This window comes from Symphalangus syndactylus, chromosome 23 (assembly GCF_028878055.3).
Source record: "Symphalangus syndactylus isolate Jambi chromosome 23, NHGRI_mSymSyn1-v2.1_pri, whole genome shotgun sequence".
NCBI lineage: Eukaryota > Metazoa > Chordata > Mammalia > Primates > Hylobatidae > Symphalangus > Symphalangus syndactylus.
In genome coordinates this window covers 2,506,334-2,650,512 of record NC_072445.2, presented here as the reverse complement: position 1 = coordinate 2,650,512, position 144,179 = coordinate 2,506,334, and positions in this window count along the sequence as shown.

The following is a 144,179-nucleotide window of genomic DNA, read 5'->3' as shown; positions in this document are numbered from 1 at the left end:
TTGTGTGAAACTTATTTCTGATATGTTCATTAAGCTAACAGAGTTAAACCATACTTTTGATTGCGCAGTTCTGAACACTCTTTCTGTAGAAAATAAAGTGGACATTCGGAGCGCTAAGAGGGTAATAGTGGAAAAAGGAATATATTCAAATATAAACTACACAGTAGCATTCTGTGAAAATTCTTTCTGTTCTGTGCATTCAACTAACAGAGTTGAACCTTACTTTTGATTGAGCCATTCTGAAACACTCTTTCTGTAGAAACTGCAATTGGACATGCTAAGCGCTAAGAGGCCTACATTGGGAAAAAGAATATCTTCAAATAAAAACTACACAGATGCATTCGGTGAAACTTATTTCTGATCTGTAAATTCAGTTAACAGAGATAAAACATATTTTTGATTGAGCAGTTATGAAACACTCTTTTTGTAGAAAATGCAAGTGGAGATTCGGAGCGCTAAGAGGGTAATAGTGGAAAAAGGAATGTCTTCAAATATAAACTACACAGAATCATTCGGTGAAACTTCTTTCAGATCTGTGCATTCAGCTAACAGAGTTAAACCATACTTTTGATTGAGCAGATCTGAACACTCTTTCTGTAGAAAATGCAACTGGACATTTGGAGCGCTAAGAGCGTAGTAGTGGAAAAAGTAATATATTCAAATAAAAACTACACAGAAGCATTCTGTGAAACTTCTTTCTGATCTGAGCATTCAGCTAACAGAGTTAAACCATACTTTTGATTGAGCAGTTTTGAAACACTCTGTCTGTAGAAAATGCAACTGGACATTCGTAGCGCTAAGTGGGTAATAGTGGAAAAAAGAATATGTTCAAATAGAAACTACACAGAAGAATTGTGTGAAACTTCTTTCTGTTCTATTTGTTCAACTAAAAGAGTTGAACCTTAGTTTTGATTGAGCCGTTCTGAAACACTCTTTCTGTAGAAAATGCAAGTGGAGATTCGGAGCGCTAAGAGGGTAATAGTGGAAAAAGGAATGTCTCCAAATATAAACTACACAGAATCATTCTGTGAAACTTCTTTCTGATCTGAGCATTCAGATAACACAGTTAAACCATACTTTTGATTGAGCAGTTTTGAAACACTCTCTCTGTAGAAAATGCAACTGGACATTCGTAGCGCTAAGTGGGTAATAGTGGAAAAAAGAATATGTTCAAATATAAACTACACAGAAGCATTGTATGAAACTTCTTTCTGTTCTGTGCAATCAACTAACAGAGTTGAACCTTACTTTTGATTGAGCCGTTCTGAAACACTCTTTCTGTAGAAACTGCAATTGGACATTCTGAGCGCTAAGAGGCCTATATTGGGAAAAAGAATGTCTACAATAAAAACTACACAGAAGAATTGTGTGAAACTTCTTTCTGTTCCCTTTGTTCAACTAAAAGAGTTCAACCTTAGTTTTGATTGAGCCGTTCTGAAACACTCTTTCTGTAGAAAATGCAAGTGGAGATTCGGAGCGCTAAGAGGGTAATAGTGGAAAAAGGAATGTCTCCAAATATAAACTACACAGAATCATTCTGTGAAACTTCTTTCTGATCTGTGCATTCAGCTAACAGAGTTAAACCATACTTTTGATTGAGCAGATCTGAACACACTTTCTGTAGAAAATGCAACTGGACATCTGGAGCGCTAAGAGAGTAGTAGTGGAAAAAGGAATATATTCAAATATAAACTACACAGAAGCATTCTGTGAAACTTCTTTCTGATCTGAGCATTCAGCTAACAGAGTTAAACCATACTTTTGATTGAGCAGTTTTGAAACACTCTGTCTGTAGAAAATGCAACTGGACATTCGTAGCGCTAAGTGGGTAATAATGGAAAAAAAATATGTTCAAATATAAACTACACAGAAGCATTGTATGAAACTTCTTTCTGTTCTGTGCATTCAACTAACAGAGTTGAACCTTACTTTTGATTGAGCCTTTCTGAAACACTCTTTCTGTAGAAACTGCAATTGGACATTCTGAGCGCTAAGATGCCTATATTGGGAAAAATAATACCTTCAAATAAAAATTACACAGCAGCATTGTGTGAAACTTATTTCCGATATGTTCATTAAGCTAACAGAGTTAAACCATACTTTTGATTGCGCAGTTCTGAACACTCTTTCTGTAGAAAATGCAAGTGGACATTCGGAGCGCTAAGAGGGTAATAGTGGAAAAAGGAATATATACAAATATAAACTACACAGTACCATTCTGTGAAAATTCTTTCTGTTCTGTGCATTCAACTAACAGAGTTGAACCTTACTTTTGATTGAGCCGTTCTGAAACACTCTTTCTGTAGAAACTGCAATTGGACATGCTAAGCGCTAAGAGGCCTACATTGGGAAAAAGAATATCTTCAAATAAAAACTACACAGATGCATTCTGTGAAACTTATTTCTGATCTGTAAATTCAGTTAACAGAGATAAAACATATTTTTGATTGAGCAGCTATGAAACACTCTTTTTGTAGAAAATGCAAGTGGAGATTTGGAGCACTAAGTGGGTAATAGTGGAAAAAGGAATGTCTTCAAATATAAACTACACAGAATCATTCGGTGAAACTTCTTTCTGATCTGTGCATTCAGCTAACAGAGTTAAACCATACTTTTGATTGAGCAGATCTGAACACTCTTTCTGTAGAAAATGCAACTGGACATTTGGAGCGCTAAGAGCGTAGTAGTGGAAAAAGGAATATATTCAAATATAAACTACACAGAAGCATTCTGTGAAACTTCTTTCTGATCTGAGCATTCAGCTAACACAGTTAAACCATACTTTTGATTGAGCAGTTTTGAAACACTCTGTCTGTAGAAAATGCAACTGGACATTCGTAGCGCTAAGTGGGTAATAGTGGAAAAAAGAATATGTTCAAATATAAACTACACAGAAGCATTGTATGAAACTTCTTTCTGTTCTGTGCATTCAACTAACAGAGTTGAACCTTACTTTTGATTGAGCCGTTCTGAAACACTCTTTCTGTAGAAACTGCAATTGGACATGCTAAGCGCTAAGAGGCCTACATTGGGAAAAAGAATATCTTCAAATAAAAACTACACAGATGCATTCGGTGAAACTTATTTCTGATCTGTAAATTCAGTTAACAGAGATAAAACATATTTTTGATTGAGCAGTTATGAAACACTCTTTTTGTAGAAAATGCAAGTGGAGATTCGGAGCGCTAAGAGGGTAATAGTGGAAAAAGGAATGTCTTCAAATATAAACTACACAGAATCATTCGGTGAAACTTCTTTCAGATCTGTGCATTCAGCTAACAGAGTTAAACCATACTTTTGATTGAGCAGATCTGAACACTCTTTCTGTAGAAAATGCAACTGGACATTTGGAGCGCTAAGAGCGTAGTAGTGGAAAAAGGAATATATTCAATTATAAACTACACAGAAGCATTCTGTGAAACTTCTTTCTGATCTGAGCATTCAGCTAACAGAGTTAAACCATACTTTTGATTGAGCAGTTTTGAAACACTCTGTAGAAAATGCAACTGGACATTCGTAGCGCTAAGTGGGTAATAGTGGAAAAAAGAATATGTTCAAATAGAAACTACACAGAAGAATTGTGTGAAACTTCTTTCTGTTCTGTTTGTTCAACTAAAAGAGTTGAACCTTAGTTTTGATTGAGCCGTTCTGAAACACTCTTTCTGTAGAAAATGCAAGTGGAGATTCGTTGCGCTAAGAGGGTAATAGTGGAAAAAGGAATGTCTCCAAATATAAACTACACAGAATCATTCTGTGAAACTTCTTTCTGATCTGAGCATTCAGATAACACAGTTAAACCATACTTTTGATTGAGCAGTTTTGAAACACTCTCTCTGTAGAAAATGCAACTGGACATTCGTAGCGCTAAGTGGGTAATAGTGGAAAAAAGAATATGTTCAAATATAAACTACACAGAAGCATTGTATGAAACTTCTTTCTGTTCTGTGCATTCAACTAACAGAGTTGAACCTTACTTTTGATTGAGCCGTTCTGAAACACTCTTTCTGTAGAAACTGCAATTGGACATGCTAAGCGCTAAGAGGCCTACATTGGGAAAAAGAATATCTTCAAATAAAAACTACACAGATGCATTCGGTGAAACTTATTTCTGATCTGTAAATTCAGTTAACAGAGATAAAACATATTTTTGATTGAGCAGTTATGAAACACTCTTTTTGTAGAAAATGCAAGTGGAGATTCGGAGCGCTAAGAGGGTAATAGTGGAAAAAGGAATGTCTTCAAATATAAACTACACAGAATCATTCGGTGAAACTTCTTTCAGATCTGTGCATTCAGCTAACAGAGTTAAACCATACTTTTGATTGAGCAGATCTGAACACTCTTTCTGTAGAAAATGCAACTGGACATTTGGAGCGCTAAGAGCGTAGTAGTGGAAAAAGGAATATATTCAATTATAAACTACACAGAAGCATTCTGTGAAACTTCTTTCTGATCTGAGCATTCAGCTAACAGAGTTAAACCATACTTTTGATTGAGCAGTTTTGAAACACTCTGTAGAAAATGCAACTGGACATTCGTAGCGCTAAGTGGGTAATAGTGGAAAAAAGAATATGTTCAAATAGAAACTACACAGAAGAATTGTGTGAAACTTCTTTCTGTTCTGTTTGTTCAACTAAAAGAGTTGAACCTTAGTTTTGATTGAGCCGTTCTGAAACACTCTTTCTGTAGAAAATGCAAGTGGAGATTCGGAGCGCTAAGAGGGTAATAGTGGAAAAAGGAATGTCTCCAAATATAAACTACACAGAATCATTCTGTGAAACTTCTTTCTGATCTGAGCATTCAGATAACACAGTTAAACCATACTTTTGATTGAGCAGTTTTGAAACACTCTCTCTGTAGAAAATGCAACTGGACATTCGTAGCGCTAAGTGGGTAATAGTGGAAAAAAGAATATGTTCAAATATAAACTACACAGAAGCATTGTATGAAACTTCTTTCTGTTCTGTGCAATCAACTAACAGAGTTGAACCTTACTTTTGATTGAGCCGTTCTGAAACACTCTTTCTGTAGAAACTGCAATTGGACATTCTGAGCGCTAAGAGGCCTATATTGGGAAAAAGAATGTCTACAATAAAAACTACACAGAAGAATTGTGTGAAACTTCTTTCTGTTCCCTTTGTTCAACTAAAAGAGTTCAACCTTAGTTTTGATTGAGCCGTTCTGAAACACTCTTTCTGTAGAAAATGCAAGTGGAGATTCGGAGCGCTAAGAGGGTAATAGTGGAAAAAGGAATGTCTCCAAATATAAACTACACAGAATCATTCTGTGAAACTTCTTTCTGATCTGTGCATTCAGCTAACAGAGTTAAACGATACTTTTGATTGAGCAGATCTGAACACTCTTTCTGTAGAAAATGCAACTGGACATCTGGAGCGCTAAGAGATTAGTAGTGGAAAAAGGAATATATTCAAATATAAACTACACAGAAGCATTCTGTGAAACTTCTTTCTGATCTGAGCATTCAGCTAACAGAGTTAAACCATACTTTTGATTGAGCAGTTTTGAAACACTCTGTCTGTAGAAAATGCAACTGGACATTCGTAGCGCTAAGTGGGTAATATTGGAAAAAAAATATGTTCAAATATAAACTACACAGAAGCATTGTATGAAACTTCTTTCTGTTCTGTGCATTCAACTAACAGAGTTGAACCTTACTTTTGATTGAGCCTTTCTGAAACACTCTTTCTGTAGAAACTGCAATTGGACATTCTGAGCGCTAAGATGCCTATATTGGGAAAAATAATATCTTCAAATAAAAACTACACAGCAGCATTGTGTGAAACTTATTTCCGATATGTTCATTAAGCTAACAGAGTTAAACCATACTTTTGATTGCGCAGTTCTGAACACTCTTTCTGTAGAAAATGCAAGTGGACATTCGGAGCGCTAAGAGGGTAATAGTGGAAAAAGGAATATATTCAAATATAAACTACACAGTAGCATTCTGTGAAAATTCTTTCTGTTCTGTGCATTCAACTAACAGAGTTGAACCTTACTTTTGATTGAGCCGTTCTGAAACACTCTTTCTGTAGAAACTGCAATTGGACATGCTAAGCGCTAAGAGGCCTACATTGGGAAAAAGAATATCTTCAAATAAAAACTACACAGATGCATTCTGTGAAACTTATTTCTGATCTGTAAATTCAGTTAACAGAGATAAAACATATTTTTGATTGAGCAGTTATGAAACACTCTTTTTGTAGAAAATGCAAGTGGAGATTTGGAGCGCTAAGTGGGTAATAGTGGAAAAAGGAATGTCTTCAAATATAAACTACACAGAATCATTCGGTGAAACTTCTTTCTGATCTGTGCATTCAGCTAACAGAGTTAAACCATACTTTTGATTGAGCAGATCTGAACACTCTTTCTGTAGAAAATGCAACTGGACATTTGGAGCGCTAAGAGCGTAGTAGTGGAAAAAGGAATATATTCAAATATAAACTACACAGAAGCATTCTGTGAAACTTCTTTCTGATCTGAGCATTCAGCTAACACAGTTAAACCATACTTTTGATTGAGCAGTTTTGAAACACTCTGTCTGTAGAAAATGCAACTGGACATTCGTAGCGCTAAGTGGGTAATAGTGGAAAAAAGAATATGTTCAAATATAAACTACACAGAAGCATTGTATGAAACTCCTTTCTGTTCTGTGCATTCAACTAACAGAGTTGAACCTTACTTTTGATTGAGCCGTTCTGAAACACTCTTTCTGTAGAAAGTGCAATTGGACATTCTGAGCGCTAAGAGGTCTATATTGGGAAAAATTATATCTTCAAATAAAAACTACACAGAATCATTGTGTGAAACTTATTTCTGATATGTTCATTAAGCTAACAGAGTTAAACCATACTTTTGATTGCGCAGTTCTGAACACTCTTTCTGTAGAAAATTCAAGTGGACATTCGGAGCGCTAAGAGGGTAATAGTGGAAAAAGGAATATATTCAAATATAAACTACAGAGTAGCATTCTGTGAAAATTCTTTCTGTTGTGTGCATTCAACTAACAGAATTGAACCTTACTTTTGATTGAGCCGTTCTGAAACACTCTTTCTGTAGAAACTGCAATTGGACATGCTAAGCGCTAAGAGGCCTACATTGGGAAAAAGAATATCTTCAAATAAAAACTACACAGATGCATTCTGTGAAACTTATTTCTGATCTGTAAATTCAGTTAACAGAGATAAAACATATTTTTGATTGAGCAGTTATGAAACACTCTTTTTGTAGAAAATGCAAGTGGAGATTCGGAGCGCTAAGAGGGTAATAGTGGAAAAAGGAATGTCTTCAAATATAAACTACACAGAAGCATTGTATGCAACTTCTTTCTGTTCTGTGCATTCAACTAACAGAGTTGAACTTTACTTTTGATTGAGCCGTTCTGAAACACTCTTTCTGTAGAAACTGCAATTGGACATTCTGAGCGCTAAGAGGCCTATATTGGGAAAAAGAATGTCTACAAATAAAAACTACACAGAAGAATTGTGTGAAACTTCTTTCTGTTCTGTTTGTTCAACTAAAAGAGTTGAACCTTAGTTTTGATTGAGCCGTTCTGAAACACTCTTTCTGTAGAAAATGCAAGTGGAGATTCGGAGCGCTAAGAGGGTAATAGTGGAAAAAGGAATGTCTCCAAATATAAACTACACAGAATCATTCTGTGAAACTTCTTTCTGATCTGTGCATTCAGCTAACAGAGTTAAACCATACTTTTGATTGAGCAGATCTGAACACTCTTTCTGTAGAAAATGCAACTGGACATTTGGAGCGCTAAGAGAGTAGTAGTGGAAAAAGGAATATATTCAAATATAAACTACACAGAAGCATTCTGTGAAACTTCTTTCTGATCTGAGCATTCAGCTAACAGAGTTAAACCATACTTTTGATTGAGCAGTTTTGAAACACTCTGTCTGTAGAAAATGCAACTGGACATTCGTAGCGCTAAGTGGGTAATAGTGGAAAAAAGAATATGTTCAAATATAAACTACACAGAAGCATTGTATGAAACTTCTTTCTGTTCTGTGCATTCAACTTACAGAGTTGAACCTTACTTTTGATTGAGCCTTTCTGAAACACTCTTTCTGTAGAAACTGCAATTGGACATTCTGAGCGCTAAGAGGCCTATATTGGGAAAAATAATATCTTCAAATAAAAACTACACAGAAGCATTGTGTGAAACTTATTTCTGATATGTTCATTAAGCTAACAGAGTTAAACCATACTTTTGATTGCGCAGTTCTGAACACTCTTTCTGTAGAAAATGCAAGTGGACATTCGGAGCGCTAAGAGGGTAATAGTGGAAAAAGGAATATATTCAAATATAAACTACACAGTAGCATTCTGTGAAAATTCTTTCTGTTCTGTGCATTCAACTAACAGAATTGAACCTTACTTTTGATTGAGCCGTTCTGAAACACTCTTTCTGTAGAAACTGCAATTGGACATGCTAAGCGCTAAGAGGCCTACATTGGGAAAAAGAATATCTTCAAATAAAAACTACACAGATTCATTCTGTGAAACTTATTTTTGATCTGTAAATTCAGTTAACGGAGATAAAACATATTTTTGATTGAGCAGTTATGAAACTCTCTTTTTGTAGAAAATGCAAGTGGAGATTCAGAGCGCTAAGAGGGTAATAGTGGAAAAAGGAATGTCTTCAAATATAAACTACACAGAATCATTTGGTGAAACTTCTTTCTGATCTGTGCATTCAGCTAACAGAGTTAAACCATACTTTTGATTGAGCAGATCTGAACACTCTTTCTGTAGAAAATGCAACTGGACATTTGGAGCGCTAATAGCGTAGTAGTGGAAAAAGGAATATATTCAGATATAAACTACTCAGAAGCATTCTGTGAAACGTCTTTCTGATCTGAGCATTCAGCTAACAGAGTTAAACCATACTTTTGATTGAGCAGTTTTGAAACACTCTGTCTGTAGAAAATGCAACTGGACATTCGTAGCGCTAAGTGGGTAATAGTGGAAAAAAGAATATGTTCAAATATAAACTACACAGAAGCATTGTATGAAACTTCTTTCTGTTCTTTGCATTCAACTAACAGAGTTGAACCTTACTTTTGATTGAGCCTTTCTGAAACACTCTTTCTGTAGAAACTGCAATTGGACATTCTGAGCGCTAAGAGGCCTATATTGGGAAAAATAATATCTTCAAATAAAAACTACACAGAAGCATTGTGTGAAACTTATTTCTGATATGTTCATTAAGCTAACAGAGTTAAACCATACTTTTGATTGCGCAGTTCTGAACACTCTTTCTGTAGAAAATGCAAGTGAACATTCGGAGCGCTAAGAGGGTAATAGTGGAAAAAGGAATATATTCAAATATAAACTACACAGTAGCATTCTGTGAAAATTCTTTCTGTTCTGTGCATTCAACTAACAGAGTTGAACCTTACTTTTGATTGAGCCGTTCTGAAACACTCTTTCTGTAGAAACTGCAATTGGACATGCTAAGCGCTAAGAGGCCTACATTGGGAAAAAGAATATCTTCAAATAAAAACTACACAGATGCATTCTGTGAAACTTATTTCTGATCTGTAAATTCAGTTAACAGAGATAAAACATATTTTTGATTGAGCAGTTATGAAACACTCTTTTTATAGAAAATGCAAGTGGAGATTCGGAGCGCTAAGAGGGTAATAGTGGAAAAAGGAATGTCTTCAAATATAAACTACACAGAATCATTCGGTGAAACTTCTTTCTGATCTGTGCATTCAGCTAACAGAGTTAAACCATACTTTTGATTGAGCAGATCTGAACACTCTTTCTGTAGAAAATGCAACTGGACATTTGGAGCGCTAAGAGCGTAGTAGTGGAAAAAGGAATATATTCAGATATAAACTACACAGAAGCATTCTGTGAAACTTCTTTCTGATCTGAGCATTCAGCTAACAGAGTTAAACCATACTTTTGATTGAGCAGTTTTGAAACACTCTGTCTGTAGAAAATGCAACTGGACATTCGTAGCGCTAAGTGGGTAATAGTGGAAAAAAGAATATGTTCAAATATAAACTACACAGAAGCATTGTATGAAACTTCTTTCTGTTCTGTGCATTCAACTAACAGAGTTGAACCTTACTTTTGATTGAGCCGTTCTGAAACACTCTTTCTGTAGAAACTGCAATTGGACATTCTGAGCGCTAAGAGGCCTATATTGGGAAAAAGAATATCTACAAATAAAAACTACACAGAAGAATTGTGTGAAACTTCTTTCTGTTCTGTTTGTTCAACTAAAAGAGTTGAACCTTAGTTTTGATTGAGCCGTTCTGAAACACTCTTTCTGCAGGAAATGCAAGTGGAGATTCGGAGCGCTAAGAGGGTAATAGTGGAAAAAGGAATGTCTCCAAATATAAACTACACAGAATCATTCTGTGAAACTTCTTTCTGATCTGTGCCTTCAGCTAACAGAGTTAAACCATACTTTTGATTGAGCAGATCTGAACACTCTTTCTGTAGAAAATGCAACTGGACATTTGGAGCGCTAAGAGAGTAGTAGTGGAAAAAGGAATATATTCAAATATAAACTACACAGAAGCATTCTGTGAAACTTCTTTCTGATCTGAGAATTCAGCTAACAGAGTTAAACCATACTTTTGATTGAGCAGTTTTGAAACACTCTGTCTGTAGAAAATGCAACTGGACATTCGTAGCGCTAAGTGGGTAATAATGGAAAAAAGAATATGTTCAAATATAAACTACACAGAAGCATTGTATGAAACTACTTTCTGTTCTGTGCATTCAACTAACAGAGTTGAACCTTACTTTTGATTGAGCCTTTCTGAAACACTCTTTCTGTAGAAACTGCAATTGGACATTCTGAGCGCTAAGAGGCCTATATTGGGAGAAATAATAACTTCAAATAAAAACTACACAGAAGCATTGTGTGAAACTTATTTCTGATATGTTCATTAAGCTAACAGAGTTAAACCATACTTTTGATTGCGAAGTTCTGAACACTCTTTCTGTAGAAAATGCAAGTGGACATTCGGAGCGCTAAGAGGGTAATAGTGGAAAAAGGAATATATTCAAATATAAACTACAGAGTAGCATTCTGTGAAAATTCTTTCTGTTCTGTGCATTCAACTAACAGAGTTGAACCTTACGTTTGATTGAGCCGTTCTGAAACACTCTTTCTGTAGAAACTGCAATTGGACATGCTAAGCGCTAAGAGGCCTACATTGGGAAAAAGAATATCTTCAAATAAAAACTACACAGATGCATTCTGTGAAACTTAGTTCTGATCTGTAAATTCAGTTAACAGAGATAAAACATATTTTTGATTGAGCAGTTATGAAACACTCTTTTTGTAGAAAATGCAAGTGGAGATTCGGAGCGCTAAGAGGGTAATAGTGGAAAAAGGAATGTCTTCAAATATAAACTACACGGAATCATTCGGTGAAACTTCTTTCTGATCTGTGCATTCAGCTAACAGAGTTAAACCATACTTTTGATTGAGCAGATCTGAACACTCTTTCAGTAGAAAATGCAACTGGACATTTGGAGCGCTAAGAGCGTAGTAGTGGAAAAAGGAATATATTCAAATATAACCTACACAGAAGCATTCTGTGAAACTTCTTTCTGATCTGAGCATTCAGCTAACAGAGTTAAACCATACTTTTGATTGAGCAGTTTTGAAACACTCTGTCTGTAGAAAATGCAACTGGACATTCGTAGCGCTAAGTGGGTAATAGTGGAAAAAAGAATATGTTCAAATATAAACTACACAGAAGCATTGTATGAAACTTCTTTCTGTTCTGTGCATTCAACTAACAGAGTTGAACCTTACTTTTTATTGAGCCGTTCTGAAACACTCTTTCTGTAGAAACTGCAATTGGACATGCTAAACGCTAAGAGGCCTACATTGGGAAAAAGAATATCTTCAAATAAAAACTACACAGATGCATTCTGTGAAACTTATTTCTGATCTGTAAATTCAGTTAACAGAGATAAAACATATTTTTGATTGAGCAGTTATGAAACACTCTTTTTGTAGAAAATGCAAGTGGAGATTCGGAGCGCTAAGAGGGTAATAGTGGAAAAAGGAATGTCTTCAAATATAAACTACACAGAATCATTCGGTGAAACTTCTTTCTGATCTGTGCATTCAGCTAACAGAGTTAAACCATACTTTTGATTGAGCAGATCTGAACACTCTTTCTGTAGAAAATGCAACTGGACATTTGGAGCGCTAAGAGCGTAGTAGTGGAAAAAGGAATATATTCAAATATAACCTACACAGAAGCATTCTGTGAAACTTCTTTCTGATCTGAGCATTCAGCTAACAGAGTTAAACCATACTTTTGATTGAGCAGTTTTGAAACACTCTGTCTGTAGAAAATGCAACTGGACATTCGTAGCGCTAAGTGGGTAATAGTGGAAAAAAGAATATGTTCAAATATAAACTACAGAGAAGCATTGTATGAAACTTCTTTCTGTTCTGTGCATTCAACTAACAGAGTTGAACCTTACTTTTGATTGAGCCGTTCTGAAACACTCTTTCTGTAGAAACTGCAATTGGACATTCTGAGCGCTAAGAGGCCTATATTGGGAAAAAGAATGTCTACAAATTAAAACTACACAGAAGAATTGTGTGAAACTTCTTTCTGTTCTCTTTGTTCAACTAAAAGAGTTGAACCTTAGTTTTGATTGAGCCGTTCTGAAACACTCTTTCTGTAGAAAATGCAAGTGGAGATTCGGAGCGCTAAGAGGGTAATAGTGGAAAAAGGAATGTCTCCAAATAAAAACTACACAGAATCATTCTGTGAAACTTCTTTCTGATCTGTGCATTCAGCTAACAGAGTTAAACCATACTTTTGATTGAGCAGATCTGAACACACTTTCTGTAGAAAATGCAACTGGACATTTGGAGCGCTAAGAGAGTAGTAGTGGAAAAAGGAATATATTCAAATATAAACTACACAGAAGCATTCTGTGAAACTTCTTTCTGATCTGAGCATTCAGCTAACAGAGTTAAAACATACTTTTGATTGAGCAGTTTTGAAACACTCTGTCTGTAGAAAATGCAACTGGACATTCGTAGCCCTAAGTGGGTAATAGTGGAAAAAAGAATATATTCAAACATAAACTACACAGAAGCATTGTATGAAACTTCTTTCTGTTCTGTGCATTCAACTAACAGAGTTGAACCTTACTTTTGATTGAGCCTTTCTGAAACACTCTTTCTGTAGAAACTGCAATTGGACATTCTGAGCGCTAAGAGGCCTATATTGGGAAAAATAATATCTTCAAATAAAAACTACACAGAAGCATTGTGTGAAACTTATTTCTGATATGTTCATTAAGCTAACAGAGTTAAACCATACTTTTGATTGCTCAGTTCTGAACACTCTTTCTGTAGAAAATGCAAGTGGACATTCGGAGCGCTAAGAGGGTAATAGTGGTAAAAGCACTATATTCAAATATAAACTACACAGAAGCATTCTGTGAAACTTCTTTCTGATCTCTGCATTCAACTAACTGAGTTAAACCTTGCTTTTGATTGAGCCGTTCTGAAACACTCTTTCTGTAGAAAATGCAATTGGACATTCTTATCGCTAAGAGGCCTATATTGGGAAAAATAATATCTACACATAAAAACTACACAGAAGCACTCTGTGAAACTTCTTTCTGTTCTGTGCATTCAACTAAAAGAGTTGAACATTAGTTTTGATTGAGCCGTTCTGAAACACTCTTTCTGTAGAAAATGAAAGTGGAGATTCGGAGCGCTAAGAGGGTAATAGTGGAAAAAGGAATATCTTCAAATATAAACTACACAGAATCATTCTGTGAAACTTCTTTCTGATCTGAGCATTCAGCTAACAGAGCTAAACCATACTTTTGATTGAGCAGTTTTGAAACACTCTGTCTGTAGAAAATGCAACTGGACATTCGGAGCGCTAAGTGGGTAATAATGGAAAAAGGAATATGTTCAAATATTAACTACACAGAAGCATTGTATGAAACTCCTTTCTGTTCTGTGCATTCAACTAACAGAGTTGAAACTTACTTTTGATTGAGCCGTTCTGAAACACTCTTTCTGTAGTAACTGCAATTGGACATTCTGAGAGCTAAGAGGCCTACATTGGGATAAAGAATATCTTCAAATAAAAACTACACAGAAGCATTCTGTGAAACATATTTCTGATCTGTGCATTCAGTTAACAGAGCTAAACCATACTTTTGATTGAGCAGTTATGAAAGACTCTTTGTGTAGAAAGTGCAAGTGGACCTTCGGATCGCTAAGATTGTAATAGAGGAAAAAGGAATATCTCCAAATAAAAACTACACAGAAGCATTCTCTGAAACCCCTTTTTGTTCTCTGCATTCAACTAACAGAGTTCAGCCTTACTTTTGAAGGAGCAGTTCTGAAACACTCTTTGTGTAGAAACTGGAAGTGGATATTCGGAGTGCTAAGTGGGTAATAGTCAAAAAAGGAATATCTTCAACTAAATTCTACACAGAAGCATTCTGTGAAACTTCTTTCTGTTCTGTGCATTCAACTAAAAGAGGTGAACCTTACTTTTCATTGAGCCATTCTGAAACACTCTTTCTATAGAAACTGCAATTGGACATTCTGAGCGCTAAGAGGCCTATATTGGTTAAAAGAATATCTTCATATAAACACTATACAGAAGCATTCTGTGAAACTTCTTTCTGATCTGTGCATTCAGCTAAGAGAGTTAAACCATACTTTTGATTGGGCAGTTCTGAAACACTCTTTCTGTAGAAAATGCAACTGGACATTTGGAGCGCTAAGTGGGTAATAGTGGAAAAAGGAATATCTTCAAATATAAACTACACAGAATCATTCTGTGAAACTTATTTCTGATCTGTGCATTCAGCTAACAGAATTAAACCATACTTTTGATTGAGCCGTTCTGAAACACTCTTTCTGTAGAAACTGCAATTGGACATGCTAAACGCTAAGAGGCCTACATTGGGAAAAAGAATATCTTCAAATAAAAACTACACAGATGCATTCTGTGAAACTTATTTCTGATCTGTAAATTCAGTTAACAGAGATAAAACATATTTTTGATTGAGCAGTTATGAAACACTCTTTTTGTAGAAAATGCAAGTGGAGATTCGGAGCGCTAGGAGGGTAATAGTGGAAAAAGGAATGTCTTCAAATATAAACTACACAGAATCATTCGGTGAAACTTCTTTCTGATCTGTGCATTCAGCTAACAGAGTTAAACCATACTTTTGATTGAGCAGATCTGAACACTCTTTCTGTAGAAAATGCAACTGGACATTTGGAGCGCTAATAGCGTACTAGTGGAAAAAGGAATATATTCAGATATAAACTCCACAGAAGCATTCTGTGAAACTTCTTTCTGATCTGAGCATTCAGCTAACAGAGTTAAACCATACTTTTGATTGAGCAGTTTTGAAACACTCTGTCTGTAGAAAATGCAACTGGACATTCGTAGCGCTAAGTGGGTAATAGTGGAAAAAAGAATATGTTCAAATATAAACTACACAGAAGCATTTTATGAAACTACTTTCTGTTCTGTTTGTTCAACTAAAAGAGTTGAACCTTAGTTTTGATTGAGCCGTTCTGAAACACACTTTCTGTAGAAAATGCAAGTGGAGATTCGGAGCGCTAAGAGGGTAATAGTGGAAAAAGGAATGTCTCCAAATATAAACTACACAGAATCATTCTGTGAAACTTATTTCTGATCTGTGCATTCAGCTAACAGAGTTAAACCATACTTTTGATTGAGCAGATCTGAACACTCTTTCTGTAGAAAATGCAACTGGACATTTGGAGCGCTAAGAGAGTAGTAGTGGAAAAAGGAATATATTCAAATATAAACTACACAGAAGCATTCTGTGAAACTTCTTTCTGATCTGAGCATTCAGGTAACAGAGTTAAACCATACTTTTGACTGAGCAGTTTTGAAACACTCTGTCTGTAGAAAATGCAACTGGACATTCGTAGCGCTAAGTGGGTAATAGTGGAAAAAAGAATATGTTCAAATATAAACTACACAGAAGCATTGTATGAAACTCCTTTCTGTTCTGTGCATTCAACTAACAGAGTTGAACCTTACTTTTGATTGAGCCGTTCTGAAACACTCTTTCTGTAGAAACTGCAATTGGACATTCTGAGCGCTAAGAGGCCTATATTGGGAAAAAGAATATCTACAACTAAAAACTACACAGAAGCATTCTGTGAAACTTATTTCTGTTCTGTGCATTCAACTAACTGAGTTGAACCTTACTTTTGATGGAGCCGTTGTGAAACACTCTTTCTGTAGAAACTGCTATTGGACATTCTGACTGCTAAAAGGCCTATATTGGGAAAAAGAATATCTACAAATAAAAACTACACAGAAGCATTCTGTGAAACTTCTTTCGGATCTGTGCATTCAACTAACAGAGTAAAACCATACTTTTGATTGAGCCGTTCTGAACACTCTTTCTGTAGAAAATGCAAGTGGACATTCGGAGCGCTAACAGGGTAATAGTTGAAAAAGGAATATATTCAAATATAAACTACACAGAAGCATTCTGTGAAACTTCTTTCTGTTCTGTGCATTCAACTAACAGAGTTGAACCTTACTTTTGATTGAGACGTTCTGAAACACTCTTTCTGTAGAAACTGCAATTGGACTTTCTAAGCGCTAAGAGGCCTACATTGTTAAAAAGAATAACTTCAAATAAAAACTACACAGAAGCATTCTGTGAAACATATTTCTGATATGTGCATTCAGTTAACAGAGCTAAACCATACTTTTGATTGAGCAGTTATGAAACACTCTTTGTGTAGAAAATATAAGTGGACCTGGGGAGCGCTAAGATTGTAATAGAGGAAAAAGGATTATCTCCAAATAAAAACCACACAGAAGCATTCTCTGAAACTCCTTTCTGTTCTCTGAATTCAACTAACAGAGTTGAGCCTTACTTTTGAAGGAACAGTTCTGAAACACTCTTTGTGTAGAAACTGCCAGTGGACGATCGGAGCGCTAAGTGGGTAATAGTCAATAAAGGAATATCTTCAACTAAATACTACACAGAAGCATTCTGTGAAACTCCTTTCTGTTCTGTGCATTCAACTAACTGAGTTGAACCTTACTTTTGATGGAACCGTTGTGAAACACTCTTTCTGTAGAAACTGCAATTGGACATTCTGAGCGCTAAGAGGCCTATATTGGTAAAAAGAATATTTTCATATAAACACTACACAGAAGCATTCTGTGAAACTTCTTTCTGATCTGTGCATTCAGCTAACAGAGTTAAACCATACTTTGGATTGAGCAGTTCTGAAACACTCTTTCTGTAGAAAATGCTACTGGACATTTGGAGCGCTAAGTGGGTAATAGTGGAAAAAGGAATATCTTCAAATATAAACCACACAGAATCATTCTGTGAAACTTCTTTTTGATCTGTGCATTCAGCTAACAGAGTTAAAGCATACTTTTGATTGAGCAGTTCTGAACACTCTTTCTGTAGAAAATGGAACTGGACATTTGGAGCGCTAAGAGGGTAGCAGTGGAAAAAGTAATATATTCAAATATAAACTACACAAAAGCATTGTATGAAACTCCTTTCTCTTCTGTGCATTTAACTAACAGAGTTGAACCTTATTTTTGATTGAGCCGTTCTGAAACACTCTTTCTTTAGAAAATGCAAGTGGATATTCGCAGCGCTAAGACGGTAATACTGGAAAGGGAATATATTCAAATATAAACTACACAGAAGCATTCTGTGAAACTTCTTTCTGTTCTGTGCATTCAACTAACTGAGTTGAACCTTACTTTTGATGGAGCCGTTCTGAAAACCTCTTTCTGTAGAAACTGCAATTGGACATTCTGAGCGCTAAGAGGCCTATATTTTGAAAAAGAATGTCTTCAAATAAAAACTACACAGAAGCATTCTGTGAAACTTATTTCTGATATAGGCATTCAACTAATAGAGTAAAACCTTACTTTTGATTGAGCCGTTCTGAACACTTTCTGTAGAAAATGCAAGTGGACATTCTGACCGCTAAGAGGGTAATACTAGAAAAAGTAATATCTTCAAATATAAACTACACAGAATCATTCTGTGAAACTTCTTTCTGATCTGTGCATTCAGCTAACAGAATTAAACCATACTTTTCATTGAGCAGTTCTGAACACTCTTTCTGTAGAAAATGCAACTGGACAATTGGAGCGCTAAGAGGGTAGTAGTGGAAAAAGGAATATATTCAAATATAAACTACACAGAAGCATTCTGTGAAACTTCTTTCTGATCTGAGCATTCAGCTAACAGAGTTAAACCATAGTTTTGACTGAGCAGTTTTGAAACACTCTGTCTGTAGAAAATGCAACTGGACATTCGGAGCGCTAAGTGGCTAATAGTGGAAAAAGTAATATGTTCAAATATAAACTACACAGAAGCATTGTATGAAACAGCTTTCTGTTCTGTACATTCAAATCACAGGGTTGAACCTTACATTTGATTTAGCCGTTCTGAAACACTCTTTCTGTAGAAACTGCAATTGGACATTCTGAGCGCTAAGAGGCCTATATTGGGAAAAATAATATATTCAAATAAAAACTACACAGAAGCATTGTGTGAAACTTATTTCTGATATGTGCGTTCAGCTAACAGAGATAAACCATACTTTTTATTGCGCAGTTCTGAACACTCTTTCTGTAGAAAATGCAAGTGGACATTCGGAGCGCTAAGAGGGTAATATTGGAAAAAGCAATATATTCAAATATAAACTACACAGAAGCATTCTGTGAAACTTCTTTCTGTTCTCTGCATTCAACTAACAGAGTTGAACCTTACTTTTGATTGAGCCGTTCTGAAACACTCTTTCTGTAGAAACTGCAATTGGACTTTCAAAGCGCTAAGAGGCATACATTGTTAAAAAGAATATCTTCAAATAAAAACAACACAGAAGCATTCTGTGAAACATATTTCTGATATGTGCATTCAGTTAACAGTGCTAAACCATACTTTTGATTGAGCAGTTATGAAACACTCTTTGTGTAGAAAATATAAGTGGACCTTCGGAGCGCTAAGATTGTAATAGAGGAAAAAGGATTATCTCCAAATAAAAACCACACAGAAGCATTCTCTGAAACTCCTTTCTGTTCTCTGAATTCAACTAACAGAGTTGAGCCTTACTTTTGAAGGAACAGTTCTGAAACACTCTTTGTGTAGAAACTGCCAGTGGACATTCGGAGCGCTATGAGGGTAATAGTCAATAAAGGAATATCTTCAACTAAATACTACACAGAAGCATTCTGTGAAACTCCTTTCTGTTCTGTGCATTCAACTAAAAGAGGTGAACCTTAGTTTTCATTGAGCCGTTCTGAAACACTCTTTCTATAGAAACTGCAATTGGACATTCTGAGCGCTAAGAGGCCTATACTGGTAAAAAGAATATTTTCATATAAACACTACACAGAAGCATTCTGTGAAACTTCTTTCTGATCTGTGCATTCAGCTAACAGAGTTAAACCATACTTTGGATTGAGCAGTTCTGAAACACTCTTTCTGTAGAAAATGCTACTGGACATTTGGAGCGCAAAGTGGGTAATAGTGGAAAAAGTAATATCTTCAAATATAAACTACACAGAATCATTCTGTGAAACTTCTTTCTGATCTGTGCATTCAGCTAACAGAGTTAAAGCATACTTTTGATTGAGCTGTTCTGAACACTCTTTCTGTAGAAAATGCAACTGGACATTTGGAGCGCTAAGAGGGTAGTAGTGGAAAAAGTAATATATTCAAATATAAACTACACAGAAGCATTGTATGAAACTCCTTTCTCTTCTGTGCATTTAACTAACAGAGTTGAACCTTATTTTTGATTGAGCCGTTCTGAAACACTCTTTCTTTAGAAAATGCAAGTGGATATTCGCAGCGCTAAGACGGTAATACTGGAAAAGGAATATATTCAAATATAAACTACACAGAAGCATTCTGTGAAACTTATTTCTGTTCTGTGCATTCAACTAACTGAGTTGAACCTTACTTTTGATGGAGCCATTCTGAAAAGCTCTTTCTGTAGAAAGTGCAATTGGACATTCTGAGCGCTAAGAGGCCTATATTTTGAAAAAGAATATCTTCAAATAAAAACTACACAGAAGCATTCTGTGAAACTTATTTCGGATATGGGCATTCAACTAATAGAGTAAAACCATACTTTTGATTGAGCCGTTCTGAACACTCTTTCTGTAGAAAATGCAAGTGGACATTCTGAGCGCTAAGAGGGTAATACTAGAAAAAGTAATATCTTCAAATATAAACTACACAGAATCATTCTGTGAAACTTCTTTCTGATCTGTGCATTCAGCTAACAGAATTAAACCATACTTTTCATTGAGCAGTTCTGAACACTCTTTCTGTAGAAAATGCAACTAGACTTTTGGAGCGATAAGAGGGTAGTAGTGGAAAAAGGAATATATTCAAATATAAACTACACGGAAGCATTCTGTGAAACTACTTTCTGATCTGAGCATTCAGCTAACAGAGTTAAACCATACTTTTGACTGAGCAGTTTTGAAACACTCTGTCTGTAGAAAATGCAACTGGACATTCGGAGCGCTAAGTGGGTAATAGTTGAAAAAGGAATATGTTCAAATATAAACTACACAGAAGCATTGTATGAAACAACTTTCTGTTCTGTACATTCAACTAACAGAGTTGAAACTTACTTTTGATTGAGCCGTTCTGAAACACTCCTTCTGTAGAAACTGCAATTGGACATTCGGAGCCCTAAGAGGCCTATATTGGGAAAAATAATATATTCAAATAAAAACTACACAGAGGTATTGTGTGAAACTTATTTCTGATATGTACATTCAGCTAACAGAGTTAAACCATACTTTTGATTGCGCAGTTCTGAACACTCTTTCTGTAGAAAATTCAAGTTGACATTCGGAGCGCTAAGAGGGTAATAGTGGAAAAAGCAATAGACTCAAATATAAACTACACAGAAGCATTCTGTGAAACTTCTTTCTGTTCTCTGCATTCAACTAACTGAGTTGAACCTTGCTTTTGATTGAGCCGTTCTGGAACACTCTTTCTGTAGAAAATGCAATTGGACATTCTGAGCGCTAAGAGGCCTATATTGGGAAAAAGAATATCTACAACTAAAAACTACACAGAAGCATTCTGTGAAACTTATTTCTGTTCTGTGCATTCAACTAAAAGTGTTGAACCTTAGTTTTGATTGAGCCGTTCTGAAACACTCTTTCTGTAGAAAATGCAAGTGGACATTCGGAGCGCTAAGTTAGTAATAGTGGAAAAAGGAATATCTCCAAATAAAAACTACACAGAAGCATTCTCTGAAACTCCTTTCTGTTCTCTGCATTCAAATAACAGAGCTGAGCCTTACTTTTGAAGGAGCAGTTCTGAAACACTCTTTGTGTAGAAACTGCCAGTGGAAATTCAGAGCGCTAAGAGGGTAATAGTCGAAAAAGGAATATCTTCAACTAAATACTACACAGAAGCATTCTGTGAAACTACTTTCTGTTCTGTGCATTCAACTAAAAGAGTTGAACCTTAGTTTTGATTGAGCCGTTCTGAAACACTCTTTCTGTAGAAAATGAAAGTGGAGATTCGGAGCGCTAAGAGGGTAATAGTGGAAAAAGGATTATCTTCAAATATAAACTATACAGAATCATTCTGTGAAACTTCTTTCTGATATGTGCATTCAGCTAACAGAGTTAAACCATAGTTTTGATAGTGCAGTTCTGAACACTCTTTCTGTTGAAAATGCAACTGGACATTTGGAGCGCTAAGAGGGTAGTAGTGGAAAAAGGAATATATTCAAATATAAGCTACACAGAAGCATTCTGTGAAAATTCTTTCTGATCTGAGCATTCCGCTAACAGAGTTAAGCCATACTTTTGATTGAGGAGATTTGAAACACTCTGACTGTAGAAAATGCAACTGGACATTCGGAGCGCTAAGTGGGTAATAATGGAAAAAGGAATATGTTCAAATATAAACAACACAGAAGCATTGTATGAAACTTCTTTCTGTTCTGTGCATTCAACTAACAGAGTTGAACCTTACTTTTGATTGAGCCGTTCTGAAACACTCTTTCTGTAGAAACTGCAATTAGACATTCTCAGCTCTAAGAGGCCTATATTGGGAATAATAATATCTTCAAATAAAATGTACACAGCAGCATTGTGTGAAACTTATTTCTGATATGTGCATTCAGCTAACAGAGTTAAACCATACTTTTGATTGCGCAGTTCTGAACACTCTTTCTGTAGAAAATGCAAGTGGGCATTCGGAGCGCTAATACGGTAATAGTGGAAAAAGGAATATATTCAATTATAAACTACACAGAAGCATTCTGTGAAACTTCTTTCTGTTCTGTGCATTCAACTAACTGAGTTGAACCTTACTTTTGATGGAGCCGTTGTGAAACACTCTTTCTGTAGAAACTGCTATTGGACATTCTGACTGCTAAAAGGCCTATATTGGGAAAAAGAATATCTACAAATAAAAACTACACGGAAGCATTCTGTGAAACTTCTTTCAGATCTGTGCATTCAACTAACAGAGTAAAACCATACTTTTGATTGAGCCGTTCTGAACACTCTTTCTGTAGAAAATGCAAGTGGACATTCGGAGCGCTAACAGGGTAATAGTTGAAAAAGGAATATATTCAAATATAAACTACACAGAAGCATTCTGTGAAACTTCTTTCTGTTCTGTGCATTCAACTAACAGAGTTGAACCTTACTTTTGATTGAGACGTTCTGAAACACTCTTTCTGTAGAAACTGCAATTGGACTTTCTAAGCGCTAAGAGGCCTACATTGTTAAAAAGAATAACTTCAAATAAAAACTACACAGAAGCATTCTGTGAAACATATTTCTGATATGTGCATTCAGTTAACAGAGCTAAACCATACTTTTGATTGAGCAGTTATGAAACACTCTTTGTGTAGAAAATATAAGTGGACCTGGGGAGCGCTAAGATTGTAATAGAGGAAAAAGGATTATCTCCAAATAAAAACCACACAGAAGCATTCTCTGAAACTCCTTTCTGTTCTCTGAATTCAACTAACAGAGTTGAGCCTTACTTTTGAAGGAACAGTTCTGAAACACTCTTTGTGTAGAAACTGCCAGTGGACATTCGGAGCGCTAAGTGGGTAATAGTCAATAAAGGAATATCTTCAACTAAATACTACACAGAAGCATTCTGTGAAACTCCTTTCTGTTCTGTGCATTCAACTAACTGAGTTGAAACTTACTTTTGATGGAACCGTTGTGAAAAACTCTTTCTGTAGAAACTGCAATTGGACATTCTGAGCGCTAAGAGGCCTATATTGGTAAAAAGAATATTTTCATATAAACACTACACAGAAGCATTCTGTGAAACTTCTTTCTGATCTGTGCATTCAGCTAACAGAGTTAAACCATACTTTGGATTGAGCAGTTCTGAAACACTCTTTCTGTAGAAAATGCTACTGGACATTTGGAGCGCTAAGTGGGTAATAGTGGAAAAAGGAATATCTTCAAATATAAACCACACAGAATCATTCTGTGAAACTTCTTTTTGATCTGTGCATTCAGCTAACAGAATTAAGCCATACTTTTCATTGAGCAGTTCTGAACACTCTTTCTGTAGAAAATGCAACTGGACAATTGGAGCTCTAAGAGGGTAGTAGTGGAAAAAGGAATATATTCAAATATAAACTACACAGAAGCATTCTGTGAAACTTCTTTCTGATCTGAGCATTCAGCTAACAGAGTTAAACCATAGTTTTGACTGAGCAGTTTTGAAACACTCTGTCTGTAGAAAATGCAACTGGACATTCGGAGCGCTAAGTGGCTAATAGTGGAAAAAGTAATATGTTCAAATATAAACTACACAGAAGCATTGTATGAAACAGCTTTCTGTTCTGTACATTCAACTCACAGGGTTGAACCTTACTTTTGATTTAGCCGTTCTGAAACACTCTTTCTGTAGAAACTGCAATTGGACATTCTGAGCCCTAAGAGGCCTATATTGGGAAAAATAATATATTCAAATAAAAACTACGCAGAAGCATTGTGTGAAACTTATTTCTGATATGTGCGTTAAGCTAACAGAGATAAACCACACTTTTTATTGCGCAGTTCTGAACACTCTTTCTGTAGAAAATGCAAGCGGACATTCGGAGCGCTAAGAGGGTAATATTGGAAAAAGCAATATATTCAAATATAAACTACACAGAAGCATTCTGTGAAACTTCTTTCTGTTCTCTGCATTCAACTAACTGAGTTGAACCTTGCTTTTGATTGAGCCGTTCTGGATCACTCTTTCTGTAGAAAATGCAATTGGACATTCTGAGCGCTAAGAGGCCTATATTGGGAAAAACAATATCTACAAATAAAAACTACACAGAAGCATTCTGTGAAACTCCTTTCTCTTCTGTGCATTCAACTAAAAGTGTTGAACCTTAGTTTTGATTGAGCCGTTCTGAAACACTCTTTCTGTCGAAAATGCAAGTGGACTTTCGGAGCGCTAAGATATTAATAGTGGAAAAAGGAATATCTCCAAATAAAAACTACACAGAAGCATTCGCTGAAACTCCTTTCTGTTCTCTGCATTCAATTAACAGAGCTGAGCCTTACTTTTGAAGGAGCAGTTCTGAAACACTCTTTGTGTAGAAACTGCCAGTGGAAATTCAGAGCGCTAAGAGGGTAATATTCGAAAAAGGAATATCTTCAACTAAATACTACACAGAAGCATTCTGTGAAACTTCTTTCTGTTCTGTGCATTCAACTAAAAGAGTTGAACCTTAGTTTTGATTGAGCCGTTCTTAAACACTCTTTCTGTAGAAAATGAAAGTGGAGATTCGGAGCGCTAAGAGGGTAATAGTGGAAAAAATATTATCTTCAAATATAATCTACACAGAATCATTCTGTGAAAATTCTTTCTGATATATGCATTCAGCTAACAGAGTTAAACCATAGTTTTGATAGAGCAGTTCTGAACACACTTTCTGTAGATAATGCAACTGGACGTTTGGAGCGCTAAGAGGGTAGTAGTGGAAAAAGGAATATATTCAAATGTAAGCTACACAGAAGCATTCTGTGAAACTTCTTTCTCATCTGAGCATTCAGCTAACAGAGTTAAACCATACTTTTGATTGAGGAGATTTGAAACACTCTGTCTGTACAAAATGCAACTGCATATTCGGAGCGCTAAGTGGGTAATAATGGAAAAAGTAATATGTTCAAATATAAACTTCACAAAAGCATTGTATGAAACTTCTTTCTGTTCTGTGCATTCAACTAACAGAGTTGAACCTTACTTTTGATTGAGCCGTTCTGAAACACTCTTTCTGTAGAAACTGCAATTGGACATTCTGAGCGATAAGAGGCCTATATTGGGAAAAATAATATCTTCAAATAAAAACTTCACAGCAGCATTTTGTGAAAGTTTTTTCTGATATGTGCATTCAGCTAACAGAACTAAACCATACTTTTGATTGCGCAGTTCTGAACACTCTTTCTGTAGAAAATGCAAGTGGACATTCGGAGCGCTAATAGGGTAATAGTGGAAAAAGTAATATATTCAATTATAAACTACACAGAAACATTCTGTGAAACTTCTTTCAGTTCTGTGCATTCAGCTAACTGAGTTGAACCTTACTTTTGATGGAGCCGTTGTGAAACACTCTTTCTGTAGAAACTGCAATTGGACATTCTGACCGCTAAAAGGCCTATATTGGGAAAAAGAATATCTACAAATAAAAACTACACAGAAGCATTCTGTGAAACTTCTTTCGGATCTGTGCGTTGAACTAACAGAGTAATACCATACTTTTGATTGAGCCGTTCTGAACACTCTTTCTGTAGAAAATGTAAGTGGACATTAAGAGCGCTAAGAGGGTAATAGTTGAAAAAGGAATATATTCAAATATAAACTACACAGAAGCATTGTGTGAAACTTCTTTCTGTTCTGTGCATTCAACTAACAGAGTTGAAACTTACTTTTTATTGAGCCGTTCTGAAACACTCTTTCTGTAGAAACTGCAATTGGACTTTCTAAGCGCTAAGAGGCCTACATTGTTAAAAAGAATATCTTCAAATAAAAACTACACAGAAGCATTCTGTGAAACTTATTTCTGATCAGTGCATTCAGTTAACAGAGCTAAAACATACTTTTGATTGGGCAGTTATGAAACACTCGTTCTGTAGAAAATGCAAGTGCACATTCTGAGCGCTAAGATTGTAATAGAGGAAAAAGTAATATCTCCAAATAAAAACTACACAGAAGCATTCTCTGAAACTCCTTTCTGTTCTCTGCATTCAACTAACAGAGTTTAGCCTTACTTTTGAAGCAGCAGTTCTGAAACACTCTTTGTGTACAAACTGCCAGTGGACATTCGGAGCGCTAAGTGGGTAATAGTCAAAAAAGGAATATCTTCAACTAAATACTACACAGAAGCATTCTGTGAAACTTCTTTCTGTTGTGTGCATTCAACTAAAAGAGGTGAACCTTATTTTGATTGAGCCGTTCTGAAACACTCTTTCTATAGAAACTGCAATTGGACATTCTGAGCGCTAAGAGGCCTATATTGGTAAAAAGAATATCTTCATATAAACACTACACAGAAGCATTCTGTGAAACTTCTTTCTGATCTGTGCATTCAGCTAACAGAGTTAAACCATACTTTTGATTGAGCAGTTCTGAAACACTCTTTCTGTAGAAAATGCAACTGGACATTTGGAGCGGTAAGTGGGTAATAGTGGAAAAAGTAATATCTTCAAATATCAACTACACAGAATCATTCTGTGAAACTTCTTTCTGATCTGTGAATTCAGCTAACAGAATTAAACCATACTTTTGATTGAGCAGTTCTGAACACTCTTTCTGTAGAAAATGCAACTGGACATTTGGAGCGCTAAGAGTGTAGTAGTGGAAAAAGGGATATATTCAAATATAAACTACACAGAAGCATTCTGTGAAACTTCTTTCTGTTCTTTGCATTCAACTAACTGAGTTGAACCTTACTTTTGATGCAGCCGTTCTGAAACACTCTTTCTGTAGAAACTGCAATTGGACATTCTGAGCGCTAAGAGGCCTATATTGGGAAAAAGAATATCTTCAAATAAAAACTACACAGAAGCATTCTGTGAAACTTATTTCTGATATGGGCATTCAACTAATAGAGTAAAACCATACTTTTGATTGAGCCGTTCTGAACACTCTTTCTGTAGAAAATGCAAGTGGACATTCGGAGCGCTAAGAGGGTAATACTAGAAAAAGTAATATCTTCAAATATAAACTACACAGAATCATTCTGTGAAACTTCTTTCTGATCTGTGCATTCAGCTAACAGAATTAAACCATACTTTTCATTGAGCAGTTCTGAACACTCTTTCTGTAGAAAATGCAACTGGACATTTGGAGCGCTAAGAGGGTAGTAGTGGAAAAAGGATTATATTCAAAAATAAACTACACAGAAGCATTCTGTGAAACTTCTTTCTGATCTGAGCATTCAGCTAACAGAGTTAAACCATACTTTTGACTGAGCAGTTTTGAAACACTCTGTCTGTAGAAAATCCAACTGGACATTCGGAGCGCTAAGTGGGTAATAGTGGAAAAAGGAATATGTTCAAATATAAACTACACAGAATCATTGTATGAAACACCTTTCTGTTCTGTACATTCAACTAACAGAGTTGAAACTTACTTTTGATTTAGCCGTTCTGAAACACTCTTTCTGTAGAAACTGCAATTGGACATTCTGAGCCCTAAGAGGCCTATATTGGGAAAAATAATATATTCAAATAAAAACTACACAGAAGCATTGTGTGAAACTTATTTCTCATATGTGCGTTCAGGTAACAGAGTTAAACCATACTTTTGATTGCGCAGTTCTGAACCCTCTTTCTGTAGAAAATGCAATGTACATTCGGAGCGCTAAGAGGGTAATAGTGGAAAAAGCAATATATTCAAATATAAACTACACAGAAGCATTCTGTGAAACTTCTTTCTGTTCTTTGCATTCAACTAACTGATTTGAACCTTGCTTTTGATTGAGCCGTTCTGGAACACTCTTTCTGTAGAAAATGCAATTGGACATTCTGAGCGCTAAGAGGCCTATATTGGGAAAAAGAATATCTACAAATAAAAACTACAGAGAAGCATTCTGTGAAACTTGTTTCTGTTCTGTGCATTCAACTAAAAGTGTTGAACCTTAGTTTTGATTGAGCCGTTCTGAAACACTCTTTCTGTAGAAAATGCAAGTGGACATTTGGAGCGCTAAGATAGTAATAGTGGAAAAAAGAGTATCTCCAAATAAAAACTACACAGAAGCATTCTCTGAAACTCCTTTCTGTTCTCTGCATTCAACTAACAGAGCTGAGCCTTACTTTTGAAGGAGCAGTTCTGAAACACTCTTTGTGTAGAAACTGCCAGTGGAAATTCAGAGCGCTAAGAGGGTAATAGTCGAAAAAGGAATATCTTCAACTAAATACTACACAGAAGCATTCTGTGAAACTTCTTCCTGTTCTGTGCATTCAACTAAAAGAGTTGAACCTTAGTTTTGATTGAGCCGTTCTGAAACACTCTTTCTGTAGAAAATGAAAGTGGAGGTTCGGAGCGCTAAGAGGGTAATAGTGGAAAAAGGAATATCTTAAAATATAAACTACACAGAATCATTCTGTGAAACTTCTTTCTGATATGTGCATTCAGCTAACAGAGTTAAACCATAGTTTTGATAGAGCAGTTCTGAACACTCTTTCTGTAGAAAATGCAACTGGACATTTGGAGCGCTAAGAGTTTAGTAGTGGAAAAAGGAATATATTCAAATATAAGCTACACAGAAGCATTCTGTGAAACTTCATTCTGATCTGAGCATTCAGCTAACAGTGTTAAACCATACTTTGATTGAGGAGATTTGAAACACTCTTTGTGTAGAGAATGCAACTGGACATTCGGAGCGCTAAGTGGGTAATAATGGAAAAAGGAATATGTTCAAATATAAACTACACAGAAACATTGTATGAAACTTCTTTCTGTTCTGTGCATTCAGGTAACAGAGTTGAGCCTTACTTTTGATTGAGCCGTTCTAAAACACTCTTTCTGTAGAAACTGCAATTGGACATTCAGAGCGCTAAGAGGCCTATATTGGGAAAAATAATATCTTCAAATAAAAACTACACAGCAGCATTGTGTGAAACTTATTTCTGATATGTGCATTCAGCTAACACAGCTAAAGCATACTTTTGATTGCGCAGTTCTGAACACTCTTTCTGTAGAAAATGTAAGTGGACATTCGGAGCGCTAATACGGTAATAGTGGGAAAAGGAATATATGAAATTATAAACTACACAGAAGCATTCTGTGAAACTTCTCTCAGTTCTGTGCATTCAACTAACTGATTTGAACCTTGCTTTTGATGGAGCCGTTCTGAAACACTCTTTCTGTAGAAACTGCAATCGGACATTCTGACCGCTAAAAGGCCTATATTGGGAAAAAGAATATCTACAAATAAAAACTACACAGAAGCATTCTGTGAAACTTCTTTCGGATCTGTGCATTGAACTAACAGAATAAAACCATACTTTTGATTGAGCCGTTCTGAACACTCTTTCTGTAGAAAATGTAAGTGGACATTAAGAGCGCTAAGAGGGTAATAGTTGAAAAAGGAATATATTCAAATAAAAAGTACACAGAAGCATTCTTTGAAACTTCTTTCTGTTCTGTGCATTCTACTAACAGAGTTGAACCTTACTTTTGATTGAGCCGTTCTGAAACACTCTTTCTGTAGAAACTGCAATTGAACTTTCTAAGCGCTAAGAGGCCAACATTGTTAAAAAGCATATCTTCAAATAAAAACTACACAGAAGCATTCTGTGAAACTTATTTCTGATCAGTGCATTCAGTTAACAGAGCTAAACCATACTTTTGATTGAGCAGTTATGAAACACTCGTTCTGTAGAAAATGCAAGTGGACATTCGGAGCGCTAAGATTGTAATAGAGGAAAAGGGAATATCTCCAAATAAAAACTACACAGAAGCATTCTCTGAGACTCCTTTCTGTTCTCTGCATTCAACGAACAGAGTTTAGCCTTACTTTTGAAGGAGCAGTTCTGAAACCCTCTTTGTGTAGAAACTGCCAGTGGATATTCGGAGCGCTAAGTGGGTAATAGTAAAAAAGGAATATCTTCAACTAAATACTACAGAGAATCATTCTGTGAAACTTCTTTCTGATATGTGCATTCAGCTAACAGAATTAAACCATAGTTTTGATAGAGCAGTTCTGAACACTCTTTCTGTAGAAAATGCAACTGGACATTTTGAGCGCTAAGAGTTTAGTAGTGGAAAAAGGAATATATTCAAATATAAGCTACACAGAAGCATTCTGTGAAACTTCATTCTGATCTGAGCATTCAGCTAACAGAGTTAAAGCATACTTTTGATTGTGGAGATTTGATACACTCTGTCTGTAGAAAATGCAACTGGACATTCGGAGCGCTAAGTGGGTAATAATGGAAAAAGGAATATGTTCAAATATAAACTACACAGAAGCATTGTATGAAACTTCCTTCTGTTCTGTGCATTCAAGTAACAGAGTTGAGCCTTACTTTTGATTGAGCCGTTCTGAAACACTCTTTCTGTAGAAACTGCAATTGGACATTCTGAGCGCTAAGAGGCCTATATTGGGAAAAATAATATCTTCAAATAAAAACTACACAGCAGCATTGTGTGAAACTTATTTCTGATATGTGCATTCAGCTAACAGAGCTAAACCATACTTTTGATTGCGCAGTTCTGAACACTCTTTCTGTAGAAAATGCAAGTGGACATTCGGAGCGCTAAGAGGGTAATAGTGAAAAAGGAATATATTCAAATCTAAACTACACAGAAGCATTCTGTGAAACTTCGTTCTGTTCTTTGCATTCAACTAAAAGAGTTGAACTATATTTTTGATTGAGCCTTTCTGAAACACTCTTCCTGTAGAAACATTCAGGCTGTAGATATCACCAGTGTACCTTGCCTTCCTGGTAATAATGACATAATCTTTCTTCCTCCCCTGGCCACTCTCAGCCTTGGAAGTTACTGGCTAGTGGATAGTAGATACTGGATGAGCCATCACACGGTGGCCCTGGCACAGAAAGCCTGGGTGACACGGCTCCACACAGCATAATTCAGACGGGCTGTGGAAATATCATGTGGGGAAGCAATGTCGTTTCAACAAAGAACTCAGCAGGATAAATACGACCAATCTCATGTCTCACAAATGATCACTTTTGTCTGAATGTCTTCCATTTCTGTTCGTATTCATGCCTTATGGGTTAAGTCTCATCCCCAAGTATGTTTCTAGTGAATATGAAAGACCCTATTGTCACATATTTCTTTCTTTATATGCAACTACCACCATTTCATTAACTTTTGCTTAAAGGAACAATTTTTAAAAGTAATCTGACATGTTACTTTACCATTTTTTGATCAATTTATTTTGTGTCTTCTTTACATATATTTTGAAGGGCCATATCTGAAACAGAACTTTCCTTTTTCATTAAAAAACTAGCATATGTGGGCTATGTGCCTTTATATTCATTTTATTGACTATTTTACAATGAACAGTCTTATATTTTACTTTATACTAATTCCTCCAGATTAATGACAAGTATTTAACCTAACATGTTGATCCATCTCACTTAATATTAGTTTAACTTCAATTAATTCCTTCCTTTTTACTCATAATCAACATTTTTCCTGATGAGAAATTAAGAAAGAAGATATGTTTGGCACCTCTGTCCATATCTTTGCCCATTTCTTACTCCTCTAAGAAGGCAAGAGATTCTAATCTGATTACACATTACCAATTAATTGGGCCACATTTACTTGTGGGCCATCTGGCTGAATATTTTTTAATCATGAGCAAACCATGGTGCTCTTCTTCTCTCTTGCCCCTGCCTTAACGCAGTAAGGCATTTTCCTTGGCTTATTTCCTTCTCATTGCAGCAGAGTTGAAATGTGAGACGGGGTGTAGCTACTCCTAACCCCTGGCACATCATCTGATGGAACTGAAGAGTGAGAAATGACCTCCACGGACCTGGAGCCTCAGCTTCAGGTCTCCACCGAGATGCCACATTGGAGGCAAGCTCAACGCAATGCCTTTATTAGAAACGTTTTTAAAAGGGAACCCGTATTCACGTTTGTCAGGACACTGCTCATCTCTCTAGTTGAACCCGTATAACTTACTTTATAAGATGGTAAGATACAAAGACTCTTAATCTTCCATCTACCAGGACTCTTGACATAAATTGAAAGCTCACTTATAACAGCTCTAGCATCCCAAGTGCCTTTGACTACACTCCAATTTAACTTATTGTTCAGTTTTTATATAAATGTCTTCCTTATATTGTGCTTAATTTTCTTATTAATTTAACATTTTCAGAAGAATACTCATTCTGAGAAGTTCACAAATCAGTTAGGCTTAAGTTTTTAAATAAATGTTTTAAAAATATTAAAGGCACACGTATGAAACAATGATACTAGACTTAATTATGGAGAGCAGCCTCCCCTACAAATTTCAGCCACAACACAAGAGCAGTAAGCAGATCAGTCCCCTCACCTTCATTCCAACATTTCAAGTGACTGGGGAAAGAATAGGGACAAAATAAAATAAATCAAAATAAAGGTTTCTTGTGGAACACTGAAAAATTATTATGTGCTAAAGTGTAAGAATGCTTTATATCCATCCCATCGTTTGTCCTGGGAGGTACTTTCTATTATTGATTTCATTTGACAAATGAGGAAACAGAGGTCTGAATAGGTAGAGAAACAATTGTCAACTTTCTACTTCTTAGTATAACTTTACTACCTCTGAGGCCTGCCTGCATTCCTGCACTGGGGTTTCATGGACATTGCTCGAGACCACTGGCCCTATGTCTGTCATCTTTTATGTTTCATTTATAAACACCCTCAGCTCTTGATCTGTGAGGGTCTTAATAAATAGAGCTGTATTAAATTTTTGCGCTTTAAAAATAATATATGATATTAAGAAATAGTATTTCTGATAACAGCTTAAGCCATAATATGAAGTGTGCTGATACAAGAGGAGTTTGTAGGTCTTAAAAAAAAAAACAAAAAAAAAACTAAGCTTTAATTTAGTACAAGTTTCTGACTTTCCTGCTAAAATTTATCTAGGAGTATATATAAAGAAAAGGCCTTATTGAATAAACTGGTAAATGCATCTCTCAAGTTTTATTTTATATTCAACATAATATGAAGTAAAAATAAAAATAAAATACAACTAAGAAATATAGCATTGGCTACTTTTCGAAACATTTCTCCACAAAATAGGGGGTAAAATATGAAAAAGTTTTGACACAATGTTTTGAGTCTCTATTTATTTATAACCTAAAGGAAATAAGAATTTGATATGCCTCAAGGAAAAAAAATCCAACGAAGAGTTTTTTTGTGGGGGAAAGAAAGCCTACTATCCAGCCTCAGAGATTAGATTTAAAAGCCAAAGAAAACTTTGTTAGATTATAGTGTGACAGAGCAAACCAATCTTTAAATCTACCAAAACACTTCTAGAATGCTAGAACACAGTATGTGTGAGAAAATAACAAGTGTTTTGAGAAACATCATTTTTTAATGTCCTAAACCACTGACTTACAACATATGAAAAGATGTGGCATGACACGAATTTGAGAATATATACTGTAGAACAGCTATTAACAAGCTTTTCTTGGTACTGAAGTGTGTTCCACAAAACAGTTTTTACTCTTACATGAAGAAGACAGTGAACCAAAGTAAATTAAACTACCAGAAACAGGTGTTAGCTTGACATTAAGAACCCACAAATCTACATTTGTTTCCATTCCTAAAAATCAGCTTTCAATTAATAATAATATAATCATTAAAAAATATATATTTTTAAAGCGTCTGTTTACTTTCCTTAACTTGTAAATCACTACTGGTGTTTCCAACTCTCTTAGTGAATTTAAATGACAATATCATTCCTTAATTTTTCTATGACCTGAAAACGTCCGATTAGAAAATGAGCAAATTGCTCACAATGCTGATAAAAATCAAAGTAAAAGCTTGTATTTAAGAACATCAGTCTCTACTAAAACGAGAAATACCTAAAAATACGAATATATCCGAAATGTCGCAAAGCACATAAACCAGGTTGAAATAAAAATTTGAATGGGCAATTATGTAACATAAAGCCAGATAACCCAACCAGTTCATACATTTTATACTCAATATAGGATATTATAAATTAGATAGTTACTGATGAGATAATAGCTTTTATAGTTAACTCTGTAGTAATTAAGCAGGATGGCAAGGCAGCAAAGAGGTCAAATTAATTTCTGAGTTCTTCCATTTATCTTTAGAAATGATAGGGAAAATTCTAACTCCAAAAGTGTTTTGTGGGAATCTAAAGAACAGTTTTGACAAAGAGGGGGTCTCAAGAAAGCATTTATGATTAAGCAACCTGACATAAACAGTAACTGCAAATTATTAGAACCAGTTGATGTTTATCTAAATGGATAAATCATTCATCTGAATAATTATCAACCCAGACAAACTATAGGCCCTGAAATTGCAATTATGAAAGAGAACCAATCAAATGTTAAGACCAAATTTAAAATTTTAGCAATGGTAGAAACTATGAATCATAAAATGCTACCTTTGACTCAAGAAATGCAACCCTTGGTTAGACAGCATATTAAAAACTAGATGGCTAATGAGGTATTTGTATGGTTTCTTTTTATACTTGTTTTTGTGACATTAAGAATCTCAAAGAATCACAAATTCAAATAAAGCAATAGGCCTCTTCTCTGAGTTTAGCTTAGACCTTCCCTTACCTAACACGTCTGAACGTGTTCTTTGTTCTTGAACAAGATTTCGCCATTAAAACTCACACAGAAAGAACTTGTCAAGACTTTACTAAACAAAGTTTAGGATGTTTCTAATTTTCATTAAAAAATAGTGTAGGAATTTTAATGAGATTACATAATTTCTAAGTCAGTTATTTAAGACCCACCAAATTACAATAATTTATTTCTTTCAGGAAAAAAAAAAAAACTAGCCATCAGCCTGCTGTCCGGCTTCATCAGCTCTAGACGCAAACAGGAAACTATGGCAATATTCCATTGAGAGCTGATGGTGGTTTATACCAAGTAGTGTCAGTGCAAATTACCTCAACAGGCATTCAGTTTAAAAGTAGACTTGCAGGATTTCCTGATGGATTGAATCTGGGAAAACTAGAAATAGCAGGTAAGGATAACTTCATAGAGTTTAGTTTAAATTATCGAAGAATAAAACTGTCATTTATTGAGCTGGCCAAGTTGCGGCAGAACCAGGTTTAGGGAGAAAATCAGAGGGTCAATTTTGCAAATAATAACCTTGAGTTACTTATTAGATTTCAAGAAGTGATATCAACTAGGTGGCTCAATGTACAATTCTAGAGTTCTACAGCACAATGAAGGCTGGGGATTAAACACTTGAAAATCGGCAGTATACGCATAGGAGTTAAAGCATGACACCATCTGAGATAAAAAAGAAAATGCATTTAAATAAAGTAAATAAATGCCAGAATCATCCCTTCTGTGCTGTAACTGAGAAATCAGGAAGATGGTGGTGAACGAAGGAACGCAGGAAGCAGCAGCTGTAACAAGGTGAATGGAACTGACAATACTGTGACCTGGAACCCAGGTGACAAACATGTTTCAAGGAGAAGTCAGTGATTACCTGTGTCAAATTCTGTGAAAAGGACTAAAAGTTGAAGAATATGGAGATCAATGTTGTCCTTGGCAACAACAAATTTTGGACAGTAGAAAAGGAGAAGGCAGATTGGGGTGGAATCTTTAAAAACCAAGATGAAAGGATTTGGGTATAATGGGTGCATGGAGTTTTGCTCTGAGGATCAGAGAACGGAGGCAGTATCTTGAGAGATTTGTAGAATGTGGAAAGGTATTTTAAAATAAGAATAATTGTAGCATGTTTGCATATGAAGAATATTATTAATTAGCAAGAGGAGAATTGATGATGCAGAAGAAAGGGAAAAGTTGGGGGAATGATGTTCCTGCATTAGGTGAGAGGTGACAGTGTCTGGCACACAGGTAGAAGGCTTAGCATTTCCTATGAACACACTGTGGCCTCTTAGGGCACCTTCTCCATGGCACCCACAGTGACAGTTTCTCGTATTAAACCAGACCATAAGGTATGGCTGGTTACAAACTCCTCAGTGGCTTTCCATCTCATTCAAAGTAAAAGCCTGAGGTGTTACGGAGGCCTACAAGGAACTATGTAATTTGGCTCCATTACCCCGCTGTCCCCTTCTGCTCTCACTGTCCTTTTGCTGACTACAGCCCAGTCAGACAGAACTCCTTACCCTCCCTCAAACACACCAGACACCTGCACGCCTCTGTACCTGCAAAGTCTGTGCTCTTAACAACTAGGCTATTCTGCAGGGCTTGCCTTCTCTTTTCATTTGTGCCTTTGCTCACATTTCACCTGCTTAATGAAGTCTTTCCTGACCTTGTAACCCTCCACCCTCCACGTGTACTTCTTCTCCTTAGCACTCACCAATACACGACATATTAAGAGTTTTAAATATTTTCTTTGATAATTGTCTTACCCCTTTAGATTTTAAGAGAACACAAATTTTTACCCGTCGTTCACTGCTATATATCCAGCAGCTAAATTACTATCCATCACATATTACATGTTCAGTAAGTTTGCCAGATAAATGAATAAAATGATATTTTAGGGCTTAACCTCAAATTTTTACTACTTTGCATAAAAATCCTAAAACAACAATGTTTAAACTATATGCAATCATGTACACTAGAGGGTATTGTAGTTTTCAGTGAGATTTCTCGTAAGACTAGAAGGCAAAAATAAATACTGGTAACTAGAGCACTGGTGAAAGTTTACAAAATAAATACATTTCCTACTTTGTAATTGGAAGAAACCAGGCCCTCTCGCAAAGGTTTTTGATATGACACCAAGTACAGATAAATGCTACAGGATAATAATAATATAAAAAAGATTCTTTTTCTACTTAATTGTGCGGAGCCTGATATATTTATGGATCTTTAGGTAAACAATAGTTTTTTTAAAAAAAAACATTTCCAAGGCTCTGGTATCTATTGTAAAGAAAAGCAGTGAATCGCAGGAATTCTGTAAACTATTTGACTAAATTTGGCTGCCAATCTCTACCATGTTTTCCAAACATTTGTTCAGAAAGATTCCTCTTAGTCCCTGTTACTAGTATACACAATAGCTGTTATTTGCTGATTATTATGCAGATATTGTCCTCCTTTGATCTTGATATACAATAATTAATCATACAACAGATGTGAGCTGTGTTGTATTCTTTATTATCCCCATTTTTAACAGAAGGGAACTGGGGCTTAGAAAAATCAGATAACTGGCCTGTGATCACATTTCTGATTTGTGTCTAATCTGGGATTCAAACCAAAAAAGCCAACTCCAGAATTCACAACCTGAACCACTTTGCTCAGCTATTGCCTCGGGCTTCCTGTGTCAGCCACACAACCTCAGGAACCCTACAGTCATCGAGCTGGAGACTCGTATTTGTCCATGGAAAGTGTCTTTGTTTCGAAAGAGCTAATAAAGAATTCACATTAAGGCAAAAGACAATTGAAAAGAAATTGCTGGCTTCAAACACGCAGCCAAGAAGATAACACCCGGATTCCAAAAGATTCTGATGCAATCTAAGCTAACTTGATTGATTATATCTATCAGCTTAATTATCTTTTAATATTTATATATTATTTCTTAAATTCTTAAAACTCAACATGAAATTTTAAAGAGAACAGAAAAGAACTTATTATAAAGTACCACTAAGATAAATGTCTGAAAACCTAATTTCTAATTTCATTTCTTTGTCAGTCTAACTGATTGCATTCCTTAACATAGGTGAGCCTATGTTTTTTCACATATAAAATTGGCAGACTAAATCATATTTCTCTATTCCTTTCTTCTCTGTGGATTCTAATATCCTTAAAATAAAGTTTTCTCTTAAATTTATTCTTGCTAATTTGAAAAATGTTCAACAAACATCTCAATTTTTGCAAAGTCTTATTAGACTTATGTCTATTGTATTATTCTTAAGAAAATGGTTCATTATAAAAAATATTTGGTTCCGTAATTTAGTATTTTGTACAACTAAAGAAGTTAACTTATATAAAATATTAGCAAATAATTAAATAATTTTGAGTATTCATTTGCATTATCCATTCTAAGTTATAAATTGGTGTAAGACTACAGATTTAATGCAGAGACTGGATGCTGACTAATCATTTTGATGTAAGCTTACAAAGAATAATTTCAACACTCTCCAAACTGGAATGATTTATTAGCATGTCATGCTATTTATTGTGTGATATGATAAATATAATATGATTCATCATGACATTCTATAAATATTGCAAAGGATTATTAAAGCGATAAAATCCATTGGCAGAAATATAATGAGACCATGTCACATTTGTACGAAAGCTACATGATAAGAGGCTGTTGTAACCTTAGACGGATTTAAAGTGAGAATTCTTAGAACAACAAAGCAAAAGAAAACAATCCTAAATCGTACCTAGGGTTCAATTAAGAGCAGCTGTTGAGAGCAGGGAATAATACGGAAGTACAGAAAGCTTATCATCTGCACTGCCATGGGATGGACAATTTTTCAATACAGGGACTATTCTTTAAATAGTTAATCTAAAATATTTCAGACAAAATTTGGAATAACCACTGCACTGAATCAACATGTCTAAGTAAAACTACAAATGGCAGCATATATGTGAGTGTATATATATATACACATGCTTATATTTAGTTTAAAAATTGGTATGAATGTGAAAACTCATATCAGGCTGTATTTTTAGGCATTTAAAATTTTACTTTGTCAAATAATTTTTATTTCTTCCATAACATTACAAAAATATAACCCTTTGGAGGAAAGGTTATTATAAGGGAAATTTCATTTTCTAAGTAGAGGCTTTTTAGGTTTCTGATGCTTTTACAGACAGAATTTGCCAAAGATTTTGTTTCTTATAGTTCAAAATATGGTTAACTAGTGGCCAACAATCTTTGGCATCGATTTGGAAGTAAGTATTCAACACAACACGATTGTTATGTCTTTACCAATGATTTTTGAATCATATACACAGTATTTTAAAAGCCGCTTTGCAGTCATCTTCCTTGAGATTGTAAATTGTTCTCGCACATTATTTAAAATATCCTGAGAATAAGCACTAATTACTACTTTACAATTGAGCAAAGAAAAACATATTCTATAATTCTAGGATAAGCAACCACAATGATTGTTGAAAGCACTTTTTTGTGAGGAAATCAAGTTAACTCTGACAACAGAGAGATACGGAGCCTGTGTCTCTCACCACATTAATGAAATCTTTACGGGCTACAAATCTTTCGGTTTCTAACAATAATTTTTATGCTATTATATTTATTAACCACTTTTGCTTCATTTCTTTCTGAAAGTTGTTTCAACTTATCTATTTCCCTATATATGGACAATCTGGAATGCAAATATATATATAATAACAATCTGGAATGCAAATTGATTAATGACTATACATATAATCTTTGTTATACTCCTGTGATAAAGATATACAAGTCAAACACAAACAAACAAAGAAAAAAAACTTACCTTTATTTTATGGCAGCATGGCACATTTGAAATAAAATTGGAAAAGATAGGTATTATTAGGTACATACACCCTTTAAAATATTTAGATCTTTCTCTTTTTTATTTTTAAAATGTTATTTCCAGGAGCATAGATTCAAGCTGCCCTGAATAGACACTTCCTCAAATATCTTAGCTCTATTGTGCTTTTACATTGTATGTATTCTTTCAGGCCCCCAACTTTTATTTTCATTAAAAGAAAATCAGTTTAAAAGACCTGATTCAGATGTACTTATATTTGCTAAAGGAATAAAAGTAATTATTAGAAAATCTTTCTTTCTTTTTAAGGATTGTTAGAGCTAATCATATATTAGCATTCAGATAAATTTCAAATCACCAATAATTTGTCTTTAAATTTGGTCATCAGAGGACCAAACCGTAATTCTCTAATGAGAGTGGAACTACCTAGGAGCTTGGCCCAGAGGACAAGGGTTGTGCTAGTTCCCTGGACTGGTTCACGGCTGAGTCCTCGAATTTGAAGGCAACCATCTATAATGGGAGAGGCCAGAGGATTTGCAGCTGAGCTTCCTCAGCAAAATACTTAACTCCTCATCAGCTGTGTAACCTTCATAATATGTCAGTTTCCTCTTGCTGCATAACAGATTACAACAAAATTAGAAGTGTAACACAACACAAGTGTATTATTTCACATTTTCCATGGGTCAGGAATCTGAGTGTGTGACTCAACTGCATCCTCTGCTCTGGGTCTCACAAGTCTGAAATCAAGGTGTCAACCGGTCTGCAATTCTCACATGAAACTCGGAGGTCTTTTTCCAGTCTCATTCTGATTGATGGCAGAACTCAGCTTCTTGCAGTTAGAGGACTGACGTCCCTGTTTCTCTGCTGGTTGTCAACGAGAGTTGCTTTCAGCTCTTGGAGGCCACCTTCAGATCCAAGCCATATGGCCCTCTCAACACATAGCAGCTTACTTCTCTAAAGCTAGAGGAAACTCTCCAGCCTGCTATAAGGGAGGCTTATGTAACAAGAAATAATCCCAAGAGGATCACTCTTGTGGTATAATTTGCTTAGTTATATTCACACACACCAATTCCACTTAAAGGTAGGGTATTAAACAAAGCACATGTACACAGGAGACAAAACAGATGTACAGAGATTTTACTCTGCCATAAGTCTGCTGAGTGACCTTTGTCAAGTTACATCTCAGTATATGAATAAGCTTAGCACCTATCTCAAAAGTTTGGTAGAAAGAAAAGTTAACACAGGCTGGGTACAGTGGCTTATGCCTGTATTGCCAGCACTTTGGGAGGTCGAAATGGGAGGATAGCTTGAGGCCAGGAGTTCAAGACAAGCCTGGATCGCAGAGTGAGGTCTCATCTCTACAAAAAAAATAATAAAATTGGTCATGTGTGGTGGCAACACCTGCAGTCTCAGCTACCTGGGGGTCTGAGGTGGGAGGATTGCTTGAGCCCAAAGGGAGTCAAGACTGCAGTCAGCCACCGTTGCACCACTGCACTCCAGCCTGGGCAGCAAAGTGAGACTCTGTCACAAAAAAAAAAAAAAAAGGCCGGGCCCGGTGGCTCACGCTTGTAATCCCAGCACTTTGGGAGGCTGAGGCGAGCGGATCACGAGGTCAGGAGATCGAGACCACGGTGAAACCCCGTCTCTACTAAAAATACAAAAAAATTAGCCGGGCGTGGTGGTGGCGCCTGTAGTCCCAGCTACTTGGAGGCTGAGGCAGGAGAATGGCGTGAACCCGGGAGGTGGAGTTTGCAGTGAGCCAAGATTGTGCCACTGCACTCCAACCTGGGTGACAGAGTGAGACTCCGCCTCAAAAAAAAAAAAGGGGGGGAGGAGGGCAGCATAAAAAAATTCTCAGAGCAACGTCTATGGTCTGGACTCAGTGAATGGCAGCTATTTTTAGACTTCGCCCAGTAACTCAAAAGGCCCCATGCCCTCTGCCACATTACATTACGCTCATGATTAACAATGCAAAACTTTTGCATAGCTGCCAAGTATGGTGACTCATTCCCTCTTTAAAGACTATAGTTAGTGTTACCTTGCATAAACATAGGTTAAGTATTTGAGTATCAGTTGTTTAAATGAGCTGATATGTGACAAAATGTAACCAGGCTTTTAGAATGAATGAATCTAATAAGCTTAATCAAGAACTTACAGTAATAGATTTCTTACTTATGAATAGAAAATCACTTAAATGAACTCTGATTGTTAAAAATGACATAGACAAATATTAGTATCAGTAGGCATAATTTTCTCCTATATTAACTCCAACATATATGATTTTAACAATTTTGAAATCTCCCCAAATGTTTTCTGTGATTTCTCACCATTATCTGGGGGAAAACAGAACAAAGCTATGATTTGCTACGGTCAAGCAACGATTCCGTTCTGACAGCCCTATAGCTAACACTGTTCATGCTTTTTGATCTGCATTTCTTTGAATACTGTGCCTGTGTCTGGGAAAATTTCACCTTATAAATTCTTCTCTAAGATGAAAGCAAAAACCCAATTTCCTTTGCATCTAGAACACAGGCCTATAACCCAAGTAAGAAGAAGAATGCCAGGTAAGACTGAGTATTGACTTCACTTTTTATCAATGAAGGAGGGAGAAACTTGGATTTGAAATTTCGCGTTTTGTGACTGACAAAACCTGGTACAAAGTTTTGCTAATGTCGTAAAACTACAGTGACTCGTACACCTGTAATTGTTTGGGGATCACATTAGTGAAGTAGTCGGACAGCATATAACTCTGCTAGGATTTCTGATAAAAAAAAATATGTTTCAATTGAAATTTGTAAGTTAACTTTTAAAACAAATTATTTTAGACGTGCTGTTTTGATTATCTTATTAATATTTAAATTTTACTGTTGCACCCAAAAATCAGTTATGCCTTTCAAAGATTGTTTTAAGAGTTGGCTCCATCTTTGTGGTGGGCAGAACTAGGCCATATCCCCCAAGAATGTCCGCATTCTAATCTCTGTACACCTGTGAATATGTTAGGTTACATGGCACAGGGAAAGTTAAGATTGCTAGCCAATTGGCCTCAAAATAGGTAGATTATTTAGAGTCATCCCAGCAAGCCCAGTGACATCAGAATGGTCTTTAAAATGGGAAAGAGAAGCTGAAGAGCGAGAGTCAGAGGGAGATGTGACTATGGAAGAAAGAAACAGAGAGAGCAGTGTTGCTGGCTTTGAGGATGCTGTGGGACCACAGGAATGCGGGTGGCCCCTGCCGGATAGAAAAAGAAAGGAAATGGACCCTGTAGAACCTCCAGAAAGGAATTCAGTCCTGCTGATACCTCGATTTCAGCCCACTGAGACCCTTGTTGAATTTCTAAGATACATAATTTAAGATAATGGATTTCTGGGGTTTTAGCCACCAAGCCATTAGAGGTAATTTGTTACAGCAGCTGCATAGAACTAACACAATTAAAAAGTGTGACTACTTTCTCCAGGAGGGAAATTTCTGGTGCTTCCAGCTGTATATCCAAAAAGTATTTGGTAAACAGGTTCATCTAGATAAAATATGTTTTTTTCACAAATTTCAACAGAACATGTCTCTACTATCAAACAACTCTGTTAATAACTCCTGGTCAAATATAGAAAATACAGGCAAGCAATATTTTATATCTGTGTCCACCTTTAGTTACAGAGTAAACAATGACTACAGGTTCCTTTAAAAGTAAAAAATACATCTTACCAAAAAAAGAAAAAAACAATCTGAATAATGAGACTATACTTAAACACAGAGAGCTCAAACAACTCAGCTGAAATGCGATGTGTTTCCTAATTATTAACTTGGTTGCTGACCATGAGATGCAGGATGCAGGTGTTCAAAGGAAGCATGCACTTTACCTGAATTTATTCAGTAAAACAATTCCAGCTTCTAAAATTGGTTTTAGGAATGATAACGACATTTTTTTTAAACTTTGACATTAAATTAACTTGTTGCTGAGAATTTGCACATGTGAATTCACCTTGACATTGATTTTTCGCAATCTTTATAAAGAAGAATAACATAAATAAACATGGCATTTTCCAGGTGGCTGCAAATCATACCAGGGAAAATAAAATCCTCAAATCGAGTGGAGTTTTGCAATAATCTTGTCCTTGGGGTGAAACTATAGCAAGAACATGCTTCTAGGATTTCTAATGTTGAAACACTGACCGCTGTCCAAGGTGGAAGAACATTAAATCAAATTCCAAGGTGGGAACAGGGATGATCATGAGATGGCGAAGTTTGAGATTTCTTATTCTCTGTTATTTCTCTGCCCATAACAAATCATTTTTCCAAGTTAAGAGTCACAGACAAGATCTATTAATTATCTTTCACACAGCAGTAAGAAGGAGATGTCTATTCCTGACTTGAAAAAATTCAAAAGAGTTGTAACATTGGTGTGACACCTTAAGCAAAAACCTTGGACTAGTTATTTACAGTTGTAAAGGGACCCAAATTAGCCACAGCAGTCAGATTATATTTACACTTCCCATTGTTAGGGATGAAAATCCTCGGTGACAGTCACCAGCAGAAATCGCTGCCAGCCTTCGAAACGACCACCTTCTGTGGAAGCCAATGTTTTCCCAGAAGACAACAGATCCGGGGCCAAAATGTCCTGTGCTGATTAAAATAACTAACCCTAGCATAATTTTATAAACCTCAGAGAGATGCAACAGCAGATGGGTTTTATTATTTACTAAAAGGTAAGATATTTCTCAAGATTATGGTTACAGATATAGTTAATCGTTCCTTCACCACATGGGATTATTAATACAATACCCATATTAGGTTTTATTCTATTTCTGATGTACACAAAAATCAGGTCTCTGTGTGAAAATGCTTTTTAATTTATGTATGAATGAACATTCAGCATAGATGTGATTGCTAATAATTTTCCCACAGGTAGTTTTTGGATTATAAGAGCATGGAAATGATTTATAGTTATAGTCAGTGATGATAATCAAATACTCAAATCACATTTTCTTTTTTTAAAAAAAAACATTTTCTAGCCGATTCTGCTGGAAATCACACCAAAATACCTTGATGTGATAATGTCTTAAAAATATATAAAAGAATTTCTCTGGTACCAAAACAGAGATATAGACCAATGGAACAGAACAGAGCCCTCAGAAATAACACCACACATCTACAACCATCTGATCTTTGACAAACCTGACAAAAACAAGAAATGGGGAAAGGATTCCCTATTTAATAAATGGTGCTGGGAAAACTGGCTAGCCATATGGAGAAAGCTGAAACTGGATCCCTTCCTTACACCTTATACAAAAACTAATTCAAGATGGATTAAAGACTTACATGTTAGACCTAAAACCATACAAACCCTAGAAGAAAACCTAGGTAATACCATTCAGGACATAGGCATGGGCAAGGATTTCATGTCTAAAACACCAAAAGCAATGGCAACAAAAGCCAAAATTGACAAATGGGATCTAATTAAACTCAAGAGCTTCTGCACAGCAAAAGAAACCACCATCAGAGTGAACAGGCAACCTACAGAAAGGGAGAAAATTTTCACAACCTACTCATCTGACAAAGGGCTAATATCCAGAATCTAAAATGAACTCAAACAAATTTACAAGAAAAAAACAAACAACCCCATCAGAAAGTGGGTGAAGGACATGAAAAGACACTTCTCAAAAGAAGACATTTATGCAGCCAAAAAACACATGAAAAAATGCTCATCATCACTGGCCATCAGAGAAATGCAAATCAAAACCACAGTGAGATACCATCTCACACCAGTTAGAATGGCCATCATTAAAAAGTCAGGAAACAACAGGTGCTGGAGAGGATGTGGATAAATGGATAAATAGGAACACTTTTACACTGTTGGTGGGACTGTAAACTAGTTCAACCATTGTGGAAGTCAGTGTGGCGATTTCTCAGGGATCTAGAACTAGAAATACCATTTGACCCAGCCATCCCATTACTGGGCATATACCCAAAGGATTATAAATCGTTGCTACTATAAAGACACATGCACACATATGTTTACTGAGGCACTATTCACAATAGCAAAGACTTGGAACCAACCCAAATGTCCATCAGTGATAGACTGGATTAAGAAAATGTGGCACATATACACCATGGAATACTATGCAGCCATAAAAAAGGATGAGTTCATGTCCTTTGTAGGGACATGGATGAAGCTGGAAACCATCATTCTCAGTAAACTGTCACAAGGACAAAAACCAAACACCACATGTTCTCACTCATAGGTGGGAATTGAACAATGAGAACACATGGACACAGGAAGGGGAACATCACACTCCGGGGACTGTTGTGGGGTGGGGAGAGGGACAGCATTAGGAGATATACCTAATGTTAAATGACGAGTTAATGGGTGCAGCAAACCAACACGGCACATGGATACATATGTAACAAACCTGCACGTTGTGCACATGGACCCTAAAACCTAAAGTATAATAATAATTAAAAGAAAAAGGCAAAGAAACCATCTTGCAACCAAATAGCAAAAAAAAAAAAAAAGAGTTTCTGCTGTTTCGACATGTGATAGTTCATGTGTAACGTTCATCAACAAGTGGAAATTGTCACTCTACCTATTTAATCAATTAGGTCGCAATGAGTTTTATAATTACCCACTAGGTGCTTCAGGCAAAAGGCAGTATTACATTCATAATATGAACTTATTAGAACTTCTAAATACATTCAGTAGTAATAACTATAGTATCTGTTTTCCTTTTAAAAATATTCTCTACAGAAAACCAAACACCGCGTGTTCTCACTCCTAAGTGGGAGTTGAACAATTAGAACACGTGGACACAGGGAGGGGACATCACACACTGGGGCCTGTCAGGGGTGGGAGTTATGGGAGGGAGAGCATTAGGAGAAATGCCTAATGGAGGTGATGGGTTGATGGGTGCAGCTATCCACCATGGCACGTGTAGACCTACGTAACAAACCTTCACATTCTGCACATGTGTCCCAGAAGTGAATGTATAGTTTAAAAAAGGGGAAAAAAAAAGCTCTTTATAATGATTACAATTCTGAAAGTTACAACACTATCCTCCTAAAATAACATTATTGGATTTCTTTTATCTACCTCACTCAGGTTCCATTTTTAATCATAACCCTTCACAAACACATGGTAAAAGCAGTGATTTACTGTACTGGATTTTTAACTACCTATCTACATTTATGCTTTGCTGTTAAATCTGTCATTCCTGACAAACACAGCTAAACAAAAACATTTGTTTATGGTATGAGATTAGGAACAAAAATCAAGAAAAATGATTTAGAACAGGGAATGATCTTATTTTTCAGACCAAAAAACTAATTGAATTGTTACTTCAACAAGGAAAGATAAAACAAAGGACATTTGGTGAATATTTGCAAAAAGGGAAAAAAAAGCTGGTCTCATTGGTCAGCAGCAGTGATCTACAGCTCTGTATAATACGGTTCCAGCTCTATAAATCTGTTCTACTCCACAATACTTTCCCGAGAAAGTGATATATCTCTAAAAAAGTTCCATCTACGTGTCACCCTGAAAGCTTACTATGCTGAGGATAATTCCAAATGCAGAAGTGTGCAGCACAACCCCTTTTTGTGACCCAAAACTGACTTATTTATCAACCATGAACATGTTTATAAAGGAAATATGGAAATATTCTAGCTTTTTAAGAGAATGCTTGTCTCCTTTAAAGTATTTCGAACCTTCCAAAGCTTCTAAATATTAACATCTCTAAGCATAAGAGCTTTGTTCCTCCTGAGGTACTGAGGATCATTCATACTGAATTACTGAAGTAACAAATGTGTCGTATAAACCCAAGGATGGAGAGTCTAAATGACTTTAAGAAACTCCTTCAATGTCATAGGCACTGCAGGCTGTGAGTGGCACACATTTGAATAAGCCTGCATACGCCTAGTATCAGATTGAAGCACGTATAAATAAAAGGCCCTAGAAGGTGAGAGATGATGGTAACTTAAAATATTACACACAAAGGAACGGAATCCAGATGCTCATGATAAAATATTTTAAGATCTCATTTTGTTTCTAACTGGTCTTTAGAAAATTTGGGGAACTCCAAAATTAAGTAGACAGAATATTTAGGTAAATAACATATTTTAAATACATACACATGCATACACAACATAATTTTTTTTTTTTAAAAAAGACCATAATTTTTAGCTGTTTTGTTTTGTTTTAATGAAGGATTGAAACTGCATACTATTAACATATGCCCCAAAATTGCAATTTGCTACATCTGACATTACACTTTCCTCTATTATAGGGTAGACTTTAGCAAATCAATTTGCAGATTATAAAGTGCTACCAATCACCACTTCTGAATTCATAATCTACTGATGTATGTTTAAGATGTGTACCTCCTTAAATTGCCATAAACATCTGCAACCCTCCCATCATAAATGTTCCTCAGAATGTTACAAGACTCAAATTTAAGTCTATGCTAAGTATTCTGAAGGCAATTGCTTCAGTGTAGTGATACATGTAAGATCCTTTTTCTTTTCTTTTTTTTTGGTAACCTCCTCTATAAACAGGCAACAAAACCTCAGTATTTTAAAAGTGAATGGGTTATTTTTTTTCGATTTTATTTTGGAGACCCTTTTAGAACATGTAGTTAAAATTAAATACAACCAACATGATCGTGCCTTTTAAAAAGTCACCATTTTTTAAAGAAAATATCATGTAATTTAAAGGTTTTAAAAGCAGGGTTAGTATTAGAACTATATTATATGGGCCAATGGCTTCTGTTTAAGAATATTTTGTTTCAGTCTGAATACAGTCATCCCTTGGTACCTGTGGGGCGCTTGTTCCAGAACGGACCCTCCTCAGAATCTGCAGATACTCAAGTCCTTTACATAAAATGGTGTAATATGTGTATATAATCTATGCACATCCTCCCGTATACTTTAAATTATCTACAGAGTTGTTATAATACTTAATACAATATGAATGCTATGTAGTTGTTATACTGTATTGTTTTTAATTTGTGTTATTTGTATCTTTTTTTGTTTTTCATTTTTTCAAATATTTTCAATTAGCACTTGGTTGAATCCATGGATGCAAAACCAGAGGATGTATTTTTAATCTCCAAAGTGTTGAATGAGTCGTGAGTCACAAAAACTAGTAAAATTAGTCAATCAAGTTTGTTTTTAAAAGCTGGTGGTCCAGCCGGGTGTGGTGGTGGTGCCTGTAGTCCCAGCTACTTGGGAGGCTGAAGCAGGAAAATCGCTTGAACCCAGGAGGTGGAGGTTGCAGCTAGCCAAGATGGCACCACTGCACTCCAGCCTGGCAACAGAGTGAGACTCCATCTCAAAAAATGAAATTAAAAAAATAAATAAATAAAATAAAAGCTGGTAGTCAACAGTTGATTAGATTTAAAAAATGTATATATACACCATGGAATACCATACAGTCATAAAAATAATAAAATCATGCCCTTTGCAGCAATGTGGATGGAGCTAGAGGCTATTATTCTAAGTGAACAAACCCAGAAGCAGGAAATCAAATCATTTCATATTGTCACAAGTAGGAGCTAAATAATGGGGACACATGGACATAAAGATGGAGATAACAGACACTGAAAACTCCAAAAGCGGGGAGGGCGATGGGAATGAGGGTTCATAAACTGCCTATTGTGTATAATGTTCACCATTTGGGTGACAGGTATACTAGAAGCACATTCCCTACCATCACGCATGGAATAGCCATGTAACAAATAATCTATGTATCTAAAATTAGACATAAGATAAATACAATAAAAAGATGGTGGTGACAATTAGTAAGGTCTGCCTGATATGGTTTGGCTTTGTGTCCCCACCCAAATCTCATCTTGAATTGTAGCTCCCAGAATCCCCACAGGTTGTGGGAGGGACCCCGTGCGAGATACTGAATCATGGAGGTGGTTATTTTCCATGCTGTTCTCGTGATGTTGAATAAGTCTCATGAGAGCTGATGGTTTTATAAAGCACATGCCCTCTTCCCTGCTGCCATGTAAGATGTGACTTTGCTCCTCATTCACCTTCAGCCATGATTGTGAGGCCTCTCCAGCAATGTAGAACTGTGAGTCCATTAAACCTCTTTCCTTCATAAATGACCCAGTCTCGGGTGTGTCTTTATTAGCAGCATGAGAACAGACTAGTACACTGCACTTTCAAACTGATAATCAATCAACTCAAGGATATGTCCAGAGATTCCTCACCTCCCCAAACTCCAGCTTAAGGGTTTCAGGGCTGACACGGGATGTGTCAGTTTATGCAAGCTAATGCATAAGCAAGCATACCAAGAGGACAGCTAGAAAATCTCTGCTCTTCTCTCCAACTTTCCCTGATAAACTATGCCAAAAATGCGTTTCAAACTTCCATGTTTAAAATAATTTTTGAAATAATTATTATGCACCTCCACTGATAGGCTCATAGGACTTAATGTGAATAATATAATACATAATCCAAATCCTGTTGGAATTCCCAGTGTCTGTTATCTCTGTTTATGTCCATGTGTCCTTACTCTTCAGCTCCTACTTATAAGTGACAACATGCAATAGGCATGTAAACAAGAAGGCATTAAACTTGGAGGGAATAAAACTAGAAGTATTTTTGGCCGGATAGAAAAATGAAAGTCATGATAACAGTGAACAACAGGGGTATAGTTAACTTTAGTTGACGTTTCTGAATTTCTGTCTAAACTCACTCTATGACTACTACTTTTAGAAGTTTATTCCTCAAGAGAAGTGACTTGACATGTCAGTAAGTAGATTTTCCAATTATTGGAGGTAGGGCTAGGCAGGAGAGGTTTTTCAATCTGAACTAAAGAACTAAATTCAGATAAAATATTTTATACAAATTACACAATACTGTATACAATTTATACAAACATAAACTAAGACATTTCACCTCACCAAATCAGGATTCATTCATGATAGGGGTTGCCTTATGATTGTAATTACTTATAACATTTAAATATTCGAGTAAAAATATAACTCTCAATTACAAAAAGGCAGGACTTAAAACATATTTCCATAAAGACATAAAACTTAAATTTCCCTATATGTTTGTTAATGTCTTTGGTCAATTTAGTTTCAAATAGATAAATTACATTGTTAGACAATGGTAATAGATATATAAAGTACGGATTATTGACTTAAATTTAGTATGTTTGCACGATATTTTTGGGAAATAGGCAAATGTTTATTAAACTATAAAAAGCTCTGAAAAACTATTTTATGAGTACTACTGTATCTGCTAGCCCACTTAATCTACATCAACAAGAGTTCATACAAGAAGATATATCATCAGGAAGCCAGGATTTCAATTTGCCTCTTATCACAGTAATATGAAGTCAATCTCCAAAATAAAAAAGGTGGGTGGAAGAAGTTAATGAACGCATTTATCTTAATGTATGGAAAATCTAATGCCAAAACAGCACATGATATTGTATTCACTATTTTCCTAGTGCATCCTACATTATGGAAGAGTTATTTTATAGCATCTGATAACATTTCTTTTGACTTCTATTTGTATGAAATAATAGTTTAAATATAAAGAAATGTTTTCATGTAGAATGTATTCAAATGCTAAAATATACATACATGTTATTCTCATCACAGTTGTAACAAATCTTTGCTTATTAATGAACTACCTTTAAATAATAGAACATTGTTTAGGTTTTGAAATGAAAGGAAAAGAACATCTACAATGCAGTTTTAACCTTTTTACAACTAGAAAATAGTCTCAGACTTTAAGTGTTTTATTTAAATTTAACTCTAGAAATAACAGTGCACTTCTCAAAGCTCTGTAAGTCTCAGTAACTTTGTATTAGTTGTAAAATTTAAAGAACTAAGTCAGCAGACTTGGCCCTCAGATATTTTATTTTAAAAACAAAAACTAAATGAATCATGTACTTTAACGTAAAAAGTAAAACTGACCCTGAATAAGTTCAGTGGATTATATCAATGTCAGCATCTTTGTTACGATACTGTCCTATAGTTTGGCCTACATGACCACTGCGGGAAGCTAGGCAAGTGGCAATAAAATATCTCTGTATTATTTCTTATAACTGCCTATGAACATATAATTATCTCAGAATTAAAGCTTAATTCATAAAACTAGCTTCTTTCAAATATAAATAACCAAAGGTTATATTTCCTGAGGAAAAATCCAGACTTGAACACTTTCAATGTTTAGAATTTCCCCAGTCAATTTAACATGTGATATGACCATTAGCTATTTTGAAGGTGACAACTTTGTGTTCCCTTGTCCGAAACACAGAATGAGTTTTACAAAATATCACTTACAAAGAGATTGGTCAGTTTATCACATCAGATCTGAAGATATGAATGTTAGATTATGCAGGGAAAATTTCAATTTGGAACCACAAACAATAATTCCTGAGAAATCTGCTGTAAAAAGACATCAACATAGTGAAGGATTACAAAGATTTCTGGTTCTTATATTTTGCTTTATAAAGCAGAAAGAGTATTTGCCAAAGTCCTTACAGAAACACTGAGAAATTTTACTTTAATCAGAAAATAAGAAGATACCCTAAGTTTTAAAAATACTTCACGCAAAATGTGTATCATGCAGTTTAACAAAAAGAATCTCAAGGACAGCATCTGAAATAATTGGGGTAGGAAATTCCATAAGCAAACATTACTAATTTAGATTAACCAAGCATTTCTTTGCTAGAAATTAAACCCATTATTTTATTTCACCAATTAACTTTATTATGGAACACAAACCATCTATGCGTGCATGTGTCAGTCCCAGCATACACATTTGATGCTAGATGATAAATGTTGCAATTTGCAGGGTAAAGTTAGTATTTGCATTACTCCGTTGTCTCTTAATTTTAAACAGAATTGGCACCTCTTCCTGGAAGACATCCTGTCCTTTCCTGTGCCATTTCAAGGGTTGTTAACTTTTTCTGACTGCTGTAGTTCTTAACACATCCTATGACACTGTTGTTTACATATGGGTTTTTAAAATAGATTGAGAACTTTTTAATTTATGAAGTGTGTGTAAAAGAATGTATGATCATTCATATTCCCATTTCATGAAAAAATAAATCATATTTTGGACGTAAAAATTGTTAAAGGAAAGCTTTTCTATAAATATTTTCTTTTAATAGTACTTTTAATCATTGAAATTTAGATCATTCAATTATGGAGATTTCTTCATTGAAGAGAAAATATCTCTTCAAAACTCTAAATAAGCTGAGCTTTATCAACTAAATTTATAGGAATACAGGCTTCAGAGGCATTAATTTATCTTACAATATTTTCCCTTCTAAAATTTGTCATGTTTTGTCACAGGTTTAAAGTGCAAGGCAACTATTGACATGAAAGATAATGTGGTATATGTAGTATAAGTGAACCTGATCTTTTCTCAAATATTTATTATTTTTATTTTCTTTGCTGTCAAGAAGAGTGGTAACAAATACGTATTATTTGTAAAGCCCCACAAAATTTGCATGAAAATAATTGTTGCATGAACTAGACATGCTTTCTGTGATATTAATCTGCAATATTCTGCAAGCCCCCAAAAAAATTCACATTCATTACAAGAAGCTTATTTCAGCATTTTACCTGTCAGAAACAGTGATTAATGTAGTTCAAATTATTTCATCAGCTAAATTCCCTTGAGATGTGTAAGATAAGGTGGTTCTTCAGAGGAACTTTGGACGGGAACTTATGACTGTAGTGACATGAATACATATGAAAGTACTTCATTTTTAAAATATAGAAAACAGACATGAAGAAAATGTACTTGAGAGTTTCATATCACTGAAATCATTTTTTTCAAATGAGGCACTAAGTAAGTGCATACGTCAATTTTTTTCCCAGCCTAGGCAATATGGCAATATATATAAGAACAAGTAAATATAACAAACAGTACAAGATTCATCTGGAGAAAAATAATTATACACGTGATAAAATACGAAAGAACAGAAGAAAACTCAATTGTTGATGTGGGATAAACTCATCACAGGATATCAATATATCACCAAGGTTTGCACATTTAAAACATGGGCAGGCCACAAGGAGGAGCTCTTGTGCAGGGATAGTGGCCTTTAATCTTCTATCTTCACTGTTTAATGAAAACGATAGGAATGTTAGTAATTTCAAAAAGCATCACAGCAGTATTCATTAGAGAAGAATTGTGTGAACTGCCTTTCACCTGCTGAGCCCTGTTGGAAGGAATCAGCTGTAGGAGGGAAGAAGGCATTTATAAAGGCAAAAGATCTGGAAACAGCTCTGGCCATCAGGTACTGAGAGAGAAGAGGGAGAGCACAGCAAGCACACAGCCGTTGCGAACTCGATGGAGAAATAAACACTGTAAGAGGCAGTGGCCACAAGAACCAGCCTGTGGGTGGTATTTACAACTTAACTGTACCTCCTAGCTGGGTGTATTAGTCAGGGTTCTCTAGGGCGACAGGACTAATAGGATAGATGTATGCATGAAAGGGAGTTTATTAGGAGAATTGACTCACATGATCTTAAGGTGAAGCCCCCAATACGCCATCTGCAAGCTGAGGACCCAGGAAGCCAGTCTGAGTCCCAAACTGCAAAAGCAGGGAAGCCAGCAGTGTCCCCTTCAGTGTGTGGCCGAAGACGCGAGAGCCCCTGGCAAATCACTGGTGTAATCCAAGAGTCTGAAAGCTGAAGAACTCAGAGTCCGATGTTCGAGGGCAGAAAGCACCCAGCACGGGAGAAAGATGGAGACCTGAGGACTTAGCCAGTCTGCTCCTTCTGCGTTCTCCTGCCTGCTTTTATCTTAGCCACAATGGCAGCTGCTTAGACAGCGCCCACTCAGATTGACGGTGGGTCTGTGTCTCTTAGTCCACTGACTCAAATGCTAATGTCCTTTGGCAATACCCTCAAAGACACACCCAGGAACAGTTATTTGCATCTTTCAACCCAATCAAGTTGACACACTCGTTATTAACCATCACACTGGGGAATAGCAAGCATCAGCTACCAACTATTCTGTACTCATTTAATCAAAGCTTTGCTATGCTTGGGTTGTATTACAACACGAAGAAGAAGAGGCCTATCTTTTTATCATTTTTAATACACTGGGGCAGGAGGCAGAAATACAGAGGACTCTACCAATTGACCTGATTTCCAGAGAGGGACTATGCACTACCAGGAGTGAAAAATTTGCAACATGCCACCCAGGGTACGAGGACACACACATATCTTCCTCGTTTGATGAAAAAGTGGCACAAATTAGAGGACACTGGACAATAACTTTTATGAATTAAATTCAGAGAAGAATATGTGTAAATAATAAAGTAAGAGGAGGTGCTTCTCTAAAGAGCGTGATATAAATAACTTTACTTAGAAAATATTTAAGGTCTAAATATTTTCTCATTGTTTGTCCTTGTTGGAATATTGAATACATAGACACTAAAGGAACGCTTGTGGCCAGGCTCTGTGGCTCTCGCCTGTAATCCCAGCACTTTGGGAGACTGAGGGAGATGGATCACTTGAGTCCAGGAGTTTGAGATCAGCCTGGGCAATATGGAAAACTCTGTCTCTACACACACAAAATATATATATATACATGTAAATTAGCCAGGGGTGGTGGCATGCGCCTGTGGTCTCAGCTACTCCAGAGGCTGAGGTGACAGGACTGCTTGAGCCCAAGAGGTCGTGGCTGAAGCAGTGAGCTGTGGTCACATCATTGCACTCCAGCCTGGGCAGCACAGCAAAACCCTGTCTCAAAAAAACAAAAGCAAAAACAAAAAATGCTTGTGATAAACGTGAGACACTGAGATTAAATGTAAAAGGGTGTTCCTTACACCCACCGCCTAGCTACCCAGCTCAAAATAAGAAGTTGCTGAGGCTGGGCACGGTGGCTCACGCTTGTAATCCCAGCACTTTGGGAGGCCGAGGCGGGCGGATCACGAGGTCAGGAGATCGAGACCACGGTGAAACCCCGTCTCTACTAAAAATACAAAAAATTAGCCGGGCGTGGTGGCGGCGCCTGTAGTCCCAGCTACTCGGAGAGGCTGAGGCAGGAGAATGGCGGGAACCCGGGAGGCGGAGCTTGAAGTGAGCCGAGATCGCGCCACTACACTCCAGCCTGGGTGACAGAGCGGGACTCCGTCTCAAAAAAAAATAAAAAAAAAAGAAGTTGCCGAAACCCTTAGGGTCCCTGAGGGTCCCTCAACCTGACAACTCTCTCCCCAAAAGAGATTACCATTATCCTGTATCTTGTGTGGTTTTTAATTCCTCTTTATTTTTATTAATAGTTGTACCATCATATGTGCCTCTAATATGTTGTTTAGTGTTGCATGCTTTGAACTTTATTCAGGTATACTCAAGAAGTATGTATCTTTCTGTGGTGTGCTATTTTCATTCAACATTGTGTTCCTGAGATTAATCTTGTTAACATTTACAGTTCCGGTCCCTCATTCACACTGCTGTGTAGTATTCCATTTGTAAACATGCTATGATTTGTTAACTTGCTCTCCTGCTAATCTTCAGTGCCCCGTTACCGTAGACAGAGCTGCCATGGATGCTCTTGTGTGTCCTTATGCACATGTGTCTGAGCTTCCTTGCTAGCTTTTTAGGGGTTGTGAGCATCTTAAAACATATTGTATAATTTCATATTGTTTTTTCAACCAGTGTGACAATCCATAATCTCATCTGCAGTGCATAAGGGCTGCAATATTCCCATGTTCAAATTGTCATTCATATGATCAAAAACATTGACTAATTATTTACTGCTTACTATATTAAGTAAAAATATTTGCAGTTTACGTACAAACTCATTTTTCTGGCTTATCACTGTCTGTTTGCTACTCTAAAACATAAACCTGAGTGCCAATCATGATGTGTGCCTCCCTGTCATTGCAGGAAAAATTCACAATTTTCAAGTTATACAAATACAAGTTTAATTTTTAATTTTATCTAAAATGGTATGATGTCAATCAGAATTGCCCTATCACTAGCAGAAGATAGAGCTTTGCCAAACCCCACCGTGCAAAGGAAGTGTGCATATAGGTTAAGAGATGTGAATGCAACTATTTTCTTTTTTTTTTAGCATAAAATACCTGCCCACCTAAGGGAATGCAAACAATTTACTCCACTTATCATTCTCAAAATGTTGACAATGCATTCCATAAAATGTTTTACGATGACTAAATGAGATAATATATGAAAAGCCGCTAATACAACGCTCAGTATCAAGCAGACATTCAACAAAGCTATTGTTATTCAGCAACAACGCATTGATAAATCACCAACTTTGAGGGCTACTCTAATAACGAACAGGTATAATATAACCATATTCATTAAAAATATAATTTCTCCAAAGTTGTAACTTCAATAATATTTAATATTCCAGGTAAGATAACCTTACTATATTTTAAAAGCCCAGGTGTTCTTTATCGTAATAAAAATGTAGTAATCTGCAGATGAGATTATTAGATCAGAGACTAACACACTTCTTCGTAGAAATTAACTGGGGTCAAAGAATGTACATGCTTTCCAGACATACACCATGCACACAGGCATATTGTCTCTGGTCTCAAGACTGAATTCAAGGCTAGCCTTTTGAACATCTACATCTTATTAAATTATGTTTACACTAAGTTAAAAGCATTTTAATATAATTATCGCTGAGGCTTGTCGTCACTTACAAATCCCAGAAGGATTGTGTTGCATGACAAAGCAGACCAGAGATCCAGATCCTAAGTGGTAAACAAGACTCCTTCTCACCTCCACACAGTGCTGTCAATCTGCACTGAGGGCAATCTCTGTATCACTAACATCTATTAATGTCACACACATGTTGAGGGCAGGCTAGGTCTTTTCATAGAACCAGACGGACAGAGAGAAATGGAGAATGAATATTAGCTTTAATGAATGGATGCAGAGGATCAAATATTATCCTTAAAAGAATATTTTTGGTTCTTTTCATCTCTTTCTCCCTATTTAGCTATATTTTTCATGAGGAATATTAATGCATTATTAGTCCACAAGTTCAACCTCTGTGCACTGAGAAATAGGATTAGCATGGCTTATAAAATTTATCTGGGGGGAGGTTTCAGCTATCGAGGAATTATAGGGTGTATTAATTCTTACTTATTTAGGTTACAGACGGTTAAGCCAGGAATTATGTACTTATAATTAGGTACAGAATCGATAGCGATCCCATGGTTGCTACTTATCTATCACTTCTGTTCCCAATGCATTTAAGTTGCTTGCAAATGCATACAATATAGCAATATAAAATACTTAAACTCTTTAGAAAGAACCTTTAGAAAATACAAAAAATAGGGAAGCAAGATGGTGTCAGAAACGTGGTCAGTGAACAAATGGACACTTTGACGAATCATGCACTGAGTCAGGGCAGAGCACAAATTTGACTTTGAGTTTTCTAATTAACATGCAGAAAGGAGAAAATATAACCAGTAACAAGACCGTGCATGATATATTCTAGTTATTTGGGAGAACACCAATATGAAATAAGAGAAAATATTTCCTACGGCCCCTCAAGAAGAGAAGGTTTTATGATGGCTAAAGCAGTTCAGTAAGAAGCGACTGTGTTGGGCCCAGTATGATGTGGTCCAGTTAGGCTTCTTTTTCTTTTTTCTTTTTTTTTTTTTTGAGACAGAGTCTCACTCTGTCGCCCAGGCTGGAGTGCAGTGGTGCAATCTCGGCTCACTGCAAGCTCCGCCTCCCGGGTTCACACCATTCTCCCACCTCAGCCTCCCAAGTAGCTGGGACTACAGGCGCCGCCACCACGCCTGGCTAATTTTTTGTGTTTTTAGTAGAGACGGGGTTTCACCGTGTTAGCCAGGATGGTCTCAATCTCCTCATCTCATGATCCGCCCGCCTCAGCCTCCCAAAGTGCTGGGATTACAGGGGTGAGCCACCGCACCCGGCCAGTTAGGCATTTTTGATGGTCTCACTTCATCTTGAAACAGATTTTAGATAACAATGCAGAATAGATGGCTTCGTTTCCTCCAGGCCATCTTTCATAAATATTATTTATCTTATCCACGTGTCTGAAAAGTATCCAGCTGCAGTGAATTCGTGATTATAGTCCCTGACAAGTACCGGGAAAGCTGTAATTCTATGTTTTCATTTGCAAACAAAGCATTACACTCCAAAAGTCAACAAAATTGCATGTAGCACAAACATCCTCATGTGAAAAGCAGGAGCTGGATAAAGATGGGCCTGAACAGACCGCTCAATTTCTGACTTGAAAGGTACACAAGCAGCGCTGGCAGTCAAAGTGAAGAGTTCCTCAGAAAACAATTTTGGGACTACTTTAATGCAAAGAAAAGCAGGAAATAAAGTTCAACAGCTGCATTCCATAAAGCATACTGGCAGTCATTTGTCAAAAAAAATAAATAAAAATAAAATTAAAAATAAAACTCTTCTAGTGAAAAATGGCTCAAGCCTTAGGAAGGAAGAAGGAAGAGAGAGGAAGGGAGAGGAGGAAAGAAACCAGCTCCAGCTACAGTGCTTGGTTTTGAGCAACAAAGATTCCTGAAATACTTTCCAAAATAAACCTGTGGCAAAATGCTGAACTTGGAAACAGAAATAGACAACTTGATGCACAAAATAATCAGTTCTAAAATAGTCAAAATGTACAAAAGGATACAAAGCATTTGTGGTGTTGACTGAGAAATTAACCATGTACATTTGCTAAACGTAGAAATCTGGGGACAGAGACTGAAAAATACAATGATCCCCAAGGCTATTTATTTTGGCATTACTTATTTATAAAGTAAATACATAAAATTGAAAGTCTTTCCTATAACCTGCTTCTCCAAATCTCTCGGAGTCTTTGTTTCAGGTCTAGTCTGGCCTCCCTCATTTTTGTTCTCAGTCTGCCTGGATCCTGAGGTCACTGGATTCTGTGCTCCCAGCGCGTGTCCATTCCACAGTGGAATGTGAGAAAGTAGTAAAACACAAAAATACAAATAAATAAGATTCTATGTTTGAGTCTGAGTGAGAGCAGCTAGAGGTGACTTAGATTAACTGAAAAAGGTGTAAAAGAATTTTGCTAAAATCATGCCTCAAAGAGTCTACAGTATTAATCGTGTAATACAGCACTACGCCACACGAGGGCACTATATGGTCAGCTTACTCAGATGAAAGCAAAATGTAAACGGAGTTTATAAGAACAAGATTTGATGAAAATAAAATTACATTCTCTCCCAGGTAATAAAAAAAATCAAAATTCTGGAACATTTAAAGACCCTATGTGTGGTTTGTAATAAAATGGTAATAGCTTGACTTGCTCTCATCCATTTCACCTGCAACTTGGCCGCTATCAGTTTTTCAAACAGCTTAGGAATTTTTCAACGTAAAGTCATTTACACATTCTATTTATCTCTGCCTAGGACACTCTCCGACCTCATTGTAATCTTTTAGGTCTCAGCTGAAATGCAATTTCCTCAGAGACAGCTAACCTGGACACCTTACCTAACGCAAGTCTCTCTTACGCAACATGCAACTGTATGTCAGCCCTCGGTGTATTTTAGTCATGGCACTTACCGAAAGTATTTTATTTATGCACATCGCACATTCCTATGTGAGTTTTGTCTGTTCCCTTCAATATGCTTTAAGCTCCATGAGGCTAAATACCTGTCAGTTTTGGTCACTGTCTAATCCCCAGAGCCTAGGACACTGGGGCATAATAGAAACAAAGCTATGTGTTGAATGAATGAATGAATCTCTGTGACTGTGGCTTATTTCTCCCTACAAAGTTTGACTGAGCCCCACACTCTCACAGAAATCTTTAAAATAATAACAAAAAAGTAGTGAATGTCACCATGTGTTTTCTGACCAATAAACCTGAGAGCTTGTCTGGAGGTTATATGAATTATGGAGCGTCATGATATACTCTTTATTCAACATTGCTTCTCTTCTATTTAAAAACCTGCCCTTCTTTGGAAAGGGTGAAGTGGGACAGGCTGAAGAACACAGATGTTTGAGGGAAGAATGCTTACATTCACCTACTTTGTGATAACTTTACCCTTGTTAAAACGGAAATACAGAAAAGAGGTTACGGAGGAGTTTAATGCTGCCCTTTCTTAGAACGAGAACAACACAATTCTCTTTTCTTTGTCTCCAACTTTACAGGTACTTACTGTGGCGTATAAAATGGTCACTTACAAATTAGACCAACAAAAGGGTATTAAAAGTATTTGTTTATGGGACATCGGGGTGTAAAACACACCACTCAACATCGTGATGTAACTTTACACGACAATAGGGAAGGAGATAGAAAAGACAAAATGCACGGGGTGGGGGGACAACAGCAGGGCAAAGTGATCCGAAGACAATCTCCACAGAGTTCCAAGATCATGTGGATTCCAAAAGGCCAGAGGCCATTTGCTCCTTGATATTAACTCCAGGCTTAGCGTGATACTACAATGTAATTGTGGATGAAGTAGATAAGTGCGTCTTGAAGGCTTAAACCAAAACTATGGTTGGTCATAAAGAGGTGGCCGTGTTTTTTTGTTTTGTTTTGTTTGGTTTTTGGTTGTTTTTTTTTTTGGCCGAGGAAGAATTGGTTAGGGTATAAGGTCTGCATTTCAGGCTTCCATCATCAAAGACTGACAAATTCAGGCGAGCTGGAGTGAAGGTTAGGTCTTCCCCAGCCGTGGTCTTCACAGAGTGGGGGATCAGACCAGCAGGATTAAGGGGAATTCGGTGACCTTGTTACTCATAGGTCAGTAGCTTGGGGTTGCGCTTTCTCCTTTTTTCAACCTGTAGTTGACACAGCAAAAAGGCCCAGAACTGGCGAAGGAACAAAGCAGCAAAATGTGAGGCCCAATAAAAGCTTCAGGCTCAAGAAGACCCCTGAGAAACGAAAGGGAGAGACTATTCCAGGGGACAGTAGGTGAAAAGGGGATAACTAAAAGCGCAGTGGCAAAATGTTCTTACACGTAAGGGATGTTCGTTAATGGACAAATATTCATGGCACTATGATCTGTTAGGACAAATGTAGAATCATCTGTATGCTTTAAATACCGTGTGTGTAAGATTTTAACTGTTTATTAGAAGTCCGAGAACCCCGTTTAAGGTATCTGGATATTCCCTCCCCTTCCTTTCCAAGATTCAGACACTACTAAGTGTGTAGCAGGATGAGCCACAGACAAAACCCCTCAGACGCCGAGTTGTAGAAGGAAGGGCTTTATTCAGTTGGGAGCATCAGCAAGCTACTGCCTCAAAACCCGAGCTCCCCAAGTGCACAATTTCTGTCCCTTTTAAGGGCTCACAACACTAAGGATTTCACAAGAAAGGGTCGTGATTGATTTGAGCAAGCAAGGGGTACGTGGCAGGGGCTGCATGCACCGGTGGTCAGAGTGAAACGGAACAGGGCAGGGAGTTTCACAATGTTCTTCCATACAATGCCTGAAATCTATGGGTAACATCGGGTTCTAAGTCATGAGTTGATTTTTAGCTACTAGGTTTAGGCCAGGCAGGCCCAGGCCTGGTTTTGGGTCTGGCGCTGGGCTGCCTGTCTTTGATTTCACTTCCTTGTTTTTTTCTTAAAACAGGTACTGAGTGTAAAACAGTATAAAACAATATGAGAGGGTCTCTCTCTTCCCTCAAGGGTAAAAATAAGATTGCGACAAATCTAAACTTTATGGAAGTCAAATAAAAAACACTTAAACATATGTAAATAATTGCATACATAAAATATTGCATTAAAATGCCTCCTAAGTGTCACGTAGTCTTTAAACAAATACATTTTCAATGATGGCACAGCTTTTTGGTTCCATTTCTATTTTAATCTCTGATATTCGCACATACCTGTGCACACGTGGAAACATCTATTACTGTTTCAAAAAGACAACTATTAGCAAAGTTCTTACATACACCTGCATATCATGCATTAGAATCAAGTACTTTATTCATTTCATGTCTTCAAAATTACGTTAATGTACTAATCAGGTATTCCATCCTTTCTACAGTATGGTCTTCCTAGAATAAGCTACCCAACTTTCTCAAAGGTGCAAAATGACCATATTTAAAGTTTGGATGAAATTTAATTCATCTTTAATTTGTTTCTGTCACTTTACTATGTTCTGGGGTGTTTTTTAATCTCTCTCTCTCTCGCTCTCTCTCTCCCTCTCTCACTGTCACACACACACAAACACACATGCCTGGTGCTGTCAGCTCTGAGATTTCTGATGATCAAGAGAAACAGGACATCTTTTAAACTTGAAGTACATTCATATGTCAATGAATGACAATGTGTTTGCACCATTACAGACAAAATCACAGCAGTCTTTATTTCCAAAAGCCAAAAATGTAGGGCTCAATCAACATAAAATGTCATAAGCAATAATTAAATAAATGCCAATAGAATGACCTTATAATTTTCAAACCCATGTCAGATAAAGCTATAAGAGATATCCAAATGCCAATACATATGATATTAATACCTGTGTTTTGTGGTATTAAGAACACGAAAAAATAGAAAATTCTATGAAGTTCAAAGTTCTTTAAAGTTAGATGGAAAAGGCATTCATTGGTATTCCCACGAAGTTTTACGGTTTAGTTGGAAAATACACATATGTTTCTTAAGAGCTAAAATAATGCATTCGACATACAGACAAATGACCAATGTAGGTGAGAGGGCAGAGTTCTGTGATTAGACAGGAGAATTAGAAAATCTGTTCCAAGTAACTCCAGGGAATGGGTGGTATAACTTCCTCCTTGAGGTCCGAGGGTCACCAACATAAAAGCTCTACATAAGTTTTTATTAGTAGCTCAGAAAAAAAAATAGAATCTAAAAAGATCAAAATCCTGGCAAAGGTTTCCGGTCATAATAAATCATAGTCGCGCAGGATGACATGATCTCCCACAGCATAAGATTTAGAATTAAGTGTTTGGTACTGTGAGTATCTTCAGTTACCAGATAGTCGTTGCTTTCATGATGTGTACACGTCTCCTTAGCCTCGGCAGGGTTTCCAATTAAGCATAGAAATACTTTAAAAATTTGAAATCCTAGTAAAGATAGTTTGGCATTGGAAAGGATCCAATCTGTGTTGGAAATCTACATACGTGTAATGTTTAAGAGAACTTCGCTTATGAGAGAAAGCTTCGTTTTGTTTTTTGAGAGAGAGTCTCACTCTGTCGCCCAGGCTGGAGGGCAGTGGTGGGATCTCAGCTCACTGCAACCTCCCCTCCCAGTTCAAGCAATTCTCCTGCCTCAGCCTCCTGAGTAACTGGCACTACAGATGCACCCCACCACGCCCGGCTAATTTTTGTATTTTTAGTAGAGACAAGGTTTCTCCAGGTTGGCCAGGCTGGTCTTGAACTCCTGACCTCAGGTGATCTGCCCTCCTTTGCCTTCCAAAGTGCTGGGATTACAGGCATGAGCCCCCATGCCCAGCAGAGAGTGAGTTTTAAAGGTACAATATCTAATATGCAGTTGAGTACTTGAAACAGATATTTGATTTTAAATTTCTTACTAATATAAACAATATTGGAACATTTGGCAAAGCGTTTGGATTCACCATATTGATTGTTCTTACAAAAATAAAATTATCGGGGAAATTTTGTTTGTAGATGCAGACACTAAAGAACTTAAGTGAAATAAAATATATTACATTTGGAATTCCTAGTGAATTGGAATGATGGTTTCATAATTTCAAACTTAAAATATGTAATTATTTGCTTGATTTTGACATTGTATTTTAAATTGATATTTTAGTATTTATATATTATTTTGGAACAACTAGATGCATTTTAGGGTCACTATTTTTATTAATTAGATTTATAAAAGTTATTTAGATATGCAGAAAAAATTTACTGTCCTAAATTTGAAGCACTCAAAAAATAAGTTATAAAGGTTTATAAATAAATTTAAAAATATTTGAAAATGTCTTACATTTGTAAACAAGATTAAAAAAATTCATAAGCCCTTAAAATAATTGCTGCAATTTCCCATTTTAAAAATAAAATAATCTCAGTAATGAAAGAGACCTAGAGAAGAACTAGGCTTATAAATCTATAAATTGAATAGCAAATGTTAAAAATGAGCTTTAGAAGTTTTCTCTGCACAAAAAAGAAGACAAAAGAAGTCATTAAACCCTACATTCATTTTTAATTACAAGTCGGATATTATTTAAGAGAGCAATAATATGTCCCCTTTCATGTAATGTCCAGAATTCAAAGGAACCACAGGATGTCATGTCGTTTATTCTCCGAAGTGGAATGCCATCACTTCCGCAGATAATACTGATTAATTTGAGCCAGCCTTCCACCTACATCCCCTATGCAAATAAACTTTACAAAGCCTTTCATTACATTATATACAAATATTTCTTCTCTTCATCAGTCATATTCTAATTATAGAGGCTCAACCAGGTAAGTTTAGCCTGACAAATATCTATGCTTAATATTATAGATTCACAAAGAGCTCCTTCTTCCTTATTAGTCAGATAATGTTCTTTCCTTTTACCCTATAGACAAAGGATGCGATTCATTAGGAAGTATTCCCCAACAGAGAAAATGTTTATATAAGCTTATTGATGTGTTCTTTTCAAATGCAAGGTAATTTAAATTTTCTTTAAATGGTATTTTTCTTAAGAGAGTAAAAAAAAAGGGAAACAGATGTTTTCATCACAAACACCATTTACCAACCAACCCAAAATGCATGGCCATTTATATTAAACAAGAAAACAAGTAGAACATGTGATTGCCTACATTTGTGCCGTATAAATTCATTGTCATTACTCTCAACTGAACTCCTGATGCTGCCTAAAAAAAAAGAGACCACGTTTATTTTCTCAATTCAACCCATCACCCTTCAGAATGACTATTTTAATCTTTCACCACAAACACAACCTGTATTTCCCTCTGCTGTCCTTAATCTTTGTCTCTTTCTTCCCTGAAACAAACAAAAGCCAAGACAGGAAACTGTGCTGCATCCTCCTCTAGTCAACCTAACGCCAGTCTTTCCTATGGCCGCTCCCCCACCTGTGGAGGAACATTCCAAAGTCAATGTCATTTCTTCCACCTGAAACAAATTTTACATGTGTTACCACTGTCCTGATTTTGTGTTTCCTCCTAAGCTCTTCAGGAAGATTGTCAACATTACCCATCCTAAGTCTCCCTCTCTTATTCCTCTACACGGTCCAATTCCATTGCTGCTGGCATGACTTGACCAATTTAGCTGCATTCACTACTGAAACAAAAGGGCGAATCACTACTTTGTTCCTATTGCAGACATTATTTATTGACTGTGCAAGATTACTAGACACAATCTAGCACACTCTTTTAACACACACATACACACACACATAAACACACATACACACACATACACACACACATACATACACACACATACACACACATACACACACACACACACACACATACACACACATACATAAACACACATACACACACATACATACACATACACACACACATACATACACACACATACACACACAGATACACACACACACACACATACACACACACACACATGCAGTTTTCCATGTGCTACCAGTTGTGTTCCCAGGGAAGGAGAATGTCAGATGGATACTAACAAGAAGGATGTCTTTTATGGAATTCTCTTGGGATCAATACCTAGGAAAGTAGAGAGAAGCATGGTAGGACAAGGAGAGAAAGTGGGCTGGACGCAGCTTCAGCCTATGGGGACACTGGTAAAATAACACTTCAGAGTTGTATAAAGGCCAAGTTCTAGTTGGAACGGGTAGACTGTGCCTTCATATCCGTCTATTGATCAGTCATTGGTTGCAGGCAGTTGAGACCACCCTTAAAGAGGGCTGTGATCACAGCACCCATCATACAATGTAACCTCATTCTGAGGATGTTCCTCACACCTCTATCATTCTTGCATCTTGATTGTTCCTTACCAGGTCCTACTTTTCTACTTAATTTTAAAGTGTTGAAGTTTCTCATAATTTCTTTTCCCCACTCTTCATGCAATATACACTCAATGCAATCTCACCTACTCCCATTCTTTCCTTTAATAATGATAGACTGAAGGGACCCAAATTTATATCTGTACCAGATATTTCTTCTAGCTCTACACATATATTTGCAAAACCTACTTGTAGAATTCTACTCACCATCTTCCCCCACTTCCTGTTCTTTCCCAAACAATCTTTCTTTTTTCTTGCTCCACAAACAGAAACTAGAATGATTTCTTTAAAAATACAAATGAGGTCAAGTTACCCTTCTGCTGAAACTTTTCGGTATCTTCCCAGTACCCTTCAGAAAAGGTAAGAACATTCTTAAAATGACTCTTTCAAAGCTCTGCACATTCTGATCTACGTTTCTTCCTTAAGTTCCTCTCTAGGTTAATTTTACTTATTCATACGTCCTCCTTGATCCCTGTCATTCGGTGAATCTTTCTTTATTTTTAAAGTATCTGTTTAAATGGCATTTCTTTAAAAACTCTTACTCATTGTCCAAAAGTAGTTAAGGATTTTGTTCTATAATATCACTCTATCTTTGTGTTTATTCAAATGACAAAATTATTTACTTTATTCTTTTGTTTCATATATTTTTCTTCTGTTTGACCGTGACTTTCAAGGGGGCAGGGGAACAGATTATCCTATTTTGTTTGTTTTTAGTCTATCCCCAGTGCCTAGAATAAGGCTTGATGCACAGAAAACATTTTATGTATGTATACGCTGAGAAAAGCAGTATGATTGAAGAATGCGTAAATAGTGACTGGAAAATGAACATGTGAATCCCAGCACTTTGGGAGTCCGAGGAGGGCAGATCACGAGGTCAGGAGTTTGAGACCAGCCCAGCCCACAGGTGAAACCCCGTCTCTAGTAAAAATACAAAAATTAGCCAGGCATGGTGCTGGACACCTGTAATCCCAGCTACTTGGGAGGCTGAGGCAGCAGAATCGCTTGAAGCCAGGAGGCAGAGGTTGCAGTGAGCCAAGATCGTGCCAGTGCACTCCAGCCTGGGCAACAGAGTGATACTCTGTCTAAAAAAAAAAGAAAAAAGAAAATGTACATGCATAATTTAGCATGTGTTTCTACCACTGAACACAGTGTGGGAAACATAGGAATATAAATCAGGATGATGCAGATGAGTAAATAATTCTGAATTATTTAATAGTCAGGATTTATAGCTAGGATTATTTTCAAAGGCCTATTGATATGCAATGGAGATGGATGAGCATGTACTACTTGAGGGCAGAAGAAAATCTCAATGAAAAATAGGGAGTAGAAATCTGAAGACAACAAAGAGGATGGCAAGATAATTGCTTTTCCAAAGTAATACAAATGAACACACTTAAAAACAGGCATGGGTAAGTTCACTATGGCAAAATGTCCAAATATATACTGGGAAGCAAATGGAAAGTTTTATCTTGACTTTCGAGGTGAACAGAGATCTACAGGGATAAATATTTTATAGCTGAGAAAACATGTGAAAAAGGGGAGAAATGGCTGGGCACGGTGGCTCATGCCTGTAATCCCAGCACTTTGGGAGGCCGAGGCTGGCGGATCACCTGAGGGCGGGAGTCTGAGACCAGCCTCACCAACATGGAGAAACCCCGTCTCTACTAAAAACATGAAATTAGCTGGGCATGGTGGCGCATGCCTGTAATCCCAGCTACTAGGGAAGCTGAGGCAGGAGAGTCGCTTGACCCTGGGAGGCAGAGGTTGTGGTGAGCTGAGATTGCGCCATTGAACTCCAGCCTGGGCAACAAGAATGAAACTCTATTTCAAAAAAAAAAAAAAGAAAAACAGGAGAAACTTGCCCCAAATCATTTGGTTAAAAAGTTGCATATTTAAAATGTGAACCAGCCAGGCGCGTTGGCTCACACCTGTAATACCAGCACTTTGGGAGGCCGAGGCAGGCAGATCACCTGAGGTCAGGAGTTTGAGACCAGCCTGGCCAACATGGTGAAACCCCATTTCTACTAAAAATACAAAAATTAACTGGGCGTGGTGGCGGGTGCCTGTAATCCCAGCTACTTGGGAGCCTGAGGCAGGAGAATCACTTGAACCCGGGAGGCGGTGGTTGCAGTGAGCCGGGATCGCACCACTGCACTCCACCCTGGGCAAGAGTGAGATCCTGCCTCAAAAAAAAAAGAAGTGAAACAGTTTCTTTCTAACCTCCAAATGCACAATATTCCACGACACCAACCCTACACCAAAGAAATGTGTAGAAGTTTATAAAAATGCTTATTAACTGATTTTTTTCAGCACCAGAATCAACTATCCTGACTCTAGCTTTAGAAACGTAAGTTAAAAAAAGAGGAAAATAACTTCGAAGGAAGTAATTCTTTGAAAGCCGTTAGGACAACACAATGATTTGAGGGTCTTGTGCTTTTCCATGAAAAGGTGGGGCTAAGTCTGTTGTAGAGGGTGAAGGAGACACAGGAGTTAAAAATGTGCCAACACCGTGGCCCTTGGAAATAACTTGTAAGATCAAATGAAAATCGCAATCGAGACTGTCACTTTTCGATCAGATTGTTTTCAATCGATAATGAGTGCAGGCCCGCAAATGTGTATGGGTGTTATGTGGCATATCAAGGTACATTTCTGCAGAACATACTCAGTGCAATATGGCTTGTGGGTACAACATTCCTTTATATAATTGCACTCAACTAATGTATGCCTTGGAAAGCAAGCACATCAAACATTATGTCTTAACAGACTTCTGAAAGAAAAACTGGAGTTCCTGGTGGCTCTTAAACAGTCTGCTGGTTATTTTATGGCATAGAGGAGAAAATTTACCCTGCAGAAATCTAGCCGAGCACATCCTCAGACTGATCACATTCACCTTCTCATCATGGTTCCAGTCTCAATTAAAAAAAAAAAAAACAACAAAGAATCATATTTGAGTAATCTGTTCTGAATCATACAGGGAAAGTCCATGCTGAGATAATACTTATGCATCTGTCTTAGAACATGTCTAGAATATTTACTAGGAAGACTCACTATCAAAAGGGATTTTGGCATATGTGCATTAATTCAGCAAGCCTCATTTCTTCAATACCAAACATGCGCCAGACATTGTCCTAGGAAGAGAGGATTTAGAAAAAAAAAAAATAAAGATATATTTACCGCAGTCCAGCCATAGAAAAAGATAAGTAAGTAATTAAATGCAGGAGTATACTATAGCTTCAAAGATAAAACTTATGAAGGTCTGGAAATTAGCACACATGGGATAAAACAGTCACTTCTACATAAGAGGAGGCGATTATAAAGAAGATTCACTTAAGATTCAGTATTGAGCTAAGGTTAAAGAGAGAAGTATTGTTCTTGGACCAAGTTTTCTGGGAGGTGGGAGAGTAAAAGAAGTCCGGGACCAAAGGAAGCTACAACAGAGAGCACTGAACGAGCAGCCTTGCAGGTCTGACCCAGACTGCCATCTGAGAAAATTACAGGCAGTTTGATTGGCTGGGGCACAGGCCGTGAGGTGGGGCATGATGAGTGACAGCTGGAACCAGGCAAGGCTCATAAATGTCACACTAAGGAATTTTCACTGTTTTCTACCAGCCACTGGAAGAAACTGAAGAGCTTAAAGCAAGATAATGGCACATCACAAAACACATGGATTCGAGGTGGTAAGACAAAAAGAAGTTACTGTAGCAGAAGCATCAGGAAGTAGACTTGTATTAATTTAACTGCAAAATAATTACTTCTCCTACCCCCACAACAACATTCCAACACACAGAACTAATGTGGGTTATTAATTATTTCCCACTGTTCCCTACTGAAACAACATACTTTCAACTTTATTCTTTCAGTTCTGAGCGTGCTTATCTGCAAAGATATATAACCTAGTCTCCACGTCTTATCATAGAAAATTAGTACAGGTGACTTGTCTATTTTCAAACAGGGAGAAAAATAGAAATAGATGCATTTAGTCCTTCTGAATTAACCAGCTAAGCTACTTGAGGAGGAAGAGATTATATCAAAATTGTAAACTTTTAAAACTAATTTAACATTATAACCACAAATGGATATATAAATTTTTTTCCTTCAGGGAATACTTGGGAGAAAAATTAGAATCCATGCTCCTGCCTTATTCAAAGCAAAATGATATTGGGTACAGCTGTTCATTTCAAAGGCCACTGCACATCTCCCATAAAAGCAGTGTGCTACAGTGATAAAAACTGCCCACCAATGGTCATGCCTATGCGCGTTTTCTAAGGTGTTTGCCACCCTCCTGTCAAGAGGTGAAGTCTGTTTCTTTAACTCCTGAATCTGGGTTGCCCACGTGGCTTGCTTTGATCAATGAAATGTCACAGAAGTTATGTTCTAGGACTTTTGAGCTCAGGTCTTCAGTTTCTACTTTCCCTTTCGGAACTCAGCTCCGAATAAAGAATTCCAGAATCTCCTATTAAGGAGGGTAACCACACAGAGAGACGGGAGAGTGACAGGCCACAGGCAGAAACACAATCTACATGGAAGAGACCCATGGCATTCCAGCCAACAGCAAGTACCAGGCCCCACGTGCAAATGAGGCCAATGGGTTCCACTATGTCCAGCTGAGCTGTCCCAGCCAAAACCATGTCAATCATGGACGAGTTCTCTCTTCTTCATCCTGCCCATATTGCTGTCTCATGACATCATACCCAATAAAATGGCTGTGATTTGAAGTCATTAAGCTTTGCGGTGCTTTATTACATAGCAACATATAAATAATAATGAGTAGTGAAATGCTTATTGCTAACTTTTCAGTGTAAAATTCCAGTGGCAGACCATGATGCCATGTAGAAAATATCTGGCTCAATTCGTACAAAAATGGCACAGCGTGTGGGACTCAGAGGAAACACCACGGTAGCAGGCCCTATATGCACAGCAGGACACACAGGAAGCCAGTGTCCAAGGAGCTGAAGGTGACCCTGTGGCCTTTCAATATTCACACGAAGAAGCAAAAGCAATAGCACAGCATATCCTGGTCGGTGATGTGTGTGTATGTGTATGTGTCACAGCTGCATTAGACCAGACCACGTGGTAATATTGTCTAAAGAAAGAAATAGAAAATACATAGAAAGCTCTAAACTTGTTTTTCTTTAGAAGTTATGTCCCAACCATGATAAAAGTGTTATTTTTCCTCCTTGAGGAAACAAAGAAAAATCAACGATAACATTTCTACCCATTTTTTTTTTTTTTTTTGCTGTTATATCCATTTTATGATGCTTTGCAAGTACTATTTATTCTTACTTTTACAGCCAGTCAGAATGTGTTTGGGTTTCTCTTATTTCTGTCTTTTTAAAGCTTCAACATTAAAGTTCTTTAGTACATCACACATTGCAATATTAAAAGAAAACACTATCTTGCCTAAATAAGCAGTATCGTATAATATCCAGTCGAAACTAACTTCAATGTACGTGATATGAATATTGCTTTCTGAAAACTTTACGGTCTGTTTGGACCACTCAATATGTAATTTTTAAACTAGGATGCCATAGTGTTTAAACAGTTTTCACATCAGAAATGTAAGAAGTGCTTCTCCTCAGCAAATGTAAAAGAACACACATCACAACAAACTATCTCTCAGACCACAGTGCAATCAAATTAGAACTCAGGATTAAGAAACTCACTCAAAACTGCACAACTACATGGAAACTGAACAACCTGCTCCTGAATGACTACTGGGTACATAACAAAATGAAGGCAGAAATAAAGATGTTCTTTGAAACCAATGAGAAAAAAGACACAACATACCAGAATCTCTGGGACACATTCAAAGCAGTATGTAGAGGGAAATTTATAGCACTAAATGCCCACAAGAGAAAGCAGGAAAGATCTAAAATCAACACCCTAACATGACTATTAAAAGAACAAGAGAAGCAAGAGCAAACACATCCCAAAGCTAGCAGAAGTCAGGAAATAACTAAGATCAGAGCAGAACTGAAGGAAATAGAGACACAAAACACCCTTCAAAAAAACCAATGAATCCAGGAGCTGGTTTTTTTTAAAAGATCAACAAAATTGATAGACCGCTAGCAAGACAAATAAAGAAGAAAAGAGAGAAGAATCAAATAGACGCAATAAAAAATGATAAAGGGGATATCACCACCGATCCCACAGAAATACAAACTACCATCAGAGAATACTATAAATGCCTCTATGCAAATAAATTAGAAAATCTAGAAGAAATGGATAGCTTCCTGGACACATACATCCTCCCAAGACTAAACCAGAAAGATGCTGAATCCCTGAATAGACCAACAACAGACTCTGAAATTGAGGCAATAATTAATAGCCTACCAACCAAAAAAAGGCCAGGATTCACAACTGAATTCTACTAGAGGTAAAAAGAGGAACTGGTACCATGCCTTCTGAAACTATTCCAAACAATAGTAAAACAGGGAATCCTCCCTAACTCATTTTATGAGGCCAGCTTCATCCTGATACCAAAGCCTGTCAGAGACACAACAAAAAAAGAGAATTTTAGACCAATATCCCTGATGAACATCGATGCGAAAATCCTCAATAAAATACTGGCAAACCGAATCCAGCAGCACATCAAAAAGCTTATCCACCAAGATCAAGTTGGCTTCATCCCTGGAATGCAATGCTGGTTTAACATACGCAAATCAATAAATATAATCCATCACATAAACAGAACCAAAGACAAAAACCACATGATTATCTCAATAGATTTAGAAAAGGCCCTTGACAAAATTCAACAGCGCTTCGTGCTAAAAACTCTCAATAAATTTGGTATTGATGGGACGTATCTCAAAATAATAAGAGCTATTTATGACAAACGCACAGCCAATATCTTACTGAATGTGCAAAAACTGGAAGCATTCCCTTTGAAAACTGGCACAAGACAGGGATGCCCTCTCTCACCACTCCTATTCAACATAGTGCTGGAAGTTCTGGCCAGGGCAATCAGGCAAGAGAAAGAAATAAAGAAATAAAGAGAAATAAATATTCAATTAGGAAAAGAGAAAGTCAAATTGTCCCTGTTTGCAGACGACATGATTTATATTTAGAAAACCCCATCATCTCAGCCCAAAATCTCCTTAAGCTGATAAGTAACTTCAGCAAAGTCTCAGGATACAAAATCAATGTGCAAAAATCACAAGCATTCCTATACACCAGTAACAGAGAGCTAAATCATGAGTGAACTCCCATTCACAATTGCCACAAAGAGAATAAAATACCTAAGAATCCAATTCACAAGGGATGTGAAGGACCTCTTTAAGAAGAACTACAAACCACTGCTCAATGAAATAAAAGAGGATACAAACAAATGGAAGAACATTCCATGCTCATGGATAGGAAGAATCACTATTGTGAAAATGGCCATACTCCCCAAGGTAATTTATAGATTCAATGCCATCCCCATCAAACTACCAATGACTTTCTTCACAGAATTGGAAAAAAACTACTTTAAAACTCATATGGAACCAAAAAAGAGCCTGTATTGCCAAGCCAATCCTAAGCAAAAACAACAAAGCTGGAGGAATCATGTTACCTGACTTCCAACTATACTACAAGGCTACAGTAACCAAAACAGCATGGTACTGGTACCAAAACAGATACATACACAAATGGAACAGAACAGAGGCCTCAGAAATACCACCACACATCTAAAACCATCTGATCTTTGACAAACCTGACTAAAACAAGAAATGGGGAAATGATTTCCTATTTAATAAATGGTGCTGGGAAAACTGGCTAGCCATAGGTAGAAAGCTGAAACTGGATCCCTTCCTTACACCTTATACAAAAATTAATTCAAGATGGATTAAAGACTTAAATGTTATATGTAAAACCATGACAACCCAGAAGAAAACCTATGCAAAGCCATTCAGATCATAGGCATGGGCAAGGACTTCATGACTAAAACACCAAAAGCAGTGGCAACAAAAGCCAAGATAGACAAATGGGATCTAATTAAACTAAAGAGCTTCTGCACAGCAAAAGAAACTACCATCGGAGTGAACAGGCAACCTACAGAATGGGAGGAAATTTTTGCAATCTACCCATCTGACAAAGGGCTAATATCCAGAATCAACGAAGACTTTAACAAATTTACAAGAAAAAATCGAACAGCCCCATCAAAACGTGGGCAAAGGATATGAACAGACACTTTTCAAAAGAAGACCTTTATTCAGCCAACACACACATGAAAAAAGGCTCATCATCACTGGTCATCAGAGAAATGCAAATCAAAACCACAATGAGATACCATCTCACATCAGTTAGAATGGCCATCATTAAAAAGTCAGGAAACAACAGGTGCTGGAGAGGATGTGGAGAAATAGGAAGGATTTACACTGTTGGTGGGACTGTAAAGTAGTTCAACCATTGTGGAAGACAGTGTGGTGATTCCTCAAGGATCTCGAACTAGAAATACCATTTGACCCAGCAATTCCATTACTGGGTATATACCCAAAGGATTATAAATCATGGTACTATAAAGACATGCACACATATGTTTATTGTGGCACTATTCACAATAGCAAAGACTTGCAACCAACCCAAGTGTCCATCAATGATAGATTAGATTAAGAAAATGTGGCACATATACACCATGGAATACTATGCAGCTGTAAAAAAGGATGAGTTCATGTCCTTTGTAGGGACATGGATGAAGTTGGAAACCATCATTCTGAGCAAACTATCGCAAGGACAGAAAACCAAACACTGCATGTTCTCACTCACAGGTGGGAATTGAACAATGAGAACATTTGAACACTGGGTTGGGAAAATCACACACCAGAGCCTGTCATGGGGCGGTGGGTTGGGGGAGGGATAGCATTAGGAGAAATACCTAATGTAAATGAGGAGTTAACGGGTACAGCACACCAACATGGCACATGTATACAAACCTGCACATTGTGCACATGTACCCTAGAACTTAAAGTATAATAATAATAATAAAGAAATGTAAGAAGTGCTAAATTATACATTTTCAAATATTTACGAGACATTAATATAATACCATGCTTTTTCTGAACACTTATTAAGCACAGTTAACAAAAACAAATAGAAATGATTAAGTTTTGTTAATTTTTCATGTTAACTTCCATTTTTATTTTAATTCATTTCTGGCTTGGTACCATTGGAAATTTGTTTTTAACAAACAAAACTGAATATATTAGGTCCTTGATAGAATTCTTTTCCTCCAAAGTATATCCCCATCCCCCACTTTTAGCTAAGTGTCATAATATGTTCTTTTTTTTTCAGATGCTTCTTGTTCCAGAACTGTATACACAAGTTGGATGACTAAACTGATATTTGCATAACAAGAAAAGTGGTCTTTAGACAATTTGGCAAATATGCTCATAGCATCATTGCCAGGAACTAGCCCCCAAAATAGGATCACAGCAGAGTTGGAACGCCAGTGATAGGGCTTTAATTCCAAGCACACAACCAGAGTTAGAGAACACATTCAAATAACCCAGGCCTTTTTTTATGTAGAAATTTTTAATAATCATGGCATTTTCAATGCAAATTTAAAATCTAGTCAGTAGCTTATTTTATTAAGAGACTTCATGGTTTTGACAGGTAATGATCTTTGCTAGAAAGGTCCCCCTCCTCCTCCTCCTCCTCTTCCTTCTCAGGTCTATTCTTGATTCTGAAATTCACACCACTGGAATTTTATACCACACCACAGTTAAACATTTTTTTCTGAATTTTACTATATTGCATTTTCCTGAAGATTTCTTTAATGCATGCCTTAGTTCTTTGGAGATTTTCAATGCCTGTTTAACAGCTTTCCTTATTCATTAGCAACTTCCTTTAGAATCTAACAAGTCTCTTATGATCCTGGAGTTCTGTCAATTGTAGTAATTTTTTAATGTTTTTATCACACGGTTGGGAATATTTCTGTTACTTTTTAACCTCACTTAGAAGCTTAGTATAACTACTAAAAATGTTATATAACTCTTATTAGTGTCTTCATCTTTTGTCATTATGAGTGGCCTAGCCCCTCCATAGACAATTTGAGCCTATGATTTTTCATGGAAGAGGGCCTAGTGTAGCTTCATGTCTTATTATCCTCTCTCATATTTGCTCTATCAGTATATATTTGAATATGGTTGAATTCTATAGCATGTATTTTATTGCTTTCACACGTTTTATTGTGCTTATGTTTGGATTTCTTCTCATCTGAGAAAGGATTGATTTTCTCATCTCAGTATATTTTAAATAAAATCATAGCTAAGAAAGAACATTTCATCCATCTCAAAGCTAACGTCCTTTCTTTTGTCTTGAAAAATACTACACCCACACTTTTTGCCAATAGACTAAGGCATTTAGCTGTACTAATCTATCTTATTGGCTCCTTGGCTTTGATTGATGGACTAACAAAAATAGGTTGCTTGATGTTTCCAGAAAAAGTATCTTACCCTCATCTGTCTAAAGTATTCCTAACATAGGATTGTCAGATTTAGCAAATAAAAATAGAGGATTTCTACTTATATTTCAATTTCATGTAAAAAACAAATCACTTTTTAGTATAAGAACATCTTAAATACTTACAAGCTTATCTGAAGTTCACATTTAAATGGGTGTCCTGTAAGTTACCAGGCAATCCTGTCCTAATGGAATAATATTCAAATCTCTCTTTAGCTTTTCCTCCAAATGGTGCTTAAAAATTTTCTGGGAAAATCATTACTTTTATCTCCAGAAGCAGGACACTGTTGTCAGAAAAGGATGGGTTTCATTTTCTATTATTTTCATGTACTTGATTATTTATGATATTAGAACTGGGATCTCAGGAGTGGCCATGCGCAGCAATCAATCGTGGCTGACCATTGGTTGCTCTTTAGGAAAAAGGGTCATAAGCCCCCTTTTGCTCACTTCCCTGCCCCTTGAAATTACCTTATTGATTTAAATTAAAAGCATTGCATGCCTACTCTACGATGAATATTGTGATGTCAAGAATCCCACACAAGCAGCAAGATTCTGTCCACCAGAAATGTTAAGCATATGTAAACCGGGGGCGGGCGACTGGAAGGTACCAGAATATGCTCTTTGTATTGATTTTAGTACCTGAACTTATGTGCTTTAATTGAGTTATACTTACCTATAAATTGATGCTCCCATCATTGAAAACAGCTTATGCTGTTACAGAATACATTGCGTAAGTGTATGGATTTCTTTACAGTCAACAAAAGGGTAAACGTGACATGAAGAAGAAAAAATACGCTAACTAAATGAAAATTGGGAGTCATAAAAATATTTTTATAGAACTGTAGAAATGATCTAAATCTCTTTTGGTGGGCTTTCTTTGCATCAGTACTACAAATGTTGGATTGTCCCAGCTCAGTCCTCAGACATCTCTGTAATCAGTATCTTGTCAGAGATCCCTGAAGAGGGGTTCTGGAGAGCCCTGGAAGGTTCTTGAGACCTCTCGAGGCAATCCAAAATGTCTTCCCCAAGTGACTTGGCCCATCATTTCACTCAGATATCTATATAAAGTCTCCCCTTAGACAGATCTTCTCTGACAACCCATTAGAAAATAGCAGCCTCTGTTACTTCATCACCTTCCCTACTTCACATTTTGTATAGTTCAAATAAAATAAGTTAAACCAAAATATAAATAGCACATTTGTTTATATTGGGTTTCCCACACAAGCTCAAAGAATGTAAGAACACGTACTTTTGTTTATTACTTTATCCCCAACACATTCAATAGTACATACCATATTGCATGTCTACAGAAATCGTTCATAATTTTTTTGTACAATGAATGTATTTTATCTGATAGTTTTTCTTGGCAGTGAAAATATGCTTTTTCCTTACAGATGCTCTTATTGAAAGACATTCCTCTTAAGTGAGTTTCCTCACTCCCGTAATTCAAGAAGAAAAAGTGTATATAGAGAAAAAGCATTAATAGTATTTTATAACTTATTCCTAAAAAAGAGTTGATTAAATTTTTATCATTAGTGCAGCAATGAAATTTCTTTTAAACTCTGAAAATGAGGGCACATTCAGTGCCTTATATTTTCAATGCCTTGTGTGGACCAAAAATAGATAAAAACAAGAATCAGTAGGAAAGTAATATTGTATAAGCCAATCTCTAACAGAGTCACAATAAAACAAATTAATGTTTGAAATTATCACCATTAGGTCAAATCTATGTCTTGAGCTTCAAAATACTTCATTCATTCAATGGTTAATCGGTCTCTGACTACTGCAGGCTGGGTACTGGAGAGCCAAAAGAGAAATTAATCACGGTCATCAATTTAAAAACCAAAAACTCTGTCAGCCAAGTGTATGCAACAGTTTTGCAGAATAAACACAGTGAGATTGGTTTAAGACAAAGAGAAATTTAAGTTTCCAGAATATTGGGGAGAAAGTGTCTAATAGGATGGTGGAGTTCATGTAGAGATTCTGGACTGGAAAAATGATTTGGCCACCATTAGCACAGGACTAGATGCCACTGAAGTGGCAGAGATCACTTAGAATAAATGGCAAACAAAAAAGAGGCCTTACTTCCTTCGGATTCCTGTGACTAGGAGCCAGACACTACAGAGCATGGAAAATATTTTGTAAGGTAGAGTTACCGAAGACGGCCTTTTTCTCCGAGATATGCTGACATGCTTAATGTGGGCTTTCTTTACAACAATGTGATCATTCCAACAACTACTAGTTCCACGATGTTTTTAGAGTTTACAAATGTATTACTATAGTGAGTTTTATTGTATCTGAGCCTCATGAGAGATTTACGATTATTCCTATTTTATGCAAAACTTCAGAAAGTTTAAATGAAAGGTCACAAATAGATGATTGATACCTAATCCACAGCTCTTGGATGACCTATAGCGTGAATGTTTTCAATGAAGAGAAGGCGATTTTCACCCCGTCCTTCACTTCTAGTTTTTCCTAATTGCTCTATATGACTTTATTGAAAGGTTCACTTCAAAATCAATCTCTCACCTTCTCAAGCTATCTTTCTTAATAACGATAATTGTTAGGAAGTTCCCACAGCTACCTACCACCCTCTAATTCCCAAGACCTTGTGAATGCTTCTGACTATTAATTTTGAAGGCATCCCAGAAATAGAGTTTCAGTTTGATTATAAAGAAAATAACATCTTCGATATTATTATATTTAAATATTTAGAATTATTTAAAATTAATTTTCTGCAAAAAATTCTTGGAGGGAAATGAGAACAAGAGCTTATTTAAGAAGTAGTATTTTATTTCTTTTCTACAGATCGACTTACTAACACTGTGGTTCTCCATAGAAATAAATAAAATTCACATACATTAAAAACGGTAGGGAATACTAAATATGCCAAATAACGAATTCCTTTAAGCATACATATATATATATATATACACATATATACACACACGTATACATATATATATACACACACATATATATACATATATATACACACACACATACATACATATGTATATATACACACACACATATATATATATATACTTTTATACCTGCCCAGAAAGGTAAGTTTGTCACTGCTTAGAGATTGCTGAAAGCGAAATGAAAGAGTTCCATCAAGTGGTCATATCAAGACACAGCAGTTAGTATTTCACCAATACAAAGAGGAAAACAATTTCTCTGAAATCTAGTTCAGACATACATTTCCAACCGAGCTATCAAAATTTTATGCCATGCAACATTAAAAAACACAATTAAATGCATTTTAAACATTATTACTAATTCATTTTCCAATTCATTTTTAAACTGCAAAGAAAATAGAAACTATGTAATTTTTATTTTTTGTCTTTTTCATATCGAGTACTCTCTCCATATAGTTTGCAGTGGAAAATGCGTGGTTATAATCTTAATTTGCATGTTATAGTCATCTGTTTAAATTAGCAGGTAAACCACAGGTAATACTAAACTAAGTATTTGGATTGCACCGAAAATTCAGAAACTAACTACTTGCAAATGACCTACACATCTTAAAATAGTACAAAATAAATACAAAGAAAACTCAACTCAAGGTTGTTTTAAAAAATAAGTTATAAAACATAAACATGAGTTAACTTGCTTCTTTTAACAACCTCAAGTTTTTGCCTTCCCAAATTTCATCTCCTTCATAAAGATAGACAAAACAGGCATCTTTCTTTTTAAAGTATAATTGATTTAAGGGGTCATTTTCTCGTTATTTTGGAAAAACCATCATGGCTTATTTTAATGTTATAAATGCTACTTCTAAATATATATTACAGATTAAGATTTGTTTCTTGCTTAATAAAGCAGTAGTTCATTTAAGCAATCATTGTTTAAACTTTCTGAATATAATATAATATATATATAACTAATGAGATGATGTTAAACAATAGATTTTTATATAAAACCTATGAAATATATATTATCTAGACGTAAAATTGGAAGCAATGTATTTAATGATTAAGATCATGGATTTTGGCATCAGAGAGATGTGATTTGAATCTAATCTCTTCCACTTTTCTTCTCTGTAACCTGCAGCAATGGCAAGCGTACTTTGTTTTATTGCACTTTTCTTGTAGATACTGTGTTTTTTACAAATTGAAGGTTTGTGGCCAGCCTGCCTTGAGCAATTCTATCCACACCATTTTTTCCAACAGCATGTGCTCACTTTTGGTTTCTGTGTCATATTCCAGTAATTCTCACAATATTTCAGATTTTTTCATTGTCGTTATATTACTTATGGTTATCTGTGATCAATGATCTTTTATGTCACTATTGTAATTGTGGGACACCATACACTGCACATATAAGACAGTGAACTTAATTAATATCATGTGTGTTCTCACTTCTTCAGCAACTAGCTGTTCTTCTATCTCTCTTCTTCTCCTCAAGCCTCACTATTCCCTGAGACACAACAATATTAAAATTAGACCAAGTAATAACCCTACAATGGCCTGTAAGTGTTCAAGTGAGAAGAAAAGCATCATACATCTCTCACTTTAAGTCAAAAGCTGGAAATGATTAAACTTAATGAAGAAGGCATATTGAAAGCTGAGAGAGGCTAAAAGCTAGGTCTCTTATAACAAACAGCCAACTTAGGAAGACAAAGGGAAAGTTCTGGAAGGTAATTGAAAGTGCTACTACAGTGAACAAACGAACGATAAAGAATGTAAAACAGACTTGTTGCTGATATGAAGAACGTTGTATTAGTCTGGATAGAAAATCAAACCAACTACAACAAGGCCCAAATTATCTTCAATTCTCTTCAGGCTGAGAGAAATGAAGAAGAAAAGTGAGAAGCTAGAAGAAGTTGGCTGATAATTTTTAAGGAAAGAAGCCATCCCAAAATAAAAGAAAAAGTGCAAGGTGAAGTACTAGCATGTGCTGATGTAGAAGCTTTAGCACATAATCTGGAAAATCTAGCTAACATAATAGATGAAGGTTGTTACACTAAACAAGAGATTTTCAGTGTAGATGAAACAGACTTATATTGAAAGAAGATGCTGTCTAGGACATTCATGGCTAGAAAATAAGTCAATGACTGTCTTTAAAGCTTCAGTGCACAGGGTGACACTCTTGGTAGGGGCTATTGCAGCTGGTAAATTGAAGTTGAGGCCAATACTGATTTACGATTCTTAAAATAGTAAAAATTATGCTAAATCTACTGTGCCTGTACTCTATAAATGGAGCAAAGTCTGAATGACAGCATATCTGTTAACAGTATGGTCTACTGGATATTTTTATCCCACTCTTGAGACCTACTTCTCAGAAATAAAAGAGTCCTTTCAAACTATTGCTGTTCATTGACAATGTACCAGAACACCCAAGAGTTCTGATGGAGATGAACAAGGATAGTCGTGTTTTTAAGCTCGTTAACACAACATCCATTCTGTAGCCTCTGAATCAAGGAGTAATCACAACTTTCAAGTTTTATTACATAAGAACTAAACATGGTAAGGTTATTGCTGCCATAATGGCTCCTCTGATGAATCTGGGTAAAATAAATTGAAAATCTTCAGGAAAGGATTCACCACTCTAGATGACACTAAGGACATTTGTGATTTCTGGGAGGAGCCCAAAATATCACTAATAACAGGAGTTTATAAGAAGTTGACTCCAACTCTCACAGATGACTTTGAGGGGTTTAACTCTTCAGTGGAAGTAAATGCGGATGTGGTGGAAACAGCAAGACAACTAGAATTAGAAGTGGAGCCTGAAGATGTGACTGAGTTGCTGCAGTTTCAAGATACAACTTTAATGCACTAGGAGTTGTTTCTTACAGATGAGCAAAGAAAGTTGTTCCTTGAGATAGAATCTACTCCTGGTAATGATGCTGTGAACATTCCTGAAATAACAACAAAGAATTTAGAATATTACAGAAACTTAGTTGATAAAGCAGTGGCAGAATTTGGGTTTGAAAGAAGTTCTACTGTGGGGAAAAAGCTATCAAACAGCATCACATGTTACAAAAAAAAAAGAAATCTTTCACGAAAGGAAAAGTCAACCAATGTGGCAAACTTCATTGCTACCTTGTTAGAAGAAATTGCCACAGCCACATTAACCTTAAGAAACCACCACCCTGATTGGTCAGCTGCTACCAACACTGGGACCAAACCTTTTACCTGTGAAAAATCACAACTTGATGAAGGAACAGATAATCATTAGCATTTTAGCAATAAAGTATTTGAAAATTAAAGTATGCATTGTTTTTTAAACATACTTCTATTGCACACTCAGCTGGTTACATTGTAATGTAAACATGACTTTTTTATGCATTGGAAAACCAACAAATTTGTATGACTCATTTTATTGCAGTGTTTGCTTTACTGCAGTGGTCTGGAACTGAATCTGCAATATCTCCAAGGTATGCCTGTATATCTTCACGTATAATAGGGAAGTAATTCTACTGATATAGGTATGGTAGAGCTTAGATAATGTCTCTTATATCAAGCATCTAGATTAGTAGCTGACTATCATCAAAATGAAAACACATGTTTGGGAAATAATATTTCCATTGTTCTATCTTGTTATTGATAGGTGAGAGTGGTGGTGAACTTTCACCTCAAATTGTTTGATTTAAATAGTTGAAAAAATATAAACAAGTAAGGAGACAAAAGACAAATGTATTGCTTCTATGATGGCAATGCGATCATATTTCTTCTGAGTGCTCTATGACCTTCCTCCAATCTAAGCAATATTTCCATTTCTACTAGAAGCCATAGAGAGATTCACACTGTTACCCTTCTTTCTCTCTTTTGGAAATTTGCAGTGATAATAAGCTGATTTAAAATCCTTACTTAATATCAAGAACAACTCTTCCTGTCAACATGGTAATAAAATGAACACTGAGGATGAAGAAAGAGAGAGAGAGAATGATAAAGTGCATTCAGTAAAACATAAACAAGTAAAGGATGTGGGCGCAAGGTATATAGGAATTATTAATATTTGTACTCCTCTCACATATTTTGTCATGTTTGAAATAATTCAAAAGTAAGATGTAAGTAAACCTAAAAGAAAAACGAAAACTCCCTTTAGGAAATCTAAAAGTGAATAGATTCACACTTCAACAAACTTTTGAAGATATGTCAGCAAGATGGAAAATAACCACAAAAGGAAAGCTGGAGATACAAGAAGAAATGTTGAGTGAAGAACGTGGAAAGCATGTAGATAAACCACAGAGTCTGCGTGAAATAACAAAAATATTAAATTTGGGAGTAAAGAAAGGATATAATTAAAATATGGGACAATAAGTAAGACTAAATAGCAGGTGATTTGATTTTTATAATTCTAAGGTCCCTATGTTATATAAAGAAGGAATAGAGAAAATGATTAATGTAGACTTTAAGTAAATAAATTTGTTAAAATTTCATGGTAGCTATTAAAAGAATAAAGAGGGAAATAGAATTTAAATAAAAACTTCATGTAAAGGATGCAGAAAATGTGATAAAAAGTAAAAGCGATGAAGCAAAAGAGGAATATACAAAACAAGAAATAAGATGGTAGTGAATCCAAATATAACAGCAATTCTAATAAATGTAAATTAATTAACTTACTAGTTAAAGGTTAAATTCAATAAAAGATAAGATCCAGGATTATACTATCGAAGAATCACACATGAAAATAAAAACATGGGAAAACTGATACACAAAGGATAAGAAATTAGGCAGCTTAAATATTAGTCAAAGGAAAGCTGGTGTATCTATATTAATATTATAGAGTGAAGTCTTTAAGGCACAAAGCATCACATAGAATGGAAAACATCATAAAACAATGATGATTATACACTCATTTCAACTTTGATGCCTCTAATAACTTGCCTCAAAACATATAAAGAAGTCAACAAACCCATCATACCAAGGAATACACAGTGTTCTCAGGTACGCACAGAGCTTCAGAGAAAGCCGAACCACGTGGGAAAGACATAATGCACATATCAGCCAATTCCAAGGAATTATCAGACAGATATATTTATCTAAGCACAAAGAAGTTCAAAGTCAGAAATAAACAATTTTTTTTGAAAAATTTGTAGATTTGGAAATAGGAAAGCATATTTAAAACATACAAGAAAGCAATAAAGTCTGAAAACAGATAAATTCAACAGTTAACTTATTAGGGAAAAAATAAGAAACCCAAGCAGAAGAAATGCAATTATAAAAACCAACAATAATAATGAATGAAATAGTAAATAGAGATACAGCAGATTAAAACAAAAAGATTAACAAATCCAAAGGCTAATTCTTATATACTTAATATATGTGTGTGTCTAATCTACTCTCAATATTAAACTATTAATCCTTTCTTTCCTAAATATATATCAACAATGATTGTTATATTTTTTCTATTTTTATATTTGCACAGGGAAATGTGATATTCACCATGTTTCACTTAGTGTTTTTTAACTCAGTATCATTTTTGAGGCCAATTTTGAGACCCATGTATATAGAGATACTTTATTCCCTTTAACTATTGTCCTGTAATATATAGATTAAATTTTTATCCATCTATCCCCCATTTGCTATCTACTAATAGTATTTCAAAGCACATCCCTGAATTTTCCTATGCATGTCTGTTACACGTTACCCTAAAGAGAAATCACAAGTTTTTAGAGAAGTGGCATACTCAATTTCCCTAAATGTTGGCAAATTGATTATTTAAATGGCATTTAGCAGAAAATCTAACAAAAAGCTTTTCTTCACATTAAAAAAGAAATCCTTAAATTGCTTCTTAGTTTCTATAAAAATGGAAGAGTGGAGAAGTATTCAGGGCTTTATGTTTTATTCAATTGGATCAATATCCTCCATAATCCTGTGAATCATCTTTTTAAAAAATTTATAAAACTTAAGACAATATTTTATAGTTTTGCTCCACATTATTTGATTAGAAACTTTTATTTCTAATTAGTTTGCTATGACATTGAGTGTGTGTGTGTGTGTGTGTGATTGGTATGTATATAAATTATCTACTACATGCAAGATATAAAAATATGATAAAGTGTTTGGACCTTACCCTTAGAAAACAATATCTCAATAACTGTGGTGTGGCTGAGATGATGTTCAGGTATCATCTCATATTTGCCTACATTTCTAAGTTTATTTCTACATTGCCAAGTTTGTAACTATAACATGGCCATTTCTTGTATAGGAGACAGATGCTCTTTAGGTGTGCCCATGATAAAACTAGTTTAATAAATCAGGACACATTGAAAATAAAATAAGCCTCAAGCATAAAGCAGGACCAATCCTTGAACAACGTGTATATTCAATATATACTCCATTGGCTTCAATAGTGAAAATATACTGTGAGCTGTCACAAAGTTGGTAGGCTCTGATCCCCAGCGGGTACTGTGCCTGTCCTTTGCATAACTAGAGGGATTGTTAGTCCTCTTTGCATACATCACGATTGTTAATAAAGTGGCATTTGTCAAAATGAGTAAGCACCTGTTGCCATGGAAGGTGCCATAAGCAAGATTATAAAACAAATTGTTGTAGTTGGCTAGGAACCAGGAGGAAGATGAACACCAGAAGAAAAGGCATTCTTTCCTTAATTCCTCATACCCATTTTACAATACATTGCATACAGTTGTTTATGCAGAACACAGGCTGTTTTCTTTTTTTCTGAAACCTCATGTAACCGATGGTATTTTAAATGAGCTCTAATACAAAATGCCTCACACACTGCTATCCTGTGCCTCATTTAGCCAATTATATGGGTTCCCTCTTGAAACATTTAGTCTTCATTTGTCTATTTTTCCTGTAACTTATTTTTAGGAATAGAAAAATCATGTCCTGAGAAGCACTGTCTTCTGGCACATATTTAAAATACCTAAGGGGGCTCAGGTAACATCAAGACCCTAGTAGGTGCAGACGGGTCCCCACCAATATCTCGGCATTTTATTTCAATTATTTACTATCTTTCAATATGGCCCAGAGCATGAAGACTTTGCATATACCAGTTTATTTTTTTAATTGAAAATTGAAATAATACCAATACTCATAAAAAAATCCATTCAATTCTATTCAGTAAACAGTCTTCCTCTTCATGCCAGTAGATATCTGTAACTCTTTCCCCAGGTTCCTTATTTAAAGTATCTTTACCAAAAAAAGCAGACAGGCTTCAAATAACTGTCTGACATTGGAGAATGACAATATTTTTTCTTGTGAATTAGCATCCTAGCTAGGCACTGACATGAGATATACTGACATAGCTTTCATGCCAAATCTCATTCTTGTATTGTTCATGAATAGATTCATTATTTTGGTATAAAGACTTTAAATATCAAGTTTAATTGAGCTTTGATATCACACTTCTCCAGAATTTTTTACTGAAGGGTAAAGTTGTTCCTCTAAAAAGCACAGCCTGTCCCGAGCAGATGCATGCCATTAAAAAAAAAAATCACATAAATGTCTTCTTTTGGTTCTATCAAAGCCTAACATATGAATCCATGTTTATTGTGGTAATGATTCAAACTAGTAAAATGGGGTATAATTTTTGTTTGTATTATAATTGCAATGGTCCTCATTTCTAGGTACCCCATACTGGCTATTCTCATGTTTTATGTGAATCACATGGTGTATTGACTAGCTCTGTGATCTTGGAAAAAATCACTAACTGCAAAACGTTCTCTCATTTTTTCTGCCAATCCCATTCTGTGAAGAGTAAAATGTAAGACTATGTGTGCAAAAATTCTAAGACACTGAGAGTCCAAAGAAAATAGAGAATAGATTTTTAAGCTTGAGAACAGAAAGCATTTGTGATTATTAAGACTGAATTCTTGTGACTTTGAGTCAGAATAGCTTGTTTTAGTTGGAAGTTACCTTCTAGATCCTTATTCTCTGATTATATGCAATTTGGAAATGTCCTACATAAAAACTGCTGCCTAACTTGTCACCTGGTTTTCTTCCAATGCATGGAAAGAACTAGAAGCCCTGCAACAAATGGATTGTGTGCACCATCTGGCCATTTTTTGTCACATACTAAATTTTAAACTAAAAATGCCTTTCTTCTTCCCATACCAGAACATAAGAAATTTGCTATCTTTTCTGGCTTGATGTATAACTTAATTTAGTTGTTAATATAAGTTGTTGATGGCTAAAATTGTGTAAAATGCAGTTATGCATAATTTTTAGCTTCAAAGTCACAAATTCTGTCACTTTATTATGGAGGAATTGCAAATATCTCTAGGGTATAAACTCAGCCTGATTTCTGGATATCTGTTTTTTTCTATTTGCAACTTCAAATATGTGTGTAACACCATTGCGAACTCTCCATTTTGTTAGGTATATTTCAAGTATATATGACAAGTTAACATATGCATATTTTATATAATTTTTACATGTAAGTGCATATGAGTTCCTCTGAACTTTGAGAAACTAAACTGTCCAGAAAGCTATGTTTTTACATGTAGCCATTTGTAATTTGGTAACCACAGGAAATGTAAATCTGAAAATAACTATAAAACAGTTAAGTATATAGTGTGATTCTTTTCCTTATCTAATATAAATTTTTAAAGCCACAGGAAAAGGAGCCGAGGACTGGACTATAACAGGTTTGGAGGCTATGGATACACAGAATGATACCAATTTATGGAAATACAGATTGATATTAGCTCGTGTTATTGAGGGCCTACTCTTTGCCTTATTTTTTATGTATGTTTGTATGTATGGCTTTATTTATGTATTTATTTATTTTTAGAGACAGGGTCTCACTCTGTGGTTCAGATTGGAGTGCAGTAGCGTGATCACAGCTCACTGCAACCTCAACCTCCCAGGCCAAAGCAATCCTTCTGCTACAGCCTCCCAAGTAGCTGAGACTACAGGCACGTGCCACTGAACCCAGCTAACTTTAAAAATACTTTGTAGAAACTGGGTCTTTCCCTGTTGCCCAGGCTGATCTTGAACTCCCGGGCTAAAGAGATCGTCCCACCTGGGACTCCCAAAGTGCGGGGATTACACGCACAAGCCACCGTGCCCAGCCGCCATTGCCTTTATACATATTACCTCATTTAAATATGCATTTTTCCAATGGAAGGAACTGGAGCTTAGATAAAGTCTATGCCTCTCAAAATAACACCACGTGGATTTTTTAAAAAATCTAAGCACTTAACTACTTATTTATTTGGCTAATGGGAAAAAAAAGCTTCCAGTCACAAACATCCCCTCTTCACAAACATCACGATCCATGATGATAGAGCAAAATCAGATATGCTAAATTTAGCCAAATATATTGCATACAGTAGGTCATCAATACATGGTTATTGAATTAATTAAAATCCAACTTGAAAAGGAAATTGACCCTGTCAAATATTTGTATATTTTATCTCATCAAATTTAGTTGTGAGCCAAAGAAAACCTATAAAAAGTATTTTGCAGGGACAGATGTATAAAATATTATCTAATTTTAATATGCTAAAGGCATAGTTATAGTTTTCCTTTAAATATCATTTTGATCTTAATGATATGACTTACTATTTTACCCTCCAAAAACAGTACACTTTATAATTATAATTGCTGGAACATGCCACTTTCTAGAATTATGAAAAATAATTCATTACACATAAAGGCTTTATTTTGGAATGAAGAAATGAATTTTGGCTGTCGTCCTAATTTGTGCCTCCCGAAAGATTGTTTTCCTACCTCTAGATAGAGATAAAATAAAATTTAATCTTTAAGCATTCACATTTCTTGTTTGGCAAGAGTTTGTATTGCTACTAATTAGCTGAAATAGAAATTAAAGAATCTCGGCTACATTGAACACCTGGGCTTTGAATGTCTAAAACTGTTTCCTCAGAAGAGAACTGGTGACGTCATTGCATCAAGTCACTGAGCTGAATTGCTGAAAGGAAGATGCATGGAAACAATATTGTACCCTCAAAATTTCCATTGAGGAGCACAATGTCTCCATATACACTATTACCAGTTTCCCTTCAGAATTTTCTCTACGTCTGCTTTTAATTATCCCAAATTCATTTATCCCCAATATTTAAGTTCCCCCTCCCTCTTCCCCTATATTTCCCTTTGAACCTATCTTTTCTGTATCCATTGCAGAGAGATCACTTCGCTGTAACTGAATACAGATCTGAATGCTTACCACTTGCAGAGTCCAATTCACAAGAGTGAGGTCTGGTAGAAAGAAAGGGATTTTACTAACCAAAACTAGTAAAGGGGATGTGGCCGGATTCCCATCCAAACCAACCACTTCAATTTTGGGGGTGAGGGTAGGGGTTTAAGTGTGCAAAAGTTGATATGGAAGGCGCGCAAGAATTGTGCTGAGTACAATGTCTGTGTGTCTTGCTCTGGTGGCTATTTTGTGTCTCAGTCCTCCTGAATCACGAGCTGGCAGCATCTCAACAATGGCGGGGTTGTTGACTAGCCAGCCACCTTGCAGTAATCTTGGGAATTTTGCAGCTGAGTCTCCAAGCTTCCTTTGTCAGACTCAAGATTAGCCCCTGCAACTTCTAAGAAGGCATATAGATGACAGCATAGAATTAGATAAATGTGAAGGGAGTATACATGGTAGGAAAGGGAGGGATATGGAGTCTATTTTATGGCTAAGAGAAAAGGCTTCTGCAGTTTTCTTCAAGGTTTTATCTTGAAACCCAAGATTAAAAAAAAAATGCATTTTGAAGTTAAACTGTCTGGTTTTTTAATGACTTATAGCTCTGGGGGTCTTCTCTTTTCTAAATATCCCCAAGCCCTAGGATGTATTTTGGGCAACATTTTGTACTAAATATGTGAGTTCAAAATGAGATATTTATTTACCTTGTACTTTATGTTGCAAATTTCCTAAAACTGCAATTTTAACAATCTACACGTTTATATTTATATGATGGTTTTGTTAATTTCATTTCAACACTTTTCTCCAACAAGTGGATTTATACAAAACTGACAATGTGAATCTTCTTCAGCATCCCCCTTCAACATCTTAATAGGAAAAAATGAATCATAATTTTAAACTACATTTCTTAATTTAAAGAAAAAAATTATGTGGACATATTCACATTCAAGGTGAGCATCCAGCAAACAGTAAATCAGGCAGGTGGTTATGTTGGGAAATGGTAGCAAAACATTTACAATTGATGCCATATGGCTTTCAGCCTAGTAGGGCCAACTAGCTGTGTTCAATGACTCTGGGGAAATTAAGCTGTTTGAAGGTCATTAATGCTAATTCTAAACCTCTGGGGCAGTGACAGGAAGTTGGCAGCAATATGCAGGGAAACCGTACTTCCAACTGAGTGGATAAGCCTCCTTCATAAGTGGACCGAGGATTGTTCTTGTTGGGCCTGTGCTCTGATTTGGAGACAAAGAACCAGGTATAACCACTATTGCTGCATATACACAGCAGGCAGTAACGTATATTCTGATCCTGCCATTGTCTTTCTGAAACTGACCAGGAGTCCTTATCATAAAGTTCAAATCCCCTTCCATTATCTTCCTGTTTGTGCTGATACCACTGTCCTCTGGACTAAGCCCCAGGCACATTAAGTTTCTAAGTTGATATTTTTAATTAAGTTTTAAAGACATATTTGGAGAATTTTTTAATGCACAAGTATACAGCAAAAGCTAAAGCTTTGCAGCAATTAAGTTCACCAATTTTCAGTAAATAACTCAAGTGAAAAAAATTAATTTATCTACTTGAAAATGGCTAATGCAGAGTCAAAGATTAAAATGTTGGAAATAAATTTTCTTCTTACACGCCAACCTTTAAGGAAAATATTATTGAACTCTTCTGGAACACAAAAACTTTGCAACCAGCATTATTATGTATCTTATCCACTTACATTAAACTAAAACTATATATGCATGAGGGAATGTTTCTTCAAATACTAACCATAAATAGAAATTAGAAAAATGTATAAAATTAGGTTGTATATTTCATTCCTAAGATTTTCTAGACTGGGTTTTCTGAAAGATGCAACACCATTCTCTGGATATTCTACAAATAAAAACACGCTACCCCAGAGCATTGGGTTCAGAATGTGCTACCCCAGAAGATGGCACCTTCGCATTTGAGAAAATCACATAGGACAAAGGTCTCTGACCTTCTCCAATCCTTCTTCTCTGAAGCAAGCTGTAAAAGAATCTGATCTTCAGCTGGGTGCCGTGGCTCACGCCTGTAATCCCAGCACTTTGGGAGGCCGAGGTGGGTGGATCACGAGGTCAGGAGATCAAGACCATCCTGGCTAACAGGGTGAAACCCCGTCTCTACTAAAAATACAAAAAATTATCCGGGTGTGGTGGCGGCGCCTGTAGTCCCAGCTACTCGGGAGGCTGAGGCAGGAAAACGGTGTGAACCCAGGAGGTGGAGCTTGCAGTGAGTCGAGATCACACCACTGCACTCCAGCCTGGGAGAGAGAGCGAGACTCTGTCTCAAAAAAATAAAAAATAAAAAGAATCTGATCTTCCTCTGAAGTATGTGATAAGAGCCTCATGTCCCTCATATCTGGAGACAAGGAATGTCAAACTGGGACACAGAAAGTAATATGAACAAACAGGCCTTGCTAAGTTCCCCCAGCTTATTACCATTAGATCATACTCCCTCTGTTCAATCATGCTTCCTCATGACTGTCTACTCCCCATCCAACCTAAGCACAAATATACATAGATTTCCCCATTTCTTTGGGTCTTCATTTCTGAAGGTCCACATGTCACATAAAATTTACATTAAATAAATGTGTATGCTTTTCTGTTGTTAAACTGTCTTTTGTTATAGGTGCTTCAGCCATGAACCTAGTGATGGATGAGAAAAAAAAATCCCTTCTACCCTACACTAACAAGGAAGGACGAGAGAGAGAATTCTAATTTCTTACCATAGGTATTCAATGTGATGAGAGGGTGGTCATTTGATGTATCAAATTAGGAATTCATTCTAAAACATGTTTGAAACTTTTGTGTTTAGGTTATTGCAGAGGAAGGGGCAAGTTTGGTGCTCCAAATTCCTGTTTTATTTGCCATCATACAAAGGATTTGAATTTGCAAGACACTTCACAAAAGTCTGATTTTTTTTTCACTTTAAATGTGGTATTGTGGTTATTGTAATGAGGTGGCATCGACACTGCTAATACTTACCCTTTGGAGTTTACCCCAAGGCTTTACCATAAGACATCATCCAGATCACTGTGCTTTCTTTTAAAAAACAAGTCTTTATTAAAAAGAAAAGCACAAATTAGACCATCACAAATAGAAATTAGTAATAGCAAGAAATGTATTTAGCAGCGATTTTTTTTTCTTTTTTTGTTTTAACAGAGTCTTGCTCTGTCTCTCAGGCTGGAGTGCAGTGGCGCGATCTCGCCTCACTGTAACCTCCACCTCCCAGGTTCAAGCAATTCTCTTGCCTCAGCCTCCCAGAGTAGTTGTAACTAGAGGTATCCACCACCACACACAGGTAATTTGCATATTTTTAGTAGAGTTGGGGTATCACCATGTTGGCCAGGCTGGTCTTGAACTCCTGACCTCAGGTGACCCGCCTACTAAAGTGCCGTGATTACAGGAGTGAGGCACTGCGCCCAGACTATTTAACATCAGTTCTAAACATTGTTGACACATTGCAGTATCTTTCTAATTTTCTCTAATATCCTTAATTAATTATATAATGTGATTTTTGAAGAATTCTTATATACATTAAGATAAAGTTCAAGAAGGCCATTAGCAAAGGATTTTAAAAAGAGTAGTTTTTTTACAAAGATTTTCCATTTTAAATAGATTTTGCTTATGAAATTAATTTCTCCATGTCTTTTAAAAATATGAAACTTGGCTTCCATTAAATATGCTCATTTTTAGTTACCCATGGGATACCCTTATTTATCTATGAAAACAGACACTTCTCATAATTTCCTGTATACTCCTAATGTCAGAGGTATGTTTACAAGTGGTATCATTTAGTTCTGGATTTCATTTCCAGCTATTTAATCTCCAGATTCATGAGAAAGCATTTTTAAGATTATCTCTGAAAAAAATACCTGCTTTTTATCTACTCAAAATATATCTACACTTAACATAAGTGCACTTTGGATAAGCAGTTATTTTTAGGCAAAACTTTTACTAAGATAAGTATATGACAACATAAATAATGGAGGATATCCATGTGTAACTAAAAGTGAAAATATTTACTTTACCTGGAAGATGTGTTTTTTTTTTTTAAAAAAAAAACCCTGAAATAATTGATTTCATGCAAAAAAAGTGCTAAAAGAAAAATGCGTAATCTCTGTATGATAAAAACGTTTTCTCGAGCTGTGCAAATGACCTTGCTGATTTTTATTTTATCTAAGAATGGTTTTAATATGCAATAATACAACTTACAGCAACATATAACAATGCATTTAATAGTAATGCACAAAAGTAACAAAGCAATGCAGATAAAAATGTTATACTGAACTCATCATTTGACATACTTCATGTATTAGAAAAATTTGCTGAATAATGTCAATTATCAAAACATGTAGCTGCTATGTAGTCCCTTAAAAACTGATATTTCCAGCATGTATATAATACACATATAAGTATATTCATGTTGCACATAGTTTTAATACTTTTTTTTTTTCTTTTGAGACGGAGTCTCGCTCTGTCACCCAGGCTGGAGTGCAGTGGCGCAATCTCGGCTCACTGCAAGCTCCGCCTCCCGGGTTCACGCCATTCTCCCGCCTCAGCCTCTCCGAGTAGCTGGGACTACAGGTGCCTGCCACCGCGCCCGGCTAATTTTTTGTATTTTTAGTAGAGACGGGGTTTCACCGCGGTCTCGATCTCCTGACCTCGTGATCCGCCCGCCTCGGCCTCCCAAAGTGCTGGGATTACAAGCGTGAGCCACCGCGCCCGGCCTAATACTTTTTATATTTTTTAAAAAAGAAATTGTATGCCTTTTGTTCAAAACCACTATAACTTACTTGACCTGTGTGTGATTTTTATTTTCCATTAAAATATTTAATTTCCAATATAGTTTGGATGCAGGATAGTCTGCATTTTAGGAAGCAAAAAAATAAATTTTAGAAAGGTAAAATATCAAAGCCAGTTTTGTAGTAATAGTGATTTCTAAAAGTTGAAATAGCAGTAGCTGTCATTAAATGAGCACCTACTATATTTCAGGCACTAAACTGGATTCTTATAGACTCTTTAATATTAATATCATACTTTATAAATGTGAAATTTTAGACTGCAAAGTACATAACTTGCTAAAAGTCACAGATGTAATAAACTATCAATCCAGAATTTGAACTTAAATCTTTTGGCTGCAGATAGGAAAACAAAAGAAGGGTAGGTAAATAGCTAGACGAATCCGTTGACTGACAGTCGTATCAGCTTCCCTTTACTGAATGCTGATCTCATCACACCAGTATAACTTTGTAAAATGTGTTTATTATTTCCATGTTCAAAGTGAGTGATTTAAGGCTAAAAATGATAAGAAATGTGTCCTTGATGGCAGCTATCACTGGAAGATCCAGAATTTAAACCAATATTTCACTATCCAGTATTACTCATTTCAAAGCACTCTGCCTTTCTGCTATCACATACAATTTCTACTTTAAGTAACAAATTCAAATATAATCGGTACAAAGTTTATTCTACCCTGAAAATGAAATGTATAATATTCAAGAACAACTTGATGATTCACATCTGAGAAAACATAGTACTCTCAAAGTGACAAATACTGAATAAATAAATATTACCTCTGTATTGGATGTCTAAAAATGCGTAAGGACAAGATACTTCAAGCTGGAAAATTAGAGTGCAACCAAAAGACAACGGAGAAACCAAACATAGCTGGTCACATATGTATTTTTGTAACGATTTTTAAGTCTGGGAGTCTTTTGTTTCCTAAGCAAACATTTATTTTGTTGTTAGCCAGAAGTTTATATCTCCCTAGATTATGTAAAATACTGAAAAAAGAAATATGAAAACTTTATTTTTGGTTGTGTCATCAAACAGTGCCTGACATATTTGAATGACTACACTTTCAAAAGCTGCCAAACTTTAATTTCTTCTGTTAGTATCTCTATATCTGCACATATTCAACATTCAAAGTAAGGAATCTTGTAGTGTGTGTAATATTGTTCAAGTATTGATCATTTTGTTGCAACTCTGGAAGCACTTTTTAGCCCCTGAAGCCTGAATTAGGGGTATCTATATAGAGAGGAAATTATTGGCTTATCAAAAGTGTGCCTAGATTCTGTAGGTCAAGTCTATCCATCATAGACTTCCTAAAAGGTGGATTAGATTTGAAGCTCTCTCAATTTATTTTGTTATGGTTTATTGGCACATTCATTTTGCACAACTGTTTATACAAACTAAATGGCTGCTCATATCTTAAGCCCCTCCATTAGTGGAGTCCAATTCACCATCTAAGATAACAAAAACATAGGAATATTCAGTTCCTACTGCTACCATTACAGAAGGCTCAAGCTGTAGAATATTTGATGCTTTCTGCTCTCAAAGTTCTGATCCAGTCCTTTCTCTTACATAACATCTGTCCATGTCCTTGCTCAGAGGGACCCAGTGCTCAAAGATCCCTTTATTGTGGTGAATGTTTAATTTCTTACTAATATTCATTCAAATGCAATACATGTATAGTTCCATTCAGTCTGTGCTGCTATAATGGAATATAAGAGACTGGGCAATTTGTAGAGATTCTTCATGGTTCTGGAAACTGGAAAATCCAAGACGCAAAGGCAAGGGTCTGGTGAGGACCTTCTTTCTGTGTCATCTCATGGTGGAAGGTGAGAGAGCAAGAGATTGAACTCCCAGCCTTAAGTTATTTTGAATCAGCATGAATCTGTTCACAAGGCTTCAGCCTTCATGACCTAAACACCTCCCATTGGGCCCCACCTCCCAACAGTGGTTCATTGGATTATGTTCCAACACATGCCTTTTGGAGGGACACAGCCAAACCATAATGATATATAACAGCATTTTCTAAGTGTTCATTTTGATGAATTTTGACAAATGTTTACAGTAGTGTAACAACCACTTCAATGGAGACATTTCATCCTAAAAATTCCCTTGTTCTATAGATTCAATTTTTATATTCTTCTGAAATTTTATGCAGAAATCTAATACCCAATATAATGGTATTGGGAGTTGGAGGCTTTGGAAGATGATTACGTCATAAGAACAGAGACTTAAAGGAGTTAGTGCTTTTTATAAGAGACCCTGGAGATATCCCGTCCTTCTACAATGTGAGGACACAAAAGAATGACAGCCAACTCTGAATCAGGAAGTGAGTCATTACCAGGCACTGAATCTGTCAGTAACGTGAATTTGAACTTCTAGTCACCAAAACTGTGAAAAATAAATTTTGGTTGTTTATAAACTACCCAGTCTATGATATTCTGTTACAGCAACCTAAAGTACTATGTTACCTAGTGCCCCTTTGAAATCAGTCCTCGCCCCCAACCTGACACCTAGCCCCTGTCTACCCCACTCAGATTTGGGTGGCTACAGTTTTGGCTATTAAATAATGTCACAAAAATTGAAGCATATACTATGTAGCCTTGATTGTTTTTTGTTGAGTTTACTTAATGCGTTGGAGATTTATTCATGCTGTTACATATGTCTATATTGTATTTTTTTATTGCAAACTAGTGTTCCATTTGATTATACCTTTACTAATACATGGGCCTCTGGATTATTTCTAGTTTAAGGCCATGCAAATAAAGTTGCTGTAAACATTAGCAAATGGGTCTCTGTATGAACATGCTTTTATTTCTCTTGGGTAAACATCCAGGAATTGATAGTTGAGTCATATGATAAATGTATATTTAAATTTAAAAGAAACTTCCCTATTGTTTTCCAAAGCAACTATACCACTGATTTTCTACATATCCTCATCAGTACTCCGTATTCTTTGATTTTATTATAGCCATCCTAGTAGCTGTATAGGGCATCTCATTGCAGTTTTAATTGCATTTTCCTAATGACTAGTGGCGTTAAGCAAATTTTCACTGCTTATTTGCCATTGGTATATACAGTGGTTCCACGTTCTCCATGAGGGATTAGTTCTAGAACCCTGATGGATGCCAAAATCCAGAAATGCTAAAATTCCAACATTGGTCCTGTATAACCTGGGAAAATTAAAACTGAGCCCTCTGCATCCTTGGGCTGCCCAATCTGGGAATACTATATTTTCTATCCATAGTTGGTTGAATCTGTGAATGTGGAGCTCGTACACATGAAAGGCCAACTGTATTTTTTGAAAGTCCAGTTTTTAGTCTCTTTCTACCAGTTATAAAAATTTCCAGTTCGCATATATGGAAACTGTTTTTATGTGGATGGCTGAGGATTCTTCTGGAAAAACATACTGTCAAGAAAAGAACATAGGGATTATAAGCCTGACTTTATAGCAAAATCTGATTTTTTAAAAAGGAATTTTTATTAAAATGTCTAAAAACATTGGGGCCCTGTTGACATCACTTGGATACCCGGCTGGTATAATCTATGACAGTATAAAGAGCCTGTCTACGTACTCTTGCATGGAATATGAGATAATGAGGACTTTGGCATGTCGGTAATTATGTCCACTGGTATTTATTTAGGCAGAATATGGGGGGCTGCCAGGATTAAGAGAGGGCATAGGGTCAAGTGTGCAACCTGAGAAGCCATAAACAGAAAAGAAAGTGTAACCTAGTAAACCGTGCAGTTCCTGCAGGTATCTGGCAGGAATGGGACACAGTGGGCCCAGCATGGTCTACCAACCCCCTGCTGAATCCTTGAAATGCCTTCTGAAAACCTCCAGGAAGAAAGGATAGAGTACTGCATGGAGAGTTGAAGGTTCTGGTTTCTCCTGGCTCTTGTTTCTGTTTACGATTTGTATCTGTAGTACTTTCCTGGGACTGCCCTAACAAAACAGCACACAGTGGGTGGCTTAATCAGAAGTGTACTGTCTCAGAGTTCTGGAGGGTAGAAGTCTAAAATCATGGTGTTGAAAAGGTGGCTCCTTCTGAGAGCCACAAGGAAAAAGCTATTCCAGAGAAGTCTCTCTCCTAATGTCTTGCAGCTTTGGGTGTTTCTTGGTGTTTTAGTCTGTTCTCCTGCTGCTCATGAAGACATACCAGAGACTGGGTTATTTGTACAGAAAAAGAGGTTTACTGAACTCAGAGTTCCATGTGCTGGGAAGGCCTCATAGTCATGGCAGAAGACGAAAGTCTCATTTCACATGGCGGCAGGCAAGAGAGAATGAGAACCAAGCAAAGAGGAGACCCCTTATCAAACCAACAGATCTTGTGAGACTCATTCATCACCACAAGAACAGTATGGGGAAAACCACACCGTGATTCAATGATCTCTCACCAGATCCCTCCCACAACACATGGCAGTTACGAAAGCTACAACCATGATTCAATTACCTCCCCCAGATCCCTCCCACAACACATAGGAGTTACGGGAGCTAAGACAGACCATATCGCTTGGCTTATCAATGGCATTCTTCCTGTGTCTTCACATCGCCTTCTCTGTATGCCTATCTTTCCCTGTGTCCACATTTCTCCTTTTTGTAACTACAGAGTCATATTGGATTGGGCCCATCCTAATGACCTCATCCTGACTTGGTCATCTGCAAAGGCTGTATTTCCATACAAGGTCACATTCACAGCTACTGGAATTACCGCCTCATTATTTGCTGAAGGTACACAATTCAACCCATAACACTGTCAGTCTAGTAATTGTGCCCTTTTAGGTAATTTCTGTTTTCCACTCATAATTTAAAATGAAAGTATCTTGAAATTATAAAAGACAATAGTGCTAAGAGAAAATTTCCATCAACCTATGATTTTAAACTCTTCAAAGTGCTAAGAGAAAATATCCATCAATCTATTATTTTAAACCTTTCTAAATTATTAAGAGTAAGATATATAAAATAAGATAATTTTCAGGACAGCCATGGTTGTTCATGCCTGTAATCTCAGCACTTTGGGAGGCTGGGGAGAGCAGACTGCTTGAGCTCAAGAGTTCAAGACCAGCCTGGACAAGATGGTGAAACTTCATTTCTACTAAAAATACAAACAATTAGCCTGGTGTGGGCGTGGTGGCAAATGCCTGTAGTCCCAGTAACCCAAGAGGCTGAGGTGGGAGACCTGCTTGAGCCCAGAAAGTCAAGGCTGCAGTGAACCATGATTGCACCACAGCACTGCAGCCTGGGTGACAGCCTGAGACCCTGCCACAGACACACACACACACACACACACATTCAAATAAATGATTGAGTTTACATACCAAAGAGCACCAAAACATATGCTTCAATGAGAAGAAAAGAGTGAGATCTAAGTGTCACTGAGTTATACAGAAACTTGAAAACACGTTGGTGTATCTAAATAATCAATAACCAAAGTAACAGCAATAATAACATTAAGGATAATGACTATTTAGCTTGGAACTTAAAAAACAATACATAATTATATTTACAAATTGCAATAATATAAAAACTGGAAGAGATGATCATATCTAAAATTTTCTATAGCCCTTAAATTGTTCAGGTAGAAGGAGATGATTGATTCAAGTTGTACTTTGCTAATGCAACCTTCTGCTTCATTAGTGCTAATGCACTTTGTTCAACATTTAATAACTAAAGAGCAATGAAAAGCGACACAGATTAAATGGAAAAGGAAATATACTAACAACACACCCCCCAAAAATATGAAATCAAGTCAATGAAAAGCAGAAAAGAAACGAAAAAAGTAAAGAAGTAAAAATAAAGTGAAATTTTATTAAAGATGCAGAAATATATCCATATGTGTCAAAATCATATTTAGTATGAATAGATTAACTTCACTATTAAAAGACAGAGAGTACAAGCTATAATGACAAAGGATTTTTAAATGCTGAGGGACATAAAATGATATGCCAAAATTTAGATTGTATAGTGACATTAATATCTCATTAAATATGCTAGAGCAAAACCTGAAATATATTCAAAAATTAACTTTGGGAGCCCGAGATGGGTGGATCACGAGGTCAGGAGATCGAGACCATCCTGGCTAACATGGTGAAATCCCGTCTCTACTAAAAATACAAAAAATTAACCAGGCATGGTGGCAGGCGCCTGTAGTCCCAGCTACTAGGGAGGCTGAGGCAGGAGAACAGGGTGAACCCGGGAGGCGGAGCTTGCAGTGAGCCGAAATCGTGCCCCTGCACTCCAGCCTGGGCGACAGAGCCAGACTCCGTCTCAAAAAAAAAAAAAAAAAAAAAAAAAAAAAAAGGCTTTCCAGTTGAAATATCTTTATAACGTAATATTGAATTCCCATGGCTAAGGAAAAATAATTTTAAAATTAATCAGGTCTAAATAAAATAAATTAAATACTGAAAGGGCAAAAAATTATCTTAAAGATTTTACTCTTCAATGCTCAGTTTTGCTGTGAACGTAAAACTGTTTTAAAATTAAAGTATGTTAAAGAGAAATAGTTATTTGGGGGACATTTAATGTTTCTTGATTAAACCTTGGAATGGTAGAGATTTTAGCTTAGAACAGGCATAAAAATTTTAACAATTGTTATTGTGAATATAATAGAATATTGTTCTGAGAACAGTAAATATTTCTTGAGAATTTCGATGTGTCCGAGGCTGGAATATTTTCACATATTGTTTAACTCTTTTGTCTTCTATACTATTTTGTCTTTAAAACAATCAGATGAGGAAAATGAGGCTCAGATAGCAACTAGCCTGACCCAAATCACACAGCTAGAAAGCAGAGGATGCAGGATTTAAACCCAGAACCTGTTTGACCATTCACTACACTCTACCACCTCCAAGGAACGTGGTGCGTATATGATACTTGAGGACATATCAACAATCACGACTAAGATTTAGTAAAACGGTGGAGAAATGAAGACAATGTTGAAAGAGAAAGAGTTCTAAGCCAACCACAATTAAAGTCTGAGTATGAAGAAGTCATGCAAAATATTTAACAATTTTGCAAATGAAGAAGATGAGGCTAAGAGAGAATTCATTGCTTGCCTTATCGGACATCACTGTCCTCAATAATTATTTTAGTTTGTGTTTTCTTTCACGTCTTGAAACTTGCATCATCCTATAATAGCCACTAGAATTTAGTACTTAATTTTTCTCTCGTTTCTGTGCATCTGTGCATGGAGAGGGATATGCCTCCTGCATGCTGACAGAAACTGACATTGTTTGAAAACACCTACTTTCATTTCCTAAATATGTGATTTCAAATATAACATAATTAAATATATAAATACTTAGGATATTTTTCTCTCTCTTAAAATTTATCTTAGCTTTGCAGGCCATAAGCTCAGAAATATGTGTTCCTTGTAAAAGCCACCATCTTGACCTCTTATTCTCCAACCATTAGCACAGTAAGTGGGCATTTAAACAGTTAACTAGCTATGAAATTGTTGGTAGAGGAGTTCTACAAAAACTGCAATGTATTAAAACCCTGTTTGGTCACAACTTTCTGAGAGAGGGAAGAAAACTTCATATGAGTTATGGTGATGGAATTTATGTTTATTATAAGAAAAAATTGCTTTAGGCCAATAAAATTCAAATTAACAAAACATTCAGAAACGAGGTTTAAAACATAAATAGCATGAAATAGGGGAGATTAGAGCTAACATTTTCCAGTAGCTAAATAAACACACGAGCTCATATAGAATTTATTGTGAAGGTTACAAGAGAAATCTAATTCAATATATTTTATGTAGATATAGAATGATTAGAATCTCTCTGGTTCTTGATAAATATAATCTAAAGAATTAGTTTAGAGATCTTTCTCCCATCTTCAGTCAGAGATTTATAAATTAATGAAATAATCTATTATCATTTCACCTTAGATGTCATAAGACTTTGGAAACAGGGGGTATTAGGGACTAATTTACAACACATAAATAGCTTGAACAGGTGGTACTTAATACCATTACAGATACTGGTCACTGGGTAGAGTTCACAGTTATGGAAGTTAATGCCAATTAGAAAAATGTTCATATCCTCGTCACTGAATAAACTTAAACTAAGTGAAAAGATACCACTTGCCAGGTTCGGTGGCTCAGGCCTGTAATCCCAGCACTTTGGGAGGCCGAGGCAGGCAGATCACAAGGTCAGGAGATCGAGACCATCCTGGCTAACAGGGTGAAACCCCGTCTCTACTAAAAATGCAAAAGAAATTAGCCGGGTGTGGTGGCGGACGCCTGTAGTCCCAGCTGCTCGGGAGGCTGAGTCAGGAGAATGGTGTGAACCCAGGAGGCGGAGCTTGCAGTGAGCCGAGATCGCACCACTGCACTCCAGCCTGGGCAACACAGCGAGACTCCATCTCAGGAAAAAGAAAAAAAGAATGGACAAACAATACAAATGCCTTTAATTCCGTTCAGACTTAAGACTTCATAGTTCTCAGAGACACCAAAGAAATTCTTTCCAAAAGTTTTTTTTGCAGAGGTATATTTAAAGGCATAATTAGATTTTTAAGAGCTTCCCAGATTGTAACAAATATAAGTAACTTCAACTAGCAAATAAATTCATAAATATAGCTAGCTGCTCAGTATTGCTGATTTGATATCATTTGATATTTTTGAAATGTACTAACATTTAATGAGGATATAACTGAGTGAATCCTGCAACAGAAATATTAACATATGTGCTAAAATGAGCTATAATGGATATATATATTTCCAATGTCATTTAGAGCAAATACTTATATTAATCAGGCTGAATTATATGATTCCTACATTGAATCTTTGAACAATTGAGTTACAGGGGCAAATAATAGATAAATAAAGAAATGACATAATTAGATCATAAATTGATTTAGTAGTCTTATATAATTTTTAAGTAGAGCCTGAAGGAAGAGTACTGATCATGAAATAGTATCCTAAGAGAATGCAGCTATTACTTAATAATACAAGGAAATCAGAAAATTTGTCAAGGATCATGCAGCATAGTGAGTAGTAATGATTTACATATATCCGAATAGATGATTTACATATATCAGAATAGATTATTTACATATATCAGAACTGATGATTTACATATATCAGAATAGATGATTCACATATATCAGAATTGATGACTTACATATATCAGAATATTCATTACTTTAGGAGGGAAAGGTAAATTATTAAGAAATATTTGTACAGTGTACACTATTAGAGAATAAAGTTATAATCAAATAATTACGAATACTTTTAAATCTTATACATCTCATGATATAGATACGGAAAGTCCTAAATTAATGGATTTATGAGGATGTCTTAGTCACTGAGGTCTATTATTAGCTAATTCTCACATTGCTATAAGGAACTAACAGAGCCAGGGTAATTTATAAATGAAAGACGTTTAATTGACTCACAGTTCCACATGTCTGGGGAGGCCTCAGGAATCTTACAATCATGGAGGAAGTCACCTCTTCACGGGGCAGCAGGACAGAGAATGAGTGCCAGGAGGGGAAATGCCATATGCTTATGAAACCATGTGAGCTCATCAGAACTCACTCACTGTCATGAGAACAGCATGAGGGAAAACACCCACACTATTCAGTTACCTCCCACTAGGTCCCTCCCATGGCATGTAGAGATTATAGGAATTAAAATTCAAGATGAGATTTAGGTGGGCAGACAAACCATATCATTCTGCCCCTGTCTTCTCCAAAATCTGATGTCCTCACGTTTCAAAACAAACCATGCCTTCCCAACACTCCCCCAAAGTCCTAACTCCTTCCAGAATTAACCTAAAAGTCCAAGTCCAAAGTCTTACCAGAGACAAAGCAGTTCCCTTCCACCTAGGAGCTTGTAACATCAAATCAAGTTAGTTGCTCCCATGATACAAAGTGGTTATAAGCATTGGGTAAATGCACCCATTCCAAAAGGGAGAAATTGGCCAAAACAAAAGGGATACAGGCCCACGCAAGTCCAAAATCCAGTGAGGTAATAATTAAATCTTAAAGCTCCAGAATAATCTCCTTCAATTCCATGTCTCACATCTAGGACACACTGATGCAAGAAGTGGGCTCCCACAGCCTTGGAAACTCTGCCCGTGAGGCTTTTCAGAGTACAACCCCTCTCCCAACTGCTTTTGTGGGCTGGCTTTCAGTATCTGCAGCTTTTCCTGGGGCACAGTGCAAGCTATCAGTGGATCTACGATTCTGGGGTCTGGAGGATTGTAGACCTCTTCTCACAGCTCCACTAGGCAGTGCGCCAGTAGGGACTCTCTGTTGGGGCTCCAACCCCACATTTCCCTTCTGCACTTCCCTAGCAGAGGTTCTCCATGAGGGCTCCACCCGTGCAGCAGACTTCTGCCTAGACGTTCTGGTGTTTCCACACATCTTCTGAAATCTAGGCAGAGGTTCCCAAACCTCAGTTTTTAACTTATGTGTACCCATGGGCCCAACATCACATGTAAGTGGCCAAGGCTTGGGGCTTGTGCCCTCTGAAGCAATGGCCTGAGCTTTATATTGGCCCATTTTAGCTACAGCTGGGATGCAGAGCACCAAGCCCTGAGACTGCACACAGCAGCAAGGTCCTGGACCCGGCCCTGGACACCATTTTTTCCTTCTAGACTTCCAGGCCTGTGATGGGAGGGGCTGCTGTGAAGACCTCTGACATTTTCCCTGGAGACATTTTCCCTACTCTCTTGGTGATTAGCATTTAGCTCCTCATTACTTATGCAAATTTCTGCAGCTGGCTTTAATTTCTCCCCAGAAAATGTTTTTCTTGTCTATCACATTGTCAGGCTGGAAATTTTCCAAACTTTTATGCTTTGTCACCTCTTGAATGCTTAGAAATTCCTTCTGCCAGATACCTGAAATCATCTCTCTCTAGTTCAAGGTTCCATAGATCTCTAGGGCAGGGACAAAATGCTACCAGTCTTTTTACTAAAGCTTTCCATTTCCCAACAAGTTCCTCATTTCCATCTGATAGCACCTCAGCCTAGACTTCATTGTCCATATTGCTATCAACATTTTGGACAAAGCCATTCAACAAGTCTCTAGGAAGTTCCAAGCTATCTCATCTCTTCCTGTCTTCTGAACACCCCAAACTGTACCAACTTCTGCCTATTACTCAGTTCCAAAGCTGCTTCCACATTTTCAGGTATCCTTATAGCATTACCCGACTCCTGGTGCCAATTTACTATATTAGTCCATTTTTACATTGCTATAAGGAAATACCTGACACTGGATAATTTGTAAAGAAAAGATGTTTCATTAACTATACATGGCTGAGGAAGCCTCAGGAAACTTACAATCATGGTGGAAGCCACTTCTTCAAAGGGTGAACAGAGAAAATGAGTGCCAGAAGGGGAAAGGCCAAATGCTTATAAAACCGTCATATCTTGTGAGAACTCACTCACTATCATGAGAACAGCATGGTGGAAAACCACCATCCTGATTCAATTACCTCCCACTGGGTCTCTCCCATGACATGGGATTATGAGAATTAAAATTCATTTGGGTTGGGCCACAGCCAAAGCATATCAATTTTTGTATAAGTGTTGAAAAAGTCTGCAGAGTGATGACAAATTTTGAAATTATAAGAATGAAATAAGGCACCTTCAAAGGTGGAGTTTGAATGAATGAAGCAAAAAGCTCATCTCAGGAAAAAGCTGCTCTGATGAAACTCCAGATTAAATTTGGCATGAACCCCTAATGTTAATTGGATCATGCTTATGAACATGTAACCTGTACAGTTCCCACAGAGCCCTATACTTAGAAGGTTCCTGCATTGGTTTTGTGCTTGGCTGTCCTTTTCTTTATATTCTTAATATATTTTTTAAAAGTGCTCTAGATATTACCACAGCTGGCCCTGTGCTTTAAAAGGAATAGAATGAAAAAAGCAACCTGTAAATAAAGTAAATAGTATTGATAAACAAAGCAGCATACACACTCCTAATGTAACTTTGGTGGAGGGGTTGGGACTGGGAGTAGTTTGAGAAAAAGAGCAAGAACATATGAGAAAGAAAAGAGCTGGTAAATCAACAGGCCACTGGAAGCCTGTGTGTTTTTGGATATCATGACCACCAGTCATTTCTTCTCATTGTCATGAGGTGGTTCAATGTATTAAGTCAAGAGGTCAGAAGTCTGCATTGCCACACCTTCTCTGCCTACCACCACTGCTTAATGACAAGAAACTCTACAGGAAGTGAAAAGGTATAGTTAACAAGAAAGCTGGTACAGTTTCCACCTAAAATTGAAGAATTGAAAAAACTGAAAGGGGCTTAGATAGTTAAGGGACTAGTCCTAGAAATTAATTTACTGCTTTATTAGTCCATTTTCTTGCTTCTAATAAAGACATACCTGAGACTGGGAAGAAAAAGAGGTTTAGTGGACTTACAGGTCCACATGGCTGGGGAGGCCTGACACTCACGGCAGAAGGAAAGCAGGAGTAAGTCATATCTTACATGCATGGCAGCAGGCAAAAAGAGAGAGCTGGCTTGTGCAGGGGAACACTTCTTTTTAAAACCATCAGATCTCATAAGACTTATTCACTATTATGAGAACAGCACAAGAAAGATCCACCCCCATGATTCAAATACTTCCCACTGGGTCCCTCCCATGACACACAGGAATTATGAAAGTTCCAACTTCAGATGAGATTTGGGTGGGGACACAGCCAAACCATACCATTCCACCCCTGGACCCTCCCAAATCTCATGTCCTCACATTTCAAAACCCATCATGCCTTCCCAACAGCCTCCAAAGTCTTAAGTCATTTCAGCATTAACCCAAAAGTCCACAGCCCAAAGTTTCATGTGAGACAAGGCAGGTCACTTTTGCCTATGAGGTTGTAAAATCAAAATCAAGCTAGTTACTTCCTAGATAAAATGGGGTACAGGTATTGTGTAAATACAACATTGGCCATAACAAAGTGGCTAAAGGCCCCATGCAGGTCCAAAATCCAGCAGGGCAGTTAAAACTTAAAGTGCCAAAAGATCTCCTTTGACTTCATGTCTCACATCCATGTCATGCTGATAGAAGAGGTGGATTAGCATGGTCTTGGGCAGCTCTGCCCCTGTGGCTTTGCAGGGTTTAGCCCATCACCTGGCTGCATTCACAGGCTGCCATTGAGTGCCTGTGGCTTTTCCAGGTGCATGGTGCAAGCTTTCAGTGGATCTATGATTCTGAGTTCTGGAGGATGGTGGCCCTCTTCTCACAGCTCCACTAGGTGGTGTCCCAGGACTCACTGTGGGGTCTCCAACTCCACATTTCCATTCTGCACTTTCCTAGCAGAGGTTCTCCCTGAGGGCCCCACCCATGCAGCGAACTTCTGCCTGGGCATACAGATGTTTCCATACATCCTCTGAAATCTAGATGGAGGTTCCCCCACCTCAACTCTTGACTTTTGTGCACCTGCAGGCTCAACACCATGTGGGAGATGCCAAGGATTGGGGGCTCCACCCTCAGAAGCAATGGGCTGAGCTTGGCCTCTGTTAGTCTTGGCTGGTGTGACTGAGATACAGGGCACCAAGTCCCTAGACTGCACACAAGAGGGGGACCCTGAGCTCCACCCATGAAACCATTTATTTCTCCTAAACCTCTGGGCCTGTGATGGGAAGGGCTACCACAAAGACCTTTCATATGCCCTAGAGACATTTTCCCCATTGTCTTGGTGATTAACATTCAGCTCCCGGTTTCTTATGCAAATTTTGTAGCTGGCTTGAATTTCTCCTCAGAAAATGGGATTTTCTTTTCTATCTCATTGACAGGCTGCAAATTTTCCAAACTTTTATGTTCTGTGTCTCTTTTAAAACTGACTTCCTTTAACAGCACCTGTCACTTCTTGAATGCTTTGCTGCTTAGAAATTTCTTCCACCAGATACTCCAAATCATTTCTCTGAAGTTCAAAGTTCCACAAATCTCTAGGATGGGGCAAAATGTCACCAGTCTCTTTGCTAAAGCATAACAAGAGTAACCTTTTTCCAGACGAGTCTAGTTCCTCATCTCCATCTCAGAACTCCCCCACCTGGATATTATTGTCTGTATCATTATCAGCATTTTAGTCAAAGCCATTCAACAAGTCTCTAGGGAGTTCCAAACTTTCCCACATTGTCCTGACTTTTGAGCCCTTCCAACCTCTGCTTCTTACCCAATTCAAAAGTAGATTCCACATTTTGGGGTATCTTTTCAGCAACACTCCACTCTACTGGTACCAACTTACTATATTAGTTTGCTTTCATGCTGCTCATGAAGACATACTTGAGACTGGGAAGAAAAAAATTTTAATAGATTTACTGTTCCACATGCCTGGGGAGGCCTCACAATCATGGTGGAAGGTAAGGAGGAGAAGATCACTTCTTACATGGATGGCAACAGGCAAAGAGAGAGCTTGTGCAGGGAACATGTGTTTTATAACCATCAGATCTTGTGAGACTTATTCACGATCAAAAGAACAGTGTGGGAAAGACCTGACCCCATAATTCAATTACCTCTCACTGGATTCCTCCCATGACACATGTGAATTGTAGGAGTTACAATTCAAAATGAAATTTGGGTGGGGACACAGCCAAACCATATCAACTGTCATCTTGTATCTTTTCCTTATTATAATTATTGTACTAGTCAAGGTTCTTTAGAGAAATTGACCAATAATAAATAGATACATACATACACACATAGATGAAGAGATTTATTATGGGACTTGGCTCACAAGGCTAGGGAGACCCACCAGTCCCACCATCTGATGTCTGAAAGGTAAGAACCAGGAAAGCAGGTACTACATATAATTCAGGCTCAGTTTCAAGGTGAAAGAACCAGGAGTGCCAATGTTTAAAGTCATCATGGATGAATTTCCAGTTAGAGCAAATTCACACATAGTCTACCTTTTTGTTCTATTTAGGACCTCAGTGGATTAGAAGATGCCTGTTCATATTTATGAGGGCAGATCTTCTTCACTCAGTTTACTGATTCAAGTACTAATCTCTTATGGAAAGACTCCCACAGACACACTCATAAATAATGTCTTACCAGCTCCCTGGGTATTCCTTAGGTGAATAAAGTTAACACAAAAAATTAAATATTTCATGAAAAAGACAAGGACTAGACAAAGAACAAAAAGATTAATGTATATTTTATTTTTAGTTTTTTTTTTTGTTTTTGTTTGTTTGTTTGTTTTGAGATGGAGTTTTGCTCTTGTTGCCCAGGCTAGAGTGCAATGTCATGATCTCCGGCTAACTACAACCTCCGCCTCCTGGGTTCAAGTGATTCTCCTGCCTCAGCCTCCCGAGCAGCTGAGATTACAGGCCACCACACCCAGCTAATTTTGTATTTTTAGTAGAGACAGGGTTTCTCCACGTTGGTCAGGGTGATCTCGAACTCCCAACCTCAGGTGATCCGCCCGCCTTGGCCTCCCAAAGTGCTGGGATTACAAGCGTGAGCCACCGCACCTGGCTATTTTTAGTTTAAAGCATAAATACAACTCTTACCTTACCTTCCAATGGTGGTAATTCTAGCTGAGTGTTTTTTTTTAAGCTCACAATTAAATTACTTATTTCCATTTTAGCAATGGACTACAAAAGGTTAGTCTATCTTTCAGTAATTTATTAGAAAAAAAATCACCATTTTGTTATTGAACCCTTGGCAACATTAAATTGAGCATTAATGCACTCCATCTCAATCTATGCTGGAGCAAAAAATAAGCCACTTTTAGAGGCCAACTCTATAAATGCGTTTCACAAAAGCCTAGTCATCCCTAAGTTTCCCCTTTATTGTTCCAGAGCCAGTCCCCAACAAATATGTGGACAAAACTCAAAGACAGGTGACCCAAAACAAATTATATCCCCTATGAAGTCTAATCTCTATAATTCTGTTAGCCCTTAAGCGGAATTTTCAGGAAATCATGTGATTGAGAGATAAACCAAAGTATTAAAAACATACCTTATAAGCTTAATTTTTAAAAGGATTTTAATTATAGTTTTTAGAAAAGTTAAAGTTTAGTAATTCTGTAATAAATACAGTTGAGATATACTTTATGCCTTGAGAATGTTAAGTATGTTTCTAGAAACATAATTGATGAGCTTATGTAACTTTTAAAAGGATTTTAACAGTGGTTTTAAGAAAAGTTACAGTTTAGAAATTCTGTAATGAATACAATTGAGATATTTTTTATACCTTGAGAAATCAATTATTAATTTGAAGAAAAAAGAGACACATGCCAATTAAAAGGAAATTCCTAGCTGTGATCAGTAACAGTGTGGCAGAAACATCGCCAAAAATAGGCCTGCAATTGCTGACATGCAAAACCGCCACCAATCACAGAATGTGTGTTACGCATCCTTATCACATACTTCTATAACTTCTCATCAGTTCGTCTGTTTTTCTGTCCGCAGCCCCTCTGATATCTCTGTGAATTTTGTAGGCCAGCTTCAAATTTTATTTTGTATTGATGTCATTCTTATATTAACATGGTTCCAGCAAAACTGAAGTGAGAACGGACAAACCTGAGAGACAAATCTTTCTTTGGTAATCTCCATACTTCTTTAACGTGTTCTTTTAAAACCTGCAACTCCTAAGAAGTTATTAACTTCTATTTTTTCTTGTTGTAAATTATAAAGTAGCTTAATATCCACCAGGCATTATTGGAAAACAGTCATTTTTGAGCTGTGTTTGAGAAGCAAGAACACTGTTGGGTTAATCAATTTTAAATGCTCCTAAAACATAGAGCCCCTTTAAGAATATTTGGCCATGCGCAATGGCTCTTGCCTGTAATCCCAGCACTTTGGGAGGCTGAGGCAGGTGGATCATGAGGTCAAGAGTTCGAGACCAGCCTGGCCAACGTGGTGAAACCTCATCTCTAGTAAATGTACAAAAATTAGCCAGGCATGGTGGCGTGCTCCTGTAGTCCCAGCTACTCGGGAGGCTGAGGCAGGAGAATTGCTTGAACCTGACGGGTGAAGGTTGCAGTGAGCCAGATCGCACCATTGCACTCCAGCCTGGTCAACAGAGCAAGACTCCATCTCAAAAACAAACAAAACAACAACAACAACAAAACGAATATTTAATAATGCAATACTTCATGGAAAAATAGAGTAGCGAAAACACATTTTTAAAATTAACATATATATTAACGTGAAGTATCTTTATAAAACAAATCCAAGAAAAATCAGTCTTACACATTTGATTTATAAAAAATCCAATATAAGATTTTAAATTTATATTAATAGTAATGTTTATAACATTTCAGTTAAAATAGAACTGACATAATAAATTATATATCATCAGATTTTAATATATAAACATCATACAAAATATATTCTCCAACCACCAGAGGATGAAGTTAGAAATCAGTAACGGAGAACTAGAAAACTTCAATTTCTGAGAATTAAAAACACTCTCTAAACAACTAATGGATCATTACAGAAATCATAAAAAGAAATTAGAAAATACTTAGAGATGAATAAAAACAAAAACAAAACAAAAATTATGGGACATAGTAAAATAAGTGCTAAGGAGAAAAGTTATAGTTAAAAAGCTTCCATTTAAACAGAATGCAGATCTTAAATCAAGAACCCATTTGTACAACTAGAAAAAGAAGAACAAAGAAAACCCAAAGGCAGCAGATGCAGAGAATTTAAAATGTAGAGAAAAATCAATGAAACCAAAAGTTGATTCTTCAAAAAAAATCAATGTGAAAAACCTTTAGCTAGATTGACTTAAAATAAAGAAGACTCAAATCACCAAAATCACAAATGAAAGTGAGAACATTATTACTTACTCTGCATGAATAAAAAGTATTATAAGGGTACTATGAAAAATTATATGTCAACAATTGCATGTACCAGATGAAACCGACAAATTCCTAAAAATATGCAACATACCAAGACTAAATCATGAAAAATAGAAAATCTGAATAGATCTATAATTAGTTAGGATTATGGATCTGTAATAAAAAATCTAGCAACAAGGAAAATTCCTGGACCTGGCAGCTTCGCTGCTGAATTATACTAAACATTTAAAGAGGAACTATAATAATGCCAGTCCTTCATAAACGTTTCCAAATACGTAAAGAGGAGGAATACTTCATGTGAGGCCAGCATTACCATACTACCAAAACCAGACAAAGAAGTTGCGAAAAAACAAAAAACAAGAAAACACAACAGACTAATATCTATTATGAACATCAACGCAAAAATCCTCCACAAAATACTAGCAAACCAAATTCAGCAGCATATTAGAATGACCAAGTGGGATTTATTCCTGGAATCTAAGCATGGTTCAACACACGAAAATTGATCAATGTAATACCCCATATTAACAGAAGGGAAAAAATAAGCATAATTGTCTCAATTATGCATTTGGTAAAATTCAACATCTTTCATATCAAAAACACTCAACGAACTAGGAACTGAAGAAAACTACCTTAACATAATAAAATCCATATATAAATATTCAATAGCCAACATCACACTCACTGTTAAAAGACTGAAAGTTTTACCTCTAAGATCAGAGACAAGACAATGACGCATACATTGCCACTTGTATTCAACGAAATACTGAAAGTCCTAACCAGTGAAATCGGGCAAGGAAAAGACATAAAAGGCACCCAAATTGGAAAGGAAGAAGTACGATTATCTGTGTTTGTACACAGCATAATACTTTAGGTATAAAACTCTAAAGATCACACACACACTCACATGCACACACACATAGTTAAAACTAAGAAACAAATTTAGGAAAGCAGTAGGATACAAAAGCAACACAAAACATTAGTTTCATTTTTACTTACTAACAATGAACAATCAGAAAAGAAAGTTTAAAAAATAATTCCATTGATTATAGCATCAAAAAGAATGAAATACTTATCAACTTAGCCAGGGATATGAAAGACTTGTAAAATGAAAACTATGGAAGACTTAAATAAACAGAAAGATATTCCATGTCCATGTGTTGGAAGACTTAATATTTTTAAGATGTTAACACTAACCAAAGCAATCTTAACATTAAATGCTATGCCTTTCAAAACTTCAGCAATTTTTATAGAAAGAAATAATCTATTCTAAAATGTATATGGAAAAACCAAGGGACACCAAATAGCCAAAACAATCTTGAAAAAGAACAAAGCTGGAGAACTCACACTTTCTGGTTTCAAAATTACAAAGCTTCAGTAATCAAAACAGGGTGCCACAGGCATAAAGACAGACTTACAGGCCAATGAAGTAAAATCGAGATCCCAGAAATAAATCTTCACATATATGGTGAAATGATTTTTGACCATGGGTCCAAAATCATTCAATGAGAGAAAGAGCAATCTTAAAAAAAAAAAAATAAAATGGTGGGATGGTGGTGGAACAACTGAAAAATCACATATAAAATAATGAAGTTGGACCCTTGTATAACACTATGTGGAAAAATTGACTCAAAATTAATCAAAGACCTAAATGTAATACAAAAAATACTATAAAACTCTGAGAAGAAATAATAGAACAAAAGCTTCACAACATCGGAGTTGGCAATAATTTCTGCAATGTGACATCAAAGGCACAGGCAAGAAAAGAAAAAAATTTAAAAATTGTAGTTGATAAACTTTTTTAAAAAACTGTATTCAAAAAATACTATCATCAGAATAAAACGGCAACCCAGAGAATGAAAAAAACAATTTGCAAATGATATTTGACAAGGGACTGAGATCCAGAGTAGATGGGGAATTTTAAAAACTCATCAACAAAATAAAACAAATAGCCTGATTCAAAAATGGGCAAAGAACTTTTCTCCAAAGAATAGAAATGGTCAATAAGTACATAAAAGGAGCCTCAACATAATTAATCATTAATCAACATAATTAATCAATTAGCAAATCAAAGCTACAATAACATAACACCTCATACCCATTATGATAGTTACTATTAAAAAAACAGAAAATAAATCTGTTGGCAAGAATGTGGGAAAATGTAACACTTGTGCACTGTTGGTGAGGATGTAAAATGATACAGCCACTGTAGAAAGCAGTATGTCAGTTCTTGTAAAGATTAAAAATATAAGTACATATAACCCAGCAACCCCAATCCAGGTATATACCCAAGAAAATTTAAAGCAAGGTCTTGAAGAGATATTTGTACACACATGTTCACAGCAATATTATTCAAAATAGCTAAAACGGAAGCAATCCAAGTGTCTGTCAGTGGATTAATGGATAAGCAAAATGTAGTGTACACAAACAAAAGAATATTATTCAGCCTTAAAAATGAATACAAGTCTGAGATATTCTACAATAGGATGAAATGGAGGTCACTATGCTAAATTAAATAAGCCAATAACAAAAGACAAATGCTGTATGATTTCATTTGTATGAGGTTCTTAGAATAGTCAAAATCACAGACAAAAACAATGGTAGTTTCCAGAGATATATATTGACTAATGGGTCGAAAGCTTCGGTTTCACAAGACTAAAGAGCTCTGGAGATGGACGGTTATGATTATTGCACAATATAAATGTACTTAGTATCACTGACCTATATATAGCCATACACCACATAATGATGCTTCTGTCAACAACAGACCACTTACAGGTCATTGTTGCCATAAGTTTGTTATGCAGCTGAAAAATTCCTATTGCCTAGTGAAACTGAAGCTATCATGTCACAGTACAATGCATCAATGCATTGCCTTTTCTATGTTTAGATACACAAATACTTAACATTGTCTTACAATTATCTGTAATATTCAGTACAGTAACATGCTTTACAGGTTTGTAACCTATGGACAGAATGTATCACTGTCTTTTAAGTGATGCATGGTCTACTTTAAAATAATTAAGATAATAAATTTCACATTAAGTGTATTTTATTTTGCAAAGTTACCATCTCTGTCTTCACTTACGGATATTGGCCAAAGTCTGAAGCAGGTGAGAGCCGTGATAATAAAATGAGTAGGAAAGTTTGTTAGGTGGGGCAGTGAGAGTTTGACAGAATTTACTGTCAAGATCCGATGCATAAGAACAGTCATTCATTATTACATGAAGAATAACAATTTTTAGAAGAGTATATGCAACATTATTCTATTTAGATAAATCTAAATAAAAATGACATATGTGTGTATATTTTATATGATTAGAATAAAGATCTCCAAGGAAACATGCAGATACTAATAGGGATTAGAAAGCTTTGGTAGAATTGATGTCCATTTAAATAAAAGAGTATTACCCTTATGTTCCAAGTGTATATCATGCTTGTAAAATAAACCAATACATTATACAAAATATGCTACTATTAAATTGAAACCAAATTCTTCTAATTATCTAAGAAAGGCAGAATTATGTAATGATCAGAAATAGATCCCTAAGCCAGATTTTCCGGGTTGGATTTTCAGGTCTTCTATCACTCACCAGTTGTGTGATTAACCACTAGTGTTAACTTCTCCATTCCTCATAAATTTCTGTCAAGAATTAAGTATGCGAATACATGTACTCATAGATATATGCATGTACACAGCATGCAGAAAAATACTGGTTTTTGTATTGTTATTATCCTATTCGGCTATTTGTGTTCATTCCAGTTAATGATCATAGTATAAAAATTTAAATTTATGCTACAAATTTATTTTAAATATTTACGCTTATATCATAGTACTGAGTATTCGAATGCTCTCAGTTCTTTTTATCAGATGCTAATCACTGGCTTATCCAGAGATCCGAATCTGTGTTACAGTCATTTTCCAAGCTTGCCTCTGAAAACTCAAACAAAGAATAAATATCACTCTGTGTTTTTTACAGTTAAAAAACAAGGGAAATAAACTACCATCATGGGCACTTTACTCTAACCATACTGGTTATTTCAAAAACTAAAGTAAAAGGCAAATCAACTTAGTGATTAGTTTAATAACTCCTTTAAAGCAGTGAGTTTTTAATTAACACAAATGTGGCTGCTCAACAATGTACTCTATTATTCTTCTAACTGTACATCTCTGAATAACACATTGACCTGTTCAGTGATATTAAGGTTTGACAGTGGCCTTTATGGGAACGTGGGCGTGTTCCAGCTTCCACTTGCAGTGGTGTGTTGTAACGATGTTTCAGTCACTTCCAGATGGGAATATTTAGGTATCCCCCTACTGGAAAGGTTTGAAGACTGCTATTATTTCTCAAGGAGCACATAGATAAACCGAATTAGTGAGCAAAGGATCAGGCAGAGTGATTGTGTCTAACCAGCTTGGCCATGCCAAAAATAAGACAAACGAAACTAATTATGAATCAGTAATTAAATGTCTGTGTTTTCCAGACTTTTGACAAGTGAGTTTTAATAGTTTTCAGATAACGTCATGCCAACTCTATGAATGTGCATAAAGGAATGAAATAAGCTGTTTAAATGCAGACTTCAAAATGTCTACCCTGTGATGACTGCAGTTGACATCAGAAACTTAGTTAGGAAAACCAGGATGTGGGTTAGTGAGACTGGCCAGGATCTCAGTGGAACAAGGAAACAGTCAATATTCAATTATTATACACAGTTTATTATTTATCCTGAAGCTGGCAATGTAAGGGGCACAATTCAGCTTTTTAGAACATAATGTGAAATGTTAAATACCATCAAATCAATTCTAATTTCAACAGGACTTCTGACTGTACAGTTAGTCTGTTACTATCTTTACCTTAAAGAGAAACATACACCACACAAGTTTATCATAACTTCACTTTAAAACTAAAGAATATTTTAAATCTATTTTGGGAGCGGTTTTACACATTTCATTGTGCCAGTCTATAATGTATACTTCCCTTTCAGAAAACGTGCTTTCAGTACACTGCCAACTAGTAAAAATTACCATCTGGTTATGTTAAAAGCAGTTCTTCCTTCTTTTTCATTTCAGCTTACCCTCAATCCACTCAGAATCAGATTCTTCACATACTTCGAAAGCTTTTGACTCAAGGTCAGAATGAAGTAAAATATTGCACTTTTCTTCTAAGGAAAAAGATCTGAGTCAAATATACTCTATCCTACTGTACACTTAAGCTTTCTTGTTAAATTAAAATTGGGATGTAAAACGTCTAGGGCAACCTCTTCCTGATTACTGATGACAAATGATTTTGTTGGACTCAACTGCATTTCTACTGCATTAGAAATGCACAGCATAGAACCTTCCTCACATCGTGGGTGCTAGTAGAATGTCCAATTTAAAATTGGAAAACATTTCCATCAAATTGCAGCTTAAATTAAGCTAATTTTATCATTTCCAGAGGAACCATTAAATACCACTTATGAAGGTCACAAGACCTGCTTTCTTTCCTAATCTTAAATGCTGAGGACTTGCATAGGTACATTAAAACGCTCTTAAGCTGATTGGATTTGCTGGCAAGGTTGAAGGGTGACTAGCAGACAACTGCCACAGTCAAGTGTCAAAAGTGTTACCAAACTTTTGCATTCATCCTAGGAAGAAGACAACAGCAGTGATTTATTAGGTAAAACATAGATGTGATTGAAATCAGAAATGGAAGACAGAATCCTGGGACTTATTTTCTTCTACTGAAAAATCGGGGCTTTAAAAATTTAAATATATTATTAAAAGAACACATTAAGCATAGCAAACAAGCCTATGGAAAGATGTTCAACATCACTGATCACCAGAGAAATGCAAACCAAAGCTACAATAGATATTATCTTACCCCAGTTAAAATGGCTTTTATCCAAAAGACAGGCAGTAACAAATGCTGAGAAGGGTGTGGAAAAAAGGAAACATTTGTACACTGTTGACGGGAATGTAAATTTGTACAACCACCCACGACGGAGAACAGTTTGGCAGTTCCTCAAAAAACTAAAAATTGAGCTACCACATGATCCAGCAATCCCACTGGTGAGTGTATACCAAAGAGAAAAAAATGAGTAAATCAAAGAGATATCTGCACTCCTTTGTTTATTGCAGCACTGTTTACAATAGCTAAGATTTGGAAGAAAGCTAAGTGTCCATCAACAGAAGAATGGATGAAGAAAATGTGGTTCATATACACAATGGAGTACTATGCAGCCATAAAAAAGAATGAGAGTCAGTTATTTGCAACAATATGGATGGAAATGGAGATCATTAGGTTACTGGAAACAAGCCAGGCACTGAAGGACAAACATTGCATGTTCTCAATTATTTGTGGGATCTAAAAATCAAAACAGTTGAATTCATGGACATAGAAAGTAGAAGGGTGGTTACCAGAGGCTGGGAAGGGTAGTGGGTTTTTGGGAGGGGGCGGAGGGTGGAGATTGTTAATAGGTACAAAAAATAGAATGAATGAGACCTACTACTTGATAGCACAATAGGGTGACTATAGTCAATAATAACTTAATTGTATATTTCAAATTCACCTAAAGAGTGTAACTGGATTGTTTGTAACTCAAAGGATAAATGCTTAGGGAATGGATACCCCATTCTCCATGATGTACATATTTCACGTTGCATGCTTGTATCAAAATATCTCAGGTACCCCATAAATATACACACCTACTATGTACCCACAAAAAATTTAAAAATAATAAAAATAAAAAAAATTTAAATATATATTACAGTCTTACAGTACTTGTGTAATATCAATACAAATATTAATATTTAATAATTAATTAAAATATTTATATAAACTGCAACCCACATCTCTCACACATAGTAGGCATTCAACATAGAGTCACATCAGTTAATTTTTGTGAATAATAATAATCAAAACCTAACATTTAATACATACTATATAATTAACACTGTCTTTCAAGATATACGAACATCCTACTTTATTCCTCACAACAAGCCTATGATGTAGATATAGAATATAGGACATAGATAATTCCTTTGTACAAATGGAAAACTTGGGAAACTGAATAGTTAAATAATTATTTCCAGCAATTAAATGGCAGAACAAGGAATAAAATATAAGGTTGTGTAATGATTTTGCCCAATTTCTTCACACTGTGAATGCTAAAGCTCTAAAATATTGCTGAAAAAACACACGGGCCCTTGTCTTCATTGATCTTGCATAATACAGAAAATGATGTTACATTATGACAAATATAATCTGTTTATTCATTTCTGATATTAAAATAGAAATGCTTGGCTAACATTTGAGCTAGTTGTAATGTTATCATATAAAAAGTATTAACCATCTTGTTTCTGTTGCACAAAATAATATTTGAATACTTCACATGGTAAAAATAGTTGCAAAAATATTTTCTACATAGAAGTGTGAATATTAATTTATTTTAACATCAATGTGTATCTTATAATACATGGTTATTATTCCCTATCTTATTAATAATGTTTGTTCCTGCACTTAACAGTGTATTCTTCAGAAAATAGTGAGAGAAGTGGTGGGGAGAAGTTACTGGCCGAGAATCAAGGAACGCCAACATAAACATCTACATGGCACTCGGACTTTTTGTCAGAGATACATGTGTCCAGTCAGATCCTCTTCGGATTTAAGTGAATAGCAATGCTTTGAGTCTTCTAAATTATCACTGTTTAGATGCCTTATGTAATTTATACCAACAATTAGGTGCAGCCCAGCTTTGTATAGTTTGACTACAGAAACTTGACATATTTCACGCGAAAATAAACTACTGCCTCTTCCACAGTCATGGATGCTGATGCATGAAAAGATTTGAGGTAACTTACTCACTTCTGTTTGCTTCACAACAGTTTTTTATAATTTCAAGAGTAAGTGTGACAATGAATACTAAGCAGAAAAAAAAGCCATATACATTTGGCTCAGACTGAAAGTCAAATTCAAACATCATCAGAAATGCTTCTATAGAAGATGAATGGAATAAGTAATTGTTGGATCAGGAACCCCTAAAGACACTGAACTGTTTTCCGTTTTCAAGCACTGACATCGTTCTGAAAGCAGAAGGCAGAGAGGGAGGCTCATGTTCCACATACTCATAAAGTTTATACATTTTAGGAGTTCAGAGAATTCATTTAATAAGAGAAATGGAAGCACTTTCTTTATGAAATCTGAAGTCCATGATGGCAAAATACTTTGCCCTGTATCACTTGGAAATGTGGAACGTGAGGACTTCAACTGGTATTACTACTCATCCAGCTAATAGTAACACGAAACACCTACTACAAATGGAAGACAAGTTTATGTAACTTGAAAAACGTCACTGATTTTTAATTTCGTATTTTATGCATATAATTTAGCATTTTCATCCTTATCCAAGGCTCCCATGGGTATTTTTTAGGAAATGGAATTTCTTGAAAAAACAGTGTGAGAAAATAAACTAAGCAACTTACATAAAATTAAATGGCATACTTCCTAAATACTGGATTAAAGGATATCAACATTATCTCTACAAAATTTATACTTTGGAAGAAATTAAGAATTTAACTAAAACAATATGTAGCTTTCAGGCTTAGAAGAAATAAAGGTTGTGTTTTACTGGTCATTATCTGAATTTCACAATGCTGAGGCTCTTAAGAAGTTTATATAGACATTGAAGGGACACAAGAAACACACAAAGCACCCAACTTATTTTGGACACCAGTAGACAAGTCATTTTAATGCATGTTATGTCCTAAATCTCCATTAACAACTCTAAAAATTATGTGCCAGAAGAGAATTTCCATGTGCTCCCGATAGGTTAGAGTGTGAAAAAAACCTGTCCTCGGAAGCACTTTTCCAACATAAACACTTACTAGATAAACTTATCCATTCTTGTGGGTTTCAACACTATCCACTGGGGCTGATCCTATTCTCTCCTGCCTATTCAAGACATTGTACAGCACTTCCCCTGCCTGTCTTGGATAAGATAATTAGTATACAATTAAATAAGCAAGTCTATTATTATCTCTCTCTGTATATGTGTGTATATTCCCTTCCTTTAAAAATGTAAGGTTCACTCATCCCTTTATCCTTCAACAGTTACTGTCCCACATATCTTTATCATGCCAACCTAGTATGATAGAGCATGTTAGTTATCACTGCCATAACTTTTTATAACATACCACCTCCAAATTTAATGGCTTAAAACAATCACTTATTATTTTTCAAATGTCTATAGATTAGTTAAGTGGTTCTGCCTATCTGAGCTGGGAGCAGTGGATCTTACACATGCATCGGTTTTCAGCTGGTGGGTCAAGTAGACATTGGTTGACATAGTTTGCCCTCAGCTGAAAGTATTCACCTGTGTTCTAATCTCTCATTCTTTAGCACACTAACCCAGGTATGATCTCACGGTGGAGGGAGAGGAGCCAGTGAGGAAGCAAAAATGCACAAGCACTTACTCCCGCTCCATCCTACATGTGCTCTGCTCCATTCCAGTGATACTCAATAACAAGATGTGAGCTTGCCAAGAAAATGGCATAGTTTTGTAGCAACACCTCACTTTAAAGAGATTACTGGTATAAATCACTGTGTCTATTTATTCTGTAAAGTCATTCACTTGGTTGGTAAAATTTTCATGAAACTTGCATGTGTCTTCACCACAACAGTGCAGTTTTACTACTGTTGAGAGTTCAGATCAATTATTAACTCTTCAGGACGGATATCAGTTAATAAGCTGAATACCAAATACTGCATATTAAAAATATATAACTACAGTAATTTTAAAATTTTCAGACAGCTTTTTACTTTTTTGTTTCAGTTCCTTTAATCAATTTTTTAAATATTTTGCTTTATTTTAAAATTGTGAAGCATTTAGAAAATATTTTGTTTTTGTAAAACATAGGTAAAATTTTGTTGAACACCATCAATTGCATATTAAATTAAAAATGAAAGATCTTGAAGTTTGAAATACTAGCTGACATAAAATATTAGTAAAATAATAACTAAACCCTATTGAATAATTTTGGCATTGTGAGTACTTTTTAAAAATTATTGACTGCTCTACAAAGCCCTGTAAAAGGAGAGCCCATTATTATATTCACTAGACTTATGAAAAAACAGAAAAACAAAGAAGTGAAATGTTTAACAAAAGCCAACCAGTTTTTAAGCGGAGGCACCATGATTCTAATTCAAGTTACTCTGAACTATAATTCTCGACACCATATTTATGACGGTAAAATTTAATATCTACAGAAAACTACTATTGCTGATTTTTTCAGATATAGCTTTACAAACTGTTTTGATGTGTAATATATCATTATTTTGAAAAATTGTGACATATTTGAACTAACGTTGTATTACTTCTTGCTAATTTAACTTCCTCTACATTATAACATCTTTCCATAGAGATGGTTTCAGGATAGTGTCTCTAAATTGACAAGTTCAATGAGAAAATGTTAAAGCTATAATAATTTACTCATTGTTTTCAAAATTGTTCATGTGGTATACAAGAATGTCTCATTGTAACCCAAAATACCACAAGTTGTAAATAGTGAAAATAATCAATAGCAGAAAATAATGTACAGTGCAATTTATCTTTGTCACTCTACCTTTTCTGGATCTTTGAGTACAAAGTATATGCTGATGTGTATGTATCAATATGGCAGTTCACGCTTTTCAAATTTCCTTATCATGAACATTGATCCATCCTAGTTAAATTGCAACTAGCATACCCCTACTCATTTATTTAGCTAAATTCATATCCTTATATTTTAAGTAAACTCAAATAGTGGCTCTAACTATTATAAAATATGGCATGTAGAAAGAGTTGCTTGTGGCAGAAAAACCTTTTTAAGCATTTTCAAAAAGGAAGAGTTTTCAACTTTATGGATTCAAAACTAAAATTATTCTCCATTGAATCAACTGAAAACCAAATATGGAGACGCAACTTTTTTATGTCTACAATTAGCTATTTGACTTTAAGTTAGATATTTCCGACAAGTAGTAGTAGGTTGAGATAATCCATTCTACCAAGCACAGACCATGAATTTTTTTTCAACTTTACTTTTCAGCTATGTGTTTGGTGTATGTTTGGACCTTTCTTGTGATCTGTGCTCTAGTCGCATCAGAACCTATCAAGTGTCTTACGTTGCCAGGCACATTTGTGAGACAGAGAAAGGCCAGGCGAGAATTCCTTTCGTTAAGTGTTTGATCTGTTAATTAGCATGTTTTCCTGAAATGGTTGCTTTTAGTCATATTGTAGAACTCTATGCACAAAAGTATTATTTTGCAATTCTTTGATACTATATGAAAGAGTGATCCAACACAACACATTATAAAGAACGGAGGGATAATTGAGAATACCTAAGCTACATAATGGGAAGCAAACACTAAGCCATTTCCTTGATAGGTAACGTAACTTTAGAGGCAACCAGCTAAAAATAAAACACACCATATAGATAATGAGTCTTTAATTATTCCATTCTATGGTATTGAGTAACCCTTTCCACAGACGTGTGGCAAAGAAACATGGTTTGTGCCATACATAAGTGGATTTCCCTCCCTTTTATTTCCTCCGAGTCTTCTTTTTGTTTCTAATTCCTCTTCCGTATATTACATCCTCCTTGTCTTACAATGCTCTGTGTCACAATGGAACTTCCTTAGATTTGGGTTTTTAATATGAATTATTGAAAATGACTATTCTTTCTTTGTGACAATGAAAAATTGATTTTTAAACTTTTATTAACATGTAATACATTTGGAGAATGTATTATACGTTAATACCCATGTAGCCAATAGTCAAATCAGATAAGAAATATTGCTAATGTCTCTGAAGTTCGTCTCTTCCACTCCAAGAGTCACAAAAAATTTCCCTCCTTTCTACTTTGTATAAGTGGAATTAAACAGTATGTATCTTCTGTGTCTAGATTTCTTCACTCAACACTGTATTTTGGAGAGTCATTTAACTACAGCCCACGGTTGTACTTCAATCTTATTGCTTAATAGTATTACACTGCATGAATGTGCAATAATTAATTTATCTCTTCTACATTTTCTGGGCATTTGAGTGATCTCCAGTGTGTGGCTATTTTGAATACTGCTAACACAAACATTTCAGTACGGTTTTTTAAACACATGTACACATTTTTATTGAGTTTCTGGGTCATGGTATATGCATAGTCACATGTAAATTTTTGGCAGAGTTTCTTTTCTTTTTTTTTTTTTTTTCTGAGACGGAGTCTCGCTCTGTCGCCCAGGCTGGAGTGCAGTGGCGCGATCTCGGCTCACTGCAAGCTCCGCCTTCCGGGTTCACGCCATTCTCCTGCCTCAGCCTCTCCGAGTAGCTGGGACTACAGGCGCCGCCACCACGCCCGGCTAATTTTTTGTATTTTTAGTAGAGACGGGGTTTCACCATGGTCTGGATATCCTGACCTCGTGATCCGCCCTCCTCGGCCTCCCAAAGTGCTGGGATTACAAGCGTGAGCCACCGCACCCAGCGGCAGAGTTTCTTTTTAATTAAGTTTTATAACTTGTGCTTCTGCTGTTCCCATTTGCATTTATATTGACACTATTCTCTCCTCTCCAATGAAAGCTCATAGGCACAAGCCAAAGACCTCTATTACCTGGCAATGGGACTTCTGCTTCATGTACACTGAGAGTTGCTATTCAATGATTTTCAGAATTTCATGGCAGTGACTGGAGTTCTATGGCCCCAAATCCTTGGGATTTGATGGGAATAGAACAGTCTCCAAATTAGGCTCAACCAATAAAAAGCCCCCTGGTCCTGTAGAAATCAGATTAATACTACTTCCTGTCTTCCATTAGTGAGTATCTCTCCCAATTATAGCCAGATGGGATTTTGCTCTTTAGTGATTTTATGCTAACAAATTACAGATCACAGATTCACACATAATCTTTGATTTAATTCTCACACACTATTTCTATATGGTCATGTTATCATCTCCTGTTCACTGAGAAGTAATCAGAGCAGGTAATTTTCTTAAGGCTTGTATCAACAACATTGTTGATTGAATGTCGTAATTGTTGATATCAAGGATCAAATTACTTGAAAAAATAAACATTGGTAACTAGTGATAGCCAAATAATGGGAAAAAAAGAGTTTATATCTAAAGTATATTTAATATATATGAATAAAGTATATATAAAGAGTATATATAAAGTATATATATATAAAGAGTACATATAAATAAAGAGTAGATGAAATTGATCTAAACAGAGGCTACCAAAATATATTAGTACATATAAATAAAGGGTAGACGAAATTGCTCTTCAAATATTCAAATATATTAGTCATTTATAAAAATTATTCATTTTTAAATAAATAATTTCATAAAGAATTTGGCCTTGCAAAATTACCTATAAAGAGGCCAACAAACTATTAAATTGGTACAAATATGTTTAAATTTGTATCTGTGGAAGACCTTATTTGCCCAATTAGCCAATATTCATGTATTGTACCCAATTACAAAATAAACCAATATATGACAGTGATAATTGTCTAGATATCTGCCAACTATTTTATATCTAGCCAATTCTAATCCCAAAGTATGTATCTTCTTCCAAATTTTAAGCATACATTATGAATCTCAAAAATAATTCCATTTTTTTCAGCCATTGTGAAAAAGATTATTATACTTGTTAACAAGTTCGTTTTACTTGTTATTATTTATATTTTGAGGACAGGTTAAAAATATGTTATAGCCCGACAAAAATAAAATAAAGCTCATCAATTTATCAAAAATACTATCTGTATAAACACACATCTCTGTATGTTTTACATGGCATCAACAAACTATTTTCCTACTGCCATCGAATAAACATAATGTGACTTAAGTCTAAAAAGTTGTGAAAGTAAATGTATCTACATATTTTAGCCTCTCAAAACTGCCTCTTATTGTGCAATATGGAAATTTACAACACACTAAACTTTTCAATAAATCTCTTGCAAAATTAAACTCAAATAATTGAAAACATTATAAATGTTTACCTAACATTAGAGAATAACTGCTAACAGTAAAATTTGAAACATTGTTTAGCCAAATTTACATTTGACGCAGTACATAGAATTACAAGACAAGCCATAATTCATAAAATTAAATTGTCTGTTAATGCCAACAATACTTTGACAAATTTTTGATAAATTTTACTTAATTAATGGATTTTAACCCCCGAAACATTCCCATGATAGCTACTTTGAAGTATAGCTACTCTCAACTGTTCAAATGCACCTATCTTTCAAAATACAGGGTGCATAATATTTCCTCCTATTATGCTGATAATTGCAACGGCAAACATAATTTCTTTTGTAACTGAGTGCCTCTGAACAAAAATTTAATACTTATCTATCTGTTTCTATGCACTGCTATGCATTTTGTGCCTACTATATTTTACATTTACCAAATGCCTGAATCTATTCTTTCTTGCATTTAAATATATTCATACATTGCTTCTTTCACCCTCTACATTTTGTATTCACCAAATGCACTATATTTAGCAATCATAATGACCTCACAATGGTCAATCCCAATGTCCCTTCAGTTTCAGCAAACTGTAAGCTGTTCGCAGTATTTGGTCCTCACCATTACCTATTGCTGTTTTCCTTCACTTTCTTCTGTAAAATAATTACCCCTTCCTTCCATATTATTCTCATGTTATATAACCACATTAGGAGGTTTTTCTCCTCCCTCATCCCTACCTTAACTACTCAGGAGCCCTATCCCACCATCTTTACTGGCTTCTTTTTTACGATTTTTTTCTAACCCTGGGTAATTAATTTTAATCTTCTGCCTTCAAATTTTCTCTTTTCTTCTACCTCTGAAATCTCGACTATTATTTTATTTTATGAGTCGGAAGCCACTCCATCTAAAACTTTATATCACCAATTCCCTCTGCTACTTAGCTCCTTTCATTTCCATGGCCTGCTGTCATTTCAGTAATCCAAAATCAAATTAACATTCTTTCTATAAAATTAGTTTCCTTTTCTTACTCTCCTGTTTTTTTCAAAATTTCTATTATTCCGGACAAAATTTTCACTGTTGCTTTCATGTAACAGCGTCTATCTATACTTTTTTTGTTGTTTTAATTTTTATATTTGGTGCGAGGTCTCACATCTCTCCCTCTTGCTCCTTCCATCACTATTCCTTGCCTTTTTAGTTTCTGGGCTTTTAGGCCTTCTGTAGGGCAATTCCTCTTTCCTGTCGCTCATAACACACACTATTGCCAGGTTAGGCTTCCTAAAAGCCTAATTCTATCTTTATACTCGGACACCAGATTCATTAATTGAATCATCAAATTCCTGGATAGTCTGGCCAAAATCAGCTGTACTAGACTCAACTAGAGATGGCAAACAAAACCATATCTGCCATCACGAATGGCCACAACTCTGCACATTGCCACCTGGACAACCCTTTACATTTTCATACTTTGCATGGATCATGTTTCAGCATTTGAATACCCTTGCTCTCAACCTTATTATTTGCTATCAACCTTACTTTACAATTAGTGTTCCATAAAGCCCAAATTACTTCCTCTAAGAAACGTCCCTGAACTTGCCTCCGTGCAACACTATTTATCACGAAGCACAAACTTACCTTCCTCTGACCCCTCACTCTTATTGAAGTGGACATCCACTTGGTTCTTTCACATGTAGCCTTATGTTGTTGTTGTTCATATACAGGACACCAAATATTAGCTAACCTACATGTTAGTATTTTTTAAAAAGAATACATCGTTGTGTTGTAAATATCTTTGGATTAGAGTATTTTTATGATTATAAACCTTACATAATTTTTATACTTTTATTTTAAAAAATTTATTGAATATTTTATTTATTGAGTAATTACAACACCAAGCACCTTCCCAACCCCTATAAAAAATTTGTCCATTTAGCCCTGATTAACGATAGGCATTACCTTATCACTATTTTAGAGATGGAAAAACTGAGGTTCTGAGAGGCTAAATTACTTGAGTTCACCACAAAGTGACAGCATCAAGGTTCATGTGAGTTAGTCCGTCTCTAGAGAGTGCTCTGTTCAACACTATGCTGCAAATCAATAATGATACTAATAATATTTATGATTATGTAATTACCAATGAATCTGCCAGTGTGAGATAATCAGCCTTATGCATTGTTTTGCTGAATTAACTTTTCATTTTTTCTGTGCATGTTTTATTTTGACAAAGTTGACAATTCCATGTATAATTTATTTCTTGATTTATGATTTCATGGTTTTATGTCTATATATTATGGCATCATGTGGCCATAAAATAAATGGTGCTGATTTGTGGGAATTTAAGTCTATCCACACACACACAATTATTTGTCAGTGCTTGATGAACTCTCTGTATCAGAGAGTGATCCACAATCAAACTTCACATTCTATAAAATGAGGTTCCTTTTCTTACTCTCCTGCTTTTACAAAATTTCTATTATTCCAGACAACATTTTGACTGTTACTTTTCCTTTATGTTCATATTCAGGTAACAGAGTCTATCTATACTTTTCGTTGTTGTAGTTTTAAGTTTTATCTTTGGTGCAAGGTCTCACATCTCTCCCTCTTGCTCTTTCCATCACTTAGTCCCTTTTGCCTTTTCAGTTCCTGGTTCTTTAGTTCTTGGCTTAGATTTCTATTCCCTTAAGATGATTGTTTAACCGTATTGTTGTGTCAATGGTCATATTTTTTAAATTCTTGATAAATTCTGCCAAACTGAGCCTAGAAAATTTGTACTAAAGCACTCTTCCAATAATGAAGATAAACCACTGTGAAGGAATCTTACAATATTTGTTCATTTGATAATTAAATTTTTGTCATTTTTATAATTTCTAGTGTTACAGAATAGATTTGTAGTTATTCATCTTATAATCCTTCTAATATGATCTACCTACCTGGCTCTGCTTTGCCTACGTAAATGACATTCTGATAATAGTTTTATTTATTTCTTGTTAACTAACCACTAATTAGTAATTGATTGCCTCGTCCTTTGACTCTATGTCTTCTTAATTCAGAAAAATGTTGTTATTTAGAATAGCTTAAATTCAAGTGAAGTACCTTCTAGTTAGAAGATTGAAAATAGATTATTTCGCAGATTATGGTTTAGATACAAAATTGTACCCTATCATTTGTTATCTTTCCATCTGCCACTAAACTTTAATAGACAGAGTGAACAAGGGATGGTCCTGCAGGAGCCACACTTAACGGGCTGCCACAGCTAGTGCCAGACGGCCTTAGAGGGACTTCGGTTGTTTGAACACAGCAGTGGTTTTCAAACTCCACTGTGCAATGGAGTCACCCAGGGGACGTGCTGCAAAAGAGACTGCTGAGATTTCCTGAGTTTCTGATTCAACAGATCTGGGGGTCCAAGAATTGACGTCTCAATGTAACACCGATGTTGTTGGATCAAAGACCACTCTTTGAGAATCAATGATCTACATGATTTGAATCCAAGAAAATTATGCCCTGAATTTCTCCAAAATCCAAGTCTCTGTCCAGGCAATCCCTAACATAATCAAATTTGGTTTCATTTATTTAGAAGTTGCTTATATAAGAGTAATAAGTCAAGCTGGTAGCACAAACATAATTTTTCTCTCAAGAGGCCATCCGTTTTCCAGAATGTGTCTTTGGTCTTTACTATTTGTTCAACATGATGCCCAGTGTCCCTGCCTCAACACTCCCTCCTTGCTTCCTTCATTGAAACAAAGTCCTCGTCAATGGCCAAAAAGTACTTTCCAGAACTTCACACTCACCTTAGAATACTTTAACTTTGCAACCCCATAACAATCAAGTATACTATTGTGTGCTATTTCACACATTTTGATTTTATTGATCATTTCTATGCATATTTCTTAACTCTCTTAAAAATGCTTGTGTCTTAATAATATTGCTTCTAAATTATGTTGCTCAAAATAGTTTTTTGATAAGCACTTTTTCAATAATCATTTACTGGACCCCCAGGAGAAGGGAAAGAAAGAACAAATAACTGACTGAACAACGTTTTCCATTTCCATGATGATGGCAAATTATCTAAAATTGGGTCTGAAATCTCACTTTTATAAACACAGAAGAGAATAATTTATTTGATTTACTTTGCAATAAGCTTCGATTTCACAACAGAAGCAATAAAAATAACAAATACTTATTTCAGGATGCTATATTTTATTATGTACTTTGGACAGGTGGGACTCTGATTATATAATGTTTTCCAATTAATGGAAGAGGCTGAAGAATATATTTCTGAATTTGTAGCAACCCTTTTTGTGAATAAGCTTCTGTAAAACTTAAGAATCTCTAAAATGTTACAAGAAAAATTTGATATATATTGGTGTATACATGCTGTATTGCCCTCTGATTTAGCCACATAGACTGAAGTTTTCCAAACTTGAGAAATTATTTTTTCAAAGTTATAGAATTTATTAGAATTTGTACTTCAAAAAACAGCTAATTTTTAAATGAATTTTTAATAATCTAGATGCTTAAAAAATTCTATGCCACCACAAAATTTCAAGGTTATGCAGCTTTCTCACAGAGTTTGGCAAAGTAGGATAAATTGAATTTTTCTGTCTTTATAGATGAAGAAAATGAGAAATCAGAGGTTACTTACTTGACCAAAGTTTTGCCACAAGGAAGAGAACTAGAATTTAGACCTAATTTTTAAGCTATTATTCTGCTTTAATCTTATTTTGTTCCAAGTTTTTGATGCCTTCATCACTCAAATATTACTGAAAAGAAACATGTCCAGGTTTTATGATGTTGTTCAGAGATCTCTGAGAGAGATGATACCTCATTATTATATTTTGATATATAACACGATGATTTTCTTTTCTTTCATGGTACAAAGAACATGATTTAACCATAAAATTCTAACAAGTGTTTTACTTTTAAAGCCTGAAATCTAAAAATGTATATTGTTCTTAGTTATTTAGTGGTCATAATCACACCTAATTGTTTATGTCCTAAACATTAGAAATATAGGGATACACAACTTTGATGAAGAATAAAAGTAAAATTTTTTTTATTCTAAGAAGATCTTTTAAATATTCTCCATTAAAAGTTTTGAATTTATTGTCAAAACTTCTCAAAGAACAAATAGGAGGATTAAAAATGTTTTGGCCAAAGATATTTAATTAGCAAGAAATAAGAGTTCAAAAATAAATTATTTATTGAGGTTAATTTCATATTCATGAGAATAGTTTCCAAAAGCATATTTCCTGAAAACATGCAACTAGATATAAGACAGGCTTTTGGTCTTTAAATGCTACAAGAATAATAAAAAGTAAAAATGGCCTTCAGTTTCATATATAAAAGGATATGTTTTCCTCTAGAATTGGCATTTCAGCTGAAGAGAATGTGTGCTTCAAACTTGGAAATAAATTATGCATTTACTTATTTGATTAAAGATTGAACAGTGAATTTAATAAAGACATTATGGTCTTGTAATGTAATATAAACTCAATCTTCTACTTACAAACAACTTTAAGACAGAATTTAGGAGGAATGTCCTTTGGAAAATTGTCTTTCCTTCCCCCACAGATGATTCAAATAAACAATATATACTGTTTGGAACATTTCATTTTATCTGGAACTAACCCTCTGTTGGCATGTCTTCTTCATCACTGAAAATGTAAGAAAGCACAGCCTCATCATGAAAATGCTGGGTATCCACGTCACACAACTTAAAAATCATAATGAGTTGCAGGTTTCATTGTCAAGAGTTACCCTGTGCTTCAAAAATGTGCTTGCTCCTTATGAAGCAATATAAACCTTGTTTTTAATCTTGCAAACTGTATATTCTATTGGATATGTCTTTTAAAGACCGAATTATGAGTGAACAATAAATGTCTTTTCTGAGAAAGGTGCATTTTCTGTTGCACTTAGACTTGAAGGTGGTGTACAAGGTACTTGGCCAAAATTGGGGCAGAGAATGGTTCCTGTGAAGAAGCAACAGTGAGAGTCTGGTTATCTACATATAAAAGAATAAAACTGGACCCTTATCTTAGACTGTACACAAAACCAACTCAAGGTGGATTAAAAGCCTACCTGTAAGACCTGCAAGTATAAAATTAACAGAAGAAAACACAGAGAAAACAACTCCTTGATATGGGCCTTGACAATGGTTTTTTGGCTATCACACCAAAAGCTCAGGCAACAAAAGCAAAAATAAACAAGTGAGACTGCATCAAAATGCAGTGCATAAAAAGCTTCTGCACAGCAAACACTCAACAAAATGAAAAGACAGCCTGCAGAATGGGAGAGAATATTTACAAACCATATGTCAGATAGGGGTTGACATGTGAAATAAAAATCTCACACAACTCAATGTCAAAAAACAATCCGACTGATAAATAGCCAAAGTATCTGAATAGACGTTATTTAAAAGACATACGAAGGGCAACAAGTGTATGAAAAGGTGCTCAACATCATTAATCAGAAAAATGTTTATCAAAACAAATATATCACTTCACAACTGTTAGGATGGTTATTATATAAAAAAGAGAGAAGTGTGATGAGGGTGTGGAAAAAGGAAACCCATGTTCACTGCTGGTGGGAATGTAAACTGATACATCCATTTTGGGAAACGGTATGAGGGTTCCTCAAAAATTTAAAATAGTTACTGTATGACTCCACAATCCCCCTGCTGGGTATACACCCAAAGGAACTGAAATCAGTGTATGAAAGATATATCTGTATTCTCATGTTTATTGCAGTATATTTCACAATAGTCAGGCTATGAATACAATTGGATAAACAAATTATGATATATAGTTATATATCATATTATAATCTTATAAACTCTGTAATAATAATATAAATATTATGTATATAGTATTCAATCTTAAAAAAAGATTAAAATTGCCATTTTTGATGATATGGATGAACCTGGATGGCATTATGCTAAGTAAAATAAAACCAGACATGGAAAGAAAAATGCTTCATGATCTCACTTCTATGTGCTATCTAAAAACAAGCCAAGTATACAGAAACAGTAGAATGGTGGTCATCAGGGATAAGGATTAAGAGGAAACGAAAAAAAGCAGATCAAAGGGTACAAACTGGCAGTCATGTAGGATGAGTAAGTTGTATCTAACCTATAGTATGATACCAATAGTTAATAATATTGTATTCTGTACTGAAAATTTTCTAAAAGTTTATTTTTCAGGTGCTCTTGCCAATCACATAAAAATAAAGCTATGAAAGGTGATGGATATGTTAATTGGCTTGATTGTAGTAATAATTTCACGGCATATATTTATGCCTTAAATATGTACCATGAAAATAAGTAAATAAACTAAAATGTAGGTTATCAAAACTTAATTTATACACTAAAAATTTCAAAACTTGAAAAAATAACTCAATGGGAGAGATTTACAATTACTTCAATCCTATTAGAGCGGCAATGACGGAAGATAAGTAGAGGAAGGAGACAACCTGATACATGTAGACTCATCAGCAAAGCCTGAGGGACAGTAATAACATCCATAGCGTTGACAGCCAAACCATCAAAAACTTTGCTGTGAATATATTATTTTTACAACATATGAAACACAAACAGAACAGCAAATCTTGATTCAGGCATCTATCGTCCTAATTAACTGCCTCTCTGATCATGTATGCATGTGTCACCTTGATCGCAACCATTTTCGAAAACAACGAAACAAAAATAAACTATTGTAATTTTAAAAAATAAATTATCACGTGAAGTTTATATTTGAAGTTATTTTTCAGGAAAACTTCTGGACACTGAAGATACTTATAGTCAATATTACCTCAAGGCAATTATGGCACCCTAACTACTGTTTTTAGTAATATCTGCTTCCAAATACTCTTAGAAATGGGCAACTTGATAAGGTGATCCCTGAAAATCTCTTCCATCTTGATTGGGTTAACTGTGTTTATTTAAAGAGGCTAAAAAGAAGGTTGGTTTCTAATGCATGGTAACTATGCATTAAAAACAAAATTATATATGAAAAATGAAATTATATATGAAATTATAATGAAAAATGCAATGTTACTCCATGCCTTCTAACATTATTCTTCCTACTTGGGTACGTTTTTGCCATCAGAACAAATTATTAGGATAAATAAATGTGTAAGGGCCATACATACCTACTAAATCTGAGTGCCATGAATTTGTTTGTAATTTTATGTTATTTTAATTATTGTAGTTATTGTAGTATGTGGTTATAACCCTTTTTGCGTTAATATACAGTAATCCTAGAGACACCTAGAATTATTTTAAAAGTTGAGTCAGTTGTCTCCAGTTATAGAAAATTGACTTACACACTTTTAGTAGTGAAGTCAAAATATCTGAACTGAGTTCACTTCTGCACAAAGGAAAACTCTGCAAGTAACTGAAATTTTCTCAGGACTGGCATATAGACAATTCTAAAAAAGTCCTGGGATATGAACTATCTCAAATTGGCAGCATATACTGGCATGTGCCTCATCCTGCTGACCGTCATTTCAGCTTGAGATACTTACAAAAAAGAGAAAAAAGATAGCTTAATAGTTCCAAGTTTAAATAGTTATATTGGTATACTCCTTAAAAGAAAAATCAGCACCTTATCGTGGAGTAAAAATTTTACTTATGATTTCTTCACTTTTCTCCCATCAACTCAACAGCCAGAAAATAAAGCATATTAATAAATACACATGCAGACACACACATTGTGGAAATCAAAGACCTGGGTCTATGTGTAGCAGTGTGTTGATAAACTATCTGTAGAGACCGGAGGTCAAATTAATTGTATATATGAAAATTATATAACTCTAGAGACTCAAGAAGATATGCAGATAAAAGTTACTACATAAGAAAATACAGATTTCTCTATTTTTCCACAACAGAAATTATAGAGTGGAATAGTGATTTTAAATGTAGCTTCTGTTATCATTTGGGGGAATAGAAAAGTGAGGGCAACAGAGATCAGAATATAGGCACTAATACTTGAATGCCTGTTATGTGTAGCTATTGTGCTTTGACAGTTTTACATAATTTTCTTATTTAACCAACACAAAACATTATGAGATTGATGTTTCTATGACTATTTTTCTGTATGAGAAAACCCAGGTTCTGACTTGACATCACTCATGCCATATTGGGTGGCTGAGGCAGGATTCAAATGCAAACGTGGCAGCACCACAGTCTATATTTTATTAATCATACAACCACTGTATCCAACTAATTATAAAGTCTGTATGGAAGCCCAGAAAAATAGGCCAGCATTAAATTGAAAACAGCATTAAAGAGAAAACTACTGATCTAAAAACATTTAGTTTTACAACTTTTAATTTACCATAATTGTGGTTGCTACTGTGACTATTTTATAGGGAAACCATGCACAAATTAATTCATGATACATTCATGTTTTTTTGCATATGTCTCTTTAAAAAAAATCGCTATTTAGGCAAAGTGCTAAAGAGAAGTTACTTCACCTTGCTGACATTGTGTCTTACAGTTTTACCCAACACATTTGAGTCATTACTTCCTTAGCTTAACAGGATTACTTAATTGCCTAGTCATGGAATGAATGATTTGGCTACTCCTACAGATGTATTAATAAAGCCTTATTGGTATAATAGTCAAGTTAAGATGAACATGCTTGTGACCTCTTGCAGAAATAATGAAGATTCTGCCATTTAAAGAGCAATAAAATGTAAAGATGTAATTACCAGCTCTTCATTATCTTATGGAATCTCAAGATAAACTCACTTTATTCAATGTCAAAAGAGCATTAAAGTCCTTTTCAAAATGCCATTTAATTGGATAGATTAAGATACTTTAATACATTAATTTCATTCCTTGTTACTGTATATTTCACGATAAGAATGCAGGGATATATATTAGAGTTCTGGGAAACTGAAACTTGTGTAACTTACCAGTTAATTCTAAAATCTATTAATCATGTGCTTTGCTTATCTTTCTTCCTTGGTAAAATAGGGATGTTCAAAGATATTTTCATGTTGTCTAAAGCATCTGTATCTCATATGAAAATATACAAAATATATAAAATATTAAGAGAAGTATGCCAAATATATACAAAATTAAAATATACAAAATATTAATTTAGCAGAAAAAAAACTGTTGCATGAAGATAAAGTACAGAATGAGTAGCTGAGTTTGAATGACCAAGAGACTCACAAAAAGATGAGTATGCACAGTTATACTAATCACAAAGGACAAAGATCCCTGTGCACGTGCACATCACACATATCTGAATAGGTCATATACAATATTGACCGCACATTTAACAATTCAATGAATGGTAACTATAGAAAAAGACAAATATGTCCAATCCTAAAGAAACAGTAATCAGTCACTAAAGTGCAAAATAGCCAGCCTATATAAACTTGTAGCAGTAGGCCTCTTCATATCCATATCTGCAACACAGAGTTAGAAATGTTTGGATTTAAACAGTAGTGAAAATATTACTACATTTCAGAAAGGTATGACCTTAACAGTATGGAGTTTGAAATTTAGAAAAATATATTTCTAACTAGGTTAAAGCTTGAGTGAAAATTTCAATTGCTTAAGATAAGCAAGAATTAGGGAGTGCTGATGAGGTAAGTATAGATGAAAAATAAATTAGCAGGCTGGTCCAAATGTAGTGGTGTTCAAAACTAATTAATCACAACCAGTTACAGATTTCTTGTTTTCTTTTCCACTCGCACTTAGCCTTAAAAATAAACAGAAAAAATAAATAAAATAAATAAATAAGTAAATTGACAGTTGGATAATAGTACGACTTCCTGAAACCACTCTTCTGGGAAACATATACCTATAATAGGAATACTTAGGAATATTTGTCATGAAAAGTTCATGCATAAATGGTGGCAAAATATAAACTTTGAGATTATGTGTACAATATAAATAAATGTAACAATATGCAACAAAATGGTGTTTTCTGTCTATTTCATGGTAAGAATGCAGGGATATATATTAGAGTTCTGGGAAATTGAAACTCATGTAACTTACCAGTTAATTCTAAAATCTATTAAATCATGTGCTTTGCTTATCTTTCTTCCTTGGTAAAATAGGGATGTTCAAAGATATTTTCATGTTGTCTAAGGCATCTGCATCTCATATACAAATATGAAAAATATATAAAATATTAACAGAATTATACCAAATATATACAAAATAATATACAAACTATTAATTTAGCAGAAAAAAACTGTCGCATGAAAATAAGGTACAGGATGGTACTTTATCTTATGGTTTTTTTGTGAACCATAGTCAGAAAAATCAAGGGATCAAAAATAATAAAACAAAATATACCCATTGCCTTAGGGAAATCGGTAAATGAGAATTATATTTTTAAGGGAACTATATAAAAGCTTTATGTAAAAACCACAACCATATTTCTTGTTCCCACACATTCCAATCAATTCATTAGATTGTTTTACACATTCTGCAAAAATATTCTAATGCAGGCAGAGAATTTGAAATGTAAAAATTATCATACTGTCTCCTATATTTAGAGCTCAGCTACGTATCTTATATGTTAAAATGCTACTTCTGTTTGACACACTCTTACACCTACTGAGGAAAAAAATTGCTTTGTGTTAACAAAGTGAATTATCTCTCTTGAGTAACATGAGTAACTTGGTCAATAGTTACTTACCGTGTGTTAGTTATGGGCTGAACTGTGCTCCCCTCTCTCCAAATTCATATGGTGAAATTCTAAAGCCTAGTATTTCTGAAAGTAACCATATTTGGATGTTTTAAATAAGAATTCAGTTAAAATGAGGCCCTCAGGGTGGGTTCCAATCCAACAAAAATGAAGTCCATATAAAATAAAATTTGGAAAGGGGTAAAAATCAGCTACATGCATGCACAGAAGTACAACTCCATGAAGCCAGACACCTACAAGCCAAGAAGAGAGGCCTAAAACAGATCCTTCCATCATGGTCCTCAGAGGAGCACTTTGACCTTGGATTTACAGCCTCTAGAACTGTGAGAAAATACATATCTGTTGTTTAAGCCACCCAGTCCGTACGTGTGTGCATGTGTTTAAGTGCCACCTTAGAAAACGGACATAATGGACTTTTTAAAGCCAGCACCCAACTATGTCAGCATCATTTTCAGATGTTTATTTTATTTTATTTTATCAAGTATTCTAATGATAATTTAAAAAAACAGTTTTGTGAGGTGGTTCACACTTTTAATCCCAGCACTTTGGGAGGCAAAGGTGGGAGGATCACTTGAGGTTGGAAGTTCAAGACCAGCCAGAGCAACATAATGAAAGCTAAGGTCTACAATTGTTTTTCTTTAATAAAAAATAAAGCTGGGTGTGGTGGCACACACCTGTAGTTCTAGCTACTTGGGGGCTGAGTTGGGAGGACTGCTTGAGCCCAGGAGATCAAGAGTACAGTGAACCATAATTGCACCACTGCACTCCACCCTGGGTGACAGAGTGAGACCCTAAATAAAAATAGACAAAAACAATTTCAAAACTTAAGACTAAAAGAAACTCAGAAAACTGTCAATTACATTTTGTTCTGATTTTTCTCTTTTATATAGTATGATGAAATGTTACATCAACTTGCCATTTTTAAAAACAAAAATCAGATGGATTTAGCTGGGCACAATACCAACTGTATTGAGAATTTCTAATGTGTTCAGATGAGAGACCTGAAGGAAAGGAGACAGATTTAGAAGGAATGATGGTTAATCAGATCAGTCATTCAAATAATCTACCTACTAGTAAAGTTAGACAAACAAACAAATGGCAACAACAACAACAAAACCCCACCCATCATCTATAGAGAAAAATCATAGTCTCCCACTTGAAATAAAACATCTGTCTGGCAGCTGAAATAAAAGGATGCATATTTTCACACAGAACAAAAGAATTATTTTTATATTTGGAAAACAAATGCTGCAGAACTATGAAAAGAAAAAAATACAGACTGTAGAGAACAAAATAAGACAAGCTTCCATCAAGACGGAAACATAAAATATACTAATTTGAAATAACAGATATACACTATATTTGGAGTCCAAGCATTTAGTGTTGACTCCAGCCCAGTTATATCAGAGGCAAAGATAACTTGAAATAACAGATATACACAATATTGAGAGTTCAAGCTTTTTAGTGTTGACTCCAGCCCAGTTATATTGGAGGCAAAGAAACAAAGATTTGCAAAGGATTCCTGAATTATCCAAAGTTAAACGCATTATATCTAACAAAGCCAGATCTAGAGCATATGATTGGTCATATACTTTCCATTGACTATGTCTAATTCCTCTTAAAGTTTTTCCCCTTTAAATATAAATCCTACGCACATTACAACTTTGGTAACATAAACAGAACAAGACACTTATTCTTTCTTTCAGCACTTTGGATGTGCTATCCCATTGTGTTCTATCATTGTTTCTGATGAAAAGTCAGGTGTTAATCACAAAGTCGTTTCCTTGTATGGATGAGTTCTTTTCCTTTTGTTTCAAGATTAACTCCCTTCACATTTTATTTAATCCAGAATTATTAGAAACTTCTCTAATTTTGAGACTCAAGGTCACTCATCAGATCACCACAAAATTTCAAAATATAAATTCTAAGTGCTTGTAAACTATCAATATACTACTTTAATGTCTTCTTTTATTAATACAAGGTCATGGTTTGGAATATTTGGGAAAGGAATATAAGTCAGAGCAAGAGCATCCTAGATTAGTGATTGCTACATATTAATCAATCAATGTTTTTGTGACAATCAAATAATAAATTACTTCTAGTATTTTTGCTGACATATTTCTTTCCCTACTTTCAAGATTCACACAGAAATATACCTTAAATAATATAGTTTGATTCTATTGAAAAAAATCTTCTTTCTCCTCAATCTATCTCAATATTTTTAATACAATACTTTCTGTTTCTATATCCATCAATAAGTTTCAATTTGATGAGATAGCATAAAAAAATCTATTTAGAAGATCAGTTTGGAAGTCAGATGTGCAAAATGTTTCTTATCTGCTCTGTTCTCTTTTCATTATATTCTCCCTGACCCAACCCCAAACATTATAAAGAATGCTAAACCCTTTATAAAGAATTTTACCAGAATCGATATTAAAATTGAGTGAGCTATTTCTTACTTAGAAGTAATTCTCAAACTTTAACCTGTAATCTCATGTATTTACAGTGGAGCATAGTATTTAGAAGAAACCTGGCTCAATTATAGGTCAATCACTCCTTAGCAATGTATCAGAGTTCGGCAAGTTACCCAACCTCTGCTAATAACAATCTATTAATCTGTAAAAATAAATATAAATATATCCACAAAGTATTCTTAAGGTTAAATGAAATAACTTATATAAAAGTAAATCACTTAGTGTAATGTTGAATATATTATATGTTCTAGCTTGAATTACTACTACTAATGAAAAACTACATTTTGAAATTTTTGAAGCTGAGATCAATAAGCAAAATAGTGCCGTTCTCCAACTTTTTCTAGGTAGTTTGCTAGAAATAAGAAAGTAAAATAGACTAGGGCCCAGTTTCTGGATTTAAGGATCAGAAATCATCTGCTGTGTTTATTATGAACCCTTTATATCCCTTAAGTTCTTCCTATAAATTTTTACAAAGAACTTACTGAATAAAGAGTTAAAACACCTGAAATTAACAAAATCTTCTCTACTATGTCTCCATTATTTCAAAAAAGAAAAGAATAATAATTTTGTCAATGATAGTTAAGTACATGTCAGTCACTAACACTATAGCAGATACCTTCATATTCCTATTTCTAATATTTCCAATACCTTCATATTTATATTTCTCATTCATATTTGAACCCAACTCTGTAATTTAGGAAGTTCTCTTTTTTCTTTTAGAAATTAAGGCATAAAGTGTCAGGTGACTTGCACAAGATTACACCACTAGTAAATTTAAAAATATAATTTACTTGCCTACTGTCTTAGTGATATAGTTTACTTGCCTACTGTTTTAGTGAATTATTGATCATGCACAATTCTTTTTGAAAACAGAAATTCATTTAGCATACCACATTTCAAGATCCATTGGTAAAAGCCATCTTATTAGCTTAATCAACAAAAATGTCTAGAAAATGTGAGCTTTTATTAACTGATAAAATATTAGAAGTTATTTATACATATATATATAAACCACCCCTATAAACTTTATAAAATTATTTGGGAAAGGAGGGAGGGGATGAAATAAAAATAAGCTTCCAACACATCCAGTCTTAAACATTAAGTTAACTTGCTATCTGTCCTGCTTCCTCATAATTGTTTATTAGGTACAGTCCCACAATCATTTATATCCTGTCACAAGATTACAGTTAAACTTAACTACTCATAGATAACAACTTGAGCATTGTGAAATGTTAAGTTTTCTCTCTGAGGTATTCCTTCAGATCCTACATACCAGTGAAACTACTGACATCAGCTCCTCCGAAGGGCTCCAGGAGAAGCTGACTCACTAAAGGGCGAAGTTTCCACATCCTGGTGATTTAATCCCCCTAACCCAAACCAGTCAGTGAGCCCATTTATCCAGCCCGTGGTCCTCTACAATCCCTTCACCCCAACCAAGTACTCTCTGGAAAGACAGATTTGAGGGTGCTCGCATCTCCTCACTCAGCTGTCCTGCAATCATTAAACTCCTTCTTTACTGCAAACTCTGTTTATCAATTTATCAGACTGTGACTGCACAGCAGTCAGAGCATACAAATACGTGAGTCCTGTATCATTTATAAATATTTAACTTTTATATATATTTAACTTCTATACACATAACTGACTATTTTGTATATTAATATTAGTAGGTAATAGTAATATTTATATTTCTTCCATAGGTAGCTTCTGGGGCATTTCTGCCTGGTAAATTTTTATTCTTTAATGACAAAGACTAAAGTAACTTTAAAATATTATTGAGAATTTTTCTTCTATTGACGGGACACTGAATTTGTAGGTAGAAATAAAAACATAGCTTTTAACTAAACTTAATTTTAAACACAATTCAAAATATAAACATAAAATTAAGAATTTCCAAAATTAAACTTAGTTTTAGAAACTCACATAAGCAAGTGTAATACTGAGGAGCAAAGAAACTGTGGTCTACAAAAAAAATTATAAGCAATTCATGAAATCTAAGGGCTAATTTGTGAAGTAAATTTGGAGGATATTTTATGCTGTAGCTCCATCCTAGAGACCGAGAGAATCGCTCTAGGAAAACCTGCTCAACTCTTTTTAACCAGAAATTCTTTCTTTCTCCAGAACTCCCTTTCAGGTAATGCCTAATAATATCTCACTGAACATGTATTAGAAATCGTAGTTTAATTTTTAATTAAATAATTCAGTGAAAGTATATTAATTGTAAAGATAAGTTTTAACACAAATGGGAATACTAGACTTACGGTGGTCATCAACCCAAAATGCTACAAAATTACATGGAATGGTTAGTTTGGCAAAAATAAATATCACACTACCACCAAAAACCTAGGTTTCAAAAAGAAATAGAAGCATTCCAAAATGTTAAAAATTTTTCATTTGTCTACTTTCTAAATGCTCTTTAAAATACTTACATCATCATAATTTTGAAGTTTAAAAGTAAAGAAATAGATCTCCTAGTTAATATACTGCCTTAAAGTTACCCTGGCTCACAAACAGAACAAATCAAAGCATGACTTGACAGCTGTCAAATTACAGGAAATTGAAGCTAAATGAAATTGGACACCTCACCTCATCTAAACTCCTTACTTTATAAGAAGGAAAAGCCTCACAAAATGTTGAGGTCATTTAACTTCAAGTCATCAGGCGAGTTAGAGATAATCTGAGAACACCACTTTTTTTCTCTTTGTTACTATTCTCTCATGAAGTTTTGCCTGAAAACAGGTCTACTAAAGATAGAAGAGTTTGTAATGAAGATGAACATATATCATTGCGTTTCTGCTTAGGGTTGTTCAATATTTTCCCATTGATAATATATAAAATCCTACCTACTTTGACCTCCTCTCCTACCATTTCCTTGCTATCTCCTAGAACTTCATTCTTGACTCCAAAGCTGCACCCTCCTGCATCAGTTTCTTTTGTTTGAAATCTTCAGCCCTTCATAAATTTCATCCACCAAACTCCTATTTATCCTTTAACTCCCTATTATTTTTTCTTGCACTGCCACATTTTCCTTCATTAGCACATATCCAATTTAAAGTTATATAGTTTGAGTTTTTGCTTGACTTTCTGTTTCTCCATTAAAGCATAAGCTCCACAAAAGCAAGTATCATGTCTGATTTAACAGGGTATATTCTATTCTTCTAAGAGTGCTGCCACGTAAGTGTCAATGAATGTTTGTGAAATAAATGAAGGACTAAAGGAGTGACTGAACAAATAAAAATAAGTTCTCTGTGTGTATTGTATGTGTGAATAAGATTTTGAGTTTGGCCAAGGCAGTTAATCACATATTAACAACTCATTAGATACATAAGGTTTATAGCAATGAGGTACAAAATTGGTTCAACACCAAATTCTAAGATGAAACAAGGTTTGTGTTCAGAA